The 126,018-nt window shown below is 42.5% G+C and overlaps 1 protein-coding gene, 2 long non-coding RNA genes and 1 pseudogene across 26 annotated transcripts; 3 read left to right on the top strand and 1 right to left on the bottom strand.

The window, feature by feature from the left end:
• Nucleotides 1-10,269: 10,269 nt before the first annotated feature.
• Nucleotides 10,270-65,457, bottom strand: LOC147827112 (uncharacterized). 23 transcript variants are annotated; one of them, XR_015452946.1, is made up of 10 exons: nt 63,739-64,999; nt 63,559-63,648; nt 61,156-61,287; nt 59,251-59,351; nt 57,834-57,955; nt 53,479-53,554; nt 46,423-46,460; nt 34,211-34,296; nt 18,847-18,923; nt 10,270-11,068 (listed from the first exon to the last, which is right to left on the bottom strand). It is a non-coding gene; the product is annotated as an uncharacterized LOC147827112 (long non-coding RNA). The 23 variants fall into 23 exon arrangements; XR_015452942.1 differs by lacking the exon at nt 53,479-53,554 and adding an exon at nt 24,187-24,265; XR_015452947.1 differs by lacking the exon at nt 53,479-53,554 and adding an exon at nt 20,091-20,243.
• A 207-nt stretch (nt 65,458-65,664) lies between these two features.
• Pcbp1 (poly(rC) binding protein 1) lies at nt 65,665-67,308 on the top strand. The gene is given in 1 exon segment (NM_001310232.1): nt 65,665-67,308. A coding segment is annotated over 1 exon segment (1,068 nt). The 5' UTR covers nt 65,665-65,864; the 3' UTR covers nt 66,933-67,308.
• A 138-nt stretch (nt 67,309-67,446) lies between these two features.
• Nucleotides 67,447-81,638, top strand: LOC147827111 (putative ribosomal protein eS26-like pseudogene; annotated as a pseudogene).
• Nucleotides 81,639-88,436: 6,798 nt separating this feature from the next.
• Nucleotides 88,437-118,594, top strand: LOC110350271 (uncharacterized). Of its 2 annotated transcripts, none has more exons than XR_002396730.2 (3): nt 88,437-88,609; nt 89,476-89,559; nt 118,414-118,594. It is a non-coding gene; the product is annotated as an uncharacterized LOC110350271 (long non-coding RNA). The 2 variants fall into 2 exon arrangements; XR_002396731.2 differs by lacking the exon at nt 118,414-118,594 and adding an exon at nt 113,220-113,404.
• Nucleotides 118,595-126,018: the final 7,424 nt, after the last annotated feature.

The raw sequence follows: 126,018 nt of genomic DNA, 5'->3' as shown, positions 1-126,018 counted from the left end.
GGGCAACACATGCAGCACCTGTCTAGCACACTGGTGCGCAGTCCTCGGGAAGCGCTTTGTGTGAGGTGAGAGGCCAGCTAGGAAGACAGAAACCACCACAATGAACTGCCCTAGAGACAAAGCTTTGCTTGGTGGAAAGGAGCCGATTCTGAGCTAGACTGGTATTTGTGAATTAGATACATCTCTGGAGCCGAGCTCCATGGCTCACAGGACAGCTAGGGACCAGCAGCCCCAGCGCACTGCTCCGTGGTGAGGCCAGTAGGAGTGCCAGTGAAGTGCCCAGTGGGTGTGGCAATGTCCAGCAGAACTGATAGTCCCATGAGGTGTGGTAGGAGCAAAGGGGGACTGCAGAGATGAAAGAAGCAAAAAGATGGGCTAACAGTAATAATCGAGCCTTGTCCATTAGGACATGGGAGACACGTCCTGGGGGCATCCAGTAGGCTCGAGTCCTGAGGGTGTGGGAATAAAGCAGGAGCTGGGAGTCAGGGGCAAGAAACACACATGTGGGCAGACTGTAATGATGTGATAAGTGCCTAAGAGTCCAGGTGTGTGTACAGGTGGGGAGCTCAAGAGATGGAGCCACAAAGTCTATGTGGGAGAGGTCAGGCAAGGTCTCCTAAGCCATCTGACACTGGTGATTCAGAGTCAAATAGACAGGCAAGGGGTGTTGAGTGGAAAGGGTGGCAGGCATGAGGAACCACAAGTACAAAGGTCTGAGGCTGAGAAAGTGGAGTTTGGGGGAACTGAAAGCAGCTCAGGCTGATTACAGTGAATGTAGGGGAGTGGTGGAAGATGAAGCCACAGTTTCTGCCCAACAGTAAGGAATTTGGACTTTACCCTGCAGGCAGCAGTGAAGCTCAGATGAGGGTTACTTAGCAGGGAAATGAGATGATCAAATTCACCAGGAAAGTATTTCACCACCACACTCCCCCCTAACAAGCTCCCACCCAGTCAGCCATGTGAGGAGATCACTTTCTTCCCTGACCACCCCTCAGACACAGCTAGTCCTCGACTAATACCGGGAATTCCCAAAGCACCTGGCCATCTTCTCCCATTACACTGAGTCTTAATGACCTGTGCCCTGTACTCTTCTTCCTCCTCCATCCACTGAGTGTTAGAGGCCAGGAACAATGTCTGTTGGGTTCTATACTACATCTTCACAGTGCCTGGCACAAGTGCTCAGTATGTATTTATTTAATAAAAAAACAAAAGTGTGAGACGATAACTCATATGGTTTTCAACCTGAGCTATAGCGTCTATGATGAAAATAGGTGGCAGGGGGACCAAGAAGGTTCTTGCAATAGTTTAAGTGAGAGGTGAAGAAGGCCTGATTGAAGGTGGTGGTGGCAGAGCTGGAGACATTGGGGAGATATTTGGAAGGCAGAATTAATTGTCCTAGGTGATTCAGTGAGGGTGCTAGATAAGGGGAGGAGGGCTCCTGAGCTTCTAGCTTAGGCAGCTGAGTGGATGAGCAGTTAGCCAGACTGGCTATTCAAGGCACTATGTGGGGGGAGATGATACAATCAGCTTAGACATGCTGACTGACAAGCCTGTAGGACACACAAGTAGAAAGGTCCCAGGTGAAAACATGGAACTAGAGTTAGGGATAAACATCTTGGTTAAAGAGATTTTGGAGCTATCCCCCTGCAGGTGGTAATTAAAGATCAGTGAGGGGATAAGATCATCCAGAGAGCAAAGGAGGTGGTAAAACAATGGGGATTCGGCTGGGGGGACCTAGTGGGAGACAAAGAGAGAAAAGCAAGCAGGAGACAGGGAGAGGAAAAAACAGCCAAGGGCAATATCACAGTTGCTAAGGGAGAAGCAACTTCAAGGCTAGAAAACAGGGTCCATCCAATGGCATGGAGGAATTTAGAGCCCAGCTAGTCTCCCTTCCAGTGGAGAAAACTGAGGCCCAGGGAGGCTGGCTGAAGTGGCAGAGGCTCTGTGCTACCAAGGCCATGTTCACAGACCAGGAGCTCTCCAGTTGTGATCCCCAGACTCCTGGAGTACCCAAGACCCCTCCAGGCTCCATGAGATCAAGACCATTTCCTTAACAAAACCAAAAGATTTTTGCTCTATTCACTTTATGGACATTTGCAAACATGTTACAAAAGCAGCAGTGGGTGAAACTTTTGGGACCTTAATCCACAACAACAAAGTGACACCAAACCAAACCGGGAATCATTTCTTCACCCCCATATACTTGGCAGTTTAACCCAAAGTCCAGCCTCATGTAAGACTACCCATGAGGGATAGTAACTTTATTAATATTGACATTTTTATCAATGTTTTGTTAATAGTCCATTTAAAAAGCTCTTCCAAATACTGAAGTACTACGTGATTTTTGTTGCAAGCTGAACTACCTGCGTTTTTGTGGAAAGGACTGACAGGCTATGATTATTCTGAATTGGGTTTTCGACAGACATTTTCAGGAAAATGAATGAAGTAAGCTTGACATCTCAAGGAAAACAATTATTTGCTGTCAACAGCAAAACTGAATGGTCAAAAATTCAGAATTTTGGAAAACTTGCATCCACACTGGTGGCTACCTAAAGACTTTCCAATACCTAAACACAATGAAATCAGTGGCGATATTGACAATTATGAGGTCTTCTTTGGGGAGTGTTGAGACAGAGTCTTGATATGTAATTCAGGCTGGCCTCAAACTAACTATGTAGCCCAGGCTGACCTTGAATTTGCAGCAATCCTCCTGCTTCCGCCTCCTGAGTACTGGAATTACAGGTATGCGCCACCACACCCTGCCTTTATTTTCCTACCTCCTCCCCCAACCCTTCTCCTCCTCCTCCTTCTCCCCCTAGTCCCCTGATCTGAGGATTGAATCTAAGGACTTTTCACTAAGCTACATCCTAAACCTTTTAAAATCTTTTGCTTTGGAATAGGATCTTGCTGAGTCACTAAATTGCCCAGGCTGCACTCAAATTTTCAATCCTCCTGCCTCAGCCTCCCAGAGTGCTAGGATTACAGGTATAAACCAGCACAACTGGCTAACAAATGTGAGTTTTTGATAGTATTATAGACTGAAATGTGCCTATATTCAGGAGACCTGTGTAACTCACTGAGCATTGTTTTCTAGATGACCAGCGTATGACCAGTGTATTTGTATGTTATCAAATCAAACATGAATAAAAAGGCTCAAAGTATATGATATGCCAGGAATGGTAGTGCATGCCTATAATCCCAGCACTACGGTGGCTGAGGATTGCCACGAGTTCAAGATCAGCCTAGGTTACATATGAGTTTAAGCCCAGCCTGAATTACATAGTGAGACCCTGTCTCAAAAAAAAAAAAAAGTGCATGCTAGAAGCTAGATGTGGTGGTACACACCTGTAATTTCAGCACTCTGGAGGCTGAGGCAGGAGGTTTGCTGTGAATTCAAGACCAGCCTGAACTATACAACAAGACCCTGTCTCAAAACAAACAAGCAAACAAAAAAGTACAAGACAGACCATGGAGTTTAATACAGTAGAGTACGAGAAGCTCATTGATATGGATGGGTTCAGATGTCACATTCCAACTAAACTTTTGGAAATTGCCTTTTTTCCAATTTTGGTGACACATCAAAGGTGAATATCCATAATGATCTGAAAGGCTATGCAAACACTTCTTTTTCTAACTATAAGCCTGTATGAACCTGAATTTCCTTCATATACTTGTTAAAATGGCTTACCCAACAGAGTACAGAAGTAGATAGGAGAATCCAGCTGTCTTCTATTATGCCAGATATTAAAGAGATTTGTAAAAATATAAAATAATACTACTCTCTAAATTTTTTGCTCTAGAAAATATTTTTCTTGTGCTGGGGATTTTGCTTCATGGTTCCGGTGCCTGCCTCACAAGCGCAAGGTCCCGAGTTCGATCCCCAGTTAAAAAAAAAAAAGTATGTTCATATGTAATGAATTTATTATCTGTAAATCCTGTTTCTAATATTTTCTATATTTTAATATAGCCTATTTCTAAAATACTGTTTGTAATGTGTATTATATTTCTAATATGGAAAACATCTATAGCTATAATCACATAAATAAGTTTTTTGAGGTCAATAATTTTTAATTGATTTTTTTTTTTTGGAAATGCTTGAATTGAACCTAGGGTCTCATACCTGCTAGGCAAGCATTTTATCATTGAACTACATCCCAAGTCCCTTCAATAATTTTTAAGCATGTTAAAAATATAGAGAGAGAGAGAGAGAGAGAGAGAGAGAGAGAGAGAGAGAGAAAGAGAGAGGGAGAGGAGAGAGAGAGAGAGAAAGGGATGAGTGGGCCTGGTGGTACACATCTGTAATCTCAGCATTCAGGAGGCTGAGGCAGGAGAATGAGTTCAAGGCCAGCCTGGGCTACACAGTGAGACCTTGTCTGAAAAGGTGGGGTTGGGTGAAGATGGTAAATTTTTTGTGTATTTTACCATAATTAAAAATTTTTTTCAGAGGCTGGGATGTAGCTCAGTGGTAGAATGCTTGACTAGCATGTACAAAGCCCTGGGCTTGATTTCCAGCACTATGAAAAAAAATTTTTTAATTCTATAATGAAAACTTTATGTCCATTGAAAAATGATTCCCCATTTCTCCTTCCTCCTCATCCCTGGTGGCCATTTGATCTGTATATATGTGGAATTTCTCATACAGGTGGAAACATACAGTGTTTTTCTTCAGTGACTGGCTGGTTTTGCTTGGCATGGTGCCCTCTGGGTCCACCCATGTTGTTGCAGATAGGATTTTCCATGTTTAATAAGGCTGTAGTCATATAGGATATTTAAGGCTTATATATACAGGTATATTCCATTGTAGGTGTATACCATATTTTCTTTATCCATTCTGTATGCAAAAAGAATAAGTTCTAAAGATTTGCCATACAATATAGCACTTGTAATTAACAATATCATGCACTTTAAAGTAAGTTAACATCTTAAATTTTTTACACACAGGGCCAGGGATTTAGCTCAGTAGCACCTCACCTGCTGTGCAAGCACTAGGTCCTGAGTTCAATCCCCGGCACCAAAAAAAAAATTCTTATACACACACACACACACACACACACACACACACACACACACACACGGAAATGTGTGGAGGTGATAAATATACAGTTAGTACCTATCGTACCTCAGCTGTGGAGACAGTATCACTGGTATATGCCCACATCCAAACCCAAGATGTATACATTACATGTGTGCTATTTTTTATATCAATTATATTTCAATAAAGCTTTGAAAAGAGTGTAAAAGGATCCTAAAACCAAAACATTTGCAAACTCTCCATTCCTGTCTTTCAGTTCTTGGGCCCTGTTTTTAGCACACACCCCTCCCACTCACTTCCTCACAGAATACAGAATTATAAAATCCTATAAACAAAATATAGCCAAAGATGAGACAGAACAGCAGATACAGAGAGCTAAAGACAGAATAAGACCCTCAAAATCATTTTCCTAGCTGGGTGTAGTGGGAGGCTGAGGCAGGAAGATCACCATGAGTTCAAGGCCAGCCTGGGTTACATAGTGAGTTCAGAGCCAGCCTGAACTACAAAGTGAGACCTTGTCTCAAAACAAACAAAACAAACAAAAAAACACACAACTAAGAACAAAATCATTTTCCTTCAGTGGCAGGGCCTAGTAAGCAGCTCTCCTGGACTAAACTGGGTTCACTCACAGCCCCTCCCCGCTGCTACCTCCAGGAGAAAGGCCAGTGAGTGCCCGAGTAGGCTGTCAGGTGTCTAATCGCTCTCACATTCAGTATCTGCTGAGATGCAGCAGTGAGGTAAGGCAGGTGGGGCTGTTTCTTATTAGTCAAGATTTACAGGGAAGCCTTGACTAACACCAGTAAATAAAAGACAGGCCGGAGTGGGATGGCCTTCTGTCTGCAGTCGAGGGCCTCTCCACTGGGCCCTGTGCTAAGATGATTCTCTAATGTCCACCATTACTAGATGCAGTCTTCAATTGCTGTTATTTTCTTATGTCTATAAGCCATGTTTTGTTTTAGCTTTTTCCCATTCTTTTGGGTTGTCTTTTTTATAACAGTTTGTAAGAGAAAGTGATCCTCTATATTACTATTCAATTACAAAATAAGTTTTTAAATGATTAAAAATGAAAGCTAAAAAAAAATTTTTAAATGAAAGTTAATGAAGTTAAAACAAGAGATAAAACAAAAGCTGATTCTTAAAGAAAACATACAAACTGGTAACAAAACTGATCATGAAAAAAAGACTGAAACAAAGCCGGGGATTTAGCTCAGTGGTTTCATCGCCTATTGTGCAAGCGCAAGGACGAGTTCGATCCCCGATACCAAAAAAAAAAAAAAAAGACTGAAGCATTAAATAGTGATACTAAGAATTTAAGAAGAAAGACAAAATACAGTAGGGATTAGACTAAGACTATAAATAACTCTATCCTAATGATTTTTTAACTGTTTTGAGAAAAATTTAAATGACTGGAAAACTGACTGGAGAACCAGTAATAGTTTTAGTAATTCTTATAGTAGCAGTAGAAATATTCTGGGATCCTCTCTTAAAATGCAAACTCGGAGCAATTAAGTGCTAGTATTTTTTCCTGTTTTGGTCATCTGTGAGAAAAAGAGATGGGTCTTTGAAGACTGTTGATCAACTTTGGAAGGAAAGAGGATGCTCAGAGTACAGTGAAGGTGCTGATACTGTCCCCTGGACTCAGTTACTTCAAGGCTGGTCCAGGCCCAACACATCTCTGTTTGCCTCCCCAAGAGGTAGCACCCCTGGCTTAACCTACAGCCCTGTCCGAAATCCCTTCTTCACTAAACCTTCCTCCTTCCCTCCTCTTCTCCCTACTCTCCACCTTCCGTTGGAAGATAAAGAGTAGCTCCAGGTGTCTCTAGAGGTGCCATGCTGCCTCTCCCCACAGCCTTCCTACTCCTCACTCCCAACTCCTGGCACCACCAGCCAAAGCAGTTGCAGAAGCAGCAAATAGATATAGTCCTGAAGCTTAACCCTCATCCTATCTTGGCCCTTTCTTCAAACTCATCTCACTTATGGACAGAGAAGGGGGCCAAAAGGGAAGGGGGTGTGCACTAAAGGTAATAGTTGTCTAGCTCTGGGCCCCAGTACTGGAGTTAACCCAGTAGATCTACCATTTGTATCTTGCTCTTTGTAGTCCAAATGTTCCACATATATGAATACTACTGTGTCTCAGATTGTTAATACAGTTGAATAAAAATTAAATATATTTAGGGCCAAGGATTTAGTTCAGTAGTTCCGCAGCCTGCCTCAAAAGCGGAAGGTCCTGAGTTCGATCCCCAGTACCAAAAAAAAAAATTAAATATATTTAAATTTGTCATTCTTTCCACTCCAGCTTTGTAACCACTTAAGCAAAAGATACTAGAAGTACCAATACTATGGCCCATGAATGTGTGTGGTGTGGCAGAAACTTAGTATTTCAATGGTAGAAAGAGCCACCTTCTCCAGGGAAAGGATAGAGATGCCCAGTGTACCTGATATTGCCATGGTCGAATTCTGATGTCTCTTTATGTTTCTATGGTGTAGATGGGAAGTCACAAGAGAACTGAGTATCAGCAGAAAGGCTTCTTTTGTGGATCTTGCCAATGATTTAGTACTGGATTGACTACAGCCCTTAGCAGCCCATAAGGCAGGTTGTTCACTGGATTGTTTACCTTACTCAATGACTGGGAGGTGGAGTGGGATGTGAAAAGAAGATATTCTCAGTGACCTCCAACTTTGGCTGACATGGATATTTTAGAGTGGGCACCCTGTGCAGATACAGAAAAACTAATGCTTCAATGACACTGATCACACCCAAGGTCAGGACCTTTGCTTGACCAGGCATGTTCAAGTGCATGAATGGACATAGTTGGAAGAATTGCAATCTTGATCATGCCACATTTGGTGGTTCTTATCAAAGTCAGCCTTCAGTGAGAGTATGAATATGAATTCAGCATCAGAGAATGAAAAACCTACTAGGGTAAGAAAGAAGTACACCATTATGGGCACCTCACAATCCAGGGTACCATGATTAGAGGTCCATAAGGTAGGTCCCCAGTTCTTCCCTCCTCTCTCATGAAATGATGCCTACAATCCACATTTGGAGCTTTCTTCCTGTCACTGCAATTCCAATAGGCTGGGGAATGCTGGGTGAGGCAGGGTTAGGTCAGGTGGACCTGGGACTACAATTATTCTGAGTTGCTGGCATTCTTTTTCACCCCAGTACAGATGAAGGTTCTGAGAAAGGAGTGTGATGGAATAAATGATGATGAGGAATGATGAGAAAACTTTCTAGTATTATCTGCAATTGAGTCTACTGAGCACCTAAGTGTTCAAGTCTCTCTCTAAACCAACCAATCTTTTTTGGAGTTCTGTCTGTGGAAATGAATTCCTCAAAGTACCCACCACTCTCTGCCACCAGCAACCTAGAAGATAGAAGTTCTTTCTGCAGGGACTATGCAGATTCAAAGACTAAGTTATCATGTGATTAATTCAAAACCTCCCTCTATGAGTGCTTCTGGAGGAAACATTGTAAGAAGCCTGGTGTGTTTTGATGTAATCTGTCAGGCTTTTACATTTCTTCCTTCCAGCTCCGGGACCCATCTGCCACCTAAAATTCTATCATTTAAATCCCTATAGTTAATCAAAAGTTCTCTAGAAAAACACAAATATCCCTTAAGTCAGGATAAGGGCTACAGAATTGATGCAGTCACATGAGAACTAGGGGTAGTGCTAGAATTCTATCAGAGACTTAGGGGAGGCAATTCAGGGGGCAGAGGGGTAGGGGTGGGGAGGTGAATTAGAGGATCTAACTTGAAGCTGTGTTTTCATAGATGATACATGGTTTTATATTACACTGAATATTTATTTGAGGTGGTTTGGGCCACAGGACTTAACAGATTTGAGATGCTCAAAACTCCTCAAATAAGGCACCCCTTGATTCCATCACAGCAACAGGAGAAACTAGCTAACTGTGTAGACCTTGGATATCAAGACCCAAAAGATCTGGACTTGAGAGGCCATCAAATTCAAACCCCTCCTTCTTTAGTCATTTTGCTTAGCAGAAGCAGGTAAATATACCAAGGCTGAGCTAAGGAATATCCAAAGGGATTCAGTGTCCTCAGAAGAAATTCTTGGCAGGACCTCCCTCCCAGAAACAGGCTGAGGAAAGGGAGTCACAAATGTAGAAAAAGGCCCTTAAATTGTGGCTGTATTATCCAGTCACATGATACAATCTCACTGCTTCTCATCACATGATCTCTTTCCCCCTCCTCCTCTGGTTTCTCCCTCCCCACTGCTCTGTTTTGATTCAGTTAAAATAGATGCAAACCCTGGCCTTTTCTATTTTTAATACCCAGCCATTACATAATCTACATCGTAATTGCTGACTTGAAAAACTATTGGCAACAGTAAAAAATCCCCCGAGTTTTAAACAGGAAAAGGACTATTACAGCACAAAAGCCTCTGCCAGCTTTATTGACTGGTAAACTGTCTGTAATCGTCAATTGCCAGTGAAAGTCACATGTATCCTGGGGACACACCCTCTACCTTAGGGGAAGCAGGCAGGACGACAAGACGAAAGGCAGTTTCTGCTGGAAGAAGGTTGCGGGGTGGTCAGACTTGAAGGCTGCTCCAGCCAAAAGTGCTGAAGGAGTGAGCCCCAGTCACCGGAGGGAACTTTTACTACTTGTGTTTCATGCTAGGGAGTGAAGTATCTCCCAGCCAGCATCTTTCCCTCATCAACTTCTTGGCTTTCCTACAGCTTCCAACACACTCCTGCAAGGGCAGGTGGACTAGCCCAGTGAAATAGGTGGATTTTAGAGACACAGGTGCAATAAAGGTGCTTGTTGGACACAAAATCTTCTCTGCAAAGCTTTCCAAATACTAGGCCAGAACCACACTACTCCGTGCTTTTGGGGGGGGGGGGATCAGGAATCGAACTCAGGTTCTTGCACTTGCAAGGCAGGTGGCAGAACCACTGAGCTAAATCCCTGCCCCTCGATGCTTTAATAAAATGCTCCCCCCCAAAAAAAACAAAAACAAAATAAAATGCTCCCAATAAAAATACCAGAACTAGTCATTTGGTAAAGGGATTCATAATCAAAAAGAAATTAACCATCTCCTTGAGACAAAATTCTGAGTGCACTGGGGGTGTGGGTTAGTGTAGGAGACACACAGGGGACAAGGTTTCCTTCCCTGGTTTTGCCAATTCTGCCACGGCCCTAACCCCACAAATCAAGATAGCGGTACACTCTAGGTCAACTACATGAGGTATGATAATAGAATATGGGGAGTTTTTAATTTTTAAGAAAATTTATTAAAGTAAAAGATAAATTGACGTAATTCCCCTCAAAATATTCCTCCTCACTTTGAATACACTTATCCTCTTGCCACTTTCTGAAGCAGTTCTGGAAGTCCTCTTTTGTTGTGCTGTTATAGCTGCCTCAAGAATCTGAATCAATTCCAAACATCGACTTTTCATGGTCACTTTAACTTTGGGGGAGACCAGACATCACATGGTGCCAGATCCAGTGAATAAGGTGAATGAGGATACACCGTTTTTACAAGTCTGCCTTTCTGTTGGATGGCACTTGGTGACAACATTCACTGTTTGTTTTTGTTTGTTTTGAGACAGGGTCTCACTATGTAGTTAAGGCTAGCCCTGAACTCACTATGGAGTCCAGGCTGCCTCAGCCTATCCAGTGCTGGGATTACAGGCATGTGCCACCACATCTAGCTTAAAATACAGAGATCTTTTGTAAAAGGCTTAACCACACTGTCATGAGAATAATATATAATTTATGGCACTAATTAGTTAAGGCACTTCTGGCTACAGGTGACAAAAATCCAAATCAGATTCTCATTAAGGGGTGAGGAATAAAAAGGAAGGTGTGGGTCCATGTAAAGGAAAGATCCAGAGTTTCACTAGTTTAAGGCATGGTTAGATCCAGGTACTCAAAAGATGTCATATGGTCTCCAGCCCTCTCTGTCTTTCAGCTCAGCTTTCATCTGTGTTGGGGAACATTCCCTTCAGGGTGGCAAGATGGTCCCCCAGCAGCATGAATGAGACACTATATAGACGAGGCAGCCCACCTGGAAGAGAAACACAAATATACTTCTTAATATAGTAGTTTCAAAAACCCAGAGCCCAGAGCCCTGATTAGCCTAGATCTGGGCCTAAGCCCATCCCCACATCAACTAACTGTAGCTCTCTGACTGTCATAGTCCCGTGTCCTCCAAGGGATGGTCTTACCGCACCAGAACCTTGTCTCCCCAAAAACAAAGTCAAAGGGCTCTTACTCAAAAAGGAGAATGCATGCTGGACAGTCAAAGCCCGGTGACCTCTACTGTTCTCCAAGTTTGGAATGACAGTAGACGTTACCTAATTTTTTTTTTTTTGGTGCCAGGGATTGAACTCAGGACCTTGTACTTTCGAGGCATGCGGCAGAACCACTGAGCTAAATCCCCGGCCCTGGAATGACAATAGATGTTAAGACTAATCCAAATTATAAATAAAGAGCAAAATGGAAGATAGATGATAGGCAATAGAAAACAGATCTTTCTCAAATGGGAAAGGGATCAGGGATTGGGGTGGGGGGAGGGAATGAAAAAAGGAATTAAGATGTATTATGTACATATACCAACTCTACATGAGGAATGTAAACACGAGTACTGCAAACACATACTAATAAAAAAGAAAAAACCATAAAACAGGTTCCTCCATCAACCAGGCCCATATCCCTGAAGAATGAGCAAAAATACTTGTTTGGTGTGGCACTGGCTGCATTCACACTGGTCCTACTCCAGCTGCTCAGGGACCTTGGCTTCTTGATTTAGGATATTCCCTGGAGTGTTACTATTTGTTTAGATCCTTACTCAGAGGAGTCTTCAAGTCCCAAGATTTTGCAGGAGACTTCCCCCAACCCCCCCCCCCCCTTTTCTGGTACCAGGGATTGAACTTGGGACCTTGCGCTTGCCAGGCAGGCAACGGCACCACTGAGGAAAATCCCCAGCCCTCCAAACCCCTTTAAACTCAACAATGGCATGGCTGGGGAAGCTGTAGCTCTTCAGATTCTTCGTAACTAACAGGGAGAGCAGAGTGTGACAAAGTTCTTTTTGGGAAGTTTTGCTTCCCTTTAGGAGTCTGAACTGAGAATGGATTCTGCTGGGCAAAAAGGAATACTGTAACATGATAGTTGCTGGAGCATCCACCCAGCAGAATCTTGGGGACCACTGTTAAACATCCTGAGTTACACAGCACAACAATTTGAAGTCAGCTGCAACCACCCTCCCCTGGGGCATGCTTTAAAAGCTGCCTGAATCCCTGTCCCAAGTGCTATGAGAAGTCCAATGGTTTTCCCAGAATCTGCAATTTCCCAGAATCTGCTAATGCTCTTGGTAATCCCTTTGGCTCTGACTCCAGCTCTTGGGGAAGTTTTGATCTCACTAACATCTCACCTCCTGAAGTTGGTCTCTTCTGCTACTCTTAATTTGTCCCAGATGTGAGACCCAGCTTTCTTTTTCCATGCTTTACTAAAAAGGAAAAATACATGTACACATACTCGAAACACTGTGTTCATCAGACTTTCCTGAAGGTATGAAGGGACAGAGGGGATTACAGCACTGGTTGGCTCCTTCACCCTCTCAACATGCTCCTAACATGGGGCGGAGAGGGGTGGGAATCTACCCTCCTCTCAGGAAACTAAATTCCTTTTATACCAGCTTAGGAAGTCTCTCTAAGAGTGACAAGGAAAATGCAAGGAGCAAGTTTCTCCCATGGCCAAGTCCAGCTCTGAGCCTTGATTTCCTGGGCCACTCAGGTTTCCCTTCCCTTTCTTGCTTCATCTCCAGGGGATGGAGCAAGCAAGCCTTCCCACAGGGAAAGCCCTTCATCAAAGGCGGGTGCAAAAGGCTCTGCAAGGCAATGAACACCAAAAACAGGCAATTGCTAACAAAGAAGCCTGAGCTTTGAATTCCTTCATTCATCACACCAAAAGGTATAACAGTAGACAACATGTCCATATAGCCTGCCTTCAGAATCCTTTCAATTCCTGTGAAGAAAGGAATAGTGAGAGGTCCCTATATTCTTTCCAGAGGCTAAAATTTATAATACTAAATTTAGCTAAAAAAGAGAGGGGGGAGGTAATGATGATGGGGAATAAATCTTCTATCTTCCATAAGAGGAAGGCAAAAGTTAATTTTTCATTCATTAATGTCATCATTAGAAAATTCAGCCTTAGACTGGGTGTGGTGGTGCATGCCTGTAATCCCAGCACTCAGGAGGCTGAGGCAAGAGGAGGATTACTATGAGTTCGAGGCCAGCCTGGGCTACATAGTGAGTTCAAAGCCAGTCTGGACTACATAGCAAGACCTTGTCTCAAAAAACCAAAAAAAAAAAAAAAAGCAGAAAGAAAAATATAGCCTTAAATATTTTTTAACATAAAAGTACCCAGCAATAAAATTTATTTTATTTTTTATTTTACCTAGGAAGTTTAGTTTAGTGCTCTAAACTACTTTTCTTTGGAAAGCAGCCCCCATGAAGTTTCTGTCATCAAGTTGCTTCAGTTTAACATACTTATATTCAGAAGCCTAGTACATGCAGAATTGAAACTACAGGGGAAAGTTTTTAAAAAGTATATCCTACAAGATGAAAACTCAAGCTATTTTAACAAATATTCCTTTAAACATGAAGATATCTCAACACTTCAGAGACAAAAGATTTGGTCTACATATACATTCTAAATCACATAGTTTAAAAAAAAAAAAAAAGGAACCTTCTACCAGTATCCATATTGCTGTGTACTTGCTATTTTCACTGACATGAGAACTTGCTTCAGTGTTTTAATAGTCACACAGAACTTTACTTTGTACCCCTACTCATGTATATTTATTACCACAGTGAACATCTTTGTCTAGATAAATCTATGTATAAGAGTATTTCCTTAGGTGAAATTCGTTTGCTATGCTGTGACTTGCTATTTGTTTTCTTTGCTTGTTTTCTTTTTTTTTTGGTCCTGGGGATCGAACTCAGGACCTTGTGCTTTTGAGGCAGGCACAGTGCCACTGAGCTAAATCCTGGACCCCTCTCTGCTCATTTTCTATTGGGTTTATTCTCTTTTTATTAGTGATTTGTAGGACCGCTCTCTCTCTATATATAGTTTATATATATATGAATCCATTGTCTATCACATATATTAAAAATTTTTTCCTGACCTGTTGGCTGTATTTATGAGATGTGATAAAGAAATATGTGAGTGTTTAAAATTTAAAAATATATTACAGTAAAAGACATTGCTATTAATTCACTCAAAATAATCCTTCTTGCTTCAAACACACTTATCCTATCATTCTTGCCACTTTCTGAAGCAGCTCCAGAAGCCCTTAGTTGTGTCTTTAGTTGCACTGTCATGGATGCCTCAATGTCCTGAATCAACTCAAAATATTTACCTTTCACGGTCATTTTGAATTTGAGGAAGAGCCAGAAGTTGCATAGTGCCAGATCTGGTGAATAAGATGGATAAGAATACACCATAATGTTTTTATGACCCTGGCTTTCTGCTGGATAGCACTTGGACCAACATTCACTGTATTTTTTATCATATTTTATAAAGACAAAAAAGGGGATTTACAGAACTGCTTCAGAAAGTGGCAAGAATGATGGGATAAGTGTGTTTAAAGTCAGGAGGAGTACTATGAGGGTGATTAATTGCAATGTGTCTTACTGCAATGTTTAATTTATACATTCACCATGTATTTCAATCATATCTCATATAGTGAGTTACCAGATAGAAATTTCTCATTTTTATGTGGCAAAACCAATTATAAACTAGACAAACTATTACAACAGGTGCAGCGTCCCCTCACTGCAAGTACTGGGCTACACTCCTTCTTCTGCTTAGGTTCCTATGGGGAAACAATTGGGTAGGCAGATATTTTCTGAACTGTTCATTCATGTCTGGTTTTATAGCCAAGATAGTGGTGAAAATGGATCAAGTTAAGAAACAGCAAAAAGAATTATAAGGATTTTGTGTTTGTTTCAGCTATTTGGAAGTTTCTTTTTCACATGTTTGGAGTCATGGACAACAGTGTTGAAGGGATTTGTAACCACTGAAAATCCAAAAACAACTTCATGGACAATGACCTCAGCATTTCCAAATTTTCAAACTATGCAGGCTTTAGGGCATTATCGCTGTCATGAAGGGAATGACTGAACACAGCCCAGGAAAAATAAACTTCAGATCTCAAATGAATAGAAATGCTCAAGGGTCCATTGACTTCTAGAGTTTTATGCAAGAAACTTTAAAAAAGTTTCCATTTAGCCTCCACAAAAGATTAGCACTGGCCCAACCTGATCCTGAACAGTGACCAAAAAAAAAAAAAGCCCTATTAGCCAAGTGGGATTTTGCCTACCAGATGGCCACAGGCTCTCACCCCAGGAGTGCTTGGCTCCTGTACCTCCAAAGGCCCAGGACTTTGTGGAGGTCAGCCTACTTGGCCAGAACATACCCACAGCGGTCCCATTAAACCTCCACATTATTTAGGCAAGCAGTGTAAAAAGCAAGCTTGAAAAACAGGCCTGGCTGTATTCCTTGTAGCTGAAACTTGATGCCCCTTTAGAAACTTGTTTCCTGGGCAATGAAGGTTCTGCCATAAAAGCATTCTTCAGTCCCTAGTGATACTAAGAGAGAAAACAGACATTCTATCTTGAAGTTGATTCAAAACCATTATTTTTACAACCTCAAAGAAAACCTTTCCTTTGTCAAAGCTTGTGCTGAACTGCTACATGGCTCCTCACTGCTATCATCTGTTCACCTCCTGGTCATCAAGGACTTGGTCACAGTCTCCCTTTCCACCTCAAGTCAAACCCTGCCTGATCATGACCTCCTGTATGTCTACATCTCAGTCTTTACTTCTACAGCTTCTGTTCTTTAACTCCATTATGATTTCTAGCCTAACAACCCCTTCCCCATTACTTTGCCACCAATCAGTGCTCTGGATTCACTTCTTTCTCTAGTCATCTAGAGGACAAGTCTCCTAACAATTATTCTAGGTCCTCCCTTCCACCTCTTCCATTTGCCTAACAACACCCAGCTCCTGTCTGAAGACAGACATCCTCTACTTCAACCCTCCCATTCTTCATGGTGCTTAAACAACCATTTGTAGAGGGCTGCCTTCTCTATAAATGCACTGTCTCTAATACCAGGTGGGTCCTCAGCACTGCTCAGTTATCTCGACTGCAACCTGAACTTTTTGAAACTACATTAACTCTCCTCAGTATCCTATTTTTTCCTAGCGGATGATTTCAACTTCTGCCCAGCGCAAAATCCAAGAGAAGGAAACACTGACTTTCTGCCTCCCAAAATCTTACCAAATTGCTCTACCCCATTATGTCTCTGTCCCTATGAAATGAAACTTAAAAATGCTCAGCAGAGGTGGCCCAGGCCTATAGTCCCAGCTACTCAAAAGGTTAAGGCAGGAGGATGCCTTTAGCCCAGAGTTCAAGATCAACTTAAGTAACATCTCACAAAGAAAGAAAAGGGGCAAAAGGGATAAGCAGAGTGTTGGGAAAAGATAGGAACTTAATAAACAGTGGTAGTGATGGTGTCAGTCTCAGTGTAGCTTTGTCCTCAGCTCAGTTAAAGTATAAATTTTCTAAGTATTCAGGATACAGTACTTCCCACCCACCCCCAGAGGAGGGTCATCCTGCTCAACAATTTCTATTTTTCTTCTTTCTTCTTTTCTTCAGTTTCTCTCTCTATTCCCTCTTTCCCCACAGCACTTGGACATGGTGAGGTCTCAAAAGATAAATCAATAGCCTGCTCTGCATCTTGCACCCTCCTTTTAATAACTCCTCCCTTCAAGCTTCTTGAAAGGGACCCCTCCCTGACAGGATCACACTCTTACCTCCCATTTACCAGCTACGAGTGTCACTGGTTGGCAAGAGTGACCTCTCTTGCTTACCAAAGGTTCTGCTTTTGGAAAACTGCTCTGGTGATTAGCAAAGCAGCATAAATTTTTAGATGCATTTTTTTTTGGTACCGGGGATCGAACTTGGGACCTTCCACTTGCAAGGCAGGTGGCAGAACCACTGAGCTAAATCCCCGGCCCAAAGCAGCATAAATTATACTGCTATTAGCTCAGGGTTTTAATAATATGAATGAGTGTAATTTTAATAGCATGAATGATGACACATGCTGTAATCCCAGCACTTGGAAGGCTGCAGTAGGAGGACTGCTGTGAATTCGAGGCCAGCCTGGGCTACATAGCAAGACCTTGTCTCAAAAAAAAAAAAAGTATAAATGAGAACAGATTTTTTTTTTTGTATTAACACTATGTCTTAGTAGAGAAGAAGTAAGATTAAAGTGTTCTTTAAAATTTTTTGTGTTGATACTGGGGATTGAACCCAGGGTCTGAGCTAAATCCCTAGCCTTCTTTTATTATTTTGAAACAGGGTCTTACTGAGTCCCTAAATTGCCCAGGCTGAGCTGGAACTTACAGTTCTCCTGCCTCAGCTTCCCAGAGTCCTGGGATCACAGGCATGCACCACTGTGCCCAGCTTAAAATTCTTTACAACAACACACTTGTTTTCACAAAATTTACCTGATTTTCTAGATCCAAAAGTTAGAAACAATCTCTCCTCCCTCTGAATTCCCACAGCACTAGTCCAAATCTATCATACCCTATCACTTTATAATTACAATTATTTATGCACTAAACCTAAGTTCCTCAAAAGTAGGCTCAGTTCAAGTTATCACACGACTTCAGCAGTTAATAAATATCTGACAAATTAATAAATGAACTTTATAAGTACCCATTATAGAAAAGATAATTTTAATTATAAATCAATCTAATTGGCCCTTTAAATCAAGCCCCCTGAAGAACTTCCATTGACATTCTGTTATCACAGTATTAGTTTTCCTTACATTTTATATCTAATAAAGTTGCATTCATTCACATGTTGCAATTTAGGCTCTCATTCATTTACATGTGTCTTCTTCATGACACTATTTCCTTTTGGGGTCAGTCTGGAAGGACTAGGGTAAGTCAGTGAGGCAGAAATCACCCAAGTTGAAGGGTATGAGCACAGCATTCATTGGGAAGGATTGCATTTCCCTCCTCGCTCATCCCAAAAATATCCCAGGAAGTCTTCAATTTCTTTCATAAGGCCTGTGTGTCAGTTCCTCAGCATAGCTATGGCTTTGCCCCTTGCTGGACTTTTCTGGGTTTAGTCATTTCTAAAACAAAGAAGTTAGCTCAGAAAAATCTCAAAACTTTTTTTCTAATGTCAATATTCCATGTATAACTGCATTATCACTTACTATCTCAAAATCAGATTTTGAAATAAAATTTTGTGTTATAAATATACTCCATACCCCTAGTTACCTCCCCCCACCAAGTAAACTGTTTGATCATCTATATGATACCAAGGCAGGATGTGGAGATTGCTGAAAGGAGCTTCTTCTACAGCACTGACTCTCCTGTCCCCACAGTCCCTCTGGAGGTTAGTCTGTAATTCTTACCCACACAGAACTGTGTGCTTGGACAAATAATAAGGGTCAAAAAGGCAGCCAGGAACGAATGCCAGAAAACACAGGGCAGGACCAGGTGACAAGCCCCTGTCCCTCTGGAGCCAGAACCACCTCCTAAATTTGCTTTACCCTCACAGAGGTTATAATTTTCAGCAAGGCTAAAAATCACCAATGGCAGACAGCCAGAAGGTGAGGCCAGGCTGGGTAAGCAAAAGCCAGTGATGAGCTCCTGACTTAGTATCCAAGCAGTCAAGAAGAAGGGAGGCAATCCTCCCACAGAGGACCTATAAAGTAGCTGCCCTCTTTGGCTGAGATCCAGGTTACCAGTAGGAAATCTCTTACCTCTGTGGACCTCCTCATTTGCTCCAGAGACTCTTGGCAGCTTCATCTTTTAGGAGGAGAGACTGTGTGTCTGGGCCCTGTGACATCAGATTACCACTTTTAGAAATGCCTGTGGAGTCACCAGTTCACACAGCAAACACTTCCATGGTGCCTCCATTTTCTCTTCCACTATGAAATCTGAGCAATAGAACTTGTCCTAACACAATCTATCAAGCAGTAGTAAGGCTGTGGAAAGATTGTCCCACACAAATCAGCATGCCTCAGGGAGAGAGATCCTGTCAGTCCTTTGTTCATTCAGTCAGTCACCCTTTCCTGACTACCGACTATGCCTGCTCCAAGTACTGGGCTGCAAGGATGCCTTGAGATTTTTTTTTTTTTTTGGTATCGGAGATCAAACTCAGAACCTTGTGCTTGTGAGGCAAGCTGTGGAACCACTGAGCTAAATTCCAGACCCAAGGATTCTTGATAGACACCAGGCTAATGGATCCAAGAGAATCTCTCTCAAGTAAAATCTCTCAAGTCAAATCTCTCTCTCGTGGATTTAGAACTTCTGAAAAGATATAACTACCTCTCGCATTTAAGCTATAGTAACAGGTTAATTATTTATTTATTCATTTATTTCAGTTTTTTGAGACAGGGTCTTGCTGTGTAAGGCCAGGCTGGCCTCGAACTCACAGCAATCCTCCTGCCTCAGCCTCCTGAGTGTTGGGATTACAGGCATGTACCACCACACCCAGCTAGGAATAGGTTAAATAATTTAATTGAGTAAGTACAACTGCTAGTTGGAAAACTGAAGTGACTTAAGAGATTCTTGATTTTCTACTCATTAAAGCAGATCTTCTTAGGATCTCTACTAACTAATAAATTCACAAGTGGAGGTAACATGGGATTCCAAAAATAAACAAAAATAATGACTTCATAAAAAATTGTTTTCATTTAAATAACCCAGACAAGCCTTTCCTTCAATGGTCTAAATCAATACACTATTAGTATATTACTTTCAAATGAATGAAGCCAGAATTCAATGAGCCACTAAGCCACCACTAACTTTACAATAATCAAATTGGACAACCTTACTTCAAAATATTTCACAGCTATCTGTGGACAGGTTAGGACCCTTTTTCCCTTTTGAATTCAATGGAACATCAAACATTCTCTGGTTTACGGGACTATCAGGGCCAAAAGGGCCAGAGAACAGTGCAGTAACCATAATGTGGTATCTTCCCTGGCTGCCTTCTGCCCACCTCTTAACTGTTCCTAGCTCCAGGCTGCAGCTTTTGCTTTAGTCTTTTCCTCCTTGGAAAATTCACCTCTTAAGAAATAGGAGTGGAGGGCCAGAGATTTAGCTCAGTGGTTTTGCGGCCAGCCTTGCAAGCACAAGATCCTGAGTTCAATCCCTGGTACCAAAAAAAAAAAAGAAACAGGAGTAGAAAAATGCAAAATGGAATTTGAGGCTGAATACCTGAGTTTGAGTTCTAATTGAGCTTCAGTGTCCAAATAAAAGGAAAAAGTAATAATGGAAAGCATACAAGTTTGTATTAGCTAAGTTACTGCAATATGATGGCACTTTGTACATGGCAAAGTGATTTTTTAATATATTGTTGTAGTCACTGTTTGTTTGTTTTTTTCCCATTAAGTTTATTGGTACATTTTAGGTATAAAATACAGTCACATTCATCATTGGGATCTTGTACCATTACATGAGTATCTTGGTTCTTATTTTTTTCCCCATCCTCCTGCCCTCCCTTCACCCCCTCCACCCTTCCCTATTTGCAAAGACTTTGTTTCCATTTTTTTCCTTTTCTCATATTTTTCTTTTCCCTTTTTTCCTTTCCCCTACCCCTCCCACTTCCCCTGGTCCTTTAGACCTTTTCTTCCTATTACACAACATCAATTATACATTTTTTAAATTACAATATCAAGATCTAGGAGACATTACCACAGATTTTACAGAATTTAAAAGGATATAGAAAGCATATTACAAAAATCTTTTTTGAAATAAATTTGACAACTTCTAAGAAGTACCTTGGAAGACAAATTAATGAAACTAACTCTGGAGGAAATATAAAATTTGAATAGCACCTATTAAAGAAAGTATATTCATAGCTTGAAAACCTACCTATATGACAACAGCAGGCTCATATACATTTTAACTGATAAATTATATCAAACAATTAAAGCAAAAAAAAGAAGGAACACTTCTCCCCTCATTTTAGGAAATCGACATAGTGCTAATCCTAAAACTGGATAAAGATAATAGAAGAAAAAAGTATGAACATAGATAGAAATTTGTTTAACAAAACAAACTATTAGAAGTCAGATCTGGCAGGATGTAGAAAGTGGTTTTGTTATAGGGATAGCAGTGTTGGTTCAGCATTGGAAGATCCACCCCCAAAAGTCATCATTTTAACAGAGGAAAGGAAAAAGCCATATGATCCTGTCAGTAGTTGGAGAAAAAGTACTGGACTAAATTCTACAGCTGTTCATGGTAAAAGCTATCAGGAGACTAGAAGTAGAACAGAACCTTCTCAACAGATTAAAGACATGTACTCCATAATTCCAGTGAGAATGCCTTATATAAATGGAGAAGATACAATGCTTTCTCCCTTAAGGTAGGGAACAAGGGCAGATGTGCTTACTCTATCTGTCCATTAAACTTTGAAACCTAGGCCCAACCAAAATAGTCTGGCAATAAAATGACACAATTAGGATAGGATTGGCAAGGTAGAAGTAAAATCTTTATATGTAGATGAAATGATCATCTACATAGAAAATACTAAGAAATCTCTAGGAACTCCTAGAACTTGTATTTGAATTTAGCAGGATTAGAAAACACAAGGCATATATAAAAATTCAGGTCTGTGCATATGTGCTATAAATGAAGAATTGGATATTGAAATTTAAAAGTTATGTAGGAGTACAAAGGACCTAGAAAAGTTAAAAAAAGACAAAAAAACAGTGTTGGAAGACGTTTATTATGATTATTTCTCACCCCTACTTTTCCCCCAAGCTTTACCTCAGGTTCTAATTGAGACTACTTCTCTCCAGTGTCTCTCAAAACATACAGAGGGGAAGAAAGAACCAAAATATTACTATGCCTCCCTGAAGCCTGTCAAAGGTGCCAAATCCAGTCAGTCTCCACTCCCATTTGTTCTTTCTACATTAGAAGTAGTTTTTTCTCTAAATGGCAATCCACAGCCTACAGACTATTTCCTCTTAGAGGTACCTTGAGCCCTTTTTTTTTTTTTGGTACCAGAGATCGAACTCGGGTCCTTGCGCTTGCAAGGCAAGCGACGGAACCACTGAGCTAAATCCCCAGCCCAACCTTGAGCCCTTTAACTTGCACCCCATGAAACAAATTCATCTCCTCCTTCTAGAAGATGACTCCCCTTTCCAATTACACCCATTTCTGTCATAATGGGCAACCTCAGTTTCACTGAATAGACAAACTGTGGCATTATGGGTGACTTATAACTGTTCTTTCACAGACTATCAGATCAGTGGTTTCTTCCATGAAATGTCTTTAAGATTGATCTTTTCCCTTATAAGCCCATTACTTACCCTAGTTGATGCCTTATTTCAGACTTTTTCACTACAACTTCCTAATCAGTTTCTCTAACCTCATTTTCTGCTTTTTTCATTTCATGCACCACACCATAAACCCTTCTCTGATCACTGCTTTTATCATCGCTATCTGGTTATTACCTAGCCTACCATCCTCAAGTCAGAAGCCTATTTTTTAAACAGCTTTTTATATCAAGTCAGAAAAGATAATTTTTGTTAACATTTTGTTGTAAGATTTTTTAAATATATAAAAATTATGACTATATTTACTTCAAGTGAAAGAGGTTCTTGTATATTTTTTCATGTATATTGTAGCCAACTTCCCACGGCAATTATTATAGATCTACTTGATCAATGTATGGATATACCATAACTGATTTGATCAACCTCTTATTAATGACCATTTTAATTGTTTTTCTAAACTCTATACTAACAAATACCCTCATACATAATCTCTCTGTAAACTTGCCCTAGGAAAAAATACTTAGAAGTGGAACTAAGGGTTTAAAAGTATGGACACTTTAAATTTTTTTTTTTTTTTGGTACCAGGGATCGAACTCGGGACCTTCACCTATGAGGCAGGCGCCGGAACCACTGAGCTAAATCTCCGGCCCCAATACTTTAAATTTTGATAGATGCTGCCAAGCTGATCTTCACAGTGTGTACTAATTTATATTCACAGTCACAGGGACTGTTTCCTCAAGCTCTCACCCCTCACTAGCAAGAAATATTTTGACTTTTAGGTGCTGAGATTGAACCCTCATCTTCACACATACTAGGCTCCACCTGAGACACACCCTTAGCCTTCCCCCATCTCCACCTTTCTAATATTTATTTAAATATGGTATCTTGGGGCTGGGGATATAGCTCAATGCTAGAACATTTGCCTAGCATGCACAAGGCCCTTAGTTTGATACCTGGCACCACTGCTTTGCAAAATAGAGTGAAAGGAATTTGGAATTCTAAGTAGCAATACAGTAAGAAGGGTTTGGAAAACAGACAAAGATTGTAAGAGACCAAGGGCAAATACATAGGTGATATGAACAGGGATAAATCCCAAATGGAAAGGTGGCATAAACATTTTGGGTTTTTGTTTCTTGTTTTTGTTGGCAGGGGGTGGGAGGGTGGGGGATTGAGGGGTGAGACAGAGTCTCACAATGTAGCTCAAGCTGGCCTCAAACTCTTTATGAAGCCCAGGCTGGGCTCCAACTCTCAATCCTCCTGCCTCAGCCTCTTAAGTGCTGGGATTACAGGCATGCACCGCCACACTGGGCAGCAAAAGTACTTTAAAGAACAGGGATAGAAGGCCAGGGATTTAGCTCAGTGGTTCCACTGCCTGCCTCGCAAGCACAAGGTCCTGAGTTCGATGCCCAGTACCAAAACAAAAATAGGTTAAAGAACAGGGATAGAGCTGGGGATGTAGCTCAGGGGCGCAGTGCCTATCTGGCAACTGAGTTTGATTCCCAGTATTAAAAAAAAAAAAAAAAAAAGAACAGGGACAGCCAGTGTTAGATTACATATTCTCTACTTTGTTGAAATGTAAACTTCTCATTACTTTAAACCTTTTTGAGAAAGAGCTCAAAACCAGAGTGATCAAAATACATGAGTTCCCAGGAATAGGAAGAAATCAGACTTTCTATAAATTGTAGAATGACACTAAGAAAAACTCAAAGAGGAATCCCTCTATTCAATCCTTACAACATTTTTAAATGATTGTATGAAGTTCAGCAGACTTACAAAAGCAGCCCCAAGGGGAGTGAAAATTACTGAGCTTACACAAGAAACAAGCTGAGGATCGGATGTCCCATCTCTCTCCACCTGCATGTTCCCAAAGAGATCTTGGCTCCTGCTCCACCTGAGGAATGAGGCCTTGATCAACATCCACCTCTCCATGAAAGTTTCTCAAAATGTTTTAGTTTTCAGATACTTTATTTCTAAGACTTCCATTTTATTTAGTCTGAACATCAGGTTATCTTTTAATAGTTCTTAATTTCTTTTTTCTTTTCTGTTAACTTCATCATAGAATTCAACTATAGGTTCCTTGCAGATCTTTTAAAAAAAGGGGGGGAGAAAAAAATGAACCATGCCCTAAACATATTGCATTATAAAAGACTGTAAAATTTCTGGTGGGGAAAGATTAGGATACAGTGATGGAAAAGTAACTTAACCAGTGACCCTAACAATGACATTGCTAAGTTAGGGAACAAAGAGAAGAGAAGGTATGGAACAGAGGGAAGAAGATGGGTTGATAAAGAATATAATGTGACTTGGGACATGTCAACTTTAACATGCCTTAGTGCCATCCAGGTTACAATGGCAATAGTGTTTGGCTATTGTAAGGAACGAAAAAAAAAAAAAATCTAGGTAGGAGACGAGTTTGAAAGTATTTGAGGCCAGGCATGATGGTGCACACCTGTAATCCCAGCACTCAGGAGGCTAAGGGAGGAGGATTGCCACAAGTTTGAGGCCAGCCTGGGCTACAATGAGTTCAAGGCCAGCCTAAACTGCAATAGCAAGACCCTGTCTCAAAAAAATAAATAAGTAAAAATAAAAATAAGTAAAAGTATTTGAGCCAGGCTTGGTGGCACACACCTATAACCTAAATCCTACCACTAAGGAGGCTAAGGGAGGAGGATTGACACAAGTTCAAGGCCAGCCTGGGCTCCATGGTGAGTTCAAGACCAGCCTGAACTACACAGGGAGATCCTGTCTCAAAACAAACAAACCAAAAAGTATTTGAGCTATTAATGGTAGATGAAACTATAAGCATAACCCAAGGATAGTAACAAGGGAAGAAAGAAGCAGGGCCAAGGGCAATGGCCTCATTTAGGGACCCTATTAAGGAAAAACCAGTAAGGGGAAAACAAATCTTGTGCAGTTACAAATCAAGTGATACTCAGTAAATACTTGGGAGAATGACCAAATAGCCAATGGGGGTCTATTTAGATCTCTGAATGTCCATGGGCCAGGGATTTAGCTCAGTGGTTTTGCCGCCTGCTGTGCAAGCACAAGGGCCTGAGTTCGATCCCCGGTACCAAAAAAAAAAAAAAGTAGACAGATCTCTGAATGTCCATTTCAAGCTCTCTTTCCACCTCCCTATAAGTTAGCCAACTCCTTGATCTTCACAGTTAAAGCTATAGTCTTAAAACAAACACGGTGGTTGGGCCAAGGATTTAGCTCAGTGGTTTTGCCATCTGCTGCACAAGCGCAAGGACCAGAGTTCGTCCCCGGTACCAAAAAAAACGGTGGTGTATGCCTGTAGTCCCAGCTGCTTGGGAGGCTGAAGCAGGAGGAGCTCATGTTTGAGCCAAGCTTAAGAAACATAATAAGGAGCTGGCATGGTGGCGAACACCTGGAATCCCAGTGTTTGAGAGGGTGAGGCTGATGGATCATCAAAAGTTCGAAGCTAGCTTTGGCTACATAGTGAGTTCAAGGCCAGCCTGAACCGAATAGTGAGATCCTGTCTCAAAAAACAAAACAAAACACAGTAAGACCCTGTCTCTCACAAAAACAAAACAAATCTATAGTTTTCCAGAAGAAATGGCAGAAACGGACAAACACCATAAGCCAAAGCCCCAAGGCCTCACCTTTGCCCCTTATGTGTAGAAGGTGCTTCCTGCTGAATGTTCAAATAATGCCATGCCTTAAGGGAAGGGTCAAAGCTTTTCATTTAGTTTGTTTTATGATTACCTCGGTCAACTGAGTTGAGATCAATGGCAGTAGAGATACATACCTCAGGGTCTCAAAAAGATCTAGTAATTTCCTTATCAAGAATCCCAAAGATTTCTATTTCATGTCTTTTCCTACCCAATATCTACTGTGAATGTCATGCAGAAGTAGCGACCATCTTCCTTTTTGGTTACCAGCTATGCCAGCTATAATTCCTGATTCTTGCTCACCCATGCTGCAGATTTAAATGCATGTCCACCTGTGACATTTCCCTGCCCACACAGTATGGACTGAAAAAAATTATTACAGTCTGAACTGTCCATGAGATATAGAAGATGAAAGATTTAATAGGAAAAGTAGAAAATGTATAAGGTCACACCTATTACATAAAAATGAGCTCCATCATACTTGGCACTAATCACTCCCTATTTGTTAAGTGAAAACTGTGAACCAGCAATGAGATTTGAGACTAATGCTGAGATTAAAAGTCGCAAAATAGAAGGAAGAGGTGCTCAAAGTACTCTAGAGAAATTCAGATAGATGTCAAACCTGAGAAAGGGCACCTCAGAGAAGCCTTCCTTCTTTGAATCCAAGAGCTGATGACTTCTACTTGTATAGCCATAATGGTATTATCCTATTCACATTTCATTTCATTTCAATTGGGAAGAAATAGGAAAAGGATTCAAAATGGGAAAAAGAATGCAGTATCTTTCGAGCTTTGCTCCAGACTGGAGCTGCCTTATGCAGAGATACAGGAGACAAATACATGGCATGACTCCGGCAGAGACTGGTAAGTAACAGGTGCCCAGTGGGCATCTGTTGCACAGAGTACCATGGATGATTCCTTCTCCCAAAAGAACTTCTTTCACTGGGTGTTACATTACTTTTACCTGGAATTATCGCATTTGCTGCCCAATCTCTTGTGATAAAGCCTCACACTTCCAAAAACTGTCTTTTGGGCCGGGGATTTAGTTCAGTGGTTCCACTGCCTGCCTCACAAGCACAAGGTCCCAAGTTTGATCCCCTGTACCAAAAAAAGCAAAACAAAAACTGTCTTTTGACACCAAACACCATATTCTGTGAGATTTTTTTTTTTTTGGTACCAGGGATCTAATATTCTGTGAGATTTTAATAAATATCTTTATAGAAAATAAAATGGCTTGCTAGTTAAATAAGTTTGAAAAATACTATGTTCCCCATTGCCCTTTTGGAGTTTTACAATGATTATTAAAAGTTCTTTTTGAGAGGGGCATGGTGGCACACACCTGTACTCTGTACCTGTAATCTCAGTTACTCAGGTGTCTGTGGCAAGAAAATTCCAAGTCTGAGGTCAGTCTGTATAACTTAGTCCTCTTCTTAAAATTTTAAAAAGCTGGGTGTGGTAATACATGGCAGTAAACATAGCACTCTGGAAGGCTGAGGCAGGAGTATCACAAGTTCAAGTCCAGCCTGCAACTTAGTGACTTAGCAAGACCCTGTCTCAAAATAAAAAAGGACTGGGGATGCAGCTCAGTGTGAAGGCTCTGGGTTCAATTTCTAGTACCACAATAATAATAATACAAAATAATAAAAAGAGGCTGGAGATGCAGCTCAGTGGTAGAGTACACCTGGGTTCAATCCCCAGTAGCACAAACATACACAAATTTGGGGGGGGGGGTCCCAGGATCAAACTCAGGACCTTGGACTTGCCAGGTAGGCGTATGCTGCTGAGCTACATCTCCGGCCACAAAGTTCTTTTTGAGGCAGCTAGAAACTTAACATAAAATCCAGGACAAGAGCCCACTTAAGCTAAGAGCCTTATTCCAGAAAGGCAGCAAGAGACCAACCACCATGACATCCAGTTAGACCAAGGAGTAGTAGGCAGAGCCCAAAGTGGTCAGAACAGGGAAAGCAATATATGGGGAGGACTCTACCTACTGGCTCTAGTTTCAGAGACATCATATGACCTAGGCAAGGCTGGAAAGCAAAGGCCGGAGGCCCGTGGTGAGGGACTGACAGCAAATCTGTATTCCTGGACAAGGTAGGGGGTCTAAATGTAGGGCACTGGACACAGCCTCAAACCACTAGATGAAAGGCAAAGTAAAGAAGGATGAAGGGGAAGCAGAGGCTGCTGGGCAGAGAGCTGTCACTCAGGGCCTGGAAATCCCTCTCTGAGGGGGCACTGGCTCTAAATTCCTAATGGTCACCTTATCCAGCTATATCACTGTTTTTTTGTGTATGAGGGTATGGGAGTTGGAAGGAGAGGAAAAGCTCGGTATATCCAGACACCTCCATGAAGAGTTAGAACCCAAAAGGCCTCAGTGAAACCAAAAGTCTGGATCAAAAAAAAAAGTGCTCTGGGCTGTGGACAGAGTAGATGGTGCAGTGCAGCCTGCAGGTGAAAGCATCCATGAACCCAACTGTGAGGAGCTGGGAAGAACACCAAGATTTGAGCTGCTCCTATCAAAGACTCCCTGGGGAAGGAAGAGCTGTGAGAATTTAAATTACAAATGCAGTTTGGGGGAGCTGATGAATAAAAGACGATACCCAGTCCACTAAGAAGGCTCTCTCTTTGGAGGAACTCAGGCCAAACAAGTTTTCTGTCTGAATCACAGTGGTTATCCCAGGAACTTCTGAATCTGCTAGTTTGGTTCCACAAAATTTAGCGGACAGGGGAACTGCACCTCTGTGTGGACACTCCAAGAGCTTTGTCACTGCTTTTGACATGGCTCATTCTGCCTTCTGACAAAGCCCGATCTCAGCACAGCTTATTGGGAAATGGAGACCACAGGTCGTCTGTGACCAGCAGCCACTGAGGAAGTGCCCCACCCTTGTTGTCACTGGTGGCTTCTTTTGCGCCACAATTTTGCCTCATTTCTGGGAAGCTGTACCACCTCCTTGCTAAGATCTGTGACGTCCCATCTGAGGACATCACACCAAACCCCACACCTAAACCCTAGTTACATTCTCCTATCAGCTACTCTCCAGACAAGACTGCCTGCCCCATCTGATCTTGGAAGCTAAGCAGGGTCGGGCCTGGTTAGTACTTGGATGGCAGACAAGACTGCCTGTAACTCAGCATGCTGGTGGAAAATTTCTCTACCCCTCTTTCAGGGTCAAGAGCCTCCATCTGCAGCACCCTTAGCTGCCTGTCTTTTTATAGACAAAACTGTGAAGGAAACAGTGTTTCTTTAGGGACTTATCTTCTCTTTTCAAGGCCTTTTCAGGTATCTACCTCTTTTCTGTCCCTACAAATAGAGATACAGTGCCCTCTCCTCTTTACCCCTTCCTTAGTCCAATTTTCAGGCCAGGCATGGTAGTGCACACCTGTAATCCTAGCACTCGGGAGGCTGAGGCAAGAGGATCAACACAAGTTTGAGGCCAGCTTGGGCTACACAGTGAGTTCAAGGTCAGCCTAAACTACACAGTGAAACTGTCTCAAAAAAACTCCAAACAAACAAACTAACTCATTCACATTTCCATGACTGATATGTTTCACAATCAAATCTCATCAAGGAATTGTGTGCTTGTGTGTATGTTTGTGCTGCTGGGGACTGAACCCAGGGCCCTGCACATGCTAAGCACACACTCCACTATTAAGCTACACACTCAGCCACCTTTTTTTTTTTTTTAACTTTGTTTTGTGGTACTGGAAACTGAACCCAGGGCCTAAGGCATGCTAGGCAAGTGCTCTACCACTGAGCTATATATATTCCCAGCCCTTTTGTTATTTTGAGACAGAGTCTTGCTAAATTGCCCTGGCTGGCCTCAAATTCACACTATTCCTCACTGAAACTCCTGAGTAGCTGGATTACAGACCTGTGCCACTATGTCCAGGCTTTATTTGTAACAAAGTCTCAAATATTTAAACCAAGAGAAAGACATTTCAGCTGAGGAATTCTAAGCAATAGCAAACAGCTGGGGCAAGTCTCTGAGGGACAGGACATATTCTTGGTGCCCCTGAAATTACACCACTTGACAGACCAGGCTCTATTTTGTCACCTGACACCCTCAAGCCATCTCCCTCTGCCAGCTCAGAGGCCAGAATCCCTTGGATCTGCATCAGCACTCTCTGTATCTAGTCTCACTTAGAAAAGCAAGAGAGCTAGGCGTGGTGGTGCACACCTGTGATCCCAGTACTCAGGAGGCTAAGACAGGAGGATGGCTGTGAGTCTGAGGCCAGCCTGGGCTACATAGTAAGTTCAAGGCCAGCCTGAACTACATAGTCTCAAACCACCTCCCCCTAAAAAAGAGAAAAAGAAAAGCAAGAGAGAGATATCTCTTGCTTACTCAGTAATGATTCACAGTAACAGTCATACAACAATGGTGTCACCAGTTCCAGCACATGCAGTGAGGGCACACCACACCCTCACCCCTGCCTCAACACAGCTCATGTGGAGGACAGGACAGAGGCCCTTAAGCAGTAAATCAGTTACCTGAGGTATCCTGACACTTGTGGGCTACACTAAAAACCTAAAGAACAAAGGCTTTTTCAATCCTTCCCTACAGCCAAGTGGTATCTTTCCCAAATATGTTGTTGTAGCATTTCTATATATAGAACCTAGCATTCTATAAACAGGATGCTCTGGCTAAACAGGTCACTACAAGCAAAACTGTGAGGTTGAGAAAGATGGTGTCTTCCTGCCTTTCCCCCCCTTCCTTTCCTAAATCTCACCAGAGACAGAAAAGCTCTGGACAGTAGCACAGGATTTGGTGTTGGACAGACTGAAGGAATAGAATAAATCCTAGCTCAGCCTTTTAACTGTGTGACCTTGAGCAAGTTACATTATTTCTTTGACTTTCAGCTTATCCATGTACAAAAAGAAAAACTTTGCTGGTTCGTATTAAATAAGAAAAATAAGAATAACGGAGTAAGACAAAGGCCCTGAGTAATTAAAAATACATACAAGAAAAGCATCTAATACATGCTTGGCTCTCAAGAGATGTGGGTTTCTGTTCTTCCCCATCGAGTTTATCATGCATCCACTACCCTCAAATTATGCTTTTCCTTTGCTTCTTTTCCTAAATCTTATCAAAGTTCCCCTCCCTACCGGAGGTGATATGGTCATGCTGTTTAAAGAAAACAAATCTGATGAAGAACAATGAAAACAATACTGCTGGGCCCCTATGTTAACTCTGTATTCTAAAATGGAGCCTGAAAGAAAGGATGTTTAATGTTGAGGCTCTCCTGAAGGATAAAGGACCAGAGTGTCATCTCTTTCTGTGACCACAGCCTCCACTGCTGAGATTGCTGCATGTCAGCAACAGGTCCAGAATAGAACTTGGGAGCCTTGGCTGCCCCTCTTGCTCTAACCTGCACACACCACTTCCTTAGCCAGGAAACTGCCATGGTGCTTTTTTCCTAGGAGGATTCCAACACTATTTTAAACTTTTTGGAACCAAGCAACAGGATTTGACTATGATCAGAGCCTTGAACAGTGTAGAAGGTCTGAACCCCATTTCCATCATATCTTTCTTTTCAAAATGGTCTCAACTGGGCCGAGGATGTGGCTCAGTGGCACAGTGCCTGCCTGATAAGCATGTGGTCCTGAGTTCGATCCCCAGTACCAAAAAAAAAAGATAAAAAGGGCTGGGGATTTAGCTCAGTGGTTCTGCTGCTTGCCTTGCAAGCGAAAGGACCTGAGTTCGATCCCTGGTATCAAAAGAAAAAAAAATCAAAATGGTCTCAACAAGGCCAAAATTAATACAGGAAGCAGGACAGGGCTCTATCTTGACTTCTCTCAGTGATCCAGGAAGAAAGACCTCAAGAATATTTCTAGGTTTTCCATATACAGACTCAAAGATGCCAATTATGACTGAAATTGGCCTAAGTATAATCACCTGCCATGATGTGCTATACTGATAATTCACAGTTGAGCATAAGAGTTCTCATTATGAGGTATTCTTTAGCAGTGTGTATGTTCTACTTGACTTTCCTGGCAATTCCTGAGGGTATGAGGGGCACTGGCCCAGCCTGTGGTCTCAGAAGCTGGCAGCTTCAGCAGGTAGTATAGAGCTGAAAAGAAGTTTACATGAGGGACAGACTGTCCATGCAGGACTAGCCAACAGCATGTGCTTAGGGAACTAGCAGAGCAAAGATAACAAACAACAAATATTTTAAACTGTATATTTATCCAAGTAGTCACCACAGTCTAAAAGAAATTTTTGATGCACTTTTCTTATACTTTGCTGGATTTCCTTATGCTTGTTTTGCACTTAATACTAGTTTTGAAATACATAATGAGGGTTGAAAGTATGAGAATCATCATAATCTTTCTATTGCTAAGGGTCTCTGGCACTCCAAGGATGGCCAGCAACCACCAGAAACGAGAAGAGACAAAGAAGAATCCTTTCTTAGAGCCTTCGGGAGGGTCATGGCCCTGCTGACACCTTAAGCCTCCAGAACTGTGAGATAATAAATTTCTGTTGTTTTAAGCCACCTAGTTAGAAGTAATTTGTTATGGCAATCATGGGAACTGATATTCATTCTTGTATTATCACCTTCATTTTCAAATAAAGAAAATAAAGAAAACTGAGGCCCACAGAGGTCACATACTTTGAGATCTCTACAGGCACTGCTTTGCTGACTGAGTACTGACTCTCGCTCTTGCTGTTGCTATTACTGGCTCTCCCCTTCACCACAGCCACCAGCTTCTAGCAGTGCTGGAGCTGAGCTACAAGAATGGCCCCTTCCTCTAATGTATAGGGCCACACCTTTCCCCTCATATGTGGCCACTTTATACTGAGAGCATTGAACAGTAGCCTGACCACGCACTAAGTCTCTTCTCCACAAACCACCCCCCCTCTCTTATTTTTCTTTCCCATGCAGTGTCAGAGAACTGTGGTGACAAGGTGAGACCGGGTGGGAATTCCCGACCTTCTTTACCCAGGTGTTTCTATGCCTCCCACTTCTAGCCTGCTATATCTTTTGGAATTCCTGTCCTTTGGAGCTCTCAGGATCTTGCACACAGCTCAGAGTTCATGGCTATGAGCAAAAAAGGGGTAACTTTGTGGCTGTACTGGCTTTGAGGACACCAGTCATATTACTGATGTTTGGTGAAGAAAGGTAGCTAACCTTTACATAGAACACATGTGTCAGAGCAGCCTGGAGCACCTGGCATATATACATTCCTCCTTATGAGGTAGGTCCTTTGTGTTAGGCTGAATAGCACCCCCAGAATTCATGTCCAGACCTAGAACCTGTAAGTGTGTGGAAATAGAGTTTTTGCAGATGTAATCGAGTTAAAATGAAGTCCTACCAGGTGTGGTGGTGCAAGCCTGTAATCCTAGCACTCGGGAGGCTGGGGCAGGAGGCTCTCAAGTTCAAGAACAGCCTGAGCTACATAGGGTCTGTCTCAAAAAAAAAGGCACATTCATTTCACAGTTTAAAAACTAAAATACTTTTGCTGCATCAAAACATTAAATCCATTCTGTAAAATGGAAATTTGCTATTCTGAAGATCTTCAAAAGAGAGGGAGGGGAAAAAAATTAAAAGCTCTTGCTCCCCTTTCTCCAATAAATAGGCTTAGGAAAGCTATCCAGATGAAAAGAAACAGCACTAGATACCAACTGCTCTCTATCCAGCAAAATAAAATCCAGATGATCAAGTATTTAAAGGTTCATTTTAAAGATTTAAACATAGAATATTCAAAAAATAAGTATTTTTATAATTTTCAGGTGGAGAAATATTTTTTCTAAACATCGATTAATAGAAAAATCTGTAAGAGAAAAGGTAATTTGACTACAAAAAATATAAAATTTGTAGACAGAAAAATGCATAAACAAAGTTGAAAGGCAAATGACAAACTGGGAACAATTTTATATTACTATATATGATTTATATAACATGTTAACTCTTACAAGTTAATAAAAAAATTATCGGAGGACTGGGGAAATACCTCAGGGATAAAATGTTGCTCACTGCACACAAAGTCCAGTGCTTTGATTACCAGCAATGGAAAAAAAGAAAAAGAAAAAAAAAATTGGAAAAATGTGCAAATTACAAGAATAAGTGATCCAAACAGTTACTATTTTAAGTATTTTATGTGGATTGATTTATTTCACACAATAACTCCTTAAAATAGGTGCTATCATTATCCTTACTTTTCTAAAGATGAAACTGAGGGAGAGAGTTTGAAAGTAAATGACTTACCTAATTTCACACAAAGTGATTGAGTCAGAATTCAAGTCCCAGGAGGCTGGCTCCAAATCACATTCTTAACCAAGACCATGTCTCACCTGTCAGATGGCGAAGAAAAAAACCAAAATAGCTGGTGTTATCAAAACTATGGGGGGCCAGGGATTTAGCTCAGTGGTGTCGCTGCCTGTCTGGCAAGCACAAGGTCTTGAGTTCAATTCCAGTACCAAAAAAAAAAAAAAAAAACCATGGGGAACTCCCAGCACTCAGGAGGCTAAGGCAGCAGGATTGCCATGAGTTCAAGGTCAGCCTGGGCAATTTAGCAACTTAGTGAGATCCTAGCTCAAAAATTTTTCAAAAAGGGCTGGAGAAGTAGCTCAGTGTGAAGATCCTAGTTTCATTCCCCAGTACAGCAAAAATAAATAAATAAATAAATAAATTTAATTAGATAAAGTAAAATGAGCCAGGAATATAGCTCAAAGTAGAGTGCTTACCTAGCATGCAGAAGGCCCTACTTCAATCCTAGGTAGGAAAGGAAAGGGGAGGGGAGAAGAGGAGAAAGGAGGGGAAAAGGAAGAAGAAGGGATGGGAGAGAAGGTGGGAGGGAGCAGGCAATTTCAAGTTCTGGTGGTAGAAAAGTTTACATTATTTTTTTTTGGTTTTTTTCTTTTTTTGGTACTAGGAATTGAACTCAGAGCTTTGCCCTTATCAGGCAGGCACTGTGCTGCTCAGCTATATTCCTGGGAAGTTTACATTTGCAAGTTCAATTTGGTTCCATAAATTGTGCATATCCTTTAATTCAATGGTTACATTTCTCACAATTTATCCTAAGGAAACAGCAAATAGTATGCAAAGATGTATATACCAGGATACACATCACAGAATGTTGGTAATAATCAAAATACTACAAATAAAAACCCAGAAGATATATCAAAGGTATAACAAATTCATTCACTTAACATATACTTAAACATTAACTGTGTACAGGGAATTTTTCTAAACATCAGGTATGGAGCAATAGCTAAAAAGAAAAAAAATCTCTGTCTTCATGGAGTTCACATTCTAATGGAGGGAGTTAGGCAATAAACAAATAAGAAAAGTATATTGTGTATCAGGTAGTGCCAAATGCTAAAATTAAAAATACAGGGGAAAAGGGAGATAAGGAAGGAAGAGATATTATTACAATTTTAAGTAAGGGGTTTAGAGGAGACCCCACTGATTAATGGTAAAATAAGTGCATTAAATATTAGAGAATAAAATGCATCATGATCTATCCACTCACTGAAATATAATTCAGCCACTTATTCTAGTCTTGAACTCACTATGGAGTCCAAGCTAGTCTTGAACTTATGGCGATCCTCCTTGCCTCAGCCTCCTCAGTGCTGGGATTACAGGCGAGCACCACCACACTTGGCCTATTCTGTATTTATTGACATGAAAAGATGTCCCCAACATTCAATCAAGTTTTGTTAAAAATTAATAGAGTAGGGCCGGGGATTTAGCTCAGTGGTTTCACCGCCTGCTGCACAAACGCAAGGACCCGAGTTCGATCCCCAGTACCAAAAATAAAATAAAATAAAATAAAATAAAATAAAAATTACTAGAGCATTAAGGGGAAAAAATAGTCTGAAGGTATGATTCATTGATATAAAATTACACATGTGCACCGGCTTACACTTCAACTGGGAAACAGAAACAACCATAAAGAGACTGGTTAATACTCAGCCAGAGTTCAGGCTGAGTCCAGGCAAGTGATACAGGTGCTGGGTTTATTCTCCCACTCACTTTCCTCTTCCCCACACCTACACTTTGTTCCAAAAAAAATTTAAGGACAGTAAATCCACACACACCCTCAAGTTCTTTAACTTTCTCCATCCTTCCTCAATTCTTTTTCTCCTCTGCACAGAAGCCAGGCCACTGATAGAGTGAAAAGACGGTACAAGAAGGATGCAAGGAAGGTGGGCATGGTGGCTCATGCCTGTAATCCCAGCACTTGGGAGGCTGAGGCAGAAGGATCATTGAGGCCAGCCTGAACTACTTAGTGAGACCCTGTCTCAAAAAAGCAAAAACAAAGGAAAGAAAAGAAAGAAGGATGGAAGAAAACCGTCACAGGATCTGCATGAGATCTGTCTTATGTTAGCAAATGGAAAACAGGTCCTCCCTGCAGACCTATGGGATCTGAAGCAAGGCTACTAGACTCCGCTTTCTTATTTCATCCCCTACTAAACCCAGGATGCCTTGCAGACTGCAAGACCCAATCATCACAGAGAGAGGACAGGCACATCAGACTAACGCTCTACCTCTTGCACACGTGGACCTACATCTTTCTATAAACAAAAATGATGGATCTGAGCTCTGTTTGTCCCCTACCTTGGCCCTTCCTCCAGGCCTGCACCCATGAGCTATCTTGGCTCAGTTAATTCATGCTGCCTTGCCATGGCTACCTTAGAGATGCAAACACTTCCCCATTAAGAGTTTGAAAACTAGGTCCTTATGAGAGAAAGCCACCAAGCCCAGCTATTTAGGAGGCTGAGGCAGGAGGAATATGAGTTCCAGGCCTGCCTGGGCAACTTAGCTAGAACCTGTCTCAGAAAAACAAACAAGGGTTGTTTTTTTTTGTTTGGTTTGGTTTGGTTGGTTGGTTTGGTTTTTTGAGACAGAGTCTTGCTATAGTAACTGGCCTTGAACTACGTAGCCCAGGCTGGCCTCAAACTCCCAGTGATCCTCCAGGCTCAGCCCTTACGAGTGCTGGGATTATAGGCACATACTACCACTTTTAACTAAAAGCTAAAGTGACATGCCAATTTGAATGGAACACCTTCATTCTGGGGTAAGGTTTTGAGTAAACTGGTTAACAGAGTCCAGATATATCTGCTCTTATATAGTGGAAGATGCTTACACTTCTCACCTGGACACAAAACCACAAACAAGAAATTAGCAACTTCCCAAAAGTAGAATCTGTGTTGCTATTCTCTGTATCTTTAGCCTGGGGTGGACAGTGGAGGCACATGAGTAGAGGTAGGGAGTGTAAGGAAAGATGTGACTGTTTCAAAATATTGCTAACATACTCTGTCACCATTTAGACATCAACCACATACCAGGCCCTATATTAAGTGCTTTCATCTATAGTACTACCACCAAAAATGGCAAAATCACTTTTATCATAATTATTATCATATCTCTACTATATGTTACCGAATTTAAGAATCCAAAGGGATTTGGGTGTAACTGCCCTGCTGACAATTAAATACCCAAGCCTGATATTAGGAGAAAAGACAGAAATCTGAGATTCTCCCAGGACTGTGACACAGAAGTCTCTCTATATACTAATAAACCAGAGCCTTCAGGCTATCTACTTCTGATCTTTCCTGGCCTTTCAATGTAGAATATATTCATTCATTCATTCTCTCACACACACGTGTATACACACACACACACACACACACACACATACTTCCTGAGTCCCCAACACAGTCTGCAAGTGAAAAAAATTCTCTGCTGGTGAAGTGTACAAGATGAGTCAGAAAAACCAATCACTTTTTTAGCAGAGGGACCTGGGTCTCTTCTACTTCCGTCTTCCATCTTCCTCTCTACCTCTCTCTTTTCTTCATCAAATATATTCTTACTGAGCAAAATTTATTAGGTTTATCATTATAGGATAAAAACATAAGAGACCCCTCCTTCAAGAATTTACTTCAATTGGGAAAACAAAGTCAACACACATGTAACATACTGTTAAAAAAGGTAAGCCAGGTGTGGTGGCACACACCTGCAATCCCAGCTCTCTGGAGGTTTGAGGCAAGAGGATCACTGTGAGTTCAAGGCCAGCCTGGGCTACGCAGCAAGTTTGAGGCCAGCTTAGACTACATAGGGAAACTCTGTCTCAAAAAAAAAAGGGGAGGGGGGTAGGGATATAGCTCAGTGTAAAGGTCCTGATTTCAATCTTTAGTATCTCAAAATCTTCAGTACCTCCAATACCTCTGGGGCTCCCAGATTTTTGGTGAATAGAACAGGAAGGAGATGCTAGTAAAACAAATGGAGGGTGGATAAAGTAAGACAGATGATGGGGAGGGGCCAAGGATTTAGCTCAGTGGTTCCCCTGCCTGCCTTTTCAGCGCAAGGCCCCAAGTTCGATTCCCAGTACCCCGTAAAAAGACAAATGATGGGGTACACTGATATACATAGGTATCTTGTATTTCAAATACAACCAAATCTCCATCTTTTTTTTATCTGGGTATACAACAAGTATAGAGTTCCCCTCTTTTTTCATACAAATACTAACACTAGTACAACAGCCATAAACACTATTCTGCTCGTCTCTTTAGTTTTTCTCTTAATAAACCTTTTTTTTTTTTTGAGACAAGGCCTCACTATGTAGTTCAGGCTGGCCTTGAACTCACAGTGATCCTCCTGCCTCAGCGTCCTGAGTGCTGGGATTACAGGGATCCACTACTATGCCTGGCTCTCCAAATAGATCTTGACTTTTTTTTGGTACTAGGGATCAAACTCGGGACCTTGCGCTTGTGAGGCAGGTGGCGGAACCACTGAGCTAAATCCCCAGCTCCAAATAGATCTTGAAAACTGTTCCATATCAGTGCATGCCCATGTACATCTGTATCATTCTTCTGAAAAGCTGAATAACATTACAAAACCATAAGGTACTCAACTGATCCTTTACCTTTTTGGTTTTTTTAGTGGTGCTGGGGATCAAACTCAGGCCCTCATGTGCATGTATGTGAGCCAAGCATAATCCACACCTAGCCCCTAAGATTTTTCTTATTGTTTTTTGTTTTGGGGGGGGTGTTGAGACAGGGTCTTGCTACGTAGCCCAGGCTGGCCTTGAACTTGTGACAATACTTACTACCTCAGCTTCTTAGGTATAGGGATCATAGGCTACTATAAGAATTATTATTTTAGGGGCGGGGATTTAGCTCAGTGGTGCCAAGGTCTGCCTTGCAAGCACAAGGTCCTGAGTTCAAACCCTGGTACCAAAAAAAAAGAATTATTTTTAATTAATTTTATTGGTAAATTTAGGTATAAAATATAATGACATTCATCATTGGAAATTTATACCTTTACATAATATATCTTGGTTCTTATTTTTTCCCGACTCCCCTGCCCTCCCTTCATTCCTCCACCCCTCCCTATTTACAAAGACTGTTTCTGTTTTTTCCTTTTCTCATACTAATTCCATTCCCTTCTTTCCTTTTCCCAGCCCTTTCCACTTTCCCTTCCCCTCTGGACCTTTCCTTCCTATTTCACATTATCTATTATGCCCACAAGAATTATTTTTAAGAAAAATGTATTTGCAAAAAGAAAAATGTATTTGCACATCAATTTTACATATTGTTCCCCACAACCAAAATGTTCAGATATTATTTCATATAAACTATGAATTAATTATTGATATTTGCTTTAATTTACATTTAATGGCATTTCATCTCAATTCATTTCTGCTAAGTTGTATGGTGGCTTTGCTAGTGTCACACAAAGTCATCAAGAATATGATCAAGGAGGGGCCGGGGATTTAGCTTAGTGGTTTTGCCGCCTGCTGGGCAAGTGCAAGGATCCAAGTTCGATCCCTGGCACCAAAAAAAACCAAGAATATGATCAAGGAAAAAAATGCAGACTGTCCTCTGAATACTACGGTCACCCTTTTTCTCTGTCATACTTAACAAAGGGCAGCCCCTTTATCCTCAGTGTCTCTGGGGCTGCTAACTGGTTGCTTGTTTTAGTTTGTTGGAGGGGACACAGTGAAGCAGAAGGAGGGATCCTCAGATGCATAAGAGTTCATCAAATATCAGTTCTGCACTTGCAAGTTTAATCTTTCAGAGCCTCTAGTTTGCCATCTAAAAAACACTTACTTCTTGCCAGGGATTCAGCTCAGTGGCACTGCACCTGCCTCACAAGCACAAGATCCTGAGTTCAATCCCTGGTACCAAAAGCACTTACTTCTTGCACAGGTGAAATCACAACATGGGACGAAAAATTCTATTTGAGAGGAACAAAGTGCTATGTCTGATGAACAAGCACTACTTGGGAAAATCAAAGAAATGCTTAGAGAAGCAGTAAAGGACAAGAAAAAATCTGACAAGTTAACAAAAGAAAGGATGTTTCTAGCAGAGACAACAGCTCATGCAAAGGGCAAGAGTTGTACAATATCACAATGCAGCAAAACAGACACTAAGAAGATAAAAATGTGGATTAGTCAACAAGTGCTTACTGAGTCCCTCTACACACCAGGCACTAAAAATACAACCATGAACAAAAAGAACATTGCCCTTATGGAGTTTATAATCTATTAGAAGAGTGCCAGGCATGGTGGTGTACACCTGTAAGCCTATACTGGGGAGGCTCTGAGGCAGCAGGACTGCTAGAAGTTCAAGGCCAGCCTGAGCTACATAGTAAGACTCTGTCTCAAAAAAAACCTACTAAAATCTACTAGAAGAGAAAGACAAACAGGCAAATAGCATTAAGTGGAGGGGCTGGGGATTTAACTCAGTGGTTCTGCCACCTGCCTCAAAAGCACAAGGTCCCGAGTTCAATCCCTGGTACAAAAAAAAAAAAAAATTAAAAAAACAAAACAAACAAGCAAAAAAAACCCAAAACCCTAAAAATATGGGGCTGGGGATTTAGCTCAGTGGTTCCACTGGCTGCCTTGAAAGCACAAGGTCCCGAGTTCAATTCCCAGTACCAAAAAAAAAATTATAATAGCATTAAGTGGTCTACACTGAAGCAAATAGGGGGCTAAGATAATTGCTTTACATACAGTTGCCAAATAAAACCTCTGAAAAGAGATAATGCTTAGTTTACACTTCAAAGGCGAGGACTAGTTAATGAGATGATGAATAAGGTAGAGTAATCCTGGTGGACGCCATATGGTATTAAAAAGGTGCTGAGGTCCAAGACAATTGAAGAGGTCAAGGAACTGTGAGCAAGTGAGGGTGCCTGCAACAGAAAAGGAGACATGTGGGTGGAATAAGATTTGTAAAATATACAAGAATCAGATCCCACAAGGCCTCATAGACCACAATTTGGGCAAAATGTGTAAGATTCTATTCCAACCTGAAACAATTTAAACTTGATTATGTAAGTAAAAGGAATTCCAGAAAGGATTTCTAAAGGAGACAGATGAGACCAAGTTGTTTACAGAAGATGAATGGGAGCAGAGGAGAATCTGGCCACAATGAGGAGTGAGGACAGCTTGGAGACTAGATGAGGAAGGCCTATGCTAGGGCAGGGTCAATGCATTCAGAGACAAGAAGCCCAAAAGCAAATCTGAAGTGTGACTGGCAGCCCTAAGCTGCTTTTTGAGTTCAAAGCCCCCCTGTAAATCTCAAAGGTACTGATCTGCAACAGAACATTGAGGCCCTCAACCTCATCTGGGCTCTGCTCCTACTATGTCAACAAGGAGATGAGGCACCAGTCTCCATTGGACAACAGGCAACAGATAAGGTTCCTAGGGTCTTAGAATCGAAGCAAAGGATTCAAATTCCCTTCCTGATCATTGAGAAGAGAAGAATGTGGCACCAACCTCAAGTCAGAGTTTTTCCAGATATGATCTGTAGATGAATGGTATCAGAATCACCTGCAAGGATGATCAAACTATAGATTTCTGATCACTATTTCATACCTACTGAATTAGAATATAGCTCAGTGGCACAGCGCCTGTCTCACAAGGGCAAGGTTCTGAGTTCGATCTCCAGTACCATAAAAAAGGGCAATTAAAGGAAGGCCATTGCTCCAAGCTGTCAAAATCAAGGATTATGTAAAGTCAAAGAGTCAAGCTGAGGATGGAGTGAGTAATACAAGAAAAAAGCTGAGTGGAAAATGGAATCTGAAGGCCCAAAGCATAAAAGGCAGGACATTTGAGTCCAGGGCTGAGTACAGAGCAGGTAAGCAAAGACAGGCAGCACACTTAGGGAAATCACTAACAACGGTCATGATGGCTTATTCTCTTAGGTTGGTTTTCTCAGCAAAGCCTAGGAAAACAGCACAGGTGTCTCATCTCATAAAGGCTAAATGACTAGCCACAGGCTGTCCAGTTTATACATAAAATCATTCCATTTAACCTTCAAAAGACAACATGTTCCTCTTTGGTACTATTCATATTCTCAAGACTCCCCCTCAGCCTACAGAAGAGCTCCAACTCTAGGCTACATCGAAAAACACAAAGAATGCCTCTAAAAGTTAATGATTAGCATTACTCATGACTTTCTACTTGGCATATTAGAGCCCACTAATCCTGCCATAAACTCAAGGACCATTCCATGTCAGAAAGCTTGAGGCCACTCCCTCAGATCCCACCATCTATACACACTCACCTAGACTTCTACTACTTCTTACTATGTCTCACTGATAAGAATTCTACCTATAGGCTATACTCTCAGGTCCTTCCCAAAAATTCATAGAGAAACCCCAGGTTTGGGCCCAAGAGAATCCTGAATTCCTGAGGCTGCTGAAGTCAGCTCCTATGCCTGGCTCAGTGAAAAGAGGCATCCTGAGGAGTGTTCCCTCCCTTCTCCCTACCTGAAGAGGGCTCCAAGACTGCTACAGGCTTCCATGCAAAAAATGTTTCATTTTTTTTTTTGGTACTGGGGATCGAACTCAGGACCTTGCACTTGTGAGGCAGGTGTGGTGCCATTGAGCTAAATCCCCGGCCCCTGAAAATCCCCCCCCACCACCAGTGGTGGAAAATTTGTTTCAAAAGAAAGCTACCTGAACCTGATATATTTTAAATGAATGGAAGACAGGCTCTTCACAGTGGAAACTGAGGAGGAGAAAGGTAAAGACTCCTGGGGATATAATTTTAAAGTAAATAGCTCATAATAGTACAAATAGTACAAATAAATAGCTCATGAAAGTACAAACCCTTGCATGTCAAATACCTGATTTTCTATAATCTAAAAGCTAGTTTCAAACTAAAGAGTGAAGAATGCTATGAGAAGATTTAAATTATCTCCAAGATAACATTCTGACCCTGATCATTCTGACCCTGATCCTGAACTGCTGCCTCTGTCCCTTCTTATACTCCACCTGCTATCCAGATTCTCTAGGTCTGTTTTCTGTTGGTTTGGGTTATTCTTTTTTTGGGGGGGGGGGGTTGTTTTGTTTTTGAGACAGGATCTCACTGTGTAGCCCAGGCCTCACTTTACCCTTGGGCCCTTTGCTTCCTACCTTACTTTATATTTTATTAGTACATGCGGGTAGTTGGTACATATACATAACCATCCTAATCCTTTTTACTTCTAAAAAAAAAGAAACTAATCCTTTTTACTTCTTCCTGCCCTCTCCTCTTCTTCCCTATCTTGCTTATTATTTCACTTCACTCTTAAGTTATTTTGCCTACAGCCCCCTGGATAAACAATCTTCCTACCACCTGGATCCTCAGCATACATGCTCTTATGTTAAGAAAGTCCCCTGTCAGGCTTACTCTGGTTTCATGAATATGATTCAGAGATTCAAGAGACACATGTTAGTTGGCTCATCTTTAACTCAACTGGAGAGTTAAACAGAACTCTCCAAAGGTGATCAAATAAGGGGAATAATAATAAACCAAGGGCCAAATCCAGTTGGAGGAGATGATCAACAAACATGCAAATAAGCCAGAAAAATAGTGATAAGTGTTAGAAAAAAGAATAAGGTGGGCCGAGGATTCAGCTCAGTGGTTCTGCCGCCTGCCTCACAAGCGCAAGGCCCTGAGTTCAATCCCTGGTACCAAAAAAAAGAAAAAAAAAAGGTAACGGATGTCTACTTCAGGGTCATTAGTCAGAGAAAGGCCTCTTTGAGGTGATGACATTTAAAAGCTGGAATATCTCAATAAACATCAGCCCTTTAAAGATCAAAAAAAGGCCAGGTCTGGTGGCACATGCCTATGATCCTAGGGAGGCTGAGGCAGGAGAATCACCATGAGTTCAAGGTTAATCTGGGTTACATAGTGAGTTCAAGGCCAGCCTGACCTACATAGCAAGATTCTGTCTCAAAGAAACAAACAAAAACAAAAAAAATCAAAGAAAAACAAGCCACAGTGTCACATACATATAATCCAGCCAGAAGAATCAAGAGTTCAAGGCTATCCTAAAAAATTTATAATATCCTGTCTCAAAACAAAATTAAATGGGAGCCAGGGATGGTGGCACACGCCTATAAGCCCAGCACTCGGGAGGCTGAGGCAGAATTACCACGAGTTTGAGGCCAGCCTGGACAACATAGTGAGTTCAGGGCCAGCCTGAACTACAAAGGGAGACCCTACCTCAAAAAACAAAAAACAAAAATTTAATTAAGTAATTAATTAAATTAAAAGGGCTAGGGATGCAGCACAGTGGTAGAACATTTCCCTAGCATGTGTGAGTGAGGCTCTGGGTTCAATTCCCAGTAAAACTACCACTGAGACAGAGAGACAGAGAGAGACAGAGACAGACACAGAGACAAGCATTCTAAGTATAATTACATGTGCAAAAGCTCAATGGAAGTACCACTGAAAAAAAAATTTTTTTTTTTTGGTACCGGGGATCGAACTCGGGTCCTTGCACTTGCGCAGCAGTCACTGAAATATTTTTAAGCAGAGGAATGACATCACGATCATCCTCAAATTTTATAGACCACTGGCTGCAATGTGGAAAATGGAATGGAGGTGAGGTGGGATTAAAACCAAGACTGGAGGCAGAAATAAGAGTGGGTTATATAGACTAAGGTGAAGAAAACATTCACACAGTACATAGTAGGTGCCAATCTATTCTTCTAAGCATTTTACATCTATTAATTCATTTAACCCTCAAAAATACTCTTATTTTCTAAATTAGAAAACTAAGATAAGGTAGTATTAATGAAGACAGGAAGTGATTAGACTCAAGAAATACTGAGGAGGTGGGGATGACAAGTCCTAGTGACTGACTGGTTGTCCGATATGGAAAGAGAAGAACTTCTAATCATTACTAGGTTCTGAGTTTTAGCCATTACATACTGTTTACAATGTATACAATAAGACACAGGAGAAGGAGCAAGTGGGTAAAAGCAGGGAACTCTTTTGGCAAGAATACAAAATACCCCAGTAGGGCTGGCTATCTATGCAGGTGGATATTCTGATCTGAAGAAAGATTTGGACTGAATATGTGGGGATCATCCATGTGTAGATAACTGATGCTGTTAAGAGGTTCAGATCTCCCAGGGAATTATGAATAAGGGGGAGGGGCCTCAAATTCAAGAATCAATCATTTACAGCTGTAGTCCAGTGATAGAGTACTTGCCTAGCAAGCATGAAGCCCTGGGTTCAATCCCAGAACTGAAAAAAAAATTTTTAATTATTTATAATGACAAAAAACTAGGAAGATTTTAATGTCTCTAAATAGGAAAACAGCTAAATAAAACACAGAACTAGGGCCGGAGATTTAGCTTAGTGGTTTCACTGCCTGCTGCGCAGAGAGTTTGATCCCCGATACCAAAAAAAAAAAATCTAAACACAGAACTAGCCATTCTATGAGATATTACACAGCAGCAATAAAGAATGAGACGTATCTTTATGTATTAACACAGGATGCTGAGGCCAGGGATTTAGCTCAGTGGTTCCGCCGCCTGGCAGCTGAAGGTCCCAAGTTCAATGCCCAGTACAAAAAAAACCACACAGAATGCTGTCAAGGCACATCTTTTTCTCCCCAGAACTGGGGATCCAACTCAAGGCTTTCACACTAAACTACATCCTCAGCCCTTATTTTTTATTTTGAGTCAGAGTGTGTTGGAATTACAGGTATGCACTACCATGTCCAACTGTCAGGGTACTTTTTTGTTGTTTTTTTTTTTTTTGAGATAGGGCCTATGTAATTGAGGCTGGCCTTGAATTCACTATGTAGCCCAGGCTGCCCATGAATGTGAGGCAATCCTCCTGCCTCATCCTCCCAAGTGCTGGGATTATAGGTATGCACCACTACACCCTGCAAGGCAGATTCTTGAAACAAAGTACTAGGACAATACATAAAATGTAATACCATTTATATAAATAAATAAGACAAAAAATAATACTTTAAATTTTTTATGAGTTCATAGTATATGTAAACACACAAACAGGAAAAAAAAGCCTAGAATGTACATCCCAAACCATGCTACCTCTAGGGAATACAGAAATAACTGAAGTGGGTTGGGGGCAGTACTCCTCAAAATATTTACAGTCTTTGATTATTTTGAAGTTTATTTATTGGCGCTGTTTATTTAGCTCAGTGGCTCAGTGCACCTACCTGGCAAGCGCGCAAGGTCCTGAGTTCAATTCCTGGTACTGAAAAGAAAGTAAAGTTTATTTAGTATAATCTCTGTACATTACACTTCTCTGGGTGTGTGAGGAGGTTAATTTTTGTGGTGTTGAAGATCAAACCCAGGACCTCTCAAGTGCTAGGCAAGTACTCTACCACTGAGCTACATCCCCAGCCCCAAAAAGTAATTATACTTTTAAAAACTTCTTTGTAAATTAAAAAGTACTACCCAGGTGTGGTGATGGGCACCTGTAACCCTAGCACTCAAGAGGATGAAGCAGGAGGATTACCATGAATTTGAGGCCAGCCTAGATTATATAGTGAGACCCTGTCTTAAAAAAAAAAAAAAAAAATTCAAAGAAGAATAGATAAGAGAGCTGGGCATGGTGGCGCAGGCCTGTAATCCCACCCATCAGGAGGCTGAGGCAAGAGAACTGCTTCAAGTTCGAGGCCAGCCTGGGCTACATAGTGAGACCCTGTCTCAAAAGAAAAAAAAAAGAGAATTGCTAAGAGGCAACCTACAAAGGACATCTTTTGTTTCAGATACTAAACTTTCTCTGTCCCTCCCACCTACCACTGGCCTTGATGTTCATATCCAGCTTGCCATTTGCCAACATCTGAAAATGTTAATACCAACCCTCTTAATTCCGCACTCTGTTCTGAATCCTTGGCTGCAGACCTACCAATCCCCCACTGTGGTCACAGCCTCAGAAGGGAAGGTCAGATACCAAAAGTCTTAAGCACAAGAGAAATGGGTATAGATGCCAGCTTCAAGGACAATCAGGTGGTCTTGCTAGCCAGCAAAACTCTCAAACGGGAAAAGGTATTTGAAGATCTAAAAGCAGCTCTAGAGTGCCGGGGAATGTGGCTGGGAGACAGGCAAAGTCATGGGGGAGCAATAAGGAGCGAACTGATGGACAAGACAGTTCCATTTGTAAAGATTCCACATTAAGTTGTAATCCAATAGAAACCATATTTACAACAAAGAGAATGGCTGCTTTTTGTGAAGAGGCTAGTTGAGGAAGAGGGTACCTAGAGGAAACAAGTCACTTCACCAAGCATTAATTCTAGGAGACACATCATAAAGGTTTAGTAGCTAGAGCAGCATCAGGAGATTTAAGACTTGAAAAAAAGGAAATAAATAAATCTACAAATGAGGAGAGAAGCTGAGATAAACCCTTTCTTTCTTCAGCAAGCCCAGGGTAGAGAGAATTCGATCAGCTCTGGTTAACTATGCTCTTAACTTTAAACTTTCTGTGGAGAAAACACAATGTCTTTGGTCATTTTTTCCTGGTTACCCAAAGAAATGACACTGCCCAGGCCTTATGCAATAGCTGATTCACCATCAACTAGTCTGTATCACAGCGTGCTGAGCCTCACACCTCATGCAGTCACATACCAGACAGCCCGGAAAAGAAAAAGGGAAAAAAAACAACAACCACCACCGAGTGTGAGCTGTCAAAGTCCTCTCAGTACCTGACCTCGCCCTTTGGGGTAGGTTTCATGTCAAAACTGAAAGAACTGAAAGGGTGGGGAAATCCAAAGATCAACAGAGCCAGGAACAGGTGGTTCCCATCAGAAAAGGGTCCCAAGTTAGAACTCAAAACAGAAACCAGACCACTGATAAGGCAAGGTTTATGATGTCTGTCTCCAAGCCTTCAGATGCCATTTATATGTTTTCCAATGTTTACAACAGGGCATGACAGCACTTATCTTACTCCTAACTATATATATCTAATTCTCTGAATGCCTAAGCAATTTTCTGGTTTTATTAAGTTTTAGAACTCTGGAGTAGCTCCAATAAGCAGGATACCGGGAGAATTGCGAATTCTTCAATCCTTCAAATAGACCACATTTTAATTGTAATGGATTTTTATCATCTCTTCTTCACAAATGCTTGGCAAAATTTCCAGCTCTCTAAAAAATTTCCAAGTTACAGTATTTACAATGGCCTTCTCTTCTCACAGAAACAATATGAATACAATAAAAGTCTAGTTCATCAAAGGAGTCAGGTTATTTGCCTGAGGTTCATTTGTAACTGGCTACATGACTTTGGGCAACTCACTTCACCTTTCTGGGCTCAGTTTCAGTTTCCTCATATATAAAGTAAGGAGGCTGGAAACAGAAAGGAAGGGATAAAATATCCTTGAACTAAGAAAAGACTTAAGGTTTTTTTTTTTTTTTAGTACTGGGGATCGAACTCCGGAACCTTGTGCTTGCAAAGCAGGAAGCGGAACCACTAAGCTAAATCCCCAGCCCAAGACTTAAATTTTTAAGTGGGAAAGGTTCAGCAAGTCCCCAGCAGGGTTACTTTAAAAGACACATCTTAACATACTATGGTGAAACTCTAGCCATAAATTAAAAATTCGCAAATCTCCAGAGAATAGATTATTACTTACAAAAGGAAAAGAGAGGGCTGGGGATTTAGCTCAGTGGTTCCAGCGACTGCCACACAAGCGCAAGGTCCTAAATTCGATCCCCAGTACCAAAAAAAAAGGAAAAGAGGACTAAGCTCTATCACCAGAAACTCAAGACAGTAGAAAGCACTTACTTCTATAGTCTAGGACTAGTATTAAAAAGTCCTAGGACTGAGGATTTAGCTCAGTGGTTTCGCTGCCTTGGTTTCACCGCCTGCTGCACAAGCGCAAAGACCCGAGTTTGATCCCCGGTACCAAAAAAAAAAGTCCTAAACCCAACTGAGCCAGGCATGCTGGCACACACCTGTAATCCCAGCACTTGGGAGGCCAAGGCAGGAGGACTGCCGTGAGTTCGAGGCCAGCCTGGACTACATGGTGAGACCTTACCTCAAAACAAAAAAATCCTAAACCCAGTCAAGATATTCACACATGAAAGATGAAAAAAACTAGAGTAGGGATGAGGATTTAGCTCAGCAGCACAGTGCCTGCCTGGCAAGCACAAGGTCCTGAGTTTGATCCCCTGTACAAAAAAAGAAAAAAAAATTGGACTAAGGAGGTAAGGTCAGAGAACCATGAATCCAAGGCCAGTCTGGATTACACAATGAGACTCTGTCTCAAAAAATTAAAAAAATTTAAAAAAGTTTTTTAAAGGATCAAGGTATGTTACATATACCAATTTCCCAAAATGAATGTAAATATGTATTACAAACATATACCAATTAAAAAATAATAAAATAATAAAAACTGGAAGAAGATACATGTACATCCTCACATTTATTGCAGTACTATTTACAATAGTCAAGAAATGGAACAACCTAAGCGTCCACCAACTAATGAAAGGATAAAGTATAGATCACATGGACAATAGAATACTAATCAGTCTTAAAAAAAATTAAATCTTAGGGCCGGGGATTTAGCTCAGTGGTTTCTCTGCCTGCTGTGCAAGTGTAAGGACCCGAGTTCGATCCCCAGTACCAAAAAAAAAAAAAAATTAAATCTTTTTAAAATCCTGTCATTAGCAACAACATGGACAGAACCAGAGGTCATTATGCTAAATGAAATAAGCTAGGAACAGAAAGACAAGTCCTGCATGAACTCACTCATATGTGGAATTTGAAAAATAAAAAAGTTGATCTCATGGAAGTAAAAAACAGAATGATGGTTATCAGAGTCCAAGGAGAGCAAAGGGAGTGCCGGATAGAGAGAGGCTGGTCAGCAGGTACTAAGTAACAGCAGTTAGACAGGAGTAAGAAGTTCTGCCATAACCAACGGCAGTGGCACACATCTGTAATCCCAGCTACTTAGGAGGCTGAGGCAGAAGGATCACAAGTTCCAAGCCAGTCTGGACAACTTAGCAAGACTTTATCTCAAAATAAAATAATACTTTTTTAAAGGGCTGGAAATGTAACTCAGTGATAAAGAGTGCTAGACTAGCATGAGCAAATCCCTAGGTTCAATCTCCACTATCTCATACACACATACACACACATGCACACTCAAATTTCTAGTGTGCTAATTATACAGTAGGATATTACAGATATCAATAATGTACTGTATATTTCAAAAAGCTACAGGTGATTATTTTCACCATAAAGAAATAATAAATATTCAAGAGGATAAATATCTTTAAATTGATTTAAATGTTATACAATGTACACATGTATTCAAACATTACATGGCACACCATATACAAATACGTATGATTTTTGTATTTTTATGTAACAATTAAAAAATAAGTTAAAAAAATAAAAAATAAGTTCAGGTGGGCATGGTGGCACATACCTGAAATCCCAACATTCTAGGAGGCTGAGGAAGAAGGATGGCAAGTTCAAGCCCAGCCTGGTCAATTTAATGACTTAGTGAGACTCTGTCTCAAATTTTTTTAAAAAAAAAAAAAAAGGAGAGGGGCTACAGGAGATAAAGCTCAATGCAAAGGCCCTGGGTTCAATCCTCAAAACTGCAAAAATGAAATTTTTAAAAAACTGATATATAAACTCTGCTCATGCCCTCTTCTATAAAAATCACTCAAAGAAATATCTCAGCCAAATTAGTATTTAAAATGAGAACAAAGCCAGGAAAGACAAAGGATATTAGAAATACATTCCCCTTCTCCGCCTTCCCCCCCAAAAACCTTTTAATTAGGTTGCACCAGATGACTTCTGATAGCTTTTCAATTATAAAGAGAAATTGTCCTGGACAAAACAGTCCCTGACAGTCTGGGTTTGCTCATTGTTCATCACCTAGTGGCCTGATGAAGTAATGCAGTTCATCAAGTGCCCGGATAAACTTCCAGCCATTTTGTGAGTTCTAACACGAGTACTATGTGGAACTGCAGCCTGCCATCCTAGAAATTACAAGAGGAGGAGTCTACAAACTGCAGTTGAAAGACTTACCACACTGTTATCCATTTTCCAAGGTTATAGGAAAGGCCCACTTTGTACCATAAGTTAAGCACTGCTTTGTTAGGCTGTATTTGCAAAGTAGTGACACGTAAAAATTGCTTTTGTGAAGACTGATCTTTACAATGTCATGTTTTAAGGAAACTGAAAATATGCCTTATAAATAGAAAGATTTCTTCAAAAGTTCACAAGATTGGCATGCAAAAGATGAATTATATTTATCCTGCATGGTTCCAGGGGACAGACCTAAAATTAATTAGAAATATCAATTAAGAGTTCAGTTCAAAAGAATAATTTTCTGCCAATGATGGCTATTCAACAATAAAATAACACCTTCAGGAAGTGATGCACTCCCCCATCAACTGAGGTATTCTAAGAGAATTTAGATGATCGCCTGTCAGGGGGAAAATAGAAAACATTCCTGGAGACAAGGAGATTATACTAAATTATTTCAATGGCTCTTTCCAACTCCAAGGGTCTACCACTCAAATAAAACAAATACAAAACAAGCAAACAAATACTAATAAGTAACTAAAGAGTCCTGTTTCATCTTATTATTGTTTTTATTTACCCAGGCAATATAATGTAGTGGCTAAAAGCACAGATCTGTTTTCTACTTGAGTAAATGTGGACAAACTATTTAACTCTATTCACTTCAGTTACATTATCTGTAAATTTATATAAAGAACCCTTATTCTCATAAGATTTGTATGATTTCTATGAGGATAAATGATATGCTACTTTAGTTAAAACAGTGTCCTAAACATGGAAGTGTTCAAAATCAGCAGACTGAAAATGAAAAGGAAAGGTAGTTGAAGGGTTAGAAGGAAGCAGGGACTAAACCCTGTTTTAGTTATCTGTACTCAAGCTTCTCGCAAAGCATTCCTGCCTGTTGCTGACCACAGGTTGAGTTCCCTTGGCAACCAGCCTCAAAAAAAAAGTTCAGCCTACCTTCTTCAGAAAGGCAGCTCATCTCTTGCCCTAGAAATTGGCATTTTTTCCTGTATGAAGAAGATCCTCTAAAGGCTTCACAAATACAAATGCTCCTAACTCAAGGGGCTGAGAAGTGTTATTCCTCTTACTAAGATCACAAAACATCAGAGTTTGAAGAGACCTCTGAGACCTTCTAGAGCAACTCCTTTGTTTCATACATGAGGACAACAAGGCTAAGAAAAATGATGACCTGGACATAAGTTGATGATAAGGTCAAGACAAGCCCTCCTTATTCCTAGTCCAGAGGTCAAAATTTTCCTTTTCTGTAGTGGAAAAAACAAAATGGCCCTGCTACCTCGTAAACCACACAGCCTAACCAAGTATGGTGGTGCATTCCTATAACCCCAGCACTCTAGAAAGCTGAGACAGGAAGATCACAAGTTTGAGCCCAGCCTGGGCAACTTGGCAAGACCCTGTCTCAAAATAAAAAAGAAGGGCTGGGGATGAAACTCAGTGTGAAAACCCTGGGTTCAATCCCCAGTACTGTAAAACAAAAATAAATACCTCAATCTGTACAGGTATTGTGGTTGATTTGGTCAGTTGGTTCGTTTGTTTGTGGTACTGCAACTGAACCCAGGGTCTTCACACTGAGCTATATCCCTATCCCTTTTTATATTTGTTACTTTGATTTTTTTTTTTTTTTTTTTGTACTGGGGCATTGAACTCAGGACCTTGTGCTTGCAAGTCAGGCGGTCAAACCACTGAGCTAAATTCCCGGCCCATATATTTGTTACTTTAAAATAGGTCTCGCTAAGTTGCCCAAGCTTGAACTTACAATCCTCCCGCCTCAGCCTCCCAGAATGTTGAGATTTCGGGTACATGCCATCATGCTGCACTACGCTGAGCAACTTCTGAGTTTTAGGCTTTGGAGTTTGGATTTTCATTTTAGAGATGATTAACTGGTAAAATCTCTGCAAATATTCCAAAATCTAAAATACTCCAAAATCTGAAACATTTCCGGTCTTAGGCATTTTAATGAAAGGATACTCAACCTATACTACCTATTTTACACAGGTTAGAGAAAATCAGAAGCACGAGAGCACATGGACTCTGGAACCAGGCCAACTCATTCAAATCCCAGCTCTACCGTTTAGTGTGACTTGAAGTAAGTTTGCTAACTACTTACTTGCTAACTTACTTGCTAAGTAAGTTTGGCTCTATAAAACAAGAGTAAAACAAATTAGACTATTAGGTTATTTTAAGGATTAAATGAAGCCAGGAATGGTGGCACACACCTGTAATCCCAGCTACTTGGGAGACTGAGGCAGGAGGATCTTGAGTTGGAGGCTGGCCAAAGATACACTGTGAGACCTTGTCCCAAAGAAATAAAAAGGATTAAATTACATAATCCATGTAAAGTACAAACCATGAAAGTTCTCAATGTGTATCATTACTAGTTGTATTAAGAAAAGAGGTAACCACAATGAGAGAGCAGACAAATTACTTTTTCTAGTTCAAAAAGTACTAAGATACATGTGTTTACTTAACTGTATTCCCTGGTCCAGAGAACACACAATCCTTCAGTAGAATGAGACTATAACTAATCTATCATTTATTAATTTCTCTGAATCTAGGAAAGAATCAATTCAGAGAATTGAGGCATATTCTTTGGTGGTAAGATGCTTAAGATCACAAATGAAGTTAAGAAGGTCCGAAACCAAGATTGTCCGTGTGCGCGCGCGTGCGTGCGTGCGTGCGTGTGTGTGTGTGTGTGTGTGTTATTAGGGACTGAAACCAGGAACTTCACATTGAGCTACATTCCCAGCCCAGCCCTTTTTTATTTTTTATATTGAGAGGGTCTTGCTAAATTGCTAAGTTGCCAGGGCTGGGCTCAAATTTGCAATCCTCCTTCCTCAGCCTACCAGACAGCTGGAATTCCAGCCACCCATACCTGGCAAAGCTGTACTTTATACCAACACCCACCTCAAATCCAACAAGATGGAATTCTTGTCCAGTCTCTTTCCCTCAACCTAAGTGATGCAGTGTAACACTGAAGAGTTAAAGCTCTGAAATTTGACCTCCCTAGTTACAAACTCTAGTTTCATCATTTATATGCTGTGTGATTTAACCAAATTACTTCTCTCCAAGACTTTGTTTTTCCAGCTGTTAAATGAGAACTTTTTTTTTTTTCTTTTGGTCCAGGGGATCAAACTCAGGTCCTTGCACTTAAGTAACAGGTGGTGAAACCACTGAGCTAAATCCCCAGCCCAAATGAGAACTATATTAATTATAACAGGTGACATTTGAAAATAACTTTCTATGTGCCAAGCACTATGCTAAACTAAATAACTATGTCATTTAAATGTCACAACAACCTTATGAGGCAGGTACTTACTAGTACCTTCATTTTACACATACAGATGAAGAAAATGAGGCACAGCTTTCTTATTCAAAGCTACACAGTCAATAATGGCAAAACTAAGATGCCAGTGTAAGAGATCTGGTTCAAAAGACTATGCTCTTTACTCCTACACTGCTCTGCTCTTCATAGTGTCAGCATCACGTATTTATCATGCTGTTACAATAGGACAATGCGCATAAAGTGCTTGGCACAATGCATGGTTCATCAAAGTTAGCCATTGCTATTACTATTCTCATCATCATTGAACACTTCTCTGAACCTCTCCCAATGATTACTGCTTCATGAGTTCCAATTTCACCTAAAAGAAAAGAGTTTTTCTACTTAGCTACCAAAAGTGGGGTTCTAATATTTCAACATCTTCATGCAATACAGATAAGAATAGGGCCAGGATGTAGCTCAGCAGCACCACACCTGCCTCGCAAGCACAAGGTCCTGAGAATGATCCCTGGTACAAAAAAAAATTTTTTTTAAAGAATCTGGGTAGAGATTCAGGGAAATATTTATTACAAATCTCTACTCTATAATAAGCTATATAGAGCCTTTTCACTAAAATAACACTGAAAGCAAAGGAAGTTCCTGCCCTTCCCAAAGGCTTTGAATGGCAACTAGGCACTGCTAAAGTTTCCACAGCCCCAAAAAGATATGCCTATCACCCAACTTCCAGCAGCCCAAGACACAGCAGCTCTGGAGGCAACCCAAATACCTTCAGAAGAGCACCCCCAGGAGAGACAAGCTTCACAAGCCATCATCAAGCTCCCCCTGACTGCAGAATCAACTATGAAGACAGAAGACAATACCCTTATGCTCACTGTGGCTGTCAAAGCCAACAAGTACCAGATCAGACAGACTATGAAAAAGCTCTATGACACAGTGTGACCAAGGCTGATGCCCTGATCAGGGCTGATGGAGAGAAGGCATATGTTCTACTAGCTTCTGGCTGTGATGCTTTGGATGTGCCAAAAATTTGGAAACTGAGCCCAGCTTGCTAACTGTGTTGCCTAAGCTGGTCTTGAACTCGTGGACTCAACTGATCTTCCCATTTCAGCCTCCTTGACCAGCTGGAGTTATAGGCATGCACCGCTACCCAGCGCTAAAGTATTTGTTTTTTAAATGGTTTTTTAAAAATGCAGTATTTATTACTCAAATTAGAGAAGAAAACATAATACTTAATTTAAATTTTTTAAAATTAGGCAGAGAATACAGTATTTACTAAAAATCATATGATCAGTCCTGTACCCTCTTCCTCTTTCCACTCTCCTATTCTAGGAATTGATATTTTCATCACTTAATCCTCACAAAAAGAAAGATGGGTATTATTTGTCATTATCTCTACATGACAGGTCCAGAAACTGAGCTTCAGCAAGGTTCAAGACCACATAGTTAGTTAGCAGATGGCCAGAGTTACTAGAATAGAACTTTTGGAAACAAGGGAGAGTAAAGTTGGTAAACTCACTTATCCTGAGATGCAGTGCTTGTGTTAGAAAGTACACAGAAGATACACAAAAAGAACGAAGATCAAAAATGGGATTTTTGCCAGGGATTTATCTCAGTGGTGCCATGCCTGCCTCAAAAGCACAAGGTCCTGACTTTGATCCCCAGTGCTGCAAAAAAAAAAAACAACAAAGTGCCAGGCAGGTATTTTTAAGAAACTCTTCAGAACAACACTGCTCTAACAAGGCAAGACCAATCAGGAACTGACCTACAAAGCCAGCAACGCAGTGAGCTATCATCAATTCCACACTCCCAGAAAGAGTGCAAATTATTGGTCAGCCTGACAAACCAGGATGCTGCCTGTGCTGATAGATACACCCTTATACAGCAGTCCTTATCTCCCCAAATCCAGAATTATGTAGCACTTATCCTGCTGGAGAGCACTGCATTTTGTAGGCTCTAAGAAACTTGAAGACAGGAACACTATCTTACTCATACAGATATTCCCTACATTACGTGATGTACAATCCTCTATACATTGAATATTATTTTGATTAAAAATTGAATAAATGTATTAATTCAATCTTATGTTCTAGGTACTGTTCTAGGAACTGAGGATAAGGATGATCAAAACAATAACCTGTGGGCCGGGGATTTAGCTCAGTGGTTTTGCCGCCTGCTGTGCCCTGGTACCAAAAAAAACCCCACAATAACCTGGGCTAGGGTGCAATGCAGTGACAGGTTCCCAGCACAGCGAGGAAAAAAATGAGTAAACTTCTGGGGAGGACAAACTCAAGAATCATCAGGTTATACGTGGTGCTGAAAGGCTTGAAAGACAGCACCAGGAAATGAGGGTAGAGGGATCCAAGGATTGCTCTGAGTACTCTTTCACTGATAAGGGGAAGCAAGAAGGGGGGAAAAAAAGAAAGAAGGTAGAAAAAGAGCCAAGGGAGTTGCTTCCTAAAAGCCAAGTGAAGCTAGGGTGCAAGGAGGCACTGTCAAATGCTACTAAGAGGTCAATAAAGAAGATGGCTGACAGAAAAACAAGTGTGTGGGGGGGGATAACAATACTTGGGCCGGGGATTTAGCTCAACAGTTCTGCCTTAAAAGCAGAAGGTCCTGAGTTCGATCCCTAGTACCAAAAAAAAAAAAAAGACCAATAAAAAGATGGCTGAGAAACAATCACTGAATCTATGTGCTATTTTGTAAGCTTTTTCTTATTTCATGCTTATCATTTTTTTTCTTTTAATCTTGGTAAAGTCACAGTGTTGTCCAATGAATACACTAGGGTTTCTTTTATTTGGTATTGGGGATCAAACTCGGGACCTTGCGCTTGCAAGGCAGGCACCGGAACCACTGAGCTAAATCCCCAGCCCTACTAGGGTTTCTTTTACTACAGCTATATCCATGTCTCAAAAAAAGAAAAACAAAAATCAATGCTCTTAATCTGGACATAGCAGGTTTTACACAGTGAATAATGTTGAACAAATGCGTTGTCTGATTGAAGTTAACTATCTCTCTGAATCAAAGTCTCTATGTCTTATTTGTGCTCAGTAGGTGGGATCAGAGAAATGAGCTATTTAAATATTATTTCTTTTGTTCTGCCATAAAGTAGCAGTTATTCTTCAACTCCTTTTCCTCCTAACTCAAACATCCTAACCAGCAAAACAAAGAACCTAGGGCCAGGAATTTAGCTCAGTGGTGCCACCACCTGCCTCAAAAGTGCAAGGTCCTGAGTTTGATCCCTGGGACCAAAAAAGACCCTAAATTTCTATATGCACACATGCACACACTCACCTGTAAAACATAATTAGATTCTGGCTGGGTTCAGTAGCACATGCCTGTAATCCCAGCACTCAGGAGGCTGAGCAAGAGGATCACTGCCAGTTCAGGGCCATCCTGAATTACATAGTAAGGCCCTGTCTCAAAAAACAAAAACACACAAAAAGAATCAGATTCAAAAGTGGGATGACAGAGGGATATACTGTTCACAGCACTGCCATCTCCTTCCTCCTTCCTTCGTTCTTTTCTCTCTCTCTCTTTTTTTTTTTTTTTTTTTTTGTTTTTGTTTTTTGAGACAGGGTCTCACTATGTAGTTCAGGCTGGCCTTGAACTTGTGGTGATCCTCCTGGCTCAGCCTGCCAAGAGCTGCGATTACAGGTGTGTCCCACTGGTCTCAAACTTTCAAGTGATTTGCCTGCCTCAGCCTCCCAAGTGGCTGGGATTACAGATGTACACCACCTTACCCTACTGCACTTTCTCTTACTAAACAGTGGATTACCAATTGTTTGCTAATTCAAAGGTCATGTGCCATTTACATTTTCTCTTTAGAATCTCTAGATAGGAAGTACAATTTCTGGTAACTTTTCTTTTGAGACAGGGTCTCCCTGTGTCATCCAGACTGGCTTCAAACTCCTGATACTCCTCCCTTAGCCTCCCAAATGCTGGGATTACATGCCCGACAAGTGGTGTATTCATTTTAAAAGAGAATACTGCTCCAAAATAAGAACTTTAATTTTCTGTGCTCTAGCAAGCATAATCAAGTCTCAATAATCAACAGTATTAAGACAGGCATGGTGGTACATGACTATAATCCCAGCCCTCAGGAGGCTGAGGTAAGAGGATCAAGAGTTCAAGGCCAGCCTGGGCCACATAGCAAGACCCTGTCTTAAATAATAATAATCCATAGTATTGAGGTAGTAAAACAAAAATCACTAAAAAATCAGATATTCCTTCACACCTTCCTGAAGTGGCTGTGACCTCTGAATAGACTGTGCTCTCCCTTTAGGCCTTTGCTCCAACAGAATACCCTCCTCTCCAGCGCTCCACCGCCTTACGTTTGGGACTCAGAAACCCAACCTATCTTGACAACTTTCTCAGAACTTGCCCCAGGCTACACTAAGGCCCCTATCTGTACTGCCATTATACCCGCTGCTAACTCATATCCCACTGCTTAATACTGTGCTGTTACTGGTCTGTCTAGACCATAAACATCTGGAGGAAAAGGATAGGATTGCATCCATTCTTACATCCTCAGTGTCTGGACAAACAATCAGTAATTATTGAGTGACTGAACAGACTCTGACTTACACTACCTTCCGTGATTTTTTAACACACTTTCCCTGACAAATCAACGAAATTCTGGTTAATATTAAAATTATTGGCACCTAATCCTATCCCAGCTGAGAGTGGAAAAAAATAAATTTTCCCCTACCTGATAATGGAAACAGATGATTGAAAAAGAAGCACATGGGGCCAGGGATTTGCTCAATGGTGCCGCCACCTGCCTCTCAAGAGCAAGGTCCTGAGTTTGATCTGCAGTACCAAAAAAAAAAAAACAAAAAACAAAGCACGTTACCCAAGATCAACTCAGGAGTCATCCTCACACCAGCTACTCTTCTTTGATGCAAGACAGCAGCCTATGCTTCTCAAACCATGGCAGGGAGAGGTAATGATGGACTTCTGGATTGTTCTCTTCACTCTTGTATTCGCCTCTCTACCTTGATTTTACCTTGGTTCTTTTCTTATTTTTTCCTTCCTCACTTTCTATACTTTTCCTTTTACTTTCCTTTGCCATCTTTTGCATACCTTATTTCAGGCAGAAGTGGGGCCTTGGGTATTGCTTTGTTCAATGGCCAAGGATGTTGCTATATTTCCTGGTTACTTCTGCAAACTACACCAATGTATTCCTTTTGTTTCTCAGGAAGATAATAAGTGACCTTCTAACAGCAGTACAGGACGAGGACAACTTGTTACTATCTCCAAAATGGTTAAAATATGTTTCTAGGCTATAGTAGCCTAGAATGTAATAGGAAAAAGGACCCTTCAATTTACTATTATTTAATTGTTTTTGTTTCTTTTTCACTGCTGGGGATTGAACTCAGAATCTTGTGCTTTCAAGGCGGGCACAGTGCCACTGAGCCAAATCCCCAGCCCAATTTATTATTATTTTAAATAATAGAGAGATAGGTAGAAAAATCTGAAAGTGGAGAAAAAAGTGAAGCAGTATTTTCTAAAAAATTCTGCACATTAGTACGGCAAATTTAAATAGTTATAATATACTTCTGGGCCAGGTAGGTTAGAGAAATATATTCCCTATTCCCTCAAAATTTAAAGAGTCTCACTAAGGAATTATCCCCACTCCATTCCAAACTCATAAATGTATCTTTTTTTTTTTGGTACCGGAATGGAACCTGGGACCTTGTGCTTGTGAGGCAGGTGGTGGCACCAATGAGCTAAATCCCCAGCCCCCAAACTCATAAATGTAAACATTAGAGAACAAGGGAGAAGAGATTCTCTTAAACTAAGAAAGGAGCCTAAGGTAACTGGAACATATGTCAAGAATAGAAAAACAAACACTGGCTAGGAGGCATTTTAAATTTAAAGTATGCCAGGGTTGGTGGCACACACCCATGATCCCAGCACTCAGGAGCCTGAGGCAGGAGGATAGCTCAGTTTGAGGTCAGGCTGAGCTATATAGTGAGTTTGAAGCCAGCCTGAACCACATAGCAAGGCCTTGTCTCCAAAACACAAAACATAACAAAAACAACAAAAAAAACATTTAGGGTAAAGTCATTCCACATGTCAAAGTCCATGCCACAGCCATCAGAAGTCCAGGAAAGAAACAATTCAAAACTAGGAATCAAAAGACCTAGCCCAGAGCCGGGGATTTAGCTCAGTGGTTTCACCACCTGCTGCTCAAGCGCAAGGACCTGAATTCAATTCCCTGGTACCGGAAAAAAAAAAAAAAAAAAGATCTAGCCCAGGTCCTGACAAATTGTGTAACCTTGGACAAGTCACCTCATGCCTCTCACCCAAGATAGTTCTTCTGTAAACTGGCAAAATTGTCTGAGATGGGGCCAGGGATTTAGCTCAGTGGCACCATGCCTACCTCGCAAGCACAATGTCCTGAGTTTGATCCCTGGTACTGAAAAAAAAAAAACTGTCGGAGATGATTAAACAAGTAACATAAAATCACTTCAGAAGGTTTTACATAACATACCACTAACATAACAGGAAACAAACATCATTCCTCTGAATGAAGTATGAATCCAGACGTTCAATTTCCAAAGTCTAAGCCTGACTCACCTTCCCAGTCTTGTTACACCCCTTCACCAACCTGTGGTCACTTGAATGGGAGAAGAGTCATGTGTGAGGCTCCAGGGGTGGGGCAGTGAGTATTCAGTCTGTTTCATATCTCAGGGGCTTCATCTATAAAATGAGTGGTATAGAATTCACAAGATAGTGCAGTCTGAGGAAAGGAATAAGAATTTGCCAAAAGTGAATAAAATGTTTATATGAACCCACTCCCCAGGAATAAATATCCAAGGTCATCAAACGATATCTCTCTCTAGATAGATTTAGGGGAGAACTTAAAGATCATGTAATATTTTGTTTTACAGATGGGAAAACTGAGGCCCAGATAAGTTATAGAAGTCTCACAGCTAGTCACACGGCTGGGGTTAAGAGACTTGGATTCCAAAGTCTACACCCCTCTTTGACAGATTACAGTATTATCCAAGGCACTGTGACCTATACAGCACATTTCTACACCTAAAAACATCACTATACAAAGTAATCAGCAGCAAAATGTGGACCACTGAATGAGGGAAATAGGATTATGAGATAAGAAAAGAGGCAGAAAGCTGGGGAAGCTGAGCAAGGGAAGAATTCCCTATGGAACTGTACTGAGTCCCAGAGGTACTCAAGTAAAAGGAAATCAAGGAAATAATAGGTAGAAAACGACTGAAATAGTCAAGCTTGGGGGTATGGGATTAAATTTTCTTTTAAAGAAACAAAAAAAAATAGTCAATTAAAATAGAACTAATGGGTAAAATTTTAAGATTTAGAGAACTAGAATGCTTTCAATGAGGGTACCTCTCAATTATATACAACTGAGTCCTCGTGTCCTTTTTAATATTAATATTTTAAGTCCTTATTTTACTCTCTCTATATGACAAGGGTCTCCGCAGAGACCACATCTATCTTTTTTTTTTTTTTTTGGTACCGGGGATCGAACTCAGGTCCTTGCACTTGGGAGGCAGGATGCGGAACCACTGAGCTAAATCCCCGGCCAGATCTATCTTAGTTAAGTATGCAGTCTCTACATTCAGATTGCCTACATTCAAATCCTTACTTTATCACTTTACGTGATCTCAGACAAATTCCTTCACCTAACTGTACTTCCTATCTGTACTTACGTAAAAATGGAAATATCACCACTCATTTCAGGAAACTGTGTGAGGATTAAATGCACATATTTCTCACAACCTACTAATGCATTTTCTAATCACATTAGTTAAAATGGCCCCCTTTTTCTTTTAACATAGAGAAGTGAACAGAAAATTCCAGAGTACACTGCATGTAGTAATAAGTAATGTTTTACAAAAATGTTATAAAAACTGAGTCATAATGTAAAAAAATTTCTTTTTTTTTGGTCCCTGGGATCGATCTTGGGACCTTGGAACCTTGTACTTGTGGGGCTGGTGGCAGCACCACTGAGCTAAATCCTCGGCCCTAAAATTTATTTCTCATAGTAGCTTGCTTTTAAAAATGTAAGAGCCATGGGCTGGGGATTTAGCTCAGTGTTTTCGCTGCCTGCTGTGCAAGCACAAGGACCCGAGTTCGATCCCTGGTACCAAAAAAAAACAAACAAAAAAAGCAAAAATGTAAGAGCCACTAATATAGACTAACAGACTAATATTTACAACAGTCCTACCACACTCTAAGCACTTAGGGGTATATTGCCATCCTCATTATGTATATATCTATTAAAACTGCTTGCAGAGTTATATAAAATGTGAAAGCACTTTAGGAAATTTGATACATGATATGAATGTAAGTTAAAAGAAAAAGCCCTACTCTCCATCTCTGATACCACCCACACGAGGAGAGCTGTTAAGGTAGGTATGTCATCATGCCCACTAGTTATGTGTAACATCGAAGAGTCCACAGACTATGATTTTTCTAAACTCTGTCATATTGTCAATATTTACAGAGACATGGAGTCTCATCAAAGTAAAATAATTTATTTTTTTGTTAGGGGATTGGGGTGCAAAAGACAGGAATCAAGCACGTGAACAGCTGAAAGAAGTAATGAGTCATATAAAAAACTGTCCACTTCCCCAGAGCCAGGTAGTCTCAAATGAGCTACAGACAAGGCCAGAATGACACATACCGGAGCCTTTGGGCAGGGCTGAATCACTTCTGCCTATCTTCATCCAGACACCCCATAAAGTAACAGTTCAGCTCATACAGGTGTCACATCAGCAAAAAAAATGGAAGTTTCCAGATACAAATGGGGCTGACTACACAACAAAGGGTTACCCAAGGGGTTTCTTTAACCCTCAGGGGCTCACCTAACCGCTGAAAAGAGCATTTAAATTCTAAAATCCTGATTTAGGGACAAGGATGTAGCTCAGCAGCACCGCGCCTGCCTGGCTAACATCCTGAGTTTGATCCCAGGTACCCAAAGAGAAAAAAAAAATCCTGATTTACAGAATCATCTGAAAAACATGCTCACCAGCAGGAAATCAGAAGTTCTGGATTCCAGTCCCAACACTGTGTGACCTTGAATTAGTCACCTCATCTCTCTAGGTTTAAGTGTCTTCCTCTGTTAAAAAAAAAAAAAAAAAAAATTCAGATATGATAATACGGCCTCTGGGGCTGGGGCAAAAATTTAAAATACTGCGAAGTATAACACCTAGCATAAGATCTGTCTCTTCTAGAATATAAAAATGAGCACCAATAGTGGTCAACTGCAGGTCACTGGCCAGTTGGCTGGTGAGAAAGTCGTCTGAGTATCCTACTCTCTTCATATTAGCAAGCTTCTTTTAGAAGAGTGCATAAAACTGTATCTTGCTATCTCCAGCATAATAGCCTGTACCTGAGGTCTGAGAAAGCAATTTCCCATCTCATTCCTTAAATTACTAAATGCTTTGGTACTGGGGGTGAGGGCTAAAATTTTCTTAGTATTGGGGCCAGGGATTTAGCTCAGTGGTTTGGCCGTTCTGCTGTGCAAGCGCAAGGACCGGAGTTCAATCCCCAGTACCAAAAATTAAAAAAAAATAAATTTATTAATTAAAAAAATTTTTCTTAGTACTGTCCCCCAGTATCCATTATTAAATTCAAAAAGAGGTCAATATTGTGCCTGCATTTTACTTATTCATACTTCCGTCACAAATTAAGGGGTACAGGGAAGCATCAAACTGGGGCGAGCTTCGACCCAGGCTGCCAGGTTTTATCGTGGAAAGATCATGAAACACGCGGTGCGGCAGTAGGAAGGAAGGGGCGCGTTCGAAAGCTTTCGGGTCGACCCCAACTTCTCGTTAGCGACGTATCCAGGCCACGTGTCGCCATTTTGTGTTCAATAAACATGGCGGCCACCCCCGCGGGGAAGGAATGGAGGGTAGGCGGAGGAGCGCCACGTTAGTCGTTCTGCGGGATTTTAAAACACCTTGCTCGCACGACCTGCTCTCGTCTGGCTTAGCCTAAGGAGGAAGGGGAAGGGGCAGTAACCCCAGCTTCCTCGGCAGTGTCTCGACTGGCATTTCCTAGCGGGAGAAACAAGGCAGGAAAGGCTGTCCAAGATGGCGGGTCCGCCCCTGGAAAAAGTGGGGCGCGGCGGCTGCGCCAAGAGCGAGTAGGCCCGAAAGGCAGCTGCGGGAGAGCAGACCGCGCGGGAAAACCCGCAGTAACCCCTAAAACCTTGTTCCGCGCTGCTGTGAATAAGGTCTCCACAGAGACTAATATTTCAACTGCCTGACAAGACTGTGAAGGTTAAAACATTAAGGGGAGGAGGTGGAGTTTCTGTAGGTTTAACCGAAAAGAAACCCGCAAAATGCAAACAAAGCATTATGTAAATGGACGCCATTCTTTTTATGACGGTGTTTCCAGCACTTTGCAAAAACAGCAAAGCCCCGACTCCAACGGTGGCAGGGCTGAGGGTGGGTTTCGGTCTTAGAGCTCACCGACCGCCGCGTGGGGCCGGGAAGGGTGGGGGTGGTGCGGGGCGCCCGGACGCCAGGGACGAGAGGGCCCCACGTGCCCGCCCGCGCGCACCCGCCCATCAAGCCGCGCCTCGCCGCCCCTCCCCCCCGGAAGACGGCGGCTCCCCCTCCCGTAACCCCACACCCTGGCGCATGCGCTCTGGCTACCTCACGCGCACGTTTTAAATCCGCGGCGTCCCAAAGGCCGCCTGCAGTGACCGCTAGGGCTGCCCAAGTCGTTCCGCGTACATATCCTTTTGGTAAAGCGAGAAAATGATGTGTGTCTCCCATACGCAGTACTAATATTTTCAGTCACCCGCCAGCGCCGATATAGTTAATAAAATACAAGTTCACTTTAAAACTTTGCCGGACTCACAGTTTCCACCTGTCGTGGGCATTATATTCGCCACAGCGGTGTTAAAAGGGCTTTTTTTTTTAAGTACCGTGTGGGGATTGGCGCGATCTTGTGACCTAAAAAAGACGGGTCCTCATTTTTTTTCAAGGGGTCCTGCGCAGCAAGCACTTCCGGGGTCAGAGGGTACGCGGGGTTGAAAGCGGGCTTCCCGCCCCGCCCAGACCGCCGAGGCTGCCGCCGGAGTCGCCACCGCCGCGCCCTCGCCCACCCGCCCGCCCGCCGCTCCCGGCCCCGCTCGCCCCCTCCACCGCCGCCGCCCGCCCCTGTGACGACGCCGCGGCCTCCCGCCCGCGCCCTCTCGCTCCCGCGGCCCTCGCTCGCCTCGCGCCGGCAGTTTTGGGCCTACACCTCCCCTCCCCCCGCCAGCCACCAAAGACTTGACCACGTAACGAGCCCAACTCCCCCGAACGCCGCCCTCCGCTCGCCATGGATGCCGGTGTGACTGAAGGACTAAATGTGACTCTCACCATTCGGCTTCTTATGCACGGAAAGGAAGTAGGAAGCATCATTGGGAAGAAAGGGGAGTCGGTTAAGAGAATCCGCGAGGAGAGTGGCGCGCGGATCAATATCTCGGAGGGAAACTGCCCGGAGAGAATCATCACTCTGACCGGGCCCACCAATGCCATCTTTAAGGCTTTCGCTATGATTATCGACAAGCTGGAGGAAGATATCAACAGCTCCATGACCAACAGCACGGCGGCCAGCAGGCCCCCGGTGACCCTGCGGCTGGTGGTGCCGGCCACCCAGTGCGGCTCCCTGATTGGGAAAGGCGGCTGTAAGATCAAAGAGATCCGCGAGAGTACGGGGGCCCAGGTCCAGGTGGCGGGGGATATGCTGCCCAACTCGACCGAGCGGGCCATCACCATCGCTGGCGTGCCGCAGTCTGTCACCGAGTGTGTCAAGCAGATCTGCCTGGTCATGCTGGAGACGCTCTCCCAGTCTCCGCAAGGGAGAGTCATGACCATTCCGTACCAGCCCATGCCGGCCAGCTCTCCGGTCATCTGCGCGGGCGGCCAAGATCGCTGCAGCGACGCTGCGGGCTACCCCCACGCCACCCATGACCTGGAGGGACCACCTCTAGACGCCTACTCGATTCAAGGACAACACACCATTTCTCCGCTCGATCTGGCCAAGCTGAACCAGGTGGCAAGACAACAGTCTCACTTTGCCATGATGCACGGCGGGACCGGATTCGCCGGAATTGACTCCAGCTCTCCAGAGGTGAAAGGCTATTGGGCAAGTTTGGATGCATCTACTCAAACCACCCATGAACTTACCATTCCAAATAACTTAATTGGCTGCATAATCGGGCGCCAGGGCGCCAACATCAATGAGATCCGCCAGATGTCTGGGGCCCAGATCAAAATTGCCAACCCAGTTGAAGGCTCTTCTGGTAGGCAGGTTACTATTACTGGCTCGGCTGCCAGCATTAGTCTGGCCCAATATCTAATCAATGCCAGGCTTTCCTCTGAGAAGGGCATGGGGTGCAGCTAGAACAGTGTAGGTTCACTTATAACCCTCTTCTGCTGTTTTCCCATGATCCAACTGTGTAATTTCTGGTCAGTGATTCCAGGTTTTAAATAATTTGTAAGTGTTCAGTTTCTACACCTTATCATCCGCTAAAAATTTAAAAATCACATTCTCTGTTCAGCTGTTAATGCTGGGATCCATATTTAGTTTTATAAGCTTTTCCTTGTTTTTAGTTTGTTTTGGGTTTTTTGGCTCATGGATTTTATTTGTCGATAAAAATGTAAGAGTGGAATGTTAATAAATTTCAGTTTAGTTCTGTAATGTCAAGAATTTAAGAATTAAAAATGGATTGGTTAAAAAATGCTTCATATTTGAAAAAGCTGGGAATTACTATGTTAAACTCTTTGTTGGTGCTTTTTTTTCCTCCTTCCCTTTTAGTGTTAAGTGCTCGGAGGGTGGAGGGAAAAGGGTGGGCCTGTTGGTATTCTTTGAAGCTCTTAGCCACCTTATCGGTAAGAATCCATTCCCTCTGCCCCCAACAAAGGAACAGCAGGTTGGGCCTGCTTTGGGATGTTTGGGGATGGAGGGGCTTTTCCAGGAGAGGATCTCTCTCCACCCAAGTTCCAGAGAGGCCTCTGCCCATTTCTTTGGTAGAAAGCCTAAGGTTTTCTCAGGTGGAAAAAAGTACCCATTGAGTAGGAGCTAATGAATGGAGAGCTTTCTCTCCATCTAGCCAGACCCCTCTACCCCTATTCCACAAGAAAAACTTAGCCAGGAACAATAAATAAAATATTCTGAGATGGAAGGACCCTGGTGGGGGGCGAGGGAAGGATAGGAGGAGGGCGACAGCTGCAGGGTGGTGGTGGAGACGAGGGTCTGGGTTGTACGCAGGAGGGGTGGGGGATGGTACCGGCCGAGGGCACGTGGCAAGCATGCACCTGTGGCAGGCAGCCTGTCACAGGATGTTATTACACCTGTCAGCCAGCGTAGCCAGGAACAAAAAGCCCAGTTTCTTGAGTTTTCAGCAGTGTGCAATGTTTAGGGTCTCCTATCAAAATAATCCCGCCTAAATGAAGCAGCCTTGAAGGCAGGATCCATTGACAGCCGAAGGATGACCAGGATATTAAAATGCAGATTTCTGGTTCTCACCACCAAAATTATCAGAAAACAGCATTTTTAGCAAACACTCCCAAAAAATCTGAGTGCTGCATTTCAGTGAAGGTTTTGTGGTACAGGCCTAGCAGCCCAAGGTCCACATAAGCTGATGGACTAGGCTGAACCTGAGAAGGAAAATTTCCCTAACTGGTCAGGAGCCAAAGCGGGTAGTTCAAACCCCAGGTACTACACAAGAGATTGATAGCAGCAAAGATAAATTCTTGGACAATTATCCACAATAAACATTTGTTGAAGATTCTCTACAGAACATCTGCTTCCGGAAAACTAGGCTTGACTCTAGAGAGTCCCTGGAGGTAAGATTGTCATGCATTTCAACTGGGGTCAGACAGGCACTCAATGAAAGATGCCCAAATTCTGGAGTTAGACCTGCTTTCACATTTGGATTCTGCCACTTGTGTCCTTGGGCAAATTATTTAACCTCTATAAAGTGAAGGTGTTTAAAAGTATACACCTGGAGTCAGGTGTGGTGGCTAACGCCTGTAATCCCAGCACTCAGGAGGGCTGGGCTACATAGTGAGTTTAAGGCCAGCCTGAACTCCATAGCAAGATCCTGTCTCAAAAAAGTATACACCTGGGTTTGAGAAAATAAAATGAGAACATATATTGTAAACTTCAATAAGTTTTAGATTACAAAAGGCCTATTTCTAGGGCTGGGGATTTAGCTCAGAGGCACTGTGCCTGCCTTGCAAGCACAAGATCCCTGGTACCAGAAAAAGGGGGAAAAAAAAAAAAGGCCTATTTTGGGAGGTAGGAATTGCCTAGAATATCTGAACAGGAGACAAAAGGGGGAGAGCAAGCCAGGGCAGTGGTACATGCCTGTCATCCCAGCTCTGGGAAGCTGAGCCAGGAGGATCCAAAGTTCAAACCAGCCCCCCCCCCCGGGCAATTTAGTGAGACTGTCTCAAAATGTAAAAAAAAGACTGAGGATATAGGTCAGTGCAAAAAGCCCTGAGTTCAATCTCTGGTACCAGAAAAAAAGTAGGAAAGAAAGCAATAAAGTCTGTATTAAGTGTTGAGCTGACAGAAGTGCTGGGCTGGGAGGCTAAGGGGAGAGGGCTAAGGACTCAGAAGTGGGTATAGTGCAGACTAATCAGGGCAAATAGGTAATAGACGTGAACCTTCAAACACCAAGCCAGGCGAGTTCCTGAAGCTTACCAGGTGAAATGGTTCAAATGCACTATTGGTAAAAGGACTCAAATTTTCTTCACACTCCTTCCCACTGTACCCTTTTATCCAACAAAACTGGCAAGTTTGTAAATTTTGGGCAGCTCAGGCATAAACTGAATTATACCATGGAGAGACAAAAGGTACAAACAGCAGTTGGAAAACTACCTAAACAAAGAAGCAGTTTGTTTTGGTTTTTTTGACACATAGTCTCTATATAGTTTAGCCTGGCCCTAAACACACTAGCGGTGAACCTCCTGCCTCAGCCTCCAAAGTGCTGATTACAGGCGTGTGCCACCATGCCCAGAATAAAGTAGTAGTTCTAGCCAGGTATTTAGCTCAGTGGTTCCGCTCCCTGCCTCAAAAGTACAAGGTCCTGAGTTCAATCCCAGTACCAAAAAAAAAAACATTGTGCAAAGAAGTAGTTCTAACACAGACAGGGAAGTGATAGCAATAGGAATGCAAAGAAAAGGGGAAGTCAAAACCAGAAAGGTTGGGGCTGGGTGTGCAGGCTAAAGAAAAGAATGGTAAGTAGGAGGCACAGTGGATCCAGGCAGGGCTAGAAGCAAATGCAGGCAGAAATGCTGACCAGTAACTAGGAAAGAAACAAACTGAAGGGAGCTACATGGGGACCGGTGAATAAGGGGAAAGGGTTAGCGAATGAGTTTGGAGGAAGGAAGCTACTTGTCCTGTCACTGTACATGGCACAGCAAGGGTTCAAAACTACTCGTAGGATTTGAGGTGTAGCTTAATGGTAGACCAATTGCCTAGCATGTGCAGGGCCCTGAGTTGCATCCCCAGTCCAAGAATAAAATTAGAATGAATATGGAAGAACCAGCCAGTGAAGAAAACAAAAGGAATAGTTGAAGCAGCAGGTTCAAGCTGATGGAGTAACAATAATCTTTTGTGTTGTTTTGTTTTGAGACAGAGTATAGTTGTGTAATTCAGGCTGGCCTTGAATTTACTATGTAGCCCAGGCTGGCCTCGAATTCATGGTGATGATCCTCCTGCCTCAGCCTCCCAAATACTGGGATTACAGGATTGTGCCACCAAGCCCAGCTCAGAGTGACAATAATCTAAAAAGGTTGTATAACAGATTTGATGAACATCTACTGTATTCTAACTAAAACACAATCACGGGTGCATTTGGAAGATGTATAGTAGCTGAATATAGTTAGAACATACTACATGGTAAAAAGGTATACTGTAATTCCTATAATTCCAGCACTCTGGGAGACTGAGGCAGGAGGATAGAGTTGGAGCCCAGACTGAGAGAGGCCTAGTAACTAGGGGGACCCTATCGCAAAAAAATAAAATGAAATGAAATAAAATAATTTTAGATCTCCTTTCGGGTCCTTGCTTTCAAGATGATGAACAAAAAAAGAAGGAACAACCATCATGGCAAAAAGGGCAATGGCCATGTCCAGTCTAGTATGTGCCCAAGAATAAGGCTGTTAAGTTCATTCGACACCTAGTACTGTAGAGACCACCACCACCAGGGACATTTCCGAAGCCAGTGTCTTTGACCCTGTGTGCTTCCCAAGCTCTATGTGAAGCTGCATTGCTGTGTAAATTGTGCCATCCATAGTAAGGTAGAATCCATCTCTCCTGAGGCCTAGAAGGACTGGACGCTGCCACCTTGCCTAGACCTGCTGGTGTTGCCCCACGACCCCCTCCAAAGCCCATGTGAGGAGCTGGGTCTTAATGGATGAAGAAAAACCATCTCCTGGGAGAGAGGTAATAAAACGGAAAATATGGCCAGGTATGGTGGCACACGCCTATAATCCCAGCACTTGGGAGTCTGAGGCAAGAGGATCACCAGGAGTTTGAAGCCTGCCTTTGCTACAGCGTGAGTTCAAGGCCAGCCTGAACTACGTAGTGAGACCCTGTCTCAAAAATAAATAAATAAATAAATAAAATGGAAAATATACTTCATACAGCAAAAAATAATTGTTTTTAAATTTTTTAATTTAAAAGGGGCTGGGAATGTACCTCAGTACAAAAGCCCTAGGTTCAATCCCCACTACCACAAAAAGAGAGAGGAGGAAATTGAGTTTTATCCTGAAAACCAATAGTCTCCATTTTCTTAAAAGTTTAGGCTTCCAATAACAAGTTTAGAATATACCCTTATTACGTGTTTGTTTATAAATTACATATATGTAACCTTGATCTGCTTATTTGTAAACTATATTCAACCAGAATTCTTTTTTGGGGTTTTGTGGGGGTTTTTTTTTGGTACCAGGGATCAAACTCGGGTCCTTGCACTTTTGCAGCAGGCAGCAAAACCACTGAGCTAAATCCCCAGCCCTTCAGCCAGAATTCTAAATTGTCAGGGTTGTTTTGGGTTTTGTTTTGGTTTGGTTTTGTTTTATAGGCCTTTGTAGGGGGTTACATCCCCAGCCCTTTTTTTATTTTTTTAATTTTGAAAGGATCTTACGAAGTCATATAGTCTAGGCTCCAATTTAGTCCTGTCTCAGCCTCCTATACTGCTGCTTATAGGCCTGTGCCAGCATGCCCAGCTGTATTATGTATATGCTAAAACAGAAAAATATAAATGTTAGTAGTTAAGATAAAATATATTGAGGGGCTAGAGCAATGGTAGAGCACTCACTTAGCATGCATGAGGTCCTGAATTGGATGCCTAGCACCCCAAAATTAAAAATCTAAATTCCAGTAGTTTCTACTACCCCTCCCCCATTACTTTAGAGACCAAGGGAATACTGGGGAAGACAATGTCAGTGGATTTGGACTTGATGTGCTTGGAGAGAGAGAGAGAGGAGGCAGATAGCAGCAGGAGAGGATGGCCTGGGAGTTGAGAAAGTGGAGACAGGAGTGTAGATGTTGGAATACTTGATAGTGCAAAGGAGGCAAAGAAATCTGACCAAAACTTGATGTGGGGTGAGGGAGCATCAGGTAAGACTGTTTTGTTGGGTTTTTTTTTTTTTTTTTTTTTGGTACCAGGGATCGAATTTGGGTCCTTGCGCTTGTGTAGCAGGCAGTGAAACCACTGAGCTAAATCCCTAGCCCTTTTTGGGTGTTTTTGAAAGGAAGCTCACTGAAGGTAGGATAATTAGGAACCAGAAAAGAGAGAAAAAGGTACAAGTAAGAGAGGACTATGGCTAGAAGAGGGGATTGCTGGGCATGGTGGCACATGCCTGTAATCCCAGCACTTGCAAGGCTGAAACAGGAGAATTGCAATGAATTTGAGGCCAGCCTGGGCTCCATAGTGAGTTCAAGGCCAGCCAGAACTGTACAGTGAGACCCTGTCTAAACAAACAAAAAGTCTGCTATTCTCTGGCTGCCTTGGAAAAGAATGCAGTTTTTGTGCAGACACATCCCTGCTTCTGCCTCCTGCCACAGGGCTGACTTCTGACACACAGCCCTTCTGTAAATACAAAGAAAGCAGAAGTTAAAAAACTGGCGGCAATAAACTTCAGCTTGGCATTTGGGACAGCTGCTCAGGGCTGCTAGATTGAGGAGGAAAGAGAAAGGAAGGAAGTCCAGGAAGACTTGTTCTGTCACCCCCACCTGTGCCTGTCACTTTAGACTTTATGGGGCACAGAACAGACAACAGAAATTTCAGAGAAGAGGTGAACACAAGCTAGAGGTGGACACAAGCCCCCTTCCCTTCCTCTCCCCTGCCCTCTTGCCCCAGCAGTGAGGCTTCTGAGAAGGCTCTGGCTTCCCATTACCCCCTGGACCTTGTGTCCACTACAGTAGGGGCAAGGTGACTTCGGCCACCCTCCTCCTGCTCCCAAGGGCTGATCATGCCCCCAGACACCTGCCACAGACTGAGAGGGCCAAGGTGGGGAGCTGGGGTGACTGTACCTCAGTTGTGTACAAAACACTGCCCTGAGCATTTTTGATGAACTAATGTTGTGAATCTCCAGGTTCCTAGGAAACAGATATTATTTTGATGCCATTCATAGGCAGAAGAACTGAGACAACCCAACAAAAAAGCAATTTGCCCCTGGGCTGTTCTCTCAACCACTTTTGTGGATTTTCTTACCAGGCCAGAAAAACTGCCTCTAGGATTGTCTAAATGGCTGAGGTAGGAGGATCTCAAATTCAGGCCCAGTTTAGGCAGTTTGGCAGCTTAGTGAGACCCTATCTCTAAATAATAAATAAAAACGGGCTGGAGATGAAGCTCAGTGGTAGAGCACTCTTGGCTTCAATCCCCAGTACCACACATGCAAGCAAAAAATTATATTGCCCAATTTTTCAATTAAGAAAGCAATACTTTTTTCAGTTTTTGCTTTGTTTTGTTTTGTTTTGTTTTTGAGACAGGGTCTTGCTGTGGAGTTCAGAATGGCCTTGAACTCATTATGTAGCCCAGGGTGGCCTCAAACTTGAGGCGATCCCCCTGCCTCAGCCTCCTGAGTGCTGGGATTACAGGAGGGTGACACCACACCCCACTAGCAATACATTTTCACAGAAGATACTTGAATATGTAGTACAGATTAAAATCCATATTGTTATGATTAAAACCCTCCATTTCCATTCTATGCAAATATACTTTTTTTTTCTTTTGAGACAGAGCCTTACTATGTAGCCCAGGCTGGCCCCAAACTCACAGCGATTTTCCTGCCTCAACCTCCCAAATGCTGGGATTACAGACGTGTGCCACCACACCCAGTTTCTTTTTTTTGTTTTTGTTTTTGTTTTTTTTGAGACAAGGTCTCACTATTTAGTTAGTTCAGCCTGGCCTTGAACTCACCAGGTGGCCCAGGCTGGCCTCAAACTCACTACAATCCTCCTGCCTCAGCCTCCCAAGTCCTGGGATTACAGGCATGTGCCACCACGCCTGGCCTGGCTTCTTTTTAAAAGATAATCATATTTTGCATACTATATGCTGTGTTTTCTTATCAGTTTGAGATAGTCGCATACCATACAACTCATCCTCATCCCCCAAACTCATCTTTTTTTCTGTACCAGGGATCGAACTCAAGACCTTGAGCTGGACAGGCAGGCGGCTACACCACTAAGCTAAATCCCCAGCCCTAAACTCACCTAAACTCACCATTTTAAAGTGAGTTGAGTGTTTTGTTTTGTGGTACCAAGGACTGAACCCAGGGCCTCCACATTGAGTGACATCCCTAGCCCTTTTTTCACTTTTGAGACAGAGTCTTGCTAAACCCCTAAATTGCCCAGACTGGACTCAAACTTTCCATCCTCCTGCCTCAGCCTCCCAGGGATTGGTATTACAGCCTTGCACAATCATGCCCATTTTTAATGGTTTTAAATATAGTTACTAATGGTAAAAACATCACTGCCAAACTATGCCAGACATATCACCCCAAATAACCTCCCCCTGCAGCCATTACCATTCATTTCCCGTCCTCCTTCACCCACTCCTAGTCCCTGGCAAGCATGAATCCACTTTGTCTCTATACATTTGCTTATTCTAGACATGTCATGTAAATAGAATTATACAATATGTGGCCTCTTGTATCTGATTTCTCTGATTTAAGGTTCATCCATGGATCATGGATCGGTACTATTTTCCTTTTGGAGGCTAATATATTTATATTCAAATGTGGCCTGGTCACAGAATATATAGGGATCCTATAACCTATATATTGTCCAGTCATCCACTCAGGGACATTTGGGTTGTTCCCACATTTTGGCTATTAGAATAATGCTGCTATGAAAGTTCATGTACAAGTTTTGTATGAACATATTTTTATTTCTTTTGAGCACATACCTAGGAGTGAAATAGGCAGGTTATTCTAAATCTATACTTTGTTTTCACTGTTTTTTGGGAAGAGGAGGGGGCTGTGTTTTGTTTTTGGAGTGCTGGAAGTCAAATCAGATCCGCATCATTCTCAGCAAGTGCTATTCCATGGAGCCACACCCCCGGCCCCACTATGCTTTTTTTTCCCCTCCAGGTTCATCATTTATTGTACAAATTGAATGTTACATGAGGAATTGACATCAGCTATTCCAGTCATGGGAACTTGACAGATGAGGACAGACCTTTTAGAACCCACTTATGTTGCTTTCACAGCTAGTTTTTTAGACCCTAATTTAAAGTATAAAGTCAACAAAGCAATACCTATCCACATGTGTCCTACAGTTCATTCAATCTCATTCTAACTGTGATACTATATGAGTTGAGATTTTATTTTATTTATTTTTTATGAGTTGAGATTTTAAAGTTTTATCTTTTTATTTTGTGGGAGAGTATATGTGGGTTGGTTTGTTTGTTTTGTTTTGGTACTGGGGATTGAACTCAGGACCTTGCGCTTGCAAGGCAGACAGCAGAACCACTGAGCTAAATCTCCGGCCCAGGTTTGTTTGTTTTATAAAACAGGGCCTTGGGCTGGGGATTTAGCTCAGTGGTTCTGGCACCTGCCTTGAAAGCACAAGTTCCCAAGTTCAATCCCAGTACCAATAAATTAAATAAATAAATAAATAAATAAATAAATAAATAAATAAAACAGGGCCTCATTATGTAGTCCAGGCTGGCCTTGAACTTGGGATTCTCCTGCCCCAACCTCTCAAACTCTGGGATTACAGGTGAATATCAGTGAATTGGAGTATGGTTTCAGTTTCTAAATCTGCACAATTCAGTCTCCTTAAATGTACACAGATACCCACTTGGTCCCTGTGCCCGACTCATCTCTAAGGCAGTGGTGAGAATCAATGGCATGAGTGCCAAAGTGGGCAGGAAAAGCCCTCTCTGTCAGCACCCCAGCCAAGTATATGAGTTGTTTTTTCTAAACTAAAATCTCAGTATTAAAAATAAATAAAAACCTCACTCTTCAGGTTTAATTGCAGTTGGCACTTTTCGATAAATAAGTGGGTTTGGGGTTGCACTTTGGGCGCTGGATCTCTAAAAGATTCATCATCACTGGTTTAAGGAATGCCAATTCATCTTCACAGTGACTGAATAACTTTACATTCCCACCAATAGTGTATAAGGGTTCCTTCTAATTTTTCCACAATCTTTTTATCTTTTTTATTTATTTATTTATTTATTTGGTTCCGGGGATCGAACTCGGGTCATTGCGCTTGCACATCAGGCCTCCAAACCACTGAGCTAAATCCCTGGCCCCTATCTTTTTGATTTTTTTGAGACAGAGTCCATGTAGCTCAGGCTGGCCTTGAACTCACTGTGTAGCCCAGGCTGGCCTCAAATTTATGGTGATCCTCCTGCCTCAGCCTCCCACGTGCTGGGATTACAGGTGTGTGTCACCATCCCCAGCATTGTTCTTTTTTTTTTTTCTCTTGAGCCAGGGTTTCACTATATTACTGAGGCCAACTTCCAACTCCTGGGCTCAAGGGATCCTGCTGCCACAGCCTCCCAAACTGGAGCTACAGGTACATGCCATCATCTTTTTTTTTCTTTTTGCAATACTGGGGATTGAACCCAGGACCTTTGTGTTGAACTACAGTCCCAGCCATTTTTTTACTGGCACTGGGTGATTTTTTTTTTTTTTTTTTTTGGTACTGGGGCTCGAACTCCAGTCCTTGTACTTGCACAGCAGGTGGCAAAATCACTGAGCTAAATCCCCAGCCCTGCTCTTTTGTTATTATTTAAAACAAGATCTTGCTAAGTAACCAAATTGTTCCAGCTGGATTTGAACTTTTCATCCTCCTGCCTCTCCTGGAATTACAGCATGCATCACCATGCCCAACTATACCTGGTTTGTACTTTTTTGTCTTTTAAAACAGGGTCTCACTATGTAGTTCAGGCTGGCCTTGAACTCACTATGTAGCTAAGGTTGGCCTTGAACTCAAGGTAGGCACCACTATGTCCAGGTTACTTTCTCTCTTTTTTTTTTTCCCTTATTCTCTTAAAAGTGTCCTCTGAAGCCCAATAGTTTTTAAATTTTTATTCTTTTTTTTCATTGCTTTTACTTTTGTTATCATATCTAAGGAGGCACTGCCTAATCCAAGGTAATTAAGATTTATATTTATGCTTCTTCCATGAGTTTTATACTGTAAGAGCTATAATTATAAAACTTTTAGATGAAAACTTAAGACTAAATCTTCATGGTCTTGGATTTAGGTCTTGGATTCATTTTAAATTAGTATATAAGGGTCCACACTTATTCATTTGTGTGTGGACATCCAGTTGGTCAGCACCATTATTGAAGACTGTTCTTTCACTATATTCTATTTTTTAGCACTGTGAATGTTTTCACTACAATAAATACTACACTTTTATAGTAGAATTTTTTTAATTGGCCATATCAACTCTAACACTTTATGTAATGTAGTTAACCTACCTCCTATTTATGGTCATTTAAGTTGTTTTTACATTTTGCTGTCTTAGTACTATGGAGAATATGCTTATAAAAATATTTTGAGAAGCTGGGTGTGGTGATGCAAGACGGTGATCCCAGCACTCAGGAGGTGGAGGCCACAGGATCACTGAGTTCAAGGCCAGGCTGAACTGCAAAGCAAGACCCTGTCTCAAAAAACCTTGAGATAGTTTCTTAGGACAAATTATTCAGAGGAAAGGCTAGATTAAAGGGCAGCTCTATTTTCAAGCTGTTTAAAGTTTTTTTCATGGGTTGAAGATTTAGCTCAGCGGCACAGAGCCTGCCTGGCAAGCATGAGGTCCTAAATTCAATCCCCAGTACTGAAAAAAAATTGTTTTCAGTACTAGGGATTGAATATCCAGGGCTTTAGTACTGAGCTACATCTACAAACCTTTTAAAAACTGCTTATTTTGCCAGGCGTAGTGGCACACAACTGTAATCCCAGCACTCAGAAAGCTAGCAGGAAGATTGTCACAAGTTTGAGGCCAGCCTGGGCTACATAATGAGTTCAAGGCCAGCCTAAACTACATAGTGAGACTGACTCAAAAAAGTAGTTTGAGACAGGGACTCACTAAGTAGCTACATTACCTCCTTGGGCTCAACTTGTGATTTTTTGGTACCAGGGATTGAACTTGGGACCTTGCGCTTGCAAGGCAGGCGCCAGAACCACTGAGCTAAATCCCCGGCCCATCAACTTGTTTTTGTTTTGTTTTGTTTTTTGTACCAGAGATCGAACTTGGGTCCTTGCGCTTGCACAGCAGGTGGCGAAACCACTGAGCTAAATCCAGGGCCTGGGCTCAAAGTTTTAATCCTTCTGTCTCAACCTCACATAGTGCTGGGATTACAAATTCAGGCCATCATGCCCCGCTCTAGATCGGCAGTTCTACATAGATATGTCAAGGTCAGACTGGACCACCCAGTGAGACCCCATCTCAAAAAAAAGAGCAGCGGGCTGGGGATTTAGCTCAGTGGTTTCGACGCCTGCCTTGCAAGCACAAGGACCTGAGTTCGATCCCCAGTACGAAAAATTAAAAAAAGAGCAGCAATTGTCAAATTTTTTGGAGATAGTGCATGTCTGTAATCCTAGGACTCAGGAAGCTGAGGAAGGAGGATCACCATGAGTTATGGGCTACCTAATATCTTCAAGGCAAGCCTGGATAGACAGTAAGACCCTGTTTTAAAAAACAAGCAACAACAACAAAAAAACACAAAAAACAAAAATTACTGAGGGTCCTAAAAGGGATTTTATTGATGTGGGTATTTCTATTAGCATTAACAGACTTAGAAATTAAAGTATAGGAAAATTTTAATTATTTACATATTAATTCATTTTAAACTGTAGTAAACTTATTAAATGCTAACATAAGTGATGTTTTTATTAAAAATAACTATTTTCCAAAACAAAAAGTGTTTAGTGAGAAGAGCGGCATTGTTTTGTATTTCTGCGAAGCCCTTAACATCTGGTGCTGGTGCCATCCCATGTGTCTGCTGTACCATTGCAACCGCCTCTGGACAACTGCACTCTTGGCCATGAACAAACGAGAATGAAAACGGCAAAGAATATCTCAGCACTCTTAAGAACAGTGTTGACCTCTCGTCCCTTAAAAGCATTTCAGGGAGACTTGCAGAGCCCCAAGAGCTCTGAGAAAAGCTGCTTTACGAAACAATGTTAGAAAGTACACGGAACTATGCGCTTTGCCTGCACCTTCACAGACACTGGGCATTGCCTTTCTTTTTTTTTTTGTAGCCTTTGCTAATTTATTAAGCAAAACACAGGATGGCTTCATTTTAATTTATTTTCTCTGATTTCTAATCATGTTGAACCTTTTCATGGTTTTTGCATTTAGACTTTTATGAATTGCCTCTTTATATCCTTTGCCTGTTCTTTTCCTGGGTGAGCATCTTATTTTGCTGACTGTAGGACCACTTTTTTTTTTTTTGCTTGTGCTGGTGACTGAAGCCACAGACAATTCAAAATGGAACTTGAGACGGCAGATTTTCAATAAATGTTTTCCTTTCCCCCCCCCCAAAAAAAAGAAAGAAAAGAAAAGAAAAAGGTAGATTTTTTTTCCTTTGGAGACTAGTGGCTCCTCCAAACTTCCTCAGGCCCGGATGTAAAGGGTTATGCCCACTTCTCCTCGGCCCAGGTGGGTCTGAATGGAATGTTCAGATACTGGTACCTCAAGGTCAGGTCCAATATCATTCTCTTAGGCAAGGGAGGGAGAGGTCCAGTCCAGGATGGGCTGAAATGAGCCTCAACTCCTCTATTGCTGCCTAGTATTCTCTCCGCCACTGTTTCTTGCTTATGAAAGACCCCAACACACATGTACATGGTAAGATGGTGATTTGAGTCGAATCCAACCCCCTCCATCTCCTCAGAGTTAGCTTTGAATAAATCTTTTCTGCTGCTGTTTGTTTGATCTTGCCTCCTTTGATTTGGTCAGCAGTGAACTTATGAACCTAAGTGGCCTATAACAAACACTGGGCCTTGCATCCACCAGGCAAACATTCTACCAAAGACTACTTCTTATTTTCAGCATATTAGACTTTTGTCATTTTTTTTTTCTTTTCTGTTCTTTTCTTTTCTGTTCTTTTTTCTTTTTCCAGTACTGGGGATCAAATCTGAGGCCTCATACATAGTAGGCAGGAGCTCTAGCATTGAGTTATACCCTCAGACCTGAAAAAGAAAATTGGCAGGGAAAAAGGGTAGTGGGGATTGAATCAAGTGTCTTCACACTGAACCACAACCCCAGCCCTTATTTTAATTTTGAGACAAGTTCTTGCTAAATTGTGCCCATTGGGCTCAAACTTTCGATGCTCCTATCTCAGGCTTCCGCAGTTCTGGGATTGCAGGCATATACCACCACATTTTGGGGTAAAAAAAAAAGTTTCTCAAAAAAATTTTTATGGGGGAGATATGTGGTGGATCTGAAAATATTTTTGATATACAAGAGGTTTTATTTTTTTAAATAGGAAAACATCACTTATTCCATAATTTCATCCTTTCCTCTTATTTATGTATTCTTTTTGTTTGTCTGCTTTGCTTTGTTTGAGAAAAGGTCTTGCTAGGTAGTTGAGACTGGCCTTTAGCTCATTATGCAGCCCAGGCTGGCTTCAAACTCCTGGTGCTGCCTCAGCCTCTGGAGTGGTGGGATTACAGGCATGTACCACCACGCTTGACCATCCTTTTGTCCCATCCAAAGTCAAATAAGTTGTCTTCCCATTTAATTTCCCACCCACAGTGTGTAAATATGTCTCTCTGGGGTATGAAAGGATCAAGAGATACCTAATCTGCATGTTTATATTATTAATAAAATCTCTCCATTTTTAACCTGTTGATTACTTGGGTATTTCACAATGAAGATAAAATCGAATTTGAGTCACAAGGAAGAGGATCTTTGATGCTATCCCTCACAAACTTCAGGAGCTTCACAGAAAGTGTCCAGTCACTCAGAACAAGGTGGCAATGGTGGGTTTACTGTTGTGAGCCTGATGAAGTGGGTCTCTCCTCACCAGCAGCCTGGAGTCCTGGGGGTCTCTGTCCCCACCTGGGAGAGGGCCTAGCTGGGTGGGCCTCCAGGCCTGGAGCCAATACACCGATGCCCAGCAGGGAGCTGTGTCCCTGTGCTCAGGATGGGCATGGGGGCAGCCAATACTCAGGCCCTCTCAAAGGACGTGGGCATCTAAGAAGTTAAAGCTTTATTAGGAAAAATAGCCTATGCCCTCACACCTCATTCCTTCAGAGGAGACCTTTTAGAATAAGAAAAACAAACTAGAATTTAACAGTCTGACAGGATATTCTTGCTAACCACAAATTCACAGACTTATAATGTAGTGACAGAGATATTCTCCTTTCACAACTTTTTGTAGATCTCTCCAGTGTCACCTCCTACTGCTGACTACAGTACTCTCAAACTTTAAAAAAGAAAAGAAAAAAATACAAAGTGAATTTTGTGTCTCAGGTGACTACACCTGTTGACTGAGTTTTTCTCCATTTCAAATTTGTTTCTCACATCCTTAACCACAGTGGGAAATCTTTCTTCACCAGTGTATCAGGTGAAAAAATTGGTATAGCATTTTTAATATTCATTCCTTAGATGACTAGTGGGTTAAAAAAAAAAAAAAGCTCATACAATATTTCCCAGCTATTTGTGATTCTCTGGTGAATTCCCTATTTCACTTTTTTTTTTTTTTTTTACCTTTTTCTATTAGGATGTTGATATTTTTCTTATTATTTGAGGAGCTCTTTAAATACTAAAATGTTAACCTTTCACATATACACTGAATTTTTTTGCTAATTCTGTTCTGCAGAAATTTCTAATGATTAAGTAGCTACACCTGTCAATGTTTAACTTTAGGGAGTCTGTCTTTAATGTCATGCTTGGGAAGTTTTTCTCTAACCACAGACTTGTTTTTTAAATTTTCCCAGGAGCAATTTATGTTTCCATTTATTTAATATTTAAATCTAATCCATTAGAAATGTATTTGTATACTATATATGATAAGAGCTAGTAATTTTCCCCACCCAAAATTTCTGGCTTGTTTTCCCAGTGACACTTATGAATAATCCATGAAGAGCAAATAGTGGCCCCAGCAAAGTCAGCCTTCCCCTTCAGGGCCCCTGGCAGACATTTCTAATCAAGTACAGAACTCCTGGCTAAACTGGCCTAGGCCTCACACTCCTTCTAGAACTTCTTTTGCACTGTAGCAAGTTCGAGGCCAGCCTGGGCTACACAGTGAGTTCAAGGCCAGCGTGAACTACATAGTGAGACTCTGTCTCAGAAAAAACAAAAAAGGAAATGAAATCTGGACTAAAGACAAAGATCTGAGAGTTGACATCACATAGGTTATAAGTAAGGCCTTGGGATAGATGAAGTCACACTGGAGAGAAGGTCAAAGACAGACTCAGGTCACGTCTGTCTCAATGCTGAGCCAAGAAAGACGAAACTAGGGAAAGAAAACATCACAGGGATTAGTAGAAATCAGTAAAGAAAGAAATCACCGGAAACCAAAAATGGATTTCAAGGGAGAGGAAGTGATGAACATAGCCCAAGTGCAAGGAGGAAAAAACCAAAACACTCCAAGGATGTAGTAGTCAGGAAGTCACTGGTGACCTTAGTGTGTGTCAGGGAATCCCTCTTGTGACAGAACCAAACCAAAGTCACCTGCAGTAAGTTGAGGATAGTTGAGAAAGAACAGACTTCCCTTAAAGGCTGCTCTGTCAAGAAGCTTAGTAGCCAGGCATGGTGGTGTACGCCTGTAATCCCAGCACTCGGGAGGCTGAGGCAGAAAGATCACCATAAGTTCGAGTCTTGCCTTGTTCTGCCCTGCAGTCAGGATCTTAAATCCTCCCCAACCTCTTGCCCCAGTTAAACATGGAGAGCTTCCCTGATAGAGAGACCATTATCCCCTCAGTGGTGGGCATATTCAAGAATATGACAGTAATTGCTGGACTTATTGGCACATATCCCAGCACTTGGGAGGCTGAGGCAGGAGGATCAGTGAAAGTTTAAGTCCACCTGGGCTACATAGTGAGACCTCCCCACCCCCATCTCAAAAAAACTAAAACAAAAGAATACAGTAATTATATCAAATAACATGTTCTCCTACTTAACCAATCCAGGGCTGGTTCAGAGAGAGAGAGAGAGAGAGAGAGTGTGTGTGTGTGTGTGTGTGTGTGTGTGTGTTGTTCTGGGCTGCCTATTCAATTGAAAAACAAAAGCAGCTCTGATTCTGGAGCTAAGGTTTAACAAGAGGCCACAATGAGTCATGCTCCTTGGCTCTGAGGGTCACAGGGCTTCCACCCCCAGTGGGGTGGGGCTTGGGTAGGAAGAGCTGAAGGTATAGAAGAATTCCAGCCAACTTCCTACCCTGCCCCCAAGAAAGATGCCTTTTGGGTCAATTTTTTTTTAAATCAAGACAAAAAATGTAACTTGCCTCTTAGAGTCCCCAATTTCTTGGTTGTAAGCAAGCAATTCTTGCAAAGGGATGGGGGATGTTTGCACAAGGATCATCGAGTATGATGTTAGGCTAAAAATGGGATCTTTTGCAAAATAGCCTCAGAGTGGAACAAGAGAAGGCCTGGTCAGAGCAGCTGTGAGGGACCAGCCCAGATGGAGCACATTCAATGGGAACCCGGAACATGCAGGAGTGAGGACATCAGGCACAGTAACCATTTGCCACATGTGACTGTCAAAGATTTGAAATCCACTTAGCCTCAACTGAGATGTAAAACATAAACCAGGCACAGTGGCACATGCCTATGATCCCAGCTAACTCAGAAGGCTGAGGCAGGCAGATCACAAGTTTGAACCCCAGCCTGGGAAATTTTATGAGACCCTGTCTCAAAATAAAAAATAAAATAGGGCTGGGGAGGTAGCCCAGGGTAGAGTGCCTGTGAGTTAGGTCCCCAGAATGGCAATAAATGAATAAACAAATAATAAATAAAATCATACTGGATTCCAAAGTGGCCAGGGATTTAGTTCAGTGGTGCCATTGCCCGCCTTGTAAGCGCAAGGTCCTGAGTTCAATGCCCGGTACCGCCCCCCCAAAAAGACAACAGCTGAATTCCAAAGCCTTAGTATGGGGGTAGGGTGAGCTAGTTCAGTTTTGGGCATAGTGGTGCACACCTGTCATCCCAGCACACAAGAGGCTGAGGCAGGAGGATCACAAGTTTGAGGCCAGTCTGGGCTACACACTGAGTTCAAGACCAGCCTGAATTACATGAGACTGTCTCAAAAAGAATAAATAAAATAAAATAAAATAGGCCACTAATAATTTATTAAATTTTAATACTGACTATCTGTTGAAATAATATTTAGAGACATTGAGTTAAATGAATTGTGTTGTTAAAATTAATTGTTCCTTTTTTTTTTTTTGAGTGCTAGGGATAGAACCTAGGACCTCAAACATGATAGGCAAGTCTTCTATCATTGAGCTACAATCCCAACTCCTTTATTTTATTTTTCAAAATGATTACTAGAAAATTTGAAATTATATGTATGTCTTCTGTTGTATTTTATTGGACAGTGCTGCACTAATCTCATCAACCACTGCTTTTTTAAAAAAAAAAACAAACAGGGTTTCACTGTGTAATTCAGGCTGGCCTTGAATGCACTATGTAGCCCAGGCTGTCCTCGAACTCAAAGCTATCCTCCTGTCTCAGCCTCCCAAGTGCTGGGATTACAGGTGTGTGCCACCTCGCCTGGCCAACCATTGAACTTTAATCAGATACTTACTTTCCCCAAGGAAGGATGAAGATATGAAAACCATTTATAATAACTCCGGTTTTTACAAGGCTGGCTACTTGCCAGGCACTTCACACTGATTTAGTAACTTACCCTAGGTCAGAAAGCCTGTCAGTTCACATCCAGAACCTCCTTTATTAATCAGGAGGCCAAACTGCCGCCCTGGCAGCAAAGACCTGTGAGTGTTTGGGGCACACCACAGATGCATTCTGTGTTAGTTACTTTTCTCCTGTTGCTGAGACAAAATACCCGACACCCAAAGTTGGAGGGAAAGGGGTATGTTTGGCTTATAGTTCATAGATGTTTCAGTTCATAATCTGCCGACAAGGCAGAGATAAACAACATGGCACTCACAAAATAACAAAGGTAACACAAGAGACCTTCACTGTGCCTTTCTGCCCCTTTTATCTTATTCAGACTACGGGGGTTAGGGTAGTGCCAAACTAATCATTCACAAGTAGTGGTTTAGTAATCACACACCCTTAACCCCAGCATCACACATTCCAGATTCAACTACCTCTGAAAAAGAAAGTTCACCTCATCTTCATGAGGCTTTGGGGCAACACCTAAACACAAGCCATAACACATGTAACACATGCTATAACACAGTATAACATGCCAGCTGAAGGAGTTGTCACACAGCACAGAGTACCCAAGTTAAAAACCCACCACCCTTGCTGGGCATGGTGGCACATGCCTATAATCCTAGCATTCAGAAGACTGAGGCAGGAGGATTGCTTCAAGTTCAAGGCCAGCCTGGGCTACATAATGAGTCCAAGGGCCAGTCAGGACTATATAGCAAGACCCTGTCTCTCTCTCTCTCTCTCTCTCTCTCTCTCACACACACACACACACACACACACACACACACACACACGAAGTAATTTAAAAAACCACCCTCAGGGAAAAAACAAAACCAACTAAAACAAAAAAACTCAATAAGGTCATATTGAAACAAAACCCACAAACCCACCCTCAGGGAACACTTACACTCTTAAGTATTTTTTAACCTGATTAAAAGACATAGCCATAGTGAGTTTAAGGTCTGCCTGAACCACAGAGTAAGACTGTCAAAAAATAAATAGGGCAGGGGATTTACCTCAGCAGTTCTGCCGCCTGCCTCAAAAGCGCAAGATACCAAGTTTGATCTCTGGTACCAAATAAATAAATAACTGACGTAGGCAGGCATGGTGGCCCATGCCTGTGATCCCTGCACTCTGGGAGGCTGAGGCAGGAGGATAGAAAGCTCTAGCCCAGCTTGGGGGACTCCGTGACTTAGCAAAACCTCTCTGAAAAAAGCTTGGGTATATAGTTCACTATGCAGGCCCTGGGTTCAATTTCCAGTACAAAAGAAAAAAGAAAGGAAGGAAAGAAGAAGGAGTAAGTGATGGCAATCTATCCTCTGCCTCCACCTCCCATCTGAGATTACAGGCATGATCCACTGTGCTCAGTTTAGATTTGAAAAATCTTGATATCTGGGACCTACCCATAGAGAATTTCTTATAATTGGTATGGTTTGGACCAGGGCTTTGAGATTTCCAGAATCTGCACAGATGATTCTAGCCTGCAGCCATGTTTGAGAATTTAGGAATAAAAAGTGAATTTAACCCCAGCTCTGCCCTCTGCTGCTCCTGTCCAGATCATGACCATTTGAGGCTGTGCTGACGACCAAATGACCAAGGGCTGCTGGAGTGAACAGAGTGAACAGTGTAAGTATGGAAGGGCCATAGAGAATTTCAACTTGGGATCTTTCTGGATTGGTATCTTTTTAAAAACCAGCTACTTTAGGGAAATTCTGTTGTGGGCTTTTTAAATTTTTTAATATTTATTTATTTATTTATTTATTTTGGAGACAGGTTCTCACTATGTAGTTCAGGCTGGCCTTGAACTCACTATGTAGCCCAGGCTGGCCTCAAACTCGAGGCAATCCTCCTGCTTCAGCCTCCCAAGTCCTAGGATTACAGGCATTTGCCAACATGCCCAGAGAGTTGTCCTTCTTTATAAACCTATACATGTGACTCCTGGCTGAAAAATACATGGGGCACAAAGCCCCAGGACCATTTTCCACTTTGCGGGATTCTACATGGTGGTTGAACTCTGCCCTAGATTTGGTGTCTGACCGCACGGCAGGAGAGCTGGGCTGGCCCCTCACTAGTGCAGGGCCAAGATGGCCAGCTGTGCTGATGACTCCAGCTTTGGTTTTTGAAGTATTTCCACTAGCAGTTTTCTCTTTCTTTTAATGGTACAGGGTATGGAACCCAGGGCCTTACACATGCTAGGCAAGCACTGTACCACTGAGCCACATCCCCAGCCAAGACATCACCTTAGGAACAGAAATTTCCATCTGTGTCCTCTCAGCAGATCAACTTATCTATTCCCCACCCACCCACCATGTAAAGTATCTGGGGAAATCAGATCTGGGAGAAACTTTGATCTCTTTATCTGGCAGGCACAAGGATAGCATTGCAAAGGTATAGAGGCGGCATTTAGGCTATGGGGGAAATGGCAATAGAATGAAGGAAAGAACCTAGGCAGAATGAGAGGGAGTCCTCTTTGGAAGGGAATATTGTCACAAAGTTGTGAAAACAACATCCTATGGCAGTCACTTAGAAAGAATGTGGTGTCTGACTTGGTGGCAAACGTCTGTAATCTCAGCACTCAGGAGGCTGAGGCAGGAGAATTGCCATGAGCTCAAGGCAAGCCTGGGCTACATAGTGAGTTCAAGGTCAGCCTGAACTACATAGCAAGACCCTGTTTCAAAAAAAAAGGAGGATCGGGGCTGGGGATTTCGCTCAGTCATTCTACCACCTGCCTTGTAAGTGCAAGGTCCTGAATTTGATCCTTAGGACCTCAAAAAAAGAGAATCAAAAATTCCAGCTCAGCCTGGGCAATTTAGTGACTTAGCAAGACCCTATCCAAAAATTAGGAATAAAAAGGGCTGGGGATGTAGAGCCCCCTCAGTCCAATCCTTAGTTGCGGGGGGGGGGCGGGGGCGGGGGGGGGGAGTAAAGGCACAGGGTCTGCCTGGCAAGCACGAGACCTGAGTTTGATGCCCGGTACCAAAAAAAAAAAGTAAAAGAAGCAAAAAGCTATTAAGAGGTGTGGGTGCGGATGTTGCTCAGTGGTAGAGCACTTGCCTTGCCTGAGTGCCAGACTCCAGTGCACAGATTCCACTTCCAGTCCACTTAATGATTTCAAGCTGCCAAGCCCAACTGGCCTCTCTCTGAGCTTTGTCCTGCAGCCTCCCAGCCCACTAACCTTCTGCACGGCACACATTGGACTCCACCCCCACTCCCACCTTGCTGCCTCCACTAGTGGAAAAAAGAAAATCAAAATTCTTCCCCCTGGCATTTGACGATCTTCAAAATCTGGTCCCAGGCTCCATTTCTTAATCTCATCTCATGAAGATCTGTGCCTGCAGAGACCCTTCTCATATTGTCCTGTGTCCACATCTGGGCAGCAATGAGCTCCAAAGAAATGACGGTGCCTTGGCCACCTCTGGCTGTGTTGTTGCTCCAAGTCCCTTTCCAGTTCCTGGCACAAAGGCGCATTACAGGTTTGATGCCTGAATGACCAGCTAACTGGGCACCAGGTAGCCAAAGTCATTGAAGCAGACAATCTCTAAAGCTACTTTCAGCACCAACTGGGGCAGAGCTCAAAGTTGCTCACAGCTTGACCCTATTCACACTGAAAACTACAATAGTTTTCAAACCAGAAAAGAAAACAGCCAGGTGGTCTGAAGAAGGGGTTGAAAGTGCTTTTATTCACATGATACTTTTTTTTTTGGTACCAGGGATCAAACTCGGGACCTTGCACTTGCGAGGCAGGCGGCAGCACCACTGAGGTAAATCCCCAGCCCCACGTGATACTTTTTTATAAAACATAAATTATTAAATATTTAGAATTTATTATTTATTTATTTATTTATTTATTATTAAATATTTAGAATTGCCTGGGCCGGGGATTTAGCTCATTGGTTCCACCACCTGCCTTGCAAGCACAAGGTCCTGAGTTCGATCCCCAGAGGCAAAAACGAACAATCAAGTCTATCCTTCTTTATGGCAAAGTAGTACTCTTTTGTGTATATATACCACATTTTTTATCTATTTATCTTTTTTTTTTTATACTGGGGATCGAACTCAGGGCCTTGGACATGCCAGGCAGGAGCAATACCACTGAGCTGGCCCTATCTATTTATCTTTTGATGGACATATAAGCTGCTTCCAAGATTTAGCTATTATGGCTGTGCTGCTATAAACATAAGTATGCATGTTTCATTGTAATATTATGTTTTAAAGTCTTTCAGGTAGATACTTAGAAGGGCAATAGCTGGGTTGAATGGAATTTCTAGTTTTAGTTGTTTTGGAAATCTCCATACTGATTTCCACAGTGGTTGTACTAGTTTACATTCCAGGGATAAAGTACTTACCTAGCATGCATGAGGACTTGATTTCCACTTACCAAAAAAGAAAAAGAGGAAAGTATTAAAATGTCTTATTCTTAGAAATACATAGAAAAGAAAGAATTAAGTATTCTTGGTGTTTTTAAAAAATGTACTAATATTTAAAGAATCCTTATGTCACTAATCTCCATAGGTCTTAGCTCTTTGTCACACAGCTGCTGGTTAGGAAATAAGCAAAAATAACCACTGAGTAACCACAAGAAATGTCACTTGACTAATCAGCAAACCCATTTTTTTTTTTGTATTAGGGATCGAACTCAGGACCCTGCACTTGCAAGGCAGTCTCGGTGCCACTGAGCTAAATCCCAGGCCTAACAAACCAATTTTATGAGGTAGGTGATTCCCACTTTATAGTCAAGGAAATTAAGGCTCAGGAAGCTTGCATAAGCTTATACAGCAGGCCAGTTGGAAACCAAGATTCAAAACTATTCTGGGTATGGAAAAAGTTTCAAAGAACAAAGGACCAAAGTTCATGCCCTCTGCACCTCACCATGTCTCTACTCCTTAGATGCTGTAATATTCATAATGGTTCCTGGCTTGTTTTGGTTTGAGTTGGATTTTTTGCTTGTTTTTTGAGTTCTCCAGAAGCAACTCTGACCACCTAGTCCTAATGTGACTTCATGGAAGGAGACTGGCATGGCCCAGAGACTAAAGGTAGAATAACAAACTGAAGCAGACAGGCAGGGACCGGGGCAGCCAGGGGCCTTTCTTTCTACAACTCCATGGCTCATGTGACACTCCTCAAGCTTGCCAGGCTCAGAGAGGCTCTGTTCAGGTTTCTAATTCCCAGGAGAGACTCTGGTTTGCCTGCCAGGGTTGGGGACCTGCAGTCCTTCTCAGCTCTCCCCAGCCAAGCAGGGAGCGGGCCTGACACAGCCCTGAGCCTATTCTAGCCATTGGCTCTTCTGAGAGAAGGGAAAGCCCTTGAGGGCCAGACAAGCCCCCACCCCATGCTCCTGCAGGACATTATCCAGGGGAAGGAAAAGGGCCACAGGAGCACCCTGTACCCTAGAGAAGGCATCATGGAAATGTTCTGAGCTATAAATTTTGCCTGAGCTTTTATGTTGCTCCATTCACAGTCTCACCATTATCAGGGTTTGCACAGGGTCTCTGCCATCTTGACCTCGCTGTATTCCTGAAGGACTAAAACTCATCTCTGTGCCTAGCTTGCTGCTCTAGAGCTTCTCTTCCAAAGACACCCTTGGGTGTTTAGTGGATGAAGGGTTGCTCAGGGCAGGGGACACCATCCCAAAAGCTCACAGATGCCTGCAAGGCAGGCTGTGATTGCTCTACAGGAAGCCCGGATAGCTCTGTAGGAAGGGAAATTAAAATATATGCCGTGCATTTGACTCGGCCCAGTTGTGTTTTGTTCACTGCATAAAAACTTGCACATGTACCGTCAATCCTAAAAATAGCAATTGCTAGAGGTGCCTGGCCTAAATTCCAGAACCCCTTTCAAGACTGTTAGAATCATTGCCAGGCATGGTGGCACAAGGCTATGATCCCAGCACTCAGGAGGCTGAGGCAGGAAGATCCAGGAAGATTGCTCTGTGTTCAAGGCCAGCCTGGGCTACATAGAGAGACTCTGTCTAAAAAAAAAAAAAACAAAAAAACAAAAAAACTATTAAAACCATTAACTCTAACTGTAGTTAAACCATAGGCACAAAGCATTATCCAAATTCAATGGCCAATAGTTCAACGACTTTTCAAAAATCAAAAAGGTCTCAATACAAATCACAACCACCACTGCTTAGCACTGTACTGCTGCAGATTTCAACTATATTTCTCCACAATCCTGAGAAAGCTGCCATTATTATAACCATTTATGGATGAGAAAAATGAGGCATAGAGGAGTTTTGACTTGGCCCAGAACAGGTTGGTAAATTGCTAGACATGGTGGCCCATGCCTGTGATCCCAGTTACTCAGGAGGCTGAGGCAGGAGGATTGCAAATTCCAGGCCAACTTGAAAAATTTAGTGAGATGCTGTCTCAAAGTAAAAAAAATAAAAATGAAAAGGGTTGACAGGGGGGTAGTTCTCAGGTTCAGTCTCCAGTACTGAGGTGAGGTGAAGATTAGGAGATCCCATAGAGAACAGGGACTTTTCAATTCAAGTCCCCAGACCTCAGTCCCTAGGTTGATGTGTCTTCTGAGGGATTCCTCATGGATTTCTTGCTTCTTTTTTTTTTTTTTTGGTACCAGGGATGGAACTCGAGAACTTGCACTTGTGAGACAGGTGTCAGAACTACTGAGCTAAATCCCTGACCCTGACCCTCCTTGCTTCTTTATTTTAGGTTGACACAGTCAGAGACCACCAAAGGGTCAGAGGGCAGACAAATTCCTGTGCCCTTAACCTGTTACTCATTAAAAGCATGATTTGTGTTTTCTTGTGGAGCAATCAGGGACTTAAAAGCAGTTTTGCTAAAACCATGACCCTTCACTTTGGGCCTATAGGCAGATACCGAAAAGGTAACTAAACGCAAGACGAAGTTTGACCTTCGTTTCATATCCTTAATTGTTGTAAAACTTTGGATATAGATATGGTAACCATTTAGGAAAAGTTGGCAAAACAAGATTTCTAAATTGTAAATATACCTAACCTATCATCTCATTTCCCTTTAAAATGGAGGACACCAAGATAAGAGTAACTAGTTTTCAGGATTTGCAGGAATCATTACCAGGTTTATGGCACCTACGCCCCCCTGTGATACCTAGAAGTCTCCAGGCTTTGTCCTGAAGCTGTAATCACCTAGGTTCCAGGCAGAGCACAGCCCTGCAGCCCACCCCAGGATCCGATCGCCCCCATGAGAACCAAACTCCCCTCAAGTCACAAGGATTGCTCTGCCTATGAATCCAGGGCTGAGATAATGATCAACCAGCCCCCAGCCCACTGATGCACCTCAGAGCACTGGGCTCTGTTCTTTTGTCCACAGGCCAACCGGACACTCTTCCTCAGAGTGTGCTCCCTCCAGCTGCACCAGTTTGAGTCCTTTTCCTAGATTCTCTTACTATCCTTTGTTAAGTGAAGACCCAGCTTGATCTTTGTTGGCTCCTCAAGCTAAAGTTCCTTACCGCTTTCTCTTGGTTTTTTTTTTTTTCTTTATCTTTTTCTTTCTTTTTTTTTTCTTTTGGTACTGGGAATTGAACTTGGGACCTTGTGCTTGCGAGGCAGGAGGCAGAACCACTGAGCTAAATCCCTGGGCCTTGTTTTGTTTTGTTTTGAGACAGAGTCTCGTTAAATAGTTCACTCTGGCCTTAAATTCACTATGTAGCTCAAGTTGGCCTCAAACTTGTGGTGATCCTCCTGCCTCAGGCTCCTGAGCACTGGAATTACAGGCATGCGCCACCGTGCCCAGCTTACCATTTTCTCTTGCTTTCCAATTAAAGCCTTTTTTCCTGCAAATTTTTGCCTCAGTTTTAATTTCTTTCTTTCTTTTCTTTTTGGTATTGGGATTGAACTCAGGACCTTGCACTCTCGAGGCAGGCAGAGTGCCACTGAGCTATATCCCCAGCCCAGGTTTTTGGGGTTTTTTTGATACTGGGGATCGAACTCGGGTCCTTGCGCTTGCACAGCAGGCAGCAAAACCACTGAGCTAAATCCCCGGCCCATCCAGCCTAGTTTTAATTCTGTTATCAAAGTAAGGATCAGTGCTAGCCCATGACAGTGTCATCAGCCTTTTTCTTGAAAGTAAATCACCTAATTATTCTCCTTCCTCACGGGGTAAGGCCAGCTTCCCCGTGCCAGTCCAAATGTATGTGCAAAGAATGCACCAGATTAATTTCTCTGCCCAAGAAAAGAGTGGGCTCTAATTGCAAGAATGGCTGAGCTGGAGCAAATCCTGACGACCATTTGGTGCCAAGTCCCAGATCACACAGTGGACAAGAGGAATTTTCTAGCAGTGCATTAAAGTGAGGAAAGTGAGGGTGAGGGTGAGGGTTTCAGGGCTGTGCAACTGGAAGGAACCTTGTGCTCAACCTCAGGATTGAAATTCAAAACCAAGTTTGGGCTCTCGCCTGTTAGATATCAATCAAAGCTTAGTTCAGCCTGAGTGGCCAGACACAAGCCTTCAGGGTCCTCTGTGGATTTATGGTTGTCTGACCTGTCCATCACCTTCTGCAGTGGGACGAGCAACAGTGGCATGGAAGCAGGTGAGACTGGAGAACAAAAATCACCCTCTTCATGGTCTTGGTTTTCAAACTCTCTGTTAAAATCCTCTTGATGGATTATTAAATCAATTTAATAATTGGGTCAAGGGCCAGGGATTTAGTTCAGTGGTTCCACTGCCTGCCGCGCAAGTGCAAGGTCCCGAGTTCAATCCCTGGTACCAAAAAAATAAAAAAATAAAAAATAATTGGGTCAAGACCAATACTTCTTTTTCCCTTGGTGCTGGAGCTTGAACCTAGGGCCTCATGCATGCTAAGCATGCACTCTAGCTCCAAGTCACACCCTCAGCCTCTTTTTTTTTTTTTTTTTTGGTACGGGGGATCAAACTCAGGCCCTTGCACTTGTGAGGCAGGTATCAGCACCACTGAGCTAAATCCCCAGCCCAGCCTCTAGTTTTTAAAAAAATAGAATAGAATAAAATTACTCTGTTTGACTTTCTTACTTGGAAATTTTAGACTACCACATAGAGGCAGGGTAAGCAATGTTTCGTGAAATATTTTAAAATAGATATTATTTGTGCAATATAAAATATATTTCTTATCATAGTCACAGTAAAAAAAAAATGGAAATAAAAAGGTAAAAGTCACTAGCTAGGTGGGCAGAGAAATATCTCTATAACCCTCTCCAATTAATATTAGGTCTCAGCCAGGGATTTAGTTCAGTGTGCCTCTCAAGCACAAGGTCCTGAGTTCGATCTCTGGTACCAAAAAATATATACATATTAGGTCTCAGCTGTCAGGGAATGTCATGGGGGTTATTTAAAACTTGCTACCTAGGAACATGAAAGCAAAACCAAAAGCTGCACGGGAAAAGATTTAGAAGCTGGGCATGGTGACACACCCTGTACTCCCGGAACTAGGGCGGCTGAGGCAGGAGAACTTCCACAAGTTTGAGACTAGTCTGGGCTATATAGTGAGACCTTGTATCAAACAACAACAATAACAACAATTTAGAAATTTGATATTGTAAATATTTTCAATTTTTCTGCATTAAAGGTGTAAAACAATTGAAAACTAAAAAAGAAAGATGTTTCAAAATGTATATTGAATTGCATCCTGAGCCTTTTTAATTTTTGTTTTTAATTTCGAGGCAGGTTCTTGCTAAGTCACTAAGTTGCCCAGGATAGGCTTGAACTTGTAATTCTGTCTCAGTCTCCCAGAGTCCTGGGAATAAGCATGTACCACCACGTCTGGCTCAAATGTATTCTTTTAAAAATTATTATTTTTACTAGCACATGTTTGCAGCACATAATGATTACATTCACCACGCGAAGCCGGTACATAAAACATAACACATTTTAATTCTTTGTATGTCCCCTTCTCTTCCCCTCTCTCCCCTCTCCTTCCATCTCTTTGCCCCTTTCCCATCTGCAAAAGACCTATCTCCCTATTTCCTATTATCTAGCTTCTTTATTTTGCACTTTAACTTATCCAAATGTATTCTTATTAAAATAATGATTATAAATCAAGAGGAAAAGTTTAATATCTCAATAGAAGAAAAAAGGCAGGTGCAAATCATTAAAAAATAAGTGGTGGTGGTAAATAAAAAGAGTCTCGACTTCATCAATAATAGTAGTTAAAGAAAGATAGTTTTTTTTAATCTCCCAGTATTTTTTAAATACAAAGTTTTGTCAGGGATGAATGACTATAAAAGGCATCATATACAGCTGGTGGATGTATAATTAGATAAACTGGAGGAGAAATTGGCAACACACACCAGAAGCCTTGAAAATCATGTACCCTTTGACACAATAATTTCTCTTCAAATAATTTCTCTCAAGGAAACAATCATGGGTGTGTTCAAGGTTGTCTACAGTAGTAAAACCTCGGGAAGAAAAACTCCGACTAAGAATAGAAATGTTATGATATGCTTTGTGTAAAAAGTAAAATTAATTACTTTGCTAGCAGAGCCTGGCCTGGGATTTGAGTTTGGGCCATTCTGGGGCCAGAGGCCAGATGCCTCCCCAGGAGTTCATTTTATTGAGGTGACAGGTAAAAGCAGGAGGAGGAAGTCTGGGAAACACAGGCAAGGGACTATGAAACCTCAGTGGAGAAAGAGGTTTGAGACTGAAACAGAAGATGTTTTCATGACAGATTCGGTGAGACTCTAAGCCTGAGGCCTGAGAGTAACAAAAACAAGATATCACAGAATTTCTGCAGATAGTTCCTGGTATTTCTTAAAAGCTCCATAGGAGATACTGAGGAGGAGCCCAGGTTGAGAACCACTGCTGTAGATAGCGAGGTTATAGGAGACTCAGGCTTTTTCTTGTCTTTATTTTCCACATTTTCTACAATAAAAATTGTTTTTTTCTTGTGACTCTGGGTATCAAACCCAGGGCCTTACACATGCTAGATGAGCATTCTACCACTGGATTATACTCCCAGCTCTAAAAGTTTTAATAAGAGAAGGAAAACATTTTAAATAAAAAAAATCCCTCTCCTCCCCTGAAGTATGAAATGTAAGACAAGCACCATATGACTTTATTGTAATACCTCCATCTGTCGAATTCCTTCACATTATCGTAAATGCTACCTTCTCTCTGGAGCCCTATATATTTTCCAAACCACCTGTGGTATCTCACCTTGCCTTCTCCTGTGGCCACAAGGCCTCTTTTGGAGCTTTGTTCTCTGGTGTTTGTAGCTGGAGCCTGTGTTTTGGCTGGAGAGGGCCCTTTCTATAAACCTGCTCTGGACACAATGTCGAAGCAGGACCTGAGAGGTTGTATATGTCTCAGGCCCACAGTTCAGCTGGGTGGAATGATGGAGAAGACCCTGGAATATCAGGCCAGGGGCACACAGAGGCAGGCAAAGGCTGCCACAGATCTGGGACAGGCTGAGGCCTCCCTAGAGGCACTAGGCTCCTGGTTCATCCGTCCTGAATCCTTGGCTCTTGGGAAGCAGGGAGGGAGCTATTTGTGTAGACTCAGGCCTGGAATGTGTCCCAAGCTCTTTGGCACTAGGTGCCCCATTTGGAGGCCTAATAAAAAGCTGTGAGAATGCTGGGGAAAGTGTCTTCACTACTTAAACCTCTCTACAAATACTATTTAATATCCTGCTTTTTAAGTTTTTATGCTATAACTGCTTCTCATATCATTTAATAGTCTTCAAAAATATTATTTTGTAGCTGGGCCTTGTGGCATACACCTGTAATCCCCAGCACTCAAGAGGCTGAGGCAGGAGGATCACCACAAGTTTGAGGCCAGCCTGGGTTACATAGTAAGTTAAAGGCCAGCCTAAACTGCATAGGGAGACCTTGTCTCAACCCCCAAAATTTACAGTATTTTGTAGTTTTGATGACAAGGTATTATTCCTACAAACCGTAATTAGTCCCTCATTGTTCAAAAGTTGTATTATTTGTAGCTTTTATTAATATATTTAATACCATTTGGTAACTGGTTTGTGTGTGTGGTACTGGTAATCAAACCCAGGGGTAATCTACCATCAAACTACATCCCTAGCACTATCTATCTAATCTATTTTGAGACAGTGTCTTGCTAAATTGCCCAAGCAGGACTTGAGTATGTTTATTTCTTGGGGATTGAACCCAGAACCTTTGCACCCAGGCTTTTTTTTTTTTTTGGAACCGGGGATGGAACTCAGAATCTTGCACTTGCAAGGCAGCTGGAGGAACCACTGAGCTAAATCCCCAGCCCTTTTTTTTTTTTTTTTTTGAGACAGGTTTTAAGTTGCTAAATTGTTCAGGCTGGGATCCTGCTGCCTCAGACTCCCAAAATGCTAGGGTTATAGGCATGAGCCACCAGGCCCAGCTTGGTAACTGATTTAAAGAAATAATTGCAAATCAATCCCCAAAGTTTGAGTAACCAAGAGAAATGATTCATTTTCCACATTTCCAACTTTTTAAAACAATTCTGTTTGGAAAGGCATTCACTCTTGCCACACCCGGGTAATATTTATCTTTACTATTATTAATCTGTAGAGCTGGGGGTACAGCTCAGCAATAGAGTGCATACAGGAGGGCCCCAGGAAAAAAATCAGTCAGTAAAATTATTTATATCTTTACATAGTTTTACAGTTCACAAAGCACTTTTTATTATTTATTGATTGATTACTGTACTATATCTATAACCTTTTTGCTTTTCTTTTATTTTGAGACAAGTTCTCACCAAGTTGTCCAGGTTGGGATTGAATTTATAATCCTCCTGCCTCAGCCTCCCAGAGTGCTAGGATTACAAGCATACATCACTACAGCTGGCTACTCATAAATACTGTCTCATCTAATCAACACAACCACACCATGAAATAGGTTGTTATCTCATTTTACAATTGGGGGACTGAGGCTTAGAAAAGCTATGTAACGTGTTCACTGTCACATCCAGGGCTCGGGCCCAGATCTTGGGACTTCCACAACCAAACCTTCTCCCCTGTGCAAAGCACTATGCTGGGGGTGTGAGATTGATGGGTGGCAGCAGCAGGACAGGTGTGGTGGAGCAGCTGCCCAGGCACAGTGGTCAGTGACACTGGTGAGATACAGATATGGATAAGAGATATGGATAACGTGCAAGACAATGGCTCTACAAGGACAGACCAGTTCCTGCCACCAGAGGACATGCAGAAAGCTTAGGGGAGAAACACAGCCAAATCTAAGCCTCAAGGATTAGAGGACCTCGATATTTAGATTGAGGAGGGCTTTTCAGAGGTGCAGGCATCAGGAAAGAGTGTGGCCCACGGGGGAGCCAGCTGTTCTGGGAGCCAGGGTGGGGAGGGGAGAAATGGAACTGTAATTACAGCCTGAGGGGCTGGAGCTCACAGGGCCTGGAGGACATCCAGGTGGAAACCAGAGACACAGGCAATTTGCTGAAGGAGGTGCTAGGCAAGGAAAGAACAGGGTTCAGTCAGATCCTAACCCTGGCCTCTGGTCACCTAGGTCAGTGTAATAAACCTTATCCATCTCCTGAAAGGAAGGCTGGAGGAGAGATCAGTAATAAGATCTTGGGAGGGGCAGCCTGGAAGCTACTGCAGTGGCCTAAGGTGATAAATGGGGTCCAAAAGAAGGTGCAGGCAGAAGCACAAGGATGAGGAATTGGAGAGATATGGCAAAGGTCAGAAAGGTCGCATGCTCAGACCAGCAAGCTGATCAGATATAGAACCTGATGGAAGGAACTGGAGATGTATCCAGCCCTCAGAGGGCAGCTTCAGTGGTGTGAAGACTGCAGAGGGGAGTGGAGGAGAGGGTGGGGAGCCAGAAGGACCAAGTAGCCTTCCAAGAAGCTACGAAGTGTGCAGAACAGCCTGTACCTTTTATGATACTGCTCGGGAATATAAATGCATAGCTAGAATTTTTCTAGAAAAATAAATAAGAAACTGGCATCGATACGTGGCCAGGAGAAGGGAAGTGAGTGGTTAGCAAACGTGATCTGCTGCCTGTCCCCTTTCTCATACACCTTTGGATTGTGAGCCATGGGCATATAATAACAAAACAATCAGAAAAAGCTGCTCAAGTTTTGTAGGAAGTGGAAGGAAAAAAGGACAATAACACAGAGAAGTAGCAGGTTCTTTTCTTGGATGGGGAGACAGGGCACCTGGAGAAGACAAAATTGAAAACGTGAGAGGGAGGGGCCGGGTGGAACTCGGCGGGGCGGGAGCAGCGCGGTCAGTTCCCGAAGCGGGTCAGGGGTGGGAAGGGGAGGCTGCAGTAGTGGTGGGGTGCAGCCACCGGACGGGGAGGCGCTACTGGGGACGCCATCTTGGAGAGCAGGCCCAGCCGGGGGGGGGGGGGGGCGGTGGACGCGACGCTTCCCCCGCCCGGCCCGCAAAAGAGGGAGTTCTCAGACCCGACTGCGAAAAACAGGAATGGTTCCCGGGCTGGGGGCTAAGCATTCACTGTTTCGAAAAGCAGGAAACAAAGGACTCCTTAAGAGCGGAGCCGAGCGGCCTCTGCGCTGGGTTAATGCTCCGCCATTAGCGGGGCGACGCCACGGGACCCGGTTTCCACGGTGTCCTCGACACGCGAGGTGCAGGGAGGCGCCTGCTGGATGATGCTATTTCGGAGAACAAAAGCAAACCTCGTGTGTGGGGTGTGTGTGTGTGTGTTTGTGTGTGGTTTTTACGTGGGCATGGGAGGAATTCAGGAAGTATGTACTTCTGCTAGTCAGAGCGGGGTGGTGGCGGATGAGAGACAGGAGGAGGAAATCCTTCGTACTCACTCACGAAGTAAACAGGGCAGTGCAAACCCAGACCCACCCTCCCAGGGCCCCGGGCAGCCGCAGGTAGCCGGGCTCCAGGCGTAGGCGCGGGCGGGGCGCGGGGCAGCTCCTTCGAGCCCTTTGTTCGGCTAGGACGGCGTGCGGGGGCGCGCAGCGAGGAGCGGGCGCGGCGGGGACAAAGCCGTCTGCGCTCCGGTAGCGCGGGGCGCGCGTCCCCGGCCCTGGGCCCTGGTTGCCCCGCGCCTACGCGTACCCCTCTGCCGTTCCGCACTGCTATTCTCTTTCCACCCCTAGCTTTTCTTTTTCTCTCCCCTGCCTTCCGCCCCCGGTAACTTGGGATCGACTTTCTGCCTCTAGGAATTTGCCTAGTCTAGATATTTTTGTGTGAGTGGGATCATTTAGTATTTGTTCTTTTGTGGCAGACCTGTTTTGCTTAGTTGAATGTTTCCAGCGTTCATGTTGTAGCCTATATGAGAATGGCACTAATATTTTTTAAATTATTGCGGTGAAATGTGAGTAACATTTACCATATTAGTCGTGCGTGGGCGCGTGTATGTGTGTGTGCGCGTGCGCACGCTGCTGGAGAGTAAACCCAGCCCCCCACCACGACCGAGCTACTTTCAGTCCTTAACCAAGTTTAAGAGTACAGTGCTGGGCATTAAGTATATTCATGTCGTTGTTCACCCATGACCACCATCCTTCTCCAGAACTTTCCCTTCATCCCTGTACCCATTCAACTGTAACTCCCCTTTCTCTCTGGACCACCTCTCCCTCTGTCCCTCTGAAGTTGGGGGGATCGCCTTTCTGGGACGTCTGTAGCCTCCCTCTGGAGGGCTGTTTTGGCTCTGAGGGGCGGGAAGGACAGAGATAGCCTGGAGTATACCTGCAAGTGGGCGACAAGGATGAGGAAACCTGGTCCTGTGAGAAAGTGGAGAGAACCAAGGCTGTTCAAGAAAGTGAGGTCTGGAGGTGATTTCAAAATGCTGTTTTTTGGAGTGTGGAGGATCGACCCAGGGTCTTGACCACTGAGGAACACCACTGGCCTTGCTCAGGTGATTTCAATGCGTATAAAAACAGAAAGGAAAAAATAACTGGAGGTTTTAGTTCAAATTAAAAAGGAGCCAACACAGGAAGATCGCCTGGACTACGTAGTGAGTTCAAGGCCAGTCTGAACTACATAGTGAGACTTTGTCTCAAAAACAACCAAAACAATAAATAAATAAAAAAGAGCCAACAGTGATGTTACCAAGAGAGAGAAGATTTCAGGCTAACGCAAAGACTGCCTTCTCTCTAGTGAAAGGTGACAATGTTTGAAAGTAGTTAGAAAGGTTTTGTTGATAGAAATTTATGTGAATCATATTTAAAATTTTCTAGCATCAATATTTTTTAAAATTAAAATATTTTGCTAATCTCAGTGTGGCCAAAATATTATTTCAACATGTAATTTAAATCTTATTTATTTTTGCAGTTCTGGGGATTGAAAACAGTGCCTCACATATGGTAGGCAATTAGTCTACCACTAAGCTACATCCCTGGCCCCTTTTAAATTTTATTTTGGGGAAGGTTTTTGCTAAGTTGCCCAGGATAGGTTCAAACTTGGAATCCTCCTGCTTCAAACTCCCATGTAGCTGGGATTGCAGGAGTGCACAACCACACTCGACTTCACCTTTTTTTTTTTTTTTACACTTGGTGTCTGAAATCAGGCTGGCCACATTTCAAGTGCTCAGTGGCTACAGGTAGCTATTATATTGGACAGTAGAAGGTTGTAACCAAGGACTTGGAAGTTGGACAGGTCTGGATTCTAGACCCACATTGCGTCCCTTACTAGGCAAATTACTTACCCTCTCCTATTTCTATTTCTTGATTTACAAAATGGAACTAATAACAGTCCCCACTTTCTAGGATAATTCTGAGGATTAATGGCACATGAAGCCCTCAGTACATGCTCAATAAATGTTGATTATGAACAGCAAATTAGGTGCTTATTAAATTTAATTAATGAGATTTTGGCACCACTGTCAGAGTGACCTCATTCATTCCTATCAGATGATGTGACTTGGAGACATTCCAGATAAAGTTAAGAGACAATGCACAAACCAAGAAAATGTATTTACAACACGTACGACAAAATGGTGTTACTCTAGGCAGGTAAGAAGTGCTTGCAAATAAATAAGAAAATGACTGAATAGGAAATTCAGAAGAGACAAATAACTGAAGTGATTTTTTTTAAAAAAGGAAGACCCACTTATATTAAATTCACCTCTCCTTAGACAGAAATAAATGTAAGAGGGCATTCTGCCACATGCCTGTATCCCAGCACTCAGGAGGCTAAAGCAGGAAGATTGTCATGAGTTCGAGGCCAGCCTGGGCTACATAGTGAGTTCAAGGCCAGTCTGAGCTATATAGCAAGACCCGGTCTCAAAAAAATAAAATTAAATAAACATAAGATACCATTGTTGAGTAAAAATCGACAACATCCAGAATTTGGTGTCATCTAACTTTGAAGAATGTGGGGGAGATAGCTCTTTCCAAATCAAGACTTCCTGAAGTTTTGATTGTTACATCTGAACCCAGATAATCAAGATAAACAAGCTGTGTTGTTGATACAAGGAGTGACTAGTCAGACAGCCTTTACTACCTGCCTAAGATTTTCCTCTTCCAAATGAAGCTGAACAGCCAGCAAGTTTGATTATTTTGTTGCCACATGTGCAGTCACTCATATTTGCTTTGCTAATAGTCCTGTACCACAGGTGTTGACATTTCACATGCCTTGAAATAGCCTCTAACATTGTTCCAAATTTGGACAGAGTTGACCTTTTTACCTAAGCCACTATACCCCCAGAATATCCTTAGACATCTGGCTAACTCCTTAGGCAAAGTTTTATCTGCCCGCAAAGTCAGCTATATAGTTTTCAGCGTCTTTTTTTCATTCTGTTTTGTTTTATTTAATAATGAAAGGTGGAAAAAAGGTTTATTCTGCATTTTCTCTTGGTCTGTCATGGTATTTTGTTTTTGTTTTTTTGATTGCTGCACTCCTAGGGCATGAGGAAATGAGAGGGACAGCGACCCTCACCTGTGACCTGGGGCCCTACCTGAAGGCAGCAGGCATCTCTCAGTCTGGGAAAACTTGATCCAGTAGTGGGGGAAGAGACTAAATCTGACTGGCCTCAGTCCTTGGTGTTCTGTTCTCGGCCTTCTCTATAGTGGTTCCTTGAGGTTAAAGATGCCTCACTGTCCAGCCATCCCAAGGGGAGGAAGGGTCAGGGCTTAATTGAGAAGAAACATAATGGCTAGGAGATCAAAATATTTTCACTGTAGAGAGAGCAATGTCCCGGAGCTGGCTTAGTGAGTCAGCCCCCAGAGAGCTGACCTACTCCTTGTGTTTTGCTAACTCAGGTCTTGGGCCAGGCAAGGCTGAGGCTCAGTTAGACTAAGCTCTGAGGTGAATTGACACCATGGGGTATCTCTGTGAGTGGCCAGCCAGTCTAATGACCCCATTCTCCCTGCACAAATTTCTAGAACATTCCTAGTCTGTTCAGGGGCCCAAATGAGAAGGAGGATATGATTAGTTAGAATGGGACCAGAGAGGGGAGTCTCATACTCTGTCCTTTCTTTCCTTCAAACCCCTTTTTTTTGCATCACAAAATGCTTCTCTTGAGGGGTGCTTCCGGCCCCACCCTATTGTGCTGCCCACATTTGGAGAAGAAACGTACTCCCTTCTGCACAGCCAGAAAAGGCTACTTAGATATGAAGCCAGGGCTGAAGATGCCTGTAGTGAAAGCTCAGAGAGCCCGGCTCCTCCTCCATGTGATCAGGTGCCACATAGGGCTATCCCTAACCCCCACCCCCGGAAATCCAGCATGAAAAGAAGCCAACATAGGTTTTCTTTCACTTTAGCTGAAGCATGTGAAATGATCTTTTCCTGACTCAGAGCAGATCCCAACACCCAATCCCTGGAAATCCAATGAGACAAAAGCGGAGAACTGGAGTGGGACCAGCCCCCTTCAGTGTTGTGTCCAACAGCAGCCTCCCAGCATCTTCAGGGCCAACCTCCTCCCTGTAGTCTCCTGTGATTTGGTAGTTGTAGTCACCCTGTGCCCCACCTGGACCACGTACCTCTGACCACTGGGCTGAAGAACTGAGAAACTTGCTGCAGGCCTCTTATTTGTCAATGTCCTCTTCATTTAACTTCTTTTTTTTTTTTAAGACAAGGTCTGGCTGTGAAATTCAGCCTGGCCTTGAACTCATTATGTAGCCCAGGTTGGCCTTGAAAACACCCAGCTCGTTTAACATTATTAACCACTATCTTAGTTACTTTTCTTGTTGCTGAGACAAAATACCTGACACCCCAAGTTAAAAGAGGAAGGGTGTATTTCAGCTCACAGTTTGTAGAGGTTTCAGTTCACAATTGGCTGACTCTAAGACATGATAGCATGGCAGAGGGGGATCACAGTCCATGGCAGGCAGAATGCAGAAAGCAGCAAGCAGCAAGGAGAAGCAACAAGCAGCGATTCTCTTTCTGTCCCTTATATCCTATCCAGGCTACCAACCTTAGAGCAGGTAGCATTCACACCTAGGGTGGGGTGTGCTTAATCCTGGTATTGCGCCTGAATCAATCCCAGCACCACATCCTTGATCCCAGCATCACACACCCTAGATCCAGCCACCACCAAAAGGTCTCACCTATAACTGCATGAGGCTTTGGCGGGACATCTAGATACAGCCATAACAACCACTTTCTTCTGACAATGTCCTTTTCCCTTTTTTTGGAGGGGGCCTTCTATTAGCTCTCTTCTGATCATTCTTTCATTCACTCAGTCAGCCTGGTGCCTGATGCTGTTGTGCAGCAGGCAGAGTGATGTGTGCATGGGACACTGGGGTCAGTCACCCGATCTCTGCCTTCAGGTCTGTCACTCACAAAGGGTTCCCCTTTCCTTAGCCGCTCCTCCACTCTTTCATGGCACCTCTTCTTTCTCTCAGTTCCCAAGGGTAATATCTCCTAAGGTCTTTGCTTTTGGTCCTCTTCTTTACTGCAAGTTTTCACTTCCATAATTTAAACACCACCACAGTGCAGATGCCTCTTGGATCCTACCCCAATCTAAAACTCTCCTGACCTCCAGAACTAACTTTTTTTTTTTAATCAGAGTCTATGTAGTTCAGCCTGGCCTTGAACACACTATGTAGCCCAGGCTGGCCCTAAACTCACAGTGATTCTCTTGCCTTAGCTACCTGATTGCTGGGATTGCAGGCATGGGCCACTATGCCAGACCAAAATTGATTTTCAACTTCTGTCCAGTTCTCTGTACTAGTCTCACGAATAAGTCAATGATGTCCATAAACCGAACCCTTCAGTTTCCCAGCATCCTCACCCATCCCACCTCTTTCCCCTCCTGGTCATTTTATTCTCCTCACTTCAGTCCTTACATCACCAAAAACACTGGTCTCCCAGATGTCCAGGATAAAAAGTTTAGGTTTTTTTTGCCTCTTCTCCATGTCTCTGCCCTTCCATAGCTGATCAATGATCAACCTCTTTAGATTCTCTGGCCATGTGGTTTCCACAGATTCATTTCCACCCATTTCCATTCCTCTCTGAAACTGGTCCCCGGGATTCTGATTTTTCCTGATTTTTAAATTTTTTTTAACTTTTATTAGTACATGTTTGCAGTACATAATGATTACATTCACTGTAGGGAGTTGGTACACCTTGGTAACAGATTTCAGTTCCCTTCTTTTTCCCCTCTCCTTCCACTCTGATTTTTCCTGTTTTTAACTCAGAACTCTTAGTGTGTCTTCAGAAGCTATTACTGTCACCAGAGTCAAATGCAGAGTCCCAAACCTGACATCTAAGGCCTCATCAAAACAGTGCTGTAGCTGAGCGTGGTGGTGCAGGCCTGTAATCCCAGCACTCTGGGAGACTGAGGCAGGAGGATCTTGAGTTCAAGCCCAACCTGGGCAATTTAGGGACTTAGTGAGACCCTGTCTCAAAATGAAAACTAAAAAAGAACTGGGGATGTAGTTTAGTGTGAAGGCCCTAAGTTCAATTCCCAGTGCCACAAAAACAAAACAAAAAAACACTGCTAGCCCCTTCTCATTTCCTTTTTTCCTTGAACACAGACCCTAGCTTTAGCCACAGGGAACCACTGTTTTCCCCCTTGTTCTTTTTTTGTTATTTTACTTTGAGACAGGGTCTCGCTTTGTAGTTCAGGCCGGCTCTGAACTCACTATGTCGCCCAGGTTGGCCTCAAACTTTCAGCAATCCTCCTGCCTCAGCCTCCCATGTGCTGGGATTACAGGTGTGCACCACCAAGCCTGGCTTCTCCCTTGTTCTTAGAGCTGTATGCTCCACCATTATGCTTCCTTAACTCCTGTGAGTTCTGCCTGGTCCAAATCAGAGCCTAATCCAAATCTTTCCTCTTCCTTTCTCTGCTACCAAAGAGCTGAAATTTTTACTCCCTTAAAGAACCACAAGCTGGGTGTGGTGGTGCACACCTGTAATCCCAGCACCAAGGTGGGTGAGGCAGGAGGATCACAGCATTTGAGGCCAGCCTGGGCTACATAAGGAGTGCAAGGCCAGCCTGAACTGCGTAGCAAAACCCTATCTCAAAAAACCAAAAAGAAAGGAAGAAAGGGGGAAAAAAGAAAGAAAGAGCAGACCTCAGCCTTTAAGGTGTACCTCTCTGAGCTCCACAGGCTGGATTTCGTCTTACCCAACCCTGGTGAACTGTAAACTTGAGGACAAGAGTTTAGGTTCTGTAAGTGCATCTCCCAGGACAGAGCCTTAAACACAGCAACAACAAATTGAAATCGGAAGTACAAGAATGCAGCTGACCAGGCCTGGGTTACTAACTGTTAAACTTCAGTCATATCCCTTAAACTCTACCTGTTTCCTTCCCCCACTATTTCCCACCTTCAGTGATCTGTTATACTTCAAACAAGTGATATAAGTGAAAGTCCTTCTAGAGAGCAAAACAGAACAAAAAATACATTAATTTGTTTAGTATTTAAATATTTATTTCATTGAAAGAGAAAAGGTTGAAAACCATTGGGGAGGTATGCAGGAACAAGAAAGCACACAGCAATGCTGCCCTAAAGGGACACTCTGCTGCCTGAAGATTCAGCAATTCTGCCTGGTCACAGAGTGGACATATAACCAGGGCCAGCCCTAACCTTTGTGGGGCCTGGGGCAAGAGTGCAAATGGAGGCCCATACACCATATGCCACATACCTTCAAAACAACAAAGTTGCAAAACATGAGCGAAACTTTTCCACATTGGATGGAACTGAGAGCCTTCACATGGAGCTATATAATCAGCTCTTTTAAAATTTTGGAGACACAGTCTCACTAAGTTGCCCAGGCTGGACTCTGATTTGGAATCTTCCTCCTTCAGCCTCTGGAGTAACAGGGATTATAAAAGTGTACCACCACAGCTTGTTAAACTGCAGTTTTTATGCAACTGAAAAGTCTGCAAACTGTCGACATTGATTGAATTTAATTACTATTACACTTCTGAATATTCTGTCAGTAGACTAGTGATCAGTAATGAAATAAAGACAATTTTTTCTTTTGAGACAGGGTCTCACTATTTAGTCTTCACTATGTAACCTAGGCTAGCCTCAAATTCATAGTATTCTTCCTGCCTCAGCCTCCCAAGTGCTGGGATTACAGACTTGCCACCATGCTTTTGGGGGTTTTTTTGGTACCAGGGATCAAACTTGGGACCTTGCACTTGCAAAGCAGTTGGTGGAACCACTGAGCTAAATCCCCAGCCCTTGGGCTGACAATTCTTAAAGTATCATCCATTCCATATAAATTTTTTTGTCTTTATTTTGGCAAAACTGGTAATGAATGATTTCCTGTATATGTAAGATACACATAGATTTTTTAAATTTCTCTCCAAAACTAATGTAAAATATTAGCAATCTTTGTGCCTATTACATATATTGGAATGATCATATTTTAGATATATTGGATTAAATAAAATATATTGTTAAAAATTATTTTCACTTATTTCTTTTACTTGTAAAAATGTGGCCACAATCTGGATGTGGTGGCACAAGCCAGGAGTGGCGATGCATGTCTGTGATGCCAGAGCTCTAAGAGGCTGGGGCAGGAGGACTGAAAGTTTAAGCCCACTGTGGGGAATTTAATGATTTAGTGAGATCCAGAATCAAAATAAACAAATAAACAATTAAAAATAATAAAACAGGGCCAGGGATTTAGCTCAGTGGTTCCGCCACCTGCCTCACAAGTGCAAGGAACCGAGTTCGATCCCCGGTACCAAAAAAAAAAAATAATAATAATAATAATAAAAACAAAACAAGTGCTGAGCATGTTCATCCATGTGAAGCCCTAGGTTCAGTCCCCAGTACCACACACACAAATGAGGTAGATATGGTGGTGTTCATCTGTAATTCCAGCACTGAGGGAGGCTGAAGCAGGGAGATTGCAAGTTTGAGTCCTGCCTGGGCAACTTAGTGAGACCTTGTCTCAGAAAATAAAAAGAGCCGGGGATTTAGCTCAGTGGGTTCTTGCTCCTGCTGCGCAAGCGCAAGGTCCCAAGTTCGACCCCTGGTACCAAAAAAATAAAAAAAATTAGAAAGGCTGGAAATGTAGCTCAGTGGTTCAGCACTTCTGAGTTTGATCCCCAGAACCATAAAGAAAGAAAGAAAGCTTCAAAAATTTTAAGTTATATTTATAGTTTATACTATATTTTATTGCATAGAACTAAGTTTTTAAGGATTGAAAATTAAAATGTAGGTGAGCCTCACAAGCGCAAGGTCCTGAGTTTGATCCCTGGCACCCCCTCCGAAAGAAAATAATAAAATAGAATAAAATGTAGGTGATAATGGAGGTAGCTCAATGGTAGAGCCTATGCTTTGCATGTGTGAGGCCCTGCATTCTATCCCCAGCATCCCAACAAAAGTAATTTTATTTGAAGTCTATAAAATTTGAATAACTTTCATAAAAATGTAAAATATCAAAAATTTTAAATATTTTTCTTTTTTTTTTTTGTACTGGGGATCGAACTTGGGACCTTGTGCTTGCGAGGCAGGTGGTGGAACCACTGAGCTAAATCGCCAGCCCATTTTTCTTTTTTTTTTAAAATAGTCTCTCACTATGTAGTTCAGGCTGGTCTTGAACTCACTATGTAGCCCAGGCTGGCCTCAAACTTGAGGCAATCCTTCTGCCTCAGCCTCTTGCATGCTGGAATTATAAGCCTGTGCTACCATGCCTGACACATAGCATATTTTAAAAGATCTATTAAAAACAAGAGACAGGGCCAGGGATTTAGTTTAGTGGTGCCACACCTGCCTTGCAAGCCCAAGGTCCTGAGTTTGATCCCCGCTACTGCAAAAACTAACAAACAAACAAAACAAGAGACAGTAATCCTAGCACTTGGGAGGTTGAAGCAGGGGGATTGCCACAACTTTGAGGCCAGCCTGGGCTACACAGAGAGACCCTGTCTCAAAAAACCAAATAACAATAACCAAAAACAAAAGACAAAGGCAATTGAGACTAAGAAAACAGGACAAAGAATCAATGAATCAAAGAGTTGGTTCTTTGAATGATTAAATAAAATTGACAAACCCTTAACCAACCTTATCAAAAAAGAAAGAAAGAAAGAAAAAAAAGACTCAAATCCATGCACTTAGGAATGAAAAGGGTGAAATCACAACAGGTCCTTCAGAGATCCAGAAGATAATCAATACCTACTTCAAGAATCTATATTTAATAAGATGGAAACCACAGAAGAAATGAACAGATTCCTAGATACATATGAATTTCCAAAGCTGAATCAAGAAAATTGAAAAATTCTAAATAAACCAGTATCAATCAATGAATTGAAGAAGTAATTAAAAACCTACCAACAAAGAAAAGCCCAGAAATCAGTGTGGAGATTCCTCAAAAATCTAAAACTAGAGGTTTCATCTGACCCAGCTATTCCTCTTCTTGCTATCTTCCTGAAAGAATTAAAAGCATCATACCACAGCCATATGTGCATACCCATGTTTATAGCTGTGCAGTTTGTAATAGCTAAATTTTGGAAACAGCCCAAAGAGCCATCAACTAATGAATGGATAAAGAAGATGTGGGTTTTTTTTTTAATACAGTAGAATATCACTCTGCCAAAAGAAGGATAAGCTTGAGACATTTCTAGCTAAATGGATGCACTTTGAGACCATACTCTTAAGTGAAATAAATTGAATACACATGTTTAAATACTGCATTGTTTCTCTGGTGTGAGAAACTGAAAGTGTAAATACGGACCAAAATGTATAACAGATATTGGGAAATGGGAAGAAAATGTTCTAATGAGAAGGGGAACAAGGGAGTGGGGAGGAAGAAAGGAAGGTAGGCACAAGGAAAAAAAAGAGAAAAGAAAAAAATGGAAACAAAGCTTTTATAAATAAGGAGGGGGGAAGAGGTGTTGAAGGAGAGAAGGAAATGGGAAAAAAAGAAGCGTGATATATCATGTACAGGTACAAATTCCTAATAGTGAATGTAATCACTATGTATATCTAAAATATACCAATAAAAAATAAATTAGAAAAATAAAGAAAGGTGACTAATCCAAGGGGCTAGTAATCTTTGAGTTTATACCTTTTATATTTGAAATAAATCATTTTTGCTGGCTATAAAAAAGAGACAAGCTGGGTGTGGTGGTGCACACCTGCAATCCCAGAACTCAGAGGCTGAGGCAGGAGGATCACTGAGTTGGACACCAGCCTGGGCTATATAGTGAGTTCAAGTCCAGCCTGAACTATATAGCAAGACCCTGTCTCAAAATAAAAAATTTATATTTTTGGCTGGGTTTTAAATGTGTTCAATCTCCATACTGCAAAAATAAAAGAATAGGAAGATGAGGAAGTGAGAGAGAGAGAGAGAGAGAGAGAGAGAGGCAGGCAGAGGCAGAGAAGAACTGAGACTGCTTTGCTGGATTTAAAGATGGCTGAGATGGTCAAGGGACCAAAAGCTGAACAATACAAGTGAGCTCTAGAAACTAGAAAAGATGACAACCAGATTCTCCCTTAGTTTCTAGAAGGACTGTAACCCTCAGGACACCTTGATTTTGGGGGTCTGATTTCCACAACTGCAATATAATAAATCTGTGGTTTCTTAAGCCCCTTTGTACTAATTTGTTACAGCACTGATAGTCCATAAATTAGTTGTTTTTCCTCTTGAGTGATTCTGCTCCCCATATTCTCTCTGAGCCCCAAACCAGTTCTCCAACACAGAAGCACACACAACCTACACATTCACAGCATTCAGTGTGGCCCCCTTTCGCTTGGGATTGAAGTTCAGAAATTCCAAAGTGTTTCCCGGGACCTGAGCATGGTTAGTCCTAATAGAGCAGGAGGCCAGGCACAGAAGGTGGCTGAATAGTTGGCACTGCAGTACCTACCAACCCAGAAGATTTACTAACTTTGGCACAGAGCAGCAGTACCCAAGCCCTGCTCCAAGATGAGACATGACAAACCTGGCACCTGATACCAGTCTTCTAGCAGGAGATCCAGTGGGACCACCTGGATCAACTGTTAAAGAAGACATAAAGGATGGCAGCAAGTGACTTTGGGGCCACTGCCCTCTTGTTCTTGCAGTGGTCCATTCTGCTTGCAGGATGCATCATCTCTTTTTCCTTCGAAGCACCCTTCTCTCCTTAAGTATTTTTTTTTTATCCTTTTTCTTATTTCTGCCCTAAAATAAACAGTACTCTTACATCCACCAGTTGTCCTGACCAATTCATTGATTGGTACAAATAAGAACCTGGAAAACACTGCTGGTCCCCACCCCATCTGATGACATTAAGAGATGTTTACACCGCTGTTGATGAGTCAGGGTGGCTGGCCCTTATCACCAGGTCCTCAGTAACAGATTTCCAGAGTTCTGTGTGTGTGTGTTTGCAGTACCAGGGTTTGAACCCACTGGTACTCTACTACTGAGCTACATCCCTGGCCCTGTTTATTTTTCAGTTTGAGACAAGACCTCAATAAGTAACCCAGGCTGGCTCTGAACTTGTGATCCTCCTGCCTCAGGCTCCCAAATTGTTGGGATTATAGGCACGTGCCACCACAGCCAGCTCTATGTGTTCTTTAAATAATTTATTATTTTATGTGTCTGTGATGTGGGCTTTCTTAAGAATAGGCCTCTGAATAAGGGCCTCGGTTGCTTAAGCCCTAAAAGTAACAATTCAATAAGCAGAGAAAAACAAAACCAGAATGAATGAATTTGGGTTTTTTGCGTTTTTTTTTTTTTAACATTGACAACTAATTCGAAATCTAGAAGCAAGGGAAATTAACAGCAGACCTCATTTTTATAATTAGAAAATCCCAAATTCTTCTTGCTGTTAAGGCTCACAAACCAACATCCAGATTATATTCAATAAAGTGAATCCAAGGTCTTGAACAAGCAAAGAATACTCACTATTTTAAAATTAATTTTAGCACTGAAATAAGACAAGAAAAAGAAGAGCTCTAGATATTTGAAAGAAGACAAAAGTATCAATACTTGCAGATGATATTCTACTTAGAAACACAAAAAATCTCCTGGAAAAAGACTATGATGGCCATATTCATAATTACAAATGTCAATATTAAGAGAGTTAAATATACCAAAAATGATAATTTTCTGTATGCCAACAATATGCAGTCAGAAATATAAAGGCTGGGGATGGTGGCACATGTTTGTAATCCCAGAACTATGGGAGGTTGAGGTAGGAAGATCACAAATTCAAGCCCAGCCAGGGCAATTTAGCAATGTAGAGAGACCCTGTCTGGAAAATTTAAAAACAGCTGGAGATGGCCATGCCTGCCTGGCAAGCACAAGATCCTGAGTTCAATCCCTGATACCAGGAAAAAAAAAAAGGATTGGAGATGTAGCTCAGTGTAAAGGCCCCTGTTCAATCCCCAGTATTGCAAAAAAGAAAGAAAAAAGAAAACATAAAGACCCTCCTCCACCTATATGAGAGACATGCAGAGCACACATGAAGAAAAATACCAAACATCACCTACAGGTCTAAAAGAAGACATTCTGATTTGCATGAAAAGCTAAATATTTGAAAGATGTTAATTTTCCCATGGTAGGTTGAAAAATGGTCTCCCTTGTTCTGATCCCTGGAACCTACAAATATTACCTTATTTGGGAAAAGACTCCTTGTCTTCACAGGTGTCCTTAGACACATAGAAGGGGAGGCCATATTGTAACCATGGAGACTGGAGTGGTGCATCCTCACGTGGAGCAATGTGTGGCAGCAGCCACCAGAACCTGGCAGAGGCAGTGAGTGGATTCCTCCCTGTGGCCTTCAGGCAGAGCATGGGACTACTGACCCAGCCCTGATTCTAGAATTTTGGCCTCTAGAATTATGAAAGAATAAATCTATGTTATTTAAGCCGTCAAGTTTGTGTTACTGTATTACAATAGCCACAGGAAACTGATGTAGCCCCCAAATGAATGTATGAATAAACACAACTGAATTTTTCATTTCATTTTTCTAGAATTTGGCAGAATTATTCTAAAGTTTTTCTGAAAATATAAATTATAAAAATAGCCAAGGCAGGAGGTGTAGCTGATAGAGCCTTTGTTCAGCATGTGTAAGGCCCTGGGTTCCATCTGCACCAATGGACACACAGCCAAATTTTTTGTTATTATTGGTTTTGTTTTTTGCAGTTCTGAGGATCGAACCCAGGGCTGTGGCTGGAACTCGCCGTCTTTTTACTTCAGCCTCCTAGAGTGCTGGGATCACAGGTGTGCACCACCATACCAGGCAGAAACCAGGATCCTGCATGTGCTGGGCAAGCACCCTACGCCTAAACTGTACCCTCAGCTCTACCAAGATATTATTGAAAAAGAGAACTACAACAAAGAAGGACTTGCACTGCCAAATATTTAAATGTACTTTAATGAAATTTTGAGTGCCATAAAAAACAAACAAGTCAGCTGGGCATGGTAGCACATGCCTGCAATCCCAGCACTTGGGAGGCAGAGGCAGGAGGATTGCCATGAGTTTGAGGCCAGCCTGGGCTACATGGTGAGTTCAAGGCCAACCTGAACTACATGGTGAAACCCTGTCTCAAAAACAAAAACAAAAGAACAAAGAAGCCACTTAACAGAATAAAATCTAAAATGAAATCTGCATTTAGATAGATTTAGAATATAATTAAGATGGCAGTTCAAATGGTTGGGGACAGTATGACTTATTCAATAGATGTTGGACAATTGCTGACTATTTATTAAAAAAATAAACTTAGATCCCTTACTTTATACCATGTATCAACTTACTTATTTTATTTTATTTTTTTAGGTTTTTGAGACAGGGTCTCACTATGTAGTTCAGGCTGGCCTTGAACTCACTATGTAGCCTGCCTCACCCTTCAGAGCACTGGGATTACAGGTGTGGGCCACCATGCCCGGCTTCCATGTATCAATTTAATTCATACTATGAATTAATTTAATTCATTAAATTTAATTAAAACAGTGAAAAAATATTTTTGACATGAGAGACGGTCATAGTACACTCCCCCCCTCAGTACTGGGCACTGAACTCAGGATCTTGCACTTGCCAGGCAGGCACAGGACCACTGAGCTAAATCCCTGACCCAGAGTGCACTACTTTTTGTTAGTTTTTTTTTGTTGTTATTGTTGTTAGTTTTGTTTTGTTTTCATTTTGAGTCAGGATCTAGCTTTCTACTCAGGCTGGCCTGAAACTCTCTACGAAGTCCAGGCTGGCCTTGAACTTGGGATCCTCCTGCCTCAGGCTCTCAAGTACAGGGATTGCAGGTGTTTACCATCATGCCTGGCACAAGGCAGTGTTAATTTAAGCCACATTACAATATAGTATGTACTGTGCTATCTGTACTATTCCATTTAGAATTTTATATTACATACATACGTGGTTTCAGAAAGAGCTAGAAAAGTATAGGTCAAAAGCTAGCAATACTTTTTCTGAGTGGTAAAATAATAGGCAATCTGTTTGTGTGCTTATTTGTTTGAGACAGGGTCTTGCTATGTAGTTGAGGCTGGCCTTGAACTCACTATGAAGCCCAGGGTGGCCTCAAACTCATTGAGATCCTCCTGCCTCAGCCTGTTGAGTGCTGGGATTACAGGCGAGCAGTGTTATCCCCCAGCTTTCTTTTTCTTTTTTTTTTTCTGGTACTGGGGAGCCTAGTGCCTCACCCACTCACACATTTGAGGCAAGCACTCTATCACTGAGGTACATCCTAGCCCTCTCCTTTATTTTCTATTTATTTTTCAATTTTTTTTTATTTCATTTTTTGATACCGGGGATCAAACTCGGGACCTTGTGCTTGTGAGGTAGGTGGTGGAACCACTAAGCTAAATCCCTCACCCTATCTTTTATTTTTTAAAATTTAAACTTTAAAAAAAATTGAGACAGGGTTTCACTAAACTGCCCAGGCGGGCCTCAAACTTGTGATCCTCTTGTTTTATCCTCCTGCTGGGATTACGGGTGTGTACCACTGCACCCAGCTCATCTGTTTTGTTTTTTTTTTTTTTTCTTTTTTGATACTAGGGATCAAACTCAGAACCTCACACTTGCCAAGCAGGTGCTGTGCCATTGAGCTAAATCTCCAGCCCCATCTGGGTTTTTGTGGGGTTTTTTGGTACCGGGGATTGAACTCGGGTCCTTGCGCTTGCGCAGCAGGTGGCGAAACCACTGAGCTAAATCCCTGGCCCTGGTTTTTTTTTTTTTTTAAAACAATGAGTACATATGGATACTGAAAAAATGATTTTATATGTATATATATTTTTTTCTTTTGTACCGGGGATCAAACTCAGGACCTTGCACTTTCAAGGCAGGCACAGTGCCAATGAGCTAAATCCCCAGGCCCTAGAATATATATTTAAATACATATGATTTCAGTAACAGCAATATATCTTCTTCCTCAAGAATAGATATCAGTATGTCCCTTAACAAAATATGTTGTTTTGGGGGCTGGGGATTTATCTCAGTGGTTCCGCCACCTGTCTTGCAAACGCAAGGAACTGAGTTTAATCCCTGGTACCAAAAAACAAACAAGATATGTTGTTTTCACTGAGCACCTATCATTTCTGCAGCAGTTTGTATATTATTTAATGTTTCACAGCAATGTCATGGGATAGGTAGTATAAGCATAAAATGATTTCCATTTTGCAGATGAAGCAAGGCTCAGTGTTAATCATCTAGGAAGCATCAGGACTAGGACTTGAAATCATATCTGTCTTTATTTTTTCCCCTCACAATTTATAGCAGCTTTTTAAAATTGACAATGCAAAAATTGTACATATTTATGCGGCATCATGTAATTGTCCCATACATGTATACATTGTGTAATGTTCAGATCAGGGTAACCCTATCTATTTCCTTAAACATCATTTTTTTAAAGTGAAAATATTAAAATCCTTTCTTCTAGCTTTTAAAAAATATATTATCATTACCTATAGTCACCTTACTGTGCCATAGCACACCAGAACATTTTTCTCTTATCTAATTATAACCCACTGAACCTCCTCCATCTTTAAAGTCCATGTCCTTACTTGTAACATCAAAAGACTGGAATCAATCTAAATGTCTCTTGGTGGTAATGAGTTAAATTACAGGATATCTACAATGTAATATTCTGCCGCCACTAAAAAATGAAGATACAAAATAGCTCCGAGATAAAATATTAAATGGAAAAAACAACAAGAAGAATCTGGATGTACTGTGTAATCATTAGGTACTTCAAACATGTACTAAAAAAAGATCCACTCCAACCACCACCAACAACCTGGCAACATTTATGTTAAAATAGAGTGAAGATTATAGATTTGTTTTAGCATGTAAATGCATAGAAACAGCATTATACAGATAAACAAAAACCTAAACACAAGGTTTTCTATTTGGGGAACTGTAAGTACAGAAACAGGGGAGATACAAGTATATATCTTTTTATGTTTTTATCTTTTTTTAGTTTTGAACATGTAAGTGTACTTATTCAAGAAGTAAACACATATAACACTTTAAAGCCAAAACTAAACCAAACTCTCCTAGTGCTCAGAATCTGTTTTGGAGGCCAGTCCACTTCCCTCCTCAAGCTGACCAGGGAAGCAGGCTCAACACCCAGACCTGGGAAGACGTCAGGTCAGCAAGCAGCCAGGCCAAGTGCACCCTCTTTCTACCCCTGACTTAGAAAAACAAAATCAGTAGGGAAATTGACTCATCAGCTGTTCTGAAGGCAGTTGTTAAACAATTCTCTTCCTGCCCTTTACTCTCCTTTTCTTTCTTTTTCCAGAAAAGCCTGGAAAGCTCTGCAGCTCTCTGCAAAGTGCTTTAGTAGCTCTGGCTGCCTTGTTTTCCTTCTCTCTTTTGGCCTGTGTCATCCTCCCAGTCTGCAATCAGACTTCCTGCCAGCTCGCCTGCAGGGTTCATCTGTCTTAAAACAAAACAAAAAATACCTCCCAATATTTTCATAGAACCTACAAACCTCAACTTACAAGTTATCTTGTCCAATTCCCTTCACAAAGCAGAATACTTTATCCTGGTTGTAAAATTTAGCAGAGTAATCTATTTGGTTTTAAAATGAAATCCCTTGGTTTCACTTTGTCGATCCAATCAGCTCCAAGTGACAGTTCTTATAAAATATCTGCTCTTGTGAAGAATCCCATGGGGCAAGTCTATTTGTGTGTGGAGTCAGTCCCTGCAGTGAGCCCCAGTAAATTTCCATTCAGTAATCCAGGGACTGTTAATCGACACCAAATATGTATCCATCTCTGTCTGAGGCCCTGGGCTGGGGACAAAAACAAACATAAGATCCAGCTTCTGCCCTCAACATTGTATCTGGTTTAATGTGCTTTGTTTTAAAAATCCATTTGCAAGGTCTCTATTACATCACTGAGTTGTGAACATTTTCACGATTATGCGTTAGAAAAACGATGTATAGGCAAGGCTTTCTCCCCTCTCTCCCTTTTTTAAGGGCTCAGGGGAAGTAGCTTTTCTATTGCAAGGATCACAGCTGAAATTCAAACTCTTGGTAATGCAATCCACATTAAGATTCACTAACTTCTCAGAGTGTTAATTTAGCCATTGCAGTGTTGTAGCTTTCAGCTTTCATTAGCTAGAACTCCTTGGTAACTGTGCAGGAAATCTGAGATGTCTGCTTGGTGTGCTCAAGGAAAGGTTTTGCTCAAGTCAAATGTGAATCAAAATCAAGTCATTCTTAGGGCTGGGGATTTAGCTCAGTGGTTCTGGCACCTGCCTCGCAGGTGTGAGGTCCCAAGTTCAATCCTGGTACCAAAAAAAAAGCAAGTCGTTCTCATAGGCACTAAAACAATCACAGACACTAAGCATGGTGGGGATTCGGGCATCTAGAATCATACCGTGTATCTCCCCCGGGGACTCTGGGCCACAATGCTTCTTCCTTCCCTGGAGTGCTATTAAAGTTGCTGGGAACCCAGAAGGCCCAGGAGACAGCCCACTCACTCCCCATTCCACACGTAACAACGTCACCAGGAAGGATACCTTGGGAATCATTCTTCACCGCCTTATTCTCAAATGAAAACCCCAGTGAGGCAGAGGATAACAACCACTACAGACTGTAAGTAGCAGCAAGAAGCTGCTACACACCAGTGGCTCCCACACATCTGTGTAAAACACGCTAGCAGGAAGAAGGAGCAATATGTCCCTCGGGTTTCCTGTCAGGACATCCTGGTTTGAGACACAGGACTGTCACTGGAAAATGAAAGCTAACTGACAGACAGGAAACTTCCAGGTCACGTCCTTGAGAATCTCAGAAATCTGTCAGCTTGCAAAATACAATATACCCACTTGTAAAAGTGGGTATGAAAATCATGTGTTCCAATTAATGACAAAGAGTTTTTCTTCCAGGTGAAGAGGAACCTAGGAACATGAGGGCATGAAGCAGTTCAAGGAATCTGGCCTGGGGCAGGCTCCATAAATAGATACCATGCAGCAGCCTTGGAGAAATTTTGTCATAAGGATGTGACACACTCAGGGTACAAGCATTACCATATAAACGGCAGACTCTGTTCTGATTGTGACTCTGAAGATTACTTGTTAATTCGCCAATGCTTTTGGACCCTGCATGCCTCACCTCCTGACACTGGACCGTATAAGGCTATACAGTGAACAGTATAAGAAGTCTTCTGGGAGTGTGAAGGAGAATCCATTAAATGCAGGGTGTAGGCTAGGGCCCTGCACTTTGGGCAAGATAGTCATGGCAAGGATCAGACAGAACACTCATCTGTTCATTAATTTTTATTTATTTGTGTTTTGGGTTTGTTTGTTTGTAGACAGAGTCTTGCCTTGTAGTTTAGGCTGATTTGAACTCACAATGTAGCCCAGCTTGGCCTTGAACTCAAGGCAATCCTCCTGCCTCAGTCTCCCAAGTGCTGGGATTACAAACGTGTGTCACCATGTCTGGCTTTCATTCATTAATTTATTCATTCAACAAATATTTATAAAACTCCTCTGAGGTTTCAAGTACTATGGTAGGTGCTTGGAAATGCAAAGGTGAATGAGAGTTCCCTGTCTTTACTAAATTCACAGTCTAAAACAGGAGCACACACCTCTGATCCCAGCACTTGGGAGGCTGAGGCAAGAGGATTGCCTCCTGTTCAAGGCCAGCCTGACCTACATATGAAGACCTTGCCACAAAAGAAAAAAAAGAAAAAAGTGTAATGACAGAGAGGCAAGTAAACTGACAGTTATAGTAAAGCACTATAATGAGTGCATGCAGAGTGCTACTGCTATTATTTTATAACCTGCCTTGCTTCAAGGAAGATGGCACTCAGAGAGTTGGGGAAAAGTAATCAGAGACTGAAGACTGAAGGGTAAGTAGGAAATAACCAGGGGAAGTGGGGAAAGGAAAGAATGGATAAGGGAGACCAACATGTGCATAGGTACAGAAAAGAGGGGAAACATGGCCTGGTCAGAACTTCACGTGGTTCAGTGTGGATGGAGATTAAAGGGTGAGAGAGGGTGCTGAGGTACAGACTGTTTTTGGGTGTACTGGGGACTGAACCCAGGGTCTCACACATAGTAGGCAAGTGCTGAACCAAGGAGCTACAACCCCTAGGGGCTGGGTCGTTATGTTTGTTTGTGTGTGTGTGTGTGTGTGTGTGTGTGTGTACAATTAGATGTCAATAAATATCTGAAGTCTAGGAGATACTAAAGGGTTTTAAGCAGAGATGCCTGCCCAGGTTTGTGCAGTAGGCAGGCACCCCAGGGGAAGACTTGGAGGATAAATGAAGGCAGGGATCCAGGAGAGAAATGAAGATATCTGCACTAAGCTTGTGTCAGTAGGACAGGGAAAAAGTGGGTAGACATAGGGTCAGCATGTTGTTTAAGACTGGTGGCTGCCATTTTAGGCCAAAGACCATAGATACTTATGATTTCTCCTGGGACAGACAACATGCAGAAAGTACTGCTAAACTGCTGATTCTTCAAAAGTACAGGTGTTCTTTGCTTTCTCAGACTACAAAAACTGGTGGTCTCCATCACACATTACTGTGTCTGGCAGAGTGGGGAACGAAGCCACTTCTCAGATCCCGTTGATCTTGTGCTTATTCCAATGGTCTCTTCTGTGTAGAGGAAGCAAAGGGGAACCCTGTTCAGAAAATAATGGCACTCACAACCAGTAAGTATCCAGCCTCCAACACCAACAGGCCAGGTCCTAAGGGAAGGGCCCATCTTTCTCTCTTTATAGAATGTCTGAAGCTAGGCATGGTGCCAAATGCCTGTAATTGCAAAACTGAGAGTCTGAAGCATTAGGGTCACAAGTTTAAGCCTAGCCTGGGCAACTTAGTGATTTAGCAAGACTGTCTCAAAATAAAAAATGTACAAAGGGCTGGGGATGTGGCTCAGTGAGAAGGCACTGGATTCAATACCTGGTATGAAAAAAAAAGTTCAATCCAAAGGACCAAGAGAGTTCAGTTCAAGTCCTTCTTGTGCAGAAGAGGAAGCTGAAACTCCAAAGCGATAGACTTTAACAAGGACAGAAATGGAGATTAGCAGAAGCAGCCAAGAGCATGAGTTTCCCAACTCTTGGAGGTCCTGCAGTTCAGTGGAGATTCTTGAGGAAATGTAGTACATCTCTCAGCTCACCCCAACAGGTGCTGTCTGTTGACACTAGTGTTCATACTGTCCCACATTTGATCTTCCCTCCTCAGCCACAAACTTTCACTTCTATTATTCTGTCCCAATACATACATAAACCACCAAAACATCTTCAGAATGGTGTGTGTTCCAATTTCATCTCTGGCACGATGAACTTTATAGTTCTCAAACTCTTGGTTTCGAAGTGAGTGTCGTGAAGAGTAAGGTGGGCAGGCAGAGTCCCCTCCCTCAGACTCATGCTGCATCTGAGAGCAGGGAGTCTCCTGGGGAAATGCCCATGGTCTCCCTCCACTGCTCTGCCACATCTGTCAAGGCCTGAATCCTCCCCTCCCTGCTCCCTGTTCCCAGCCCCACACCCTGGGCAGGAACAGAAGCTGAGAAGGTGCTTCCTTAGCTCTTTCCTCTGCCTTGGTTAGTGCTAGCACAGCCCACCACGTCAACACAGTTATTCTTCTTTTAGAACCATGGTGTTTGTATTTAGGGTAAAATTCCATTTTCCCTTATCACCATACTGGGCTTTTCTGGCTTTCAGAGAATAGGCTCCCTTCAAAGATCTTGGCTTGTTTTCTCCCAGGCAGTGAGTCATAGTGACAAATTTTATCTCCTGTGACACAGCATGGTCAGCTCCTTCCAACTCCCAAAATGATCGATTGTGTCCCTTTTACCTTTATATTCACTTGCACAAATTTTACTTATTTATTGATTGGCCAAATCATCATGTCCATCTTCACCAAACTGTAGTACAAGCAGCATGTGACTGAGGGCGGCCCTGTGCAGGACCACATTCAAGTTCCTGGTGTGGGGCTGGAGGGGGAGCTCACAGTGCTTGCCTAGCATGCAGGATGCCCTGGCCTCAGTCCCCAACAGAAGCGGGTGTGGGGGGGGGGGCCAGGAAAGAAGACAGGAGCAGGGAGGCAGGAAGTCAAAGAAAGTTCCCTGTTCATCAGAAGTTCCACATCTCCAAAGAAGTGGGGTTATCATGCTAAAGAATTTGAAAATATGATGGCTGACAACTCGCATGTCCCACATGGCTGCAGCTGCAAGGTCAAACACATCCCTAAGCACAGCCCACTGGACAAACTGTGGGCCGGGCACTCACCAGGGCTTCCATTATGGTCCCCTCCTTACTAGTGCCCACCAATAAATCTTACTTCCTGCCTAAAAATAAAGAGGTACAACACCTCACTATGTCCTCCTGCCTTCCCATTCCTGCTTTAACCTTCTCCATAGTGCAGCTATCGCCATCTGACATATGTTCACTTGTGCTCCTCCACTAGAACATGAACTTTAGGGGAGCAGGGACTTTTTTATTTTGCTTAGTGTTGTATCCCCAGACCCAGCTTCACACATATTAGCTGTTCAATAAATGTTGAACAAATTGGTGAATGGATAATTGGTTTGTCCTACTTTCTCTCTGGGGCCTACCACTTCCCTCTCCAACTATAACCATGTCTTCCCATTGGCTTAACAGCTAAGGGATCAGATGACCATATATTTTCTATCAGTTCCAGAAGTGAACTTCACCAGAGTGGCAGTGGTTAGTTCTCCATCTCCGATTCTCCAGCTACTGTCATTGACATCCATTCTGCAAATCCTGCTCCCCTTCTGTGGTACCATCTCTTAACCTCCCACAGCAATCTCACCTTCCTCTGAATCCAGAGAACCGGATGCATGGATCTCTCACCTAGACTGTAGCACTTTTTGCCTTGTGCCGATAATGTAATTTTTCTAAATGTAATTGCAGTAAGGCCAGTGGTAGACAACGGTTAGTATTTCCTGAAATACCTAGGCCTTCATTTATTTGCCTTATCCTAGGAGTTTCTCTATTCCACACTCTGGAAAAGTTCAAGATTTGAATGTGGGGTGTCTGGCTCTGTTGCCTTCTTGTGCTTCCACACACAGATCAGCAATGTGTACGGGCTGCTGTTCTCACAACCTAATGCAGAGAACACAGTGGCCCTGAGGGGTGCAGGGAATCCAAATTATACAGGTACCACATCTCTGTCGTTCACGCTGCTGACTGGCAAATGAGCAATGGTCTGTAGAAGCAGCAGGTGCAGAAGTGACTCCCGCCAGATGGTGCTTAACAAAAGATCCATGTGTGATACAAGGAGAGCTTCCATTAACCCATCCATGACAAGGAAAGTGGGGGAGGGTTGCCTCCCCAGTCTTTTAGGGCTTCTACCTTAAATGCTCTCCAACACCTGTCATGGATGCAGCATTCCTGATTATAAATGGCAGGCCAAAAGAAAACATAGAAAGGAAGATGCTGAGTGAGTTGCGTTCACTCACACCCTCTAGGATGGTCCTGAGCATCTCAGATCTTAAAGGTGTGACCAGGTGCTTCCTCTCTCTTGCCAGAGACCTACTAAGTAGTCTCCACTGGCACAGCTCCACCACATCTATGCTGTGGGATGAGGTGAGCTATGTAAACCTGCTGAACTGGTTTCCTCATCTCCACAAAGAGGGGATGATTCCACCGAGCTCACAGCACCCTTATGGAACCAAATGAAATCACTTGTGTGAAAAGCTCAGTCCCTGACCATGCTATGTAGCACTGCCTTTTCCTTTCAGGAGACGTCCTGCCCTGTTGCCTCTGCTGGACCAGCCTCATATAAGCTACTGGAGACTTGCTTGACTCCAGGGATCAGGCCATGCCTGAACTGAGGACTTGGCCATAGCAACGCTATACCAGGTGAAAGATTCTGGTGAAGGGCAGCAAAAGGAAAGAGCTGAAGGGTACCCCAAGGCTGCATGCACCCTTGACCGGGTTCTTAGTGACAAAGTTATGTGGGGGTAAGGTAGAGAAAACTCTTGGTAACCACTCTTCTCTGCAGTTTGATCAGGCTCTAGATTCAGCTATTCAAATCACAGATTAACCCTTTGCCATCTTTTCTTCCTTTGTTTTTTAAAACCACTTTTTCTTTCACCATGGAGCTCATCCTAAGAAAAGGGAAGCGTCATCTATGATTAGCCAGACATGGAAACACACAAAGCCTTCTGTTTTAAAGACTACTCTGGGATTAATGGCCTTACAGATGGCCTCTTCGGATCAGAAAATAGAAAAGGAATTACAGTAACGCACGAATACTGAACATGGGCCATGTGCTCCGGCTGCCAAGCCTGGGAGGTGACGGTGCAATGAGGGGTTCACAAAGAGGAAACTAGGCCTCAGAGAGGAAGGGCCTGATCGAGGAAACAGCAAGTGACGGTCTGGAGTCACTCACACCAGGTCCAGGGGGCTGATCCTCCTTTTCCCACCGGAGGCGGGAGGAGGACGAGCGCCAGACTGGGAGGGGCTCGCGGCAGCGACTCCTCCCGCAGCGCCACGCGGTCTAGGGCTTTGCTGCTACCCCGACCCAGGCGCCCCGAACCCTCTCCGGTGCCCCGAGGACTCGCAGGCTACAATCTCGACGTGGGTCCCCGCACAAGGCCGCCAGGGTGCCAGGAGGTCGGTGCCCAGCGGGTCAACGATCGACCTCCGCAGAGCCTCACGCCGAGCCGCCGCGCGCCCGCTTCGTCAGCACCTTAAAAGTCGCTTGGCTGGGGCTCGGTTTTGTGGGGGTCACGGACGGCGGCGGCGGTCAGGCCTGGCCGGACCAGCGAGGGGACTACCGCCCCTTCCCCTCCCCCTCGTCGCCACCTTTCCGCTTCGCGCTTGCGCGCACACCACAGAATTCGCCACGTCCGCAGCCCCGCCCTCGCGAGCCACGCGGGGATCCCCGGTGACGTAATCACCCTTCTCGCTCGCATTCCCGCGCTCTCCAGAAAAAACGCAAAAGTGGTGACGTGTCCGGGGCGCCAGTGCGGCTGCGCAGGAGAGGTCGCCAACTGAACGTCCTGCGGCGCCGCCTGGTGGAAGAAAAGCCGTCAACGACCGGAAGTCGTTGTGCTTGCGGGAGGAGAACGTGACTTACATCATCTCGCGGCGGCGAGCGGGTGGCTGCCTCGTGACCAACCCCCATCCTGGTACCTCCAGCTCCTCTTTCTTCTGCTCCCAGCATAGTGTAGCTTAATTTCAGACACGTGTTTTCGAACTTATGGAAATACTGTAATGTACATTATAGAAAATTTGAGAAGAGGAAAAGATGGGAAGAAAATATCAACATCCCCAATCTTTAACCATCTTTTCTCCCAGTTTTTTTTTACACAAGTGTGGACAACAGTAGTATTAAGTACAAAGATTCCGAAAAATGGACAGAAAGCACTGACTTTACTATTCGTATATTTACGTGTTAAGTAACTTCCTCAGGGTCACTCTTAGTAAAACGGTGGCCTGGGGTTTCAAACCTACGCTTTAAGATCTGAACTTTAAAATGCAGGGATAGAGGAAGACACTGAAGTGATGCTAGGGGGAAAAACAGGCAGGAAATATACAGGGCTACGGAATCCACTTTCCTCTTTAGGAACCCATGAGCTGGAAGTAGTTAAAAGAAATTAAGCTGGAGACATCGTCCTAGAGCAGCTTCTTGGATAGAGTGGCTTTGAAACATTCAGCCAGGCATGGTGGACATGCTTGTAATCCCAGCACAGGGATGCTGAGGAAAGAGGATCACCAGTTCGGGGCTAGTCAGGGCTACACAGCAAAACCTTGTTTTAAAAAAATGACAGCGATAGATTGGGGGAGGGGAGAGGAAAGAAGAAATCTGTCTTGAAACATTTCTAGTGCCCTTGCTTCATGCGGGGTCCTCAAGTTCCTGACCTTGTCAGTGAAAGGTGGAAGGGAAGTTATGTATGGATCAGGTCAGGCATTGACGTTATTACTCAGTGCATTGTGTAGTCCAGGATTTTGTGCATGACTTGGGAACAACTGAAGATAAATATGCAGAACCATGGGCCCCACCTTAGAACTTCTGAAACAGAACATGAGTTTCTACTAGATCCGTAGGTGATTCCTACAAGTTAAATTTTGTGTTATTGTAAAGCAAGTCATCTTGTGAATGCCATACTTCCAGGCACCTCAGCTGTTCTGTGAATGAAGCCCCAGAGACAGAAATGGGCCACGTAGCCCCTGGCAACAAGACTAAGGCCCAGCTCCACCCTATTGTGGTTGGCCAGCCCTATTTCAGTATTCATGAACAGTCATTCATTTTGTTTTTGCCTAAGCTGGATAGAGCTAGGTTTCTATCACTTGCAATTCAAAGAAAACCAAAAGCCTAATTCATACGGGTTTTTTTGCTTCTTGGCGCTCTAGGACAGTGAACTATAAGACATTTATGTCAAAGCAACATGATATAAGAAGAAATAATATGTACTATGGAGTAAATTTTTTTTTGAGTAAACATTTTAATGCTGTTTCCAGCAAGATATATAACCTCGGAGAAGCCATTTATTTAACTATAAATGAAGATGTAA

Source organism: Heterocephalus glaber, unplaced genomic scaffold, assembly GCF_053883595.1.
Source record: "Heterocephalus glaber isolate CG9 unplaced genomic scaffold, H.glaber_assembly_v1.0 deba00001456, whole genome shotgun sequence".
NCBI lineage: Eukaryota > Metazoa > Chordata > Mammalia > Rodentia > Bathyergidae > Heterocephalus > Heterocephalus glaber.
Note: the sequence above shows the minus strand (reverse complement) of the source record. Positions and strands in the feature narration are given on the sequence as shown.